Raw genomic sequence first — 144,179 nt, 5'->3', positions numbered from 1 at the left:
GCAGCAGAGGATGAGATGGTTAGATAGCATCACTGACTTAATGGGCATGAATTTTGAGCAAACCCTGGGAGATAGTAGAGGACAGAAGAGCCTTGGCTCTTCTTTACAGTCCATGGCTTGTAAACAGTCAGACATGACTGAGTGACTGAGCACACAAGCCCAATGCTGTACATATTTTACTGCAAAAAAAAAAAAAAAAAAAAGATGTTTGTCATTTTTGCTTCATTTTTTTTTTACTGTTCACAAAGTTTAGAATTAGGTGATCTGCTCATAGTATTAGAGGTTACAGAGCTGATATCTGAACCCAGATCTGACTGCCTCCAAAACCTATACCTTGACCACCCTGCTTTACTGTCCCTCTATTAGTGTCCCTGGGACCCCTCCTCCTCTTGCATTTCACATATTCCAAGGTCTTATCTCCCTCAGAGAGCTCTTGAGATTACTAGCTCACATTCATTCATTCAACAAATATCCACTGAGCTTTTCCTAGGTATCAGGAACTATGAAAATACCTTTTCCATACTCATGTAATTCTCATCACAGCCCACAGTGAAAGTGATAGTGCTTAGACCCGAGAAAACTGCAGCTTGGAGAGGTTACATCACATGTTCAGTACTACAGGCCTAGTTGGTAACCAAGGCAGGCACTAAATTCAGGTACTCCTAGCTCTGGAGACAAAGCTTTTAATGACCTCTTTGTTCCCTGGAGACAAGAGTATTGTTTTTCTTATTTCTGGCATTGTGTTTACCATGAGGGAAAGGTCACATCCACAGTTAGTAGCTTCAGTCACTGTTGTTTTCTGTCTACACCTGATAGATTCCTCTGGTTAATGTTTCTTCTGTTTATGTCTTTTCTCTCCCCCAAAAGATCTGAGCTCCATATTCGGGGAATTTCTTCTTTACCTCTGCATCCCAGCATCTGAAGCTAGAAGGAAACTGAGTGTTCTTTCCCAAGCCTCTGTCCTCTCAGGAGTTATTTCTCAAATATGCCATCTTCCAGGTACTCAGGGGAGCCAAGACTAGAACGTGAGGGCACGTGATGCCACAGGGTCTCAGTTTAAATGTAGAGGAAAGTTAAGGGAATCGATGGTGTGTGAAAAGGTCCATAAGACACCTTTAAATCTCTTTCACTAATCTTTTAATAGAACCATTCGCTCTTTTTTTGTGGGGGCGGTGGGGGGAGGCTGTGCCGCATGCAAACTCTTAGTTTCGGCGTGACATGTGGGATCTAGTTCCCCAACCAGATATCAAACCTGGGATCTAACTCTGCATTGGGAGTGCAGAGGCTTAGCCACTGGAGCACCAAGTCCCAAGAGGGAGCTCTTTTTAGTTGAAAGATATGAACCCAGGGTTCAACACTCTGTAATTTGACTACCATCTGATAGGTTAAAAGAATGATGGGGCTCTTCCCATCAAGGTTCAAGTACAGTTTTTGGTTGCTGTCTTTTCTTGAATACTGTCACTGGGTTCCGATGTGTGGGGTAGACCCTCATCAGATGGAGACTCTCTGCAGGCCTCTTTGACCTGCAGGAAATAAGCTTCTAATACTGCACTAGAGTCTTACAGTACTGGGTCATATCAGAGTTCACAAGAGCTGGCTGAGCATGTGTGGTTCTATCGTTAAGGGCATGGGTTGCCTGGTAATGATTTCATCAGACATCGACTTCTGTCTCCCAAAAGGTGCTGATCTTATTGTCCTAAGAGTTAAAGATAACACTTTAAGCTAAGGTAATACTGTGATTTCAGTTAGTTTTGCCAATTTTCGTTTTAGAATGCCATCACTGCAATCAACCATTCTTGAAGATTGAGGATGACGGGGCCAATAGTAGTGCCATCACCCTCCACCTAGTTGTTTCATAATTTGTCCAGTAAAGTGACTCCCTCTATCACCTGAAATTAAGTTTCAGTTCAGTTCAGTCGTTCAGTCATGTCCAACTCTTTGCGACCCCATGAACCGCAGCACACCAGGCCTCCCTGTCCATCACCAACTCCTAGAGTCCCCCCAAACCCATGTGCATTGAGTCGGTGATGCCATCCAACCGTCTCATCCTCTGTTGTCCCCATCTCCTCCTTCTCTCAATCCTTCCCAGCATCAGGGTCTTTTCCAATGAGTCAGCTCTTCGCATCAGGTGGCCAAAGTATTGGAGTTCCAGCTTCAACATCAGTCCTTCCAATGAACACAGGACTGATTTCCTTTAGGATGGACTGGTTGGATCTCCTTGCAGTCCAAGGGACTCTCAAGAGTCTTCTCCAACACCACAGTTCAAAACCATCAATTCTTCGGTGCTCAGCTTTCTTTATAGTCCAACTCTCACACCCATGCATGACCACTGGAAAAACCATAGCCTTGACTAGATGGACCTTTGTTGGCAAAGTAATGTCTCTGCTTTTTAACATGCTGTCTAGGTTGGTCATAACTTTCCTTCCAAGGAGTAAGCGTCTTTTATTTTCATGGCTGCAATCACCATCTGCAGTGATTTTAGAGCCCCAAAAAATAAAGTCTGACACTGTTTCCACTGTTTCCCCATCTATTTCCCATGAAATGATGGGACCGGATGCCATGATCTTAGTTTTCTGAATGTTGAGCTTTAAGCCAACTTTCTCACTCTCCTCTTTCACTTTCGTCAAAAGACTCTTTAGTTCCTCTTCACTTTCTGCCATAAGGGTGGTGTCATCTGCATATCTGAGGTTATTGAGATTTCTCCCGGCAATCTTGATTCCAGCTTGTGCTTCCTCCAGCCCAGCATTTCTCATGATGTACTCTGCATTTAAGTTAAATAAGCAGGGTGACAATATACAGCCTTGACGTACTCCTTTTCCTATTTGGAACCAGTCTTTTGTTCCATGTCCAGTTCTAACTGTTGCTTCTTGATCTGCATACAGGTTTCTCAGGAGGCAGGTTAGGTGATCTGGTATTCCCATCTCTTTCAGAATTTTCCACAGTTTATTGTGATCCACACAGTCAAAGGCTTTGGCATAGTCAATAAAGCAGAAATAGATGTTTTTCTGGAACTCTGTTGCTTTTTCCATGATCCAGCAGATATTGGCAATTTGCTCTCTGGTTCCTCTGCCATTTCTAAAACCAGCTTGAACATCTGGAAATTCACAGTTCACGTTTTGTTGAAGCCTGGCTTGGAGAATTTTGAGCATTACTTTACTAGTGTGTGACTGAGTGCAATTGTGCTGTAGTTTGAGCATTCTTTGGCGTTGCCTTTCTTTGGGATTGGAATGAAAACTGACAAACATGGCAAATAGATGGGGAAACAGTGGAAACAGTGTCAGACTTTATTTTTCTGGGCTCCAAAATCACTGCAGATGGTGATTGCAGCCATGAAAATAAAAGACGCTTACTCCTTGGAAGGAAAGTTATGACCAACCTAGACAGCATATTCAAAAGCAGAGACATTACTTTGCCAACAAAGGTCTGTCTAGTCAAGGCTATGGTTTTTCCAGTAGTCATGTATGGATGTGAGAGTTGGACTGTGAAGAAAGCTGAGCACCGAAGAATTGATGCTTTTGAACTGTGGTGTTGGAGAAGACTCTTGAGAGTCCCTCAGATTGCAAGGATATCCAACCAGTCCATTCTAAAGGAGATCAGTCAGTCCTGGGTGTTCTTTGGAAGGAATGATGCTAAAGCTGAAACTCCAATACTTTGGCCACCTCATGTGAAGAGTTGACTCATTGGAAAAGACTCTGATGCTGGGAGGGATTGGGGGCAGGAGGAGAAGGGGCCGACAGAGGATGAGATGGCTGGATGGCATCACCAACTCGATGGATGTGAGTTTGAGTGAACTCTGGGAGTTGGTAATGGACAGGGAGGCCTGGCGTGCTTCAATTCATGGGGTCGCAAAGAGTCGGACACGACTGAGCGACTGAACTGAACTGAACTGAAAGACAGAAAGACTCCTTTTGCAGAGAATTCATGATCTAGATAATGAACTACCTCTTTTGAGAACTGAGGCTTTTCTTGAGGTCTTACAGCTTTTTATAGGAGCCCCTGGTGGCTCAGTTGGTAAAGAGTCTACCTGCAGTGTGGGAGACCCAGGTTCCATCCCTGTGTCGGGAAGATCCCCTGGAGTAGGAAATGGCAACCCACTCCAGTAGTCTTGCCTGGAAAATTCCATGGACGGAGGAGCCAGGTAGGCTACAGTCCACGGGGTCACAAAGAGTTGGACACTACTGAGTGACTTCACTACAGCTTTTATAAGCCTGTCATTGTAACAGATATGTTGACTTGATTCCTGAGTTCTCCAGGGATGAGGAACAAAGAAGCATATCATTTACATATTATATCAAGGCAGAGTCTCTGAGAACTTCCGGAAGAGTATTAAAATCCCGATGTTAAATTTGTTAAGAGTATGAGGGAGCCTCAGTAAACCCCTGATGCACTGCTGGCCAGTAAGACTCCTGGTTTCTCCAAGTAAAAGCAAACATTGACTTACTTTGTCCACAAGGATGCTGAAGAAAGCAGAGCATAAGTCTACAACTACTAAAGCATTTGGACTCAGCTAGTATATTTGCCAACAAAGTAATTAGATTTGGTACCTCTAGAAACTTCAGTATCACAATGGCTTTTGCTTACGGCTCTAGGGTCTTACACAAATCTCCATCCAAAACAAAACAAAAACAAAACAAAACAAATCTCCATCCCAGTCTGCAGGGTTTCTTTAAAGGCAAGATAGGAACACTCCAAGAACTGATACAGGGGATAATAAGCCTCTGACTTACTACATCTTCTGTTATATGGGTGAGCCTGTGTATGGCTTCAGGCTTCAAGGAGTACTGAGGTGAATTAGGAAGTGGTTTAGAAGGATCATTCTGAATTTTAATGAGCTTGGGACTTTTTATTGTTTCCACATCCATGGAAGAGGCCCATAGAGTATCAGGGATTTCAGAGATATATATCAGCTCAGTTCAGTTCAGCCGTTAAGTCATGTCCAACTCTTTGCAACCCCGTGGACTCCAGCATGCCAGGCTTCCCTGTCCATCACCAACTCCTGGAGTCCACCCAAACCCATGTCCATTGAGTCAGTGATGCCATCAACCATCTCATCCTCTGTCGTCCCCTTCTCCTTCTGCCTTCAATCTTTCCCAGCATCAGGGTTTTTTCCAATGAGTCAGTTCTTCTCATCAGGTGGCCAAATAGCAACCTTACTTTATGGAATTTAGTAGTCTCCTCAGGACAATCAGTTTGGGCTTGGAGAATACATAATGCCTCAGTGTCAGATGAGTCTGGAAATTCTAAGGTTATTTCTCCTGATGAAAATTTTACTTGGCTTTATAATGCAGAAAGCCGGTCTTCCCTCCACCCAAAACAAACAACTTTGTATTGAAGTATAGTTCATTTACAATGTTGTGTTAGTTTCAGGTATACAGCAAAGTGATTCACTTACAGATATATACTTTTTCAGATTCTTTTCCATTATAGGTTATTGCAAGATATTGAATGTAGTTCCCTGTGTCCTAGTAGGTCCTATTGTTTATCTATTTGTGTATAGTAGTTTGTATCTCTTAATCCCAAACTCCTAAATTATTTCTTCTCTCTTCCTTTCCCTTTTGCTAACCGTAAATTTGTTTTCTGTGAGCCTATTACTGTTTTGTGAAAGCGAAACTGAAAGAAAAAGTCACTCAGTGGTGTCCGATTCTTTGCAACCCCAAGGACCGTCCGTGGAATTCTCCAGGCCAGAATACTGGAGTGGGTAGCCTGAACCTGGGTCTCCTGCATTGGAGGTGGATTCTTTACCAACTGAGCTATCAGGGAAGCCCATTTCTGTTTTGTAAATAAGTTCATTTGTATCATTTTTTTAAGGTTCCATATATAAGTGATATGCTATGATATTTGTCTTTGACTTATTTCACTCAGTATGATAATCTCTAGCTCCATCCGTGTTGCTGCAAATGGCATGACTTCATTCTTTTTTACAGATGAGTAACATTCCATTGGGGCGGGTGCGTTTATGTGCTGTGCGCACACATACCACAACTTCTTATCCATTCAACTGTCGATGGACATTTAGGTTGCTCCCACATCTGACTATTGTAAATAGTAAATAGCTGTATAAATAAATAGTGAATAGCTGTACCTAGGAAATTCACAGGGGTAGTATCATATAATAGTAAAATATCACTTTCAGAGGAAGAGCCAACAGTTATGGGTTCCAATAAAGGAATTCTTGGAACTTGACATTACTTCGAGGAAGTGCTTCATGTATCATGTGGCTTTATTTTTTTTGTTTTAATATTTTTAAAATTTTTATTTGTGTATTAGCTGGGCTGGGTCTTCATTGCTGCATGGGCTTATCTCTAGTTGTGGCAAGTGGGGGCTACTCTGTAGTTGCAGTTTGTGGGCTTCTCATTGCGGTGCAGGCTTCAGTAGTTATGGTTCTCAGGCTCCAGAGCACAGGCTTAATAGTTGTGGCACATGGGCTTAGCTGCTCTGCAGCATGTGAGATCTTCCTCCCTGACCAGAGATCTAATCCATGTCTTCTGCATTGGCAGGTAGATTCTTTACTGCTGAGCCACCAGGGAAGCCGCCTTGACAGTTTTAAAGTAAATAGAGTTGAGGGGTGGGGGTGTGGAAGGAGCTCCCTGGGGCCCTGGTGGTTAGGAGTCGAGACTTTCACTGCCATGGCCTGGGTTCATTTCCTCATGCAGAACTGAGATCCTGCCAGTCATGTGAAACAGCCAAAAAAAAAGAAAGAAAGAAAAGAAATAAGTAAATAGAGCTGCTCTGGTATCTATCAATATGGTAGAAATTCTCTATTTAAGTTTACTTTAATTTTCATTCTTAAGTTAAAGGAATTATTGAAAGTAGCTTACTGGGCAACTTCTTGGAGCCTTATCATTGTTGACAGTCATCACAAGAATCTGGGAGTTGTGGGCTCTCTTACAGGGCAACTGGATTGTTAAAAGTGGGCCAATCTACCAACGTCCCTTATGATTACAAGTATCTCTACCAATAGGGTCAAAACATGGAGTAGGAATATACCTCTTGAAGTTGGGTCAGGATTGTTACCTTGAATTTATTTGCCTGATAGCCTTTTTCTATTCTACTGTTCTTTCAAAATGTTCAGCAAAATGTTGAAGCTCTGGGAGGGAAGTGACTTCCAATTCTAATTTATGTTCCTGTAACAAACCATGGAGCTCTGGGTGAAGCCTATTAACAAAATGGCCACACAAGGCAAAACTAGTCCCCAGATCTTTGAGACCGGAGTACTGTCTGTGCGTGCTAAGTCACTTCAGTCGTGTCTGACTCTTTGTAACACTATGGACAGTGGCCCTCCAGGCTCCTCTGTCTAAGGGATTCTCCAGGCAAGAATACTAGAGCAGGTTACCATGCCCTCCTCCAGGGGATCTTCCCAACCCCAGGAACGAATTGAAATAGATAATCTTGTTTAGACTTCAGAGACAAAGCAGAGCAGGCCTCTGATCTTGTTTGTTAACCTTCCTGGACTGCCTGAGGTGGGTGCAACCCTTATAGCACCATAGATAAGACAGGGGATGAATCTTGAGATTATTGAGCCCCTAGATGGGGTCTTGTAAACCAAGCCCCAGGCTTAACAACATTCCAAGTTTCACAGGACAAAACAAACAGCATTAACAAGAAACCAGAGCTGCAATTTGCTTACAAATTGATGATGATATCAGTTTATGTCCTGGGATTATAAGTGAGAACTCCAAACTGCAGTTTTTCAATCCTCACCCCAAGGAGTGCTGCCTAGCACCTTTTCCCAATTGGGATTCCAGATGTGCTGTCATGGGACTTCCCAACACTGTTTAAGTCTGTATGTTGGTCAAAATCCTATTTGGTGATGTATCCTCTATTATTAGTTCTCTTTTCTTTTAATGTTAGTATATTGAAAGTAAACTAGATAATTCTCTAGTAAGTATTAATATTATCTATTTGTAGAGAAAGAGGGGCTTATTTTGTTAACAAATCCTTTGAACTTGAGACGAAAGTGAAAACTTTCTGCAAAGCAGGGTCTTTTCAATATATTTCTTAATGCCAATTCTGAGCATTTCCGGGACTTAGTATCATGTTAACAAACTAGCTCAGCAGGTAAAGAATCCACCTGCAATGCAGGAGACCCTGGTTTGATTCCTTGGTCGGGAAGATACACTAGAGAAGGGATAGGCTGCCTACTTCGGTATTCTTGGACTTCCTTGGTGGCTCAGCTGGTAAAGAATCCACTTGCAATGCGGGAGACCTGGGTTCAATCCCTGGGTTGGGGAGATCTCCTGGAGACAGGAACGGCTACCAAAAATGAGGATCATGGGATCCAGTCCCATCACTTTGAGAGAGTCAGTTCCTAGGCAGGTTGATAAGGAGTCTAGGGGTCCCCAAGGAGAGAGGGGTCTGGAATTCTCAAGGAGGAAGAAAGGACAAACTTTTTTTTCTTTCTCTACATTTCTTAGGATTATATAACAATAATGTATCCTGCCTAAGGATAGTCTTTGGATTAAACCTTCTATTATCTTAAAATTTAAATTATGGTAGTAGACCTGGTCTTTACAAGGATGTATCCTGCCTGAGAACAGTGTTATCTTGAAATGTAAATTATGGGAGTCGGTCTGATGAGGTCTTTACAACCTCCAGACATTCTTTGGATTATATAACTTCATTGTTAACACTAGCAAGCGGGTACTCTTTCTACCCCCATCTGATGCCTATGTCAGAAGCTTTTTCTATCTCCTTTATACTTTAATAAAACTTTATTACACAAAAGCTCTGAGCGATCAAGCCTCGTCTCTGGCCCCGATTGAATTCTTCTCCTCCGGGGGCCAAGAATCCCGGTGTCTTCGCGTGATTCAACAACAGCCTTTCAACTTCATGGCAAATAGATGTGGAAACAGTGAAAGACTTTATTTCCCTGGGCTCCAAAATCACTGCAGAAGGTGACCGCAGCCATGAAATTAAAAAATGCTTGCTCCTTGGAAGACAAACCTAGACATCATGTTAAAAAGCAGAGACATTACTTTGCCAGCAAATGTCTGTATAGTCAAAGCTATGGTTTTTCCAGTAATCATGTATGGATGTGAGAGTTGGAGTATAAATAAAGCTGACTTTCCAAAAATTGATGCTTTCCAACTGTGGTGTTGGAGAAGATTCTTGAGAGTCCCTTGGACTGTAAGATCAATCCAGTCAATCCTAAAGGAAATCAGTCCTGAATATTCATTGGAAGGACTGATGCTTAAGCTCCAATACTTTGGCCACCTGATGGGAAGAACTGACTCATTTGAAAAGACCCTGATGCTGGGAAGATTGAAGGAGGGACAAGGGGACGACAGAGGATGAGATGGTTGGATGGCATCACTGACTCAATGGACATGAGTTTGAGTGAACTCCGGGAGTTGGTGATGGACAGGGAGGCCTGACAGTCCATGGGGTCTCAAAGAGTTGGACGCGACTGAGCGTCTGATCTGAACTGAATTGACGTGAACAGCGAGCCGGCCCGGGGTGGGGCGGGGGGGCGGTAAGCAGAGACTCCGCGCGGTGGGCGTGGCTCTCTCCGGCCCTCCTTCAGCCGGTCCTCCACTTTACCCAAGCCCGGTTCTCTCTGCCCCGTCTCCGCATGCGCGACCGAGCCCTGGGGGCGGGGCTGCTCCATCCGGGTATCCGGCGGCCTGTGGGTGTTTTGTTTTCTTGGCTGGAACTTGGAGGGGTAGCGGGCTCCGGACTTACTGCACCGGCCAGGCTGGATTTAAAACTGTAAGTACCAGGCCCGAGTCGGAGGAAGGGAAGGGGCCGGCCGATTGAGGCCGGAACCGTCTGCCCGGCTGATGCTGCCTGGGTCGTTGCGTCCATCCTCTTGGGGAAGCTGCAGGCTCAAGCCAGCGCCTTGCTGGACCCTTTTTTCCTGCCTACTTACTGCTGACCTGTTTTCGGCCGGGGGCGGGAGAGGGCGACCACCTTCGCGCTCCGGACTGTGCCCTCCCCTGGACGTCGCAGGATCCCTGAAAATCGAAAATCACCATGCTCCTCCCCCCCGCCTCCGCTACTTCAGATCTGCGGAAGCTGACACCGGGGAAGGAGTTTAAGCCGGCTGGTCCCCTCGGCGAGGGACATGGCCGAGCTAGAAGAGCTAGATCTAGTTCCCACGTCTTCCCAGTCGCTGGCCACCCTCTACACCTCACATCCCCGGAATCTGGAGGGGCGGAGTTTGGGGTTGAGTGTGCGGGTCGTAAACCAAAGAAAAACGGAGGATTCGGGGTGGCGTCATCGGGGTAGATCGAAAGCAAAAGATACTGGATCCTCCTAAGGATCCTGTTCCTCCTAAGGAAGATTTTTTTTTTTAAGTTAATTTTCAAAATTAGACTTGTCCTCAAGTCCTATTAGCACAGCTTTTAATTTAATTTTTAAAAGGGAGTTTCCAACTGGATTCATGACTTTTGTAACAACCCCGGTTGCCAACTACAGAGTAGCTTCATAGAGGTTAAGATTCACTGTAGGAATTTGGATGTTTGCTTGCTTATTAACAATTTACACTTAAGGCAGGCTTTTTCATATTCTGAGACAGAGATAATATGGATATGTCTCACACCGGGTCTGTATAGCCCAGCTCAAAGGAATGTTTTGTGTAATTGTCTATGGCAATTATCCGTTGTAATTTAGCAGTGGATTCCTTTTTCTTCCTTTCGTTTCATCCTTCCTTTCGTGTGTGTGTGTGTGTGCGCGCGCGCGCGCACCCGCGCGTGCTTAGTCGCTCAGTCGTGTCTGACTCTGCTACTTTTTGGACTGTATCCCACCAGGCTCTTCTGTCCATGGGATTCTCCAGGCAAGAATACTGCAGTGGGTTGCCATGCCCTCCTCCTCCAGGGTATCTTCCCGACCCAGGGCTCCAACCCGCCCTCCTGTGGTCTCCCGCATTGCAGGCGGATTCTTTACCCTCTGATTCATCGTGGAAGCCCCTCCTTCCTTTCCTGTCCTTTCTTTATTCCCTTTTTCCTTTTTGAATGGTCTGCGTTAATACTGACTTCAATTTCGTGCCTTTTTTTTTTTTTTTTTGGCTGGAAAACATGTTAGAATCAGAGGTAAAGATTATTAAAATGAAACGGCTGTTCTTTACATAGAGGGCTTCCCTTATGATTCAGCTGGTAAAGATTCTGCCTGCAATGCGGGAGACTTGGGTTTGATCCCCTGGGTTGGGAAGATCCCCTGAGGAAGGGAAAGACTACCTACTCCAGGATTCTGGCCTGGAGAATTCCATGGACTGTATAGTCCATGGGGTTTCGAGGAGTCGGACACGACAGAGCGACTTTCACTTTCACTTTTACATAGAAATGAAGCCAAAAGAAAGGCTTGGAAAAAAACAATGAAGTGAAAGGACTTGATGTGAAGAAACATGTTATAGATAAAATGTGTAAATTGCTAAGAGAAATATTTTTCATCTGAGTCCATACTTTAACTCAGAATCAAAATTTTATCATTTGTCTCTTCACTGTGTTAATGTTCCTGGACTCTAAATATCTAAAGCACATAATAACTTAGTTTGGAATTAAAGTTAATAATCATTATAATTTTTTCCAATATTTAGATACCCACTTTTGCTTAAAATCATCCTTTAAATTGAAAAAACAAAACCACAACAACTAAATGAGTCCACACTTTGTTTTCCAGAGTTTTGTGGAAATTCATCAAAACTTGAATCTCAAATATTCTGAAGTATATGTAGCAAATAAAGTATTTATAACTTCATTTTTATTAAATTATTCCTAAACTGTTATTTTCTAGAAACATAAGTCAGATTTGAAGCAATTCACTAGAAGTACTATATTAAGTTAGTTTTATTTGTTTGTTTAAGTGACCTGAAAAAATGTCTGGATTTCTGGAAGGCTTGAGGTGCTCAGAGTGCATCGATTGGGGTGAAAAGCGCAATACTATTGCTTCCATTGCTGCCGGTGTTCTAGTAAGTGTCCTTGATCATTTGGGCCTTCCTTAATTTGATGTGTTTGTTTTTATGTGTTTTGAATTCTGTGTGATTTAAGTATGTACTATTTATTTTATCTTTGACCACTGAATTTTTAAAAATAAATGTTGATATTTTTATTTATGAGAGGATTTAGGTATTTCATTTAAAGAGTTGACATTATGGCTTAAAATTTGATATTATTTTTCTTTTACTGCATAAAACATAATATAGTGAGACAGTGTATTTTATGTATTTATTCACAACATGGATTATGCCTCTTCTTAATGAGTACATGAAGTTACCAAGAAGTGTTCAAGAAACAATCAGGTCAAAACCATTCAAAAGATATGACTGCATTTCTCCATGACTTAACTTTTCAGTCTCATTAGATAAATAAAGAGCTCATTTAAATATATTGTTTAGAAGTAATTTATAGAATAAAATTCTTATTTACAAATCCTTCAAGGCATGTGATTTTTTTTTTGTGCTTTAATGTTGACATATACTCTAGAGAGTGAATTTTAAGTAAACAAACAAAAATCTAAGTTTAAATACGGCTCTTTGCCTAGCCTCTTGACAGTTATAATCTATGAAAAATAATTGTCCTAAATTTTTCCAGAGTAATGTCGAGATATAAAACTACTATAGAAATTCTGCTCTTATATAAAAAAAAAGCTTTGAATTTTAGTCTCTGAAGAAAATATCTTGAGTATGTTGGGCTCAAAGGGTTTTAAAAAAAAGGCAAAAGAATACTTGTGCTACCCAGTAAAAATGTCATTAATATAGATCTGTCTGTAACCTGATAAAAATAATTTGATTAACCTAAAATAGTTATTTATAAATAATTGCCTAAAGATGGCAGTTCCCAGAGCTAACTAGGTCAAGGTTGGAAGTGGGGATAGAGAAGGGGATTACTTTCCAAATCTGCTAAATTACATGTCAGAATTTGGTTAATATCATCTTATTGTAAGTGTCTGCTCAAGTGATAAAAAATATTTATGCAGTTTTAATGTCTTTTTTCATTTTATGTTTGCCCTTGATGATGTCCAGAGCCAAATTCAATTAAGATAAATTATCATTTTGTGTTTTAATTGAATTTAGCATCAGCCCTGAAACCGTCTGTAGACTGCACTATAGTTCATCAAAAGAGAAAGCAGTACTGCACGGCACATTTTTATTTCACAGCACCGAGAGACTAGCTAAAATTCTATCAATAATAATTATTCCCCATATTATTTTGAGTACTGTTTTTTTCATTTTCAATAATATCTTTCTGGAGGCTTTTATCATCAGCAACAGGCCACTCTTGTCAGTTCAAGTCTAAATGACTTTTTTCCTTTCTCCTGCCATGAAATATAATTTACTTCTAGTTCACAAAAATTGGATCACAGACTTTTTAAATGACAATATATTCACAAAAATTAGATCACAGACTTTTTAAATGACAATATAAAAGAATGATTGTAATCATCTTAGAAAAGAAGTTTGTGTTAATAAATAATAGCTGTGGGACTTTAGGGTATCTAATCTTTCATTAGATACTAAGCCAAGTGCTAATTATATACAAGAAACTGCTGGAACATTTAAGAAAATTTTGGACTTTATTAGAAGGGATCTCTTCACTCAGATTCTTCGCTTTTTAGCCAGTAAGATATGAAGTGACTGTCATTTCTCCTCCTGTGGTTTGTCTTAGTTTTTTACAGGCTGGTGGATTATCATAGATGCAGCTGTCATTTATCCCCGCATGGACGAATTCAACCATTCCTACCACGCGTGTGGTGTTATAGCAACCGTAGCCTTCTTAATGTAAGTATCATCGCTAGTGACACGACTTGCACAGATTGTCACAAGAGAAATATGTTTTACATATAGTTGAGTAGAGTTAAGATTTTTAAATATTACCGAATTAACATATGGGTTGCGGTTGAAACGTCAGATCATAGAGAAGGACTCAGGAAGAAAAAACAGCGGTCCTCTTTTCTGTTCTTCTTGTTTTAATATTTGCTTATTTGGCTGAGCTGGCTCTTTAGTTGCAGCATGGGAACTCTAGTTGCAGCATGTGGGATCTAGTTCCCTGACCAGGCATTGAACCCAGCCCCCTACCCCACCCCCAAATACACTGGGAGTGTAGGGGCTTAGCCAGTGAATCAGCAGGAAAGTCCCCAGAGCAGACTTCTAAAGAAAGCAAGGCTGTCTCAATTTACAGTGGTATTCTGTGAAGCTCAGTGAAAGACTTTTTATGTTTGGAACATGTGTCAGGGATTGACAGAGCAAGATTTTACTGCTTGCATCTCTTCATGCTGAGTATGTCTGATGTGTACAAACAGAAAACTAGATAGGACCAAGCTAAAGATCATTCCAATCTTAGCAAGATATAATTCTAAGAATTTCATTCTCAAATTTTGACAAGAATCAGAGTCGTCTAAAGGATTTGTTCAAATTCAGATTGCTGGGCCCTACACCCAGAATTTCTGCTTCAATAAACTTGGGGTAGAAGCAGGGAATTCTCATTTTAAAGCATGTCTAGCTGATGCTGATTCTGCTGGTCTGGGGACTATATCCAGTGCTTTACAGGATACTGATTGAGGAGCCTTGCCTATTGTTGTATGAACCCATTATTCAAGACTCCTGTAGACTTAAATTTGCAGAACTCTATGGTTAGATAGCTGGAGAAGGCAATGGCACCCCACTCCAGTACTCTTGCCTGGAAAATCCCATGGACGGAGGAGCCTGGTAGGCTGCAGTCCATGGGGTCGCTAAGAGTCAGACACGACTGAGCGACTTCACTTTCACTTTTCACTTTCATGCATTGGAGAAGGAAATGGCTACCCACTCCAGTGTTCTTGCCTGGAGAATCCCAGGGACGGCGGGGCCTGGTAGGCTGCCGTCTATGGGGTCACACAGAGTCGGACACGACTGAAGCGACTTAGCAGCAGCATGGTTAGATAGCATCACCAACTCAATGGACATGAATTTGAGCAAACTCCAGGAAATAGTGAAGGACAGGGAAGCCTGGCATGCTGCAGTCCATTGGGGTGGCAAAGAATTGGACCTGACTTAGCAACTCAACAACAGCTTATTGTACCTGGCAGTTTGATGTCATGGATAATTTCCTCTTAGAGTCAGAGACCCTGATCTCTTGGTTTATTTTGTTCATACAGGATTAATGCCGTATCAAATGGACAAGTCCGAGGTGACAGTTACAGTGAAGGTTGCCTGGGTCAAACAGGTAAATAGATGCAAACAACATCGTACTGTACACTCTTAAAATAAGAATTATACATGGAAGGGCCACTTGTCTGAGTTCTTCAGATCGGGTATAAGATGGACATGTGTCTCAGGAGAGGTTGTAGGTTCCAAGGCCTAAGGTAAAAGTCACATTTGGTCAATGGTTGCCAAATAGTTCAGAATACAAAGTTTTGAGTATATAACCCTGTCCAATAATAGTACTGTATAGATATAAATGTATACAGTGTATAGTAAAAAACAGTGTATAATAAAGAATGCATTATGCAAAGTGCAAAATAGACTTTCTAGTACTTGAAGCTTTACTATATAAATTATTTTCTTCCCTTTTTTGCCAGCCTTACTTGATTGAATTAGCATTTTGCTACAGCTTAGATTCATAGTTTTTGGCATGTTTCAAAATACACCACATAAAATTAACTATTTTTAACTGTACAGTTCAGTAGTAGGTACATCCATTTTTATTGTGCAGCCAGTCTCCAGAACTCTTTTAATCTTGCAAAACTGAATAGGATAATAGAGTTGTAGTGCTAAGATTCCCCCAGGCCTGCCTTTCTGCCCTAAGGAACTCATGTGCCCTGGCCCCCATGGCCATGTGCCCCAGGTAGGCACAGTACAGGAAGTGTGCAGCACAGCTTCCTGTAGAGTCCAATTTAGTCAAAGATTTGAGGACAGAGATACTTATTGAGCATTTTAAATGGTAAATTTATATCCATACAAAAATACACCTGAATATAGGCAAGTTTCAAGTGACTTTTTTTGCCCCCGCCCTAATGAAATAAAAAGAACCGCAGTGGTCACTTCTGGTCTGTGTTTTCAGACTCCCTCTGGTTCACTCTCTGTTATCAATAGATGAACTTAAGTAGAAGCAATACAGATATCCTGATATACTGTGACGTTGGAAAATCTAAATGAAGAGATAAATGTTAGCACAGCTCTGAGGGTCCAGAGCTGGTTGTATTTGTGTATCATATCACATCTATAAGTAAGAGCTTATTATTTCAGAACTATTGTTTTATATCTTGGGTATGAAATCAGAAATTTACATATAACATTATTTGCTGTGTTTTATTGAGCAAGGCAGGGTTTTTATTAAAATGCATTTGTTCTAATTAAATAAACTCATCTCAGAATTCACTTTAGGCGAGCTAATGACTCTGTTCAGTCAGTCAGTTCAGTTGCTCAGTTGTGTCTGACTCTTTGCAACCGCATGGACTTCACCACGCCAGGCTTCTCTGTCCATCACCAGCTCCCAGAGCTTACTCAAACTCATGTCCATCAAGTCGGTGGTACCATCCAACCATCTCATCCTCTGTCATCCCCTTCTCCCACCTTCAATCTCTCCCAGAATCAGGGTCTTTTCCGTGACTCAGTTCTTCGCATCAGGTGGCCAAAGTATTGGAGTTTCAGCTTCAGTATCAGTCCTTCCAATGAATATTCAGGACTGATTTCCTTTAGGATTGACTGATTTGAGCCCCTTGCAGTCCAAGGAACTCTCATAAGTCTTCTCCAACACCAAAAAGCATCAGTTCTTTGGCGCTCAGCTTGCTTTATGGTCCAACTCTCACATCCATGCATGACTACTGGAAAAACCATAGCTTTGACTAGACAGACCTTTGTGGGTAAAGCAACGTCTCTGCTTTTTAATATGCTGTCTAGGTTGGTCACAGCTTTTCTTTCAAGGAGCAAGCGTCTTTTAATTTCATGGGCTGCAGTTACCATCTGCAGTGATTTTGGAGCCCGGGATATAAGGTCTGTCACTGTTGCCATTGTTTCCTCATCTATTTGCCATGAAGTGATGGGACCGGATGCCATAACTCTGTTTATTTTATAGTAAATCTTCATAAATATTATATAAATGTGATTTGTAAGTTGATTGTCTTTACCTGTTGCTGCTATGGCACCCCACTCCAGTACTCTTGCCTGGAAAATCCCGTGGACGGAGGAGCCTGGTGGGCTACAGTCCATGGGGTCGCGAAGAGTCAGACACGACTGAGCGACTTCACTTTCACTTTTCACTTTCATGCATTGGAGAAGGAAATGGCAACCCACTCCAGTGTTCTTGCCTGGAGAATCCCAGAGACGGGGGAGCCTGGTGGGCTGCCGTCTATGGGGTCGCACAGAGTTGGACACGACTGAAGCGACTTAGCAGCAGCAGCAGGCACTTAGAATGTAAAGACAAAAGTCAACAGGGAAACGGCCAGCGTCCACACTGACTGTCCTTAGCACAGTTCCCACTGTTCTTGCTTTAGACTCTGATGGCAGCTGCACGTGTTTTTCTCTCCGGGTTTTTGTCTTCTTTTGAAAAGCTAATTGAACCGAGTGCTGCCATGTAAGAAACAATTCTGGTAAAATACTGTTTCTCTTAAGGTGCTCGCATTTGGCTGTTCATTGGTTTCATGTTGGCTTTTGGCTCTCTGATTGCATCCATGTGGATTCTTTTTGGAGGGTATGTTGCTAAAGGTAAGAGAAAACGCGGTTTACCTTCTACTTCAATGGCATTTTGAAATTCTGCATTAAAGTTGTTTTATTTTAGAGTAAAGTTTTATTTGTATAGTTCAGCCAACTACTAGCGATGCATTTGTGCCCAGGAACCCCCCTCCCTAATCTAAATTTGTATTTGTTTTGTTTGTTTGCTATGTTTTTAGTATTCCTTTCTCCTGTATTTTTTCTTCTCATCTAGAGCCTGGAAGGAATGGGACACAGCTCCATACCTTGTTTGTGTTTGACTTTCAAAAACCTCAAAAGCAGAACACATGTCTTGTCCAGCTATTTGGCAAGTCTTGACTTGCTGAATAATATGCAGGCAAAGCTTTAACATCCTAGAATTGAAATTTATTGAGCTCAGCCTCCTTGATAATATATCATCATCTTCTTATTAGATAAAAAAGCGAATTAACACTTAATGCATGTCTGCTATATAAGGCCAGTTTGAGACTAGCTAGGAAGAGACCTGCTCTTAGGCCCCTGGTTGAATTTTTGCCTTGAGGGACCCCAGAAAAATATGAAATTCATTGAGTGTTCTAGGTAAAATCGACTATGCTTATCATAGTAAAAAATAAAATATTAATAATTTGCCAAACCAGACCAGCAGAAATCTAATCTAGCTCATATTTTAACACTTCACTTTGTTGGATAAGATGTAATTTCTTGGATTAAAATAATTGGTTTCCTGTTTTTTTTTTATTCAAATTGTTTAAATCTTTGCAGGTAGGAATGATAGGCAGTTTTAAATATTTATAGTTCTTTTATTTATGTAATTTATTATAAAACCACGTTACTAAAAATATAGAAAAGAAAGAGAAGAAACACTAATAATCTTACGGCTCTTAAATATTTTGGTATATTTTCTTTGGTTTCTTTTGTTTCTTAAATAGTTTGTAATATAATTTTGAACCTAGCCTTTTGCCTATCATATGAAATTCCCTTGCTGCTACAAAATTTATCATCATCATATTTTAAAAACAAAAATGTTACTTTTTTATCATGTGAATTGCATAATTCTTATTCATTGTAGAAAACTGAGAATATAAAAGAGCTCAAAGAAGAAAGTAAAATTACTGATAATTCTTCTTTCCTAAAGAACAACTATTAATACAGAGCCCCTTTTTGTAGAAATGTGTTCATCTCATAGACTTTGAAGTTATTTTCCTAAAGGCTTCTGAAGCCAAGTTATGCTTTGAGAATTATTAGCAGCAAATCTGTAATTTTATGAAGTGCCTTTATATAGAATCTTTATGAGTCATTCTAGTGGTAATGGTTATTTAATGTGGCTTTCTAGTACAGAGGGCCTATACAAACCAGCTATTATGGTAATCAGATTAATTTAAAACTCTTAGGAGGAAAAGTTGCTATTCATCAAGCCTCGGTTTGTCAGTGAGTGATCATTGACAGCTCCAATAGTAAAAACTTAGGAGAATTTCAACTTCAGTCCAGGATAAAATCGAGACAAAATGGTCCTTTGGCAGTCTTTCCTATCTTAGTGGCTACTTTCTTCATCCAGGTGTTTAGGCCCAAAACGTGGGTGGTTAAGTCCTGTCAAAGATGACACCTCTTTGTCTTACATCCCACAGCCTAATCCATCCACAAATTCTGTTGATTCTGCTATTCAAGTATATCCTGAATATGAGCACTTTCTATCTCTTGTGTTGCTCCCGCCCTGGTTCCGTCATGAGAGTCTGTGGCCTGATTCCCTACAAGAGCTTGTTTGTGTCCCCTCCCCACCCTCACCCCCCTTCAGTCTACTGTCAGCACCGCAGCCAGAAGATCCTGCTCAAGTGTCAGCTCAAGTCACTTTTCTGCTCAAAACCTTGCAGTGATTTTTTGTCCTCTCACCCAGATTGAAAACCAGAGTCCTCAGCACAACTGTGAAGCTGTGCAGGATCTGCACCGCACCCACCCCCTGCGCCTCGTCCTTCTTTGACCTGTCTCCTGCTTCCCTCTCTTTGGCCCGTTGACTACTCCTCTGATGTACTGGGCGTGCTCCCAGCCCAGGGCTTTTGCACTGCTGTTCTGCTGCTTCCGCACGGCTCCTGCCCTCACTTTCTTTGTGTCCTTATACTTTTCCATGCGTCACCTTCCCATGAGGTCTTTCTGGCCACCTGTATATCATCATTCAGTACACTTCCAATACCTTTCCTGCTTTACTTTTTCTTCTTACTTAATCTCAACAGTGTTTAGCTCCATGAAGGCAAACATTTTGCCTGTTTTATTTACTGCATTATCCTCAGCACATTCAGCAGCACTAGTACACAATATGTGCTCGGTATTTATTAAATAAATGAAGGAAGCTACCGTTTATTAAACCAGAACTACACTCTCATATGTACTGTGTCATTTAATACCCACACCAATCATAGTTGCCAGAAAAGTCGATTTATGTTAGGCAGGAAAACTGATATTCACAGTTTATCAGAAACTGAATGTTTTGAGATCATGCACCTCTAACTGTTACAATTACTTTTATAGAAAAAGCCATAGTATACCCTGGGATTGCTGTATTTTTCCAAAATGCCTTCATCTTTTTTGGGTAAGTTTGTTTTGCATTCTTCATCCTATCTCTTTTTTTTCTTTTTTTAAAATAATACTTAGTTTTATGTCATTTACTGTATTTAGTTGCTTAATTTCCCCCTGTCTAATGCCTCTCCCTCATGTTATTGTCATAAAATATGAAGAATGAGACTGAAACAGATATTTGTAATACGTGGGTTGGTTTACTGCCAACCTTGGAAACATACATTGATTTTTTTTAAATGCCACCACCTCCTCTTTAATGAAGAATTGTGATTCATGTAGATTTAGTTATCTAGCACTGACACTGTTCATTTAAAATTTATATCTCTAACAGTTGCTTTTAATGAAAGCCTGCTTAAAACCATTTCTCCTTAAAATTTTGTTTCTGGATGCATTTTATGGTTCTTTCTATCCTTGGTGTCACTAGAATTTGTGTGTGATATTTAAGGTGTAAAGCCTTGACCTTTTTTTATCCTTCTGATGTAGAGACAAATTAAAAGATTACTTAGACCCTAAAAACCTTAATATTTTTATCACTTATCTTTTCTAGTGTTCATTCTTTTCTGGACATATAGGGCATGCCCTTTCCCCTTTCCCTAGCCTCCCTCTTCACCCACCTCCCAAAAAAACAACAGAAACTTCTCTTTATCCTATGTATCAGGAGTTCTTAATTCCCATTCCATGGGTAGGCTTCTAAAGATTGGGAACCACCAGACATGTCTGCGTTGCAAGACATTGGTTTTTCTGTTTATTTCTGGGAAGAAAGCCTATGGCTTTCATCAAATTTTCAAAAATGTCCTAAATCCAGAAAAGGTTTTTTTTAAAAAAACAAAACTGCTGTATATTCTAGGACAGTCTACTCTAGGACTGTCCCTTCCCTTCCTTGTTCCTTCCCACCCACCTCCTAAAAGGAAGCAGATAACCCCTGTCTACTTGAACCACTCGATGGAATGCTAATAGTTACCCTTTAACGATAGCCAGCAGTTGGTATTCACACTTTTTCCATTCCACCACAATGCATTTTTGCAATTTTATAAAGTCAATTTAGAAATAAGAAAAATGTGAATTTACATGTGGCAAGATATACAGCCTCTTTGGGTCATACCTTGCATCTTGAAACCAGTGGAGAAAACCCAAGAGTTTTTTTTTTTTTTCCTAATGTTAAGCCATTGATTTTTGTGCAGAAAATAATAATGCCCAAAGTTCCTTGAGCACTTTTTATGTGCAAGGCACCATTCTTAGTGTGTTACACGTGTGCTCCCAATTGATTCCCAAAACTCTGAAGGTGGCTCCACTGTTACCATCGTTTTATATGTGAGAAATAGGCACAGAAATCATGTTCCAGACCATGTGGCTAAAATTCAGACTATCTGACTCTGAAGTTCAGGCTCCAGGAGGATGGAATTTCAAATGAGTTTAATTAACATTTTCTCCTTTGTTGAGTCTTCAACCAGTTGCTTAATATTAGTTCTGTTTCCTTCCTGCCCTCCCCCCTCTTTTTTTTTTAACGAATGTAACACTGTACTTGAAAAATAGGAAGTGAACCAACCTCACTCCCCAAGTTATGTAAATTTGGTAAATATGGGTAGATTTGTTATTTTATAGGGTGATGTATTATAGCATGTGTTTATTAGAGGGACAGTGTTGATGTTTAGAATTTCTTTTCCTTTCAAGCTATAACGCTGAGGCTTGAACGTCTTTAAAGAAGGACCAGGCATCTGAGCCCAGTACTCCAGAATCTCCACAGGGTTAGAGGTGCTCGTGGGAATTCAGTGTCCCACAACTTCAGCCAACGGAAGGTAGCGTAACAGGGTCAGAGGCAGGGGTCAGAAAAGCTTCAGATGGAGTGATGGGGAGGGGACTTACCAAGAACCAGCCAGGGAAGGGCAAACAGCAGCCTTCTGTCTTATAATCATTATTTACTCTAGCAGAGGTGGAGGATAAAGTAAGTTCCACTTTGAGATGCTATTTCCGGCAGAGAAGTTCCTCTGTCAGAGCAGGGAGGAGGAGCCAGAGGATTGAGAGATTTGTGGGAAAATGTTATCTTTTCCAATGAGGGAAGAAACACATGAATTCATACAGTAGTTATCACATTTCACAAAACCTTAAAAACCAGTTGCTGGCTTGTCTCAAATTAGTTATAAAACATTATTTTTCTATGCAACAAGTTTGGTTAATTTCTCATGTATTGCTATTGTACTCATTAAATCCAAAACTAATTTGGTTTTGTGAAAATACTGTAAGCAAATAGAAGTTAAATCCAGCTAATAGACACTGTGGTCAGAATAGTTGTAGCAGATTGCCTACCATTTTTGATTTATAACAGAACAGTTCTTAGCAACAAACTTAGAAACTGTTGTTTCAGAAATCAGAAACAGAAATCAGTACCAAAGGTAACCATCTGACAACGCAAGAGGGACTGACTCTTGCCTAAGAAACTCTTAAGGTTGCAGATTGCATCTGGTGACTAGGGTTTAAAGTTAAGCCATGCCTCTTTTAAGCTCTCTGTGAAGTAGGGGCTCCTCATACCCAACTCTAGTTTTTCTTTTTTTGTAGCAGTAGTTTTGAAATTACCTGGAAGAACACAGATCAATCGCTTTTTGGAGGTTTATGAAATCCTTTATAAAGGAGAATTCCATGAGAGGGTATAGACGACTTCCTGGTCGCATTTTTTTTTTTTTCATCAAAAAACACTCAAGTGCTTCCCTTTATAAAGGCCTGTGAAACCTACTTTGTTTTGGCTGTGCTGAGCGGCTCACAGGATGTTAGTTCCCCAACCAGGGAGCAAACCCAGGCCCCCTGGAAGTGCAGAGTCCTAACCACTGGACCGCTAGGGAATTTCCTATGAAAGGTTTTAAAATTGACCATTTTGACTGAGTGTGTATCTTTAAGTATACACTGGAAATTGGAAAACAGATGAGAAAACAAATGAAAACCAGCAGATGCCATTGTAGTGTCTACTTTTCATTTCTCCCTTGCCTTAGCCCCCAACATCCAAGCCCTGATGAGTTTGCTTCTGAACTGTCGTAACCCTCCTCTCTTTGTGTCCATTTCCTTCGTTCGGTTCAGTCATTCTCATCCTTTCATGGGCACTTCACACTCTTGACTGATATCTCTCTTGGGTCCGGTTTCCCTGTATCAGTGTTCTAAAACACTAGGAAATGGCAGCCCACTCCATTCTTGCCTGGGAAATTCCACGGTCAGAGGAGCCTGGTGGGCTGCAGTCCGTGGTGTCACAAACAAGCCTGACACCACTGAGTGACTAACACTTTGATAGAAGAGATTGCCCCTAGGGGCCATCCAGCAAAATTCAAAACAGTATTGTTTTGTTTTTTTGAGCTGACATTTAAAAATGAAGGTATTTTACCTAAAAATCTGAATTCTTGAAAAACTAGAGGATCTGCCGACCCTGGGTCCTGGTTCAGCAACAATCATCTGGAGCCGAAGTTGTTTCTTTTACCCGGAGATGCGTCTCTGCGTAGTCCCAGCTCCTGCATTGCCTGTGCCCAAGCTGCCTTTAGTAGATCACAGACTAGTGCCCGCCCGCTTGACTCATCTGAGGCTCCTGAAGGCCCTTGTGGGCAGTTTGCCACTCTGGTCAGTTGGCTTGCTAAATCCTGGCCATTGCCATTTCTCATTCTCCTTGTCTCTTAAACTGTACTCTAGCCATACTGGACTCTCCGCTGCTCTAATACACCAGAGGTATTTATATCAAGGTATATATGAATTAGCCCAAAACTTTGTTCAGGTTTTTCCATAAGATCATACAGGAAAACCCAAACAAACGTGTGTGTGTGTGTTCTTAGGCATCTGCCCTCTTAAATTGAAGCCTTAAAAAATAGCTATAGACACTTCCCAAAATAAAACCCAGAGTGTAGGCTCTGTGAGGGCATTTCCTGACACGTCCACCTCTGGGGCTTTGCCTGAGGTGGTCTTTTATTCCTCTTTGCCTTTTTTATTTTTCCTCTCTTTGCCTTTTGATCTACTGTTTCCTCCCCTAAAACATCTTCACGATCCCACCAGCTCCTGCTTCTCCCACCCTGCCATTCAAACTCCTGCTTATCCTTCCATGTTCTTCTAATATCACCACCTCTGTAAGTCCTTTCCTGACACATTCAGGCAAAATAAATCCCCATGCAGGACTTCCTGGTGGTCCAGTGGCTAAGACTGCGCTTGGAATGCAGAGTTCGACCTGGGTTCAATCCCTGGTCGGAGAACCAGATCCTAGATCCCACATCACAACTAAGACCTGGCACAGCCAAATAAATAAATATATAAAAAAATAAAGACATCCCCATACGTTCTCTGCTCCCTTAACATGTGGTATATATGCCTCTCCCCACCCCTGACCCCCTTTACTTACCACATTGTGTCATCGAGAGCATAAGCAACTTGAAGGCCGGGCCTGTATCTTTACCTTTATAACCCTAGCTTCTCGCACTGCCATCTTGACTCAGAAAAGGCTTGTTAAAGGAAATAGATAATATCAGACATATAATGGTTACACACTAAACACTGGTTAACTTCTTAAGAGGGGTAGGAGAAGTTCAGGTTGCAGGATAGTTTGTGATAAACAGCACAGCTGAGTACATCGGCAGAGCTTAATACCATAGAGCGATCATTTTCTATTCTGATACATCCCAGGGGTTTTTTCCATACAGCTCATCAGTTATTTTGTCGCTAGTTTCCCACAATTCTAAATCTCTCGTCGTCTTTTTTTCCCAAACTCAGCCAGTCATGTGATGTTTCTTGTTCTTTTCACAGAGGACTCGTTTTTAAGTTTGGCCGCACTGAAGACTTATGGCAGTGAAAGCTTCTGATTCGTCACTGCCCAGCAGCCCTGCGTGGGTTTTGTTTTTGTTTGTTTTGTTTTTTTTTTTTACTACTCACTCCCAGTCTTTTGTAATGCCATTTTCTAAACTTCTTTCTCTCAACTTAAATTTGTATAATACTAAAATCACGAGAACTCTCTCTTTAAACAACAACCACAGCAAAAAATATTGTGATATACATTTGATTACATTTGATTAACTTGTAAAATGTTGAAGAAAAGTGTTTCACGTGAGAAATTTTTATTACATTTTATCATGTTTATAAAAATAAATCACAAAAGAAATCATGGAAACATCTTACATGAGTATTTGTCATATCCAAGGTCCAAAACTTCAGTTAAAATGTTCTGAAGATTTAATGTGTTTATTTAAATGTGGCCTGTTCTGTGTCAAATATCAGATGAACTATAAACAATGATGAAATATAAACACGTTCTTGTTTTTAAAAACCATTCAGTGGTCAGAATTCTTTCTCACTCTCCTTTGTGTTTGGTTTATTAATGTATGGTTTTGCCAAAAATTCTGTAACTATTTCAGTGTAAATAGTTACTGAGGGTCTCCCAAAGGGTGAGTGAATATGTTGAAAGAGAGAAGTCCCATAATCTGGCCACCAGTTTCCTTAGAAGTGTCCCTTCGTGCCACTGATTGTGGGGAAGGGCAGTGGTAATGACTCAGCTGTGACCCTGGGCTGGTGGGACGCTGACAGTCCCTGCACAGCCACCACGGAAGGAAAGAGGAAGCGGATAGGGACTTGCTCTTTACTCCCGTGACTGACTGTCTTGTTGTTGGTTTGATAATAAATTGAATTCCATTTCGTTGTATCTCTGCTCAACCACTAAGCTCAAAATAGACCAAGTGAAGTCAATTATAATGACAAGTGTTCAGCTACTGGGAACTCTTAGTCTGTTCCTCTTTGGAATTCTTTTATCCCCCAGGCTCCCCACTTAGACATAATGGGAATTTTTTTTCTTTAATGAGCTAGCTAACTATGTGGGTACATGTTCTTCAGAACTAAAGCTTGAAGTGTTCTGTCATATTAATAAAGCTTGCAACAATTAGCAGCTGTTCATTAACCACCAAATACCTCTCAGATGATTTAGATTGTGGTGCCCTTTCTATGCCAGCCACAGTTTTCTCCCAGTCTGTATGTTTTGTTTTGTTTGTTTTTAGTTTTTGGTTACATGTGTGGCATGTGGGATCTTAGTTCCCTGAACAGGGATTGAACCTGCACCCGCCTACATTCGAAGCACTGAGTCTTAACCACTGGACCACCAGGGAGGTCCCTACTGTGTATGTTTTGAATGTTGCCTGGTCATCAGCTACTCAAGGAAATGACTGTATCGCTGTCATCTCACTGTCAAACCACTGTTTTTTAGATCCACAGGTGTGAGAATTGGAGGAGATCTTAGGGATTGGAGTTTACCTTCTCTTTTTACAGATAAGGGAACCCATTTAAATGGCGATTTAAATGATATCCTCAGGGTCATAGGACTAGTTTTTAAATCTTGAGGCAGTCTGTCTCCACGTTGGATCACAAATGTCTTCCCTACAGTTAAATTCAGGATGTGCTCAGGGAATAAGAACTCCTTGTAAAACCACTGGAATAAAAGCATAATGTCAGCAAGGATTAAATCTGAGTCTTCAGTTTTTCCTTGTTTTATATCAGCTGCTCTGCTGATACAGGTGAGTTAGCTGTGTAGCTTAATACTTTATTAAGCACAAGAAAAAATCTAGGAATTGTCAATAAAATTGAACCAAAATCTTAATGTCTTCCCTCATAGTTCAATCAGTAAAGAATCTGCCTGCCTGCAATGCAGGAGAACTGGGTTCGATTCCTGGGTCAGGAAGATCCTCTGGAGAAAGAAATGGCAACTCACTCCAGTACTGTCGCCTGGAGAATCCCATGGATAGACAAGCCTGGCAGGCTACAGTCCATGGGATCACAAGAGTCAGACATGGCTGAGCAACTAACCCACCACCATCACGTGTCTGTACCCAAGACTATTCATAGCATCATCTTTCATGAAACTAAACAATTATTTAAAATCATTATAAGATTATTAAGTTTTTAGCCTTTTATTCTTAGTATCAAATCTATCTCTGACCTGTCTCATTGTATATAAGGAGACTTTGCTATAACAAGTGGTTGCACACAAACACACACACACCCACACACACACACACACACACACACAAATGGTGAAAAGTTGTCTTGTTTTCAAACAGGCCTTGTTTCTCTTGGATGCTTTCCCTTAATATCCAACAGCCAAATGTGGAAACTGTAAAAGGAAAGTGAACTTTTTATTACAGATGCACCCTTACACACTCAATATTGTACACATATTGATTCTGATTTGATCTTTTGAAACTTATGTTGCCCAAAATGTTACTTTATCACAAAGGCCTTATCACAAATAACCTTTATCACAAAGTTCTTTCAAAAAGTCTGAATTGGAAGACTTCTTGGGTAAATCTCATTTCATACAGCTCTTTACATGGATCATTCATGGTCACCTATCTGGCTTTTGTTTGAACACCTCCGGTGAAAGGAGACAAGTCACCATGTGAAGTAGTTCCATAACATCTTATGGAAAAACCTGAATGAACTTAATTGGCCAACCCAATAGTGTCATCTGTCATCCAAGGATGAGATGGGTATCCTTGGGGTTGGTGAGTGTCCCACCCTAGGAAGTGCTGAGCATGATCTGGGCAATCAGTGAAGGAATGTCCTTTCTAACCTCTAGTAGTCTGCTTCTATGACCTACAATAAGGGCATTTTATAATGTTTAAGATGTCTTTTTGGCTAGTTTACAAAAAAAAATCATTCCTGGATTTATCAGCTTGGGAAGTTCATATTCTTGCATTTCAAATGCAAGCTATAAGTATTATCCTGCTGAAAAAATGGTTCTACTCAGCTGTAAAAAAAAAAAAAAAAATCAGAAGGAGAAATAGCCATTCTCTAGTAGCTGACCAAAACACACAACACACATACACACGTGTGTCTCTGGAGCCAGACAGACACCGATTCAGCTTCCTCCTGTACCATTTACTAGCTCTGTCATTTTGGACAAGTGACTCATCTTTAGGTGGGAAGACTTATTCTTATGCAGAGTTTTTGTGAGGATAAAAATCAGATAATGTTGAAAAGCTTCCAGCACAGACTCGGAAACAATAGGCTTGCAGTAAGCGATAGCTGTGAGACTTAACACATTCCATTGTGGTTGTCTGATGCTGGGAGGGATTGGGGGCAGGAGGAGAAGGGGACGACAGAGGATGAGATGGCTGGATGGCATCACTGACTCGATGGATGTGAGTCTGCGTGAACTCCGGCAGTTGGTAATGGACAAGGAGGCCTGGCGTGCTGCCATTCACGGGGTTGCAAAGAGTCAGACACAACTGAGTGACTGAACTGAACTGAACTGAACTGAAACCCCTAGTCATAAACTTTCATGATCACGTGGTGGCTTGCATTAGACAGAATGTAGTCACAGATATCATGACCTCATTTGACTTTCAGAACAACCCCCTGAGGTAGAACAAAGGTTACTGTTCTTTTTTTAACCATTGAGAGAAGTCGAAGGTCTTGCCTACATCAGACCTTGCAGAGAAGTGACTAGAATCCAGGACTTACTGTACCAGGGACACACTCTATTTCACCTGCTCCCGCTTGGGCTAGTGTTAGATGGGGCTCCCCAGTTTCCCTTCATTTGTTCAGCAAGTATTTACTGCAGCTCAAATAATTGAGGTGGATATTTGTCCTATTTGTGGTATCTTCATGAGCAGAGTGCTTCATATATAACAGTTGCTCAATAAATACTTGTGGAGTGAATGGATGGATTAAACCAGTTTCCTGAGTCCTTTCACTGGATTACCCTGCTTCTGCTAAAGGGACAAGAGCACTCGCAGGGGCCTGGGAGAGACTGGCTGTTGGGAGAAGCCAGTGGCTATAGAGAGAAGCTGATTCAAGATGAGGCAGATTATACACGACCACGTGGGTGATCCCAGGATAATTACACTTGGTAAAAGAAGCCAGATAAGAATACATGCCATGTGGTTCCACTTACGTAAAGTTAGAGAAAAGGTAAGCTAATCCATTTCATGGCAAATAGATGGGGAAACAGTGGAAACAGTGGCTGCAGCCATGAAATTAAAAGACTCTTACTCCTTGGAAGGAAAGTTATGACCAACCTAGACAGCATATTAAAAAGCAGAGACATTACTTTGCCAACAAAGGTCCATCTAGTCAAGGCTATGGTTTTTCCAGTGATCATGTATGGATGTAAGAGTTGGACTATAAAGAAAGCTGAGCACAGAAGAATTGATGCTTTTGAACTGTAGTGTTGGAGAAGACTCTTGAGAGTCCCTTGGACTGCAAGGAGATCCACCCAGTCCATCCTAAAGGAGATCAGTCCTGTGTTCATTGGAAGGACTGATGTTGAAGCTGAGACTCCAATACTTTGGCCAGCTGATGTGAAGAGCTGACTCATTGGAAAAGACCCTGACGCTGGGAAAGAATGAGGGCAGGAGGAGAAGGGGACGACAGGATGAGATGGTTGGATGGCATCACTGACTCAATAGACATGGGTTTGGGTGGACTCCAGGGGTTGGTGATGGACAGGGAGGCCTGGCGTCCTGTGGTTCATGGGGTTGCAAAGAGTCGGACACGACACGACTGAGTGACTGAACGGAACTGAACTGAACTGAAGCTAATCCATGGGACAGAAAGCAGTTCAGTAGTTGCCTGGGGATGCAACAGGATGGAGTTGGGAGGGAGCAGTTTCTAAGAGGCAGGATGAAATCTTTGGTGGTGAATATGTTCTTTTCCTTCAAAACATATTATTTATGTATTTGGCTGCATCAAGTCTTAATTGCGGCATGCAAGATTTTCATTGTGTATATGAGATCCTTCATTGCGGCGCACAGCTCTTAATTGTGGCACGCAGCCTCTCTAGTTGTGGCAGGAGGGCTCAGTAGTTACAGCACATGGACTTAGTTGCCCAGGGACATGTGGGATCTTAGTTCCCTGACCAACAACTGAACCGGCACCCGCTGCATTGGAAGGTAGATTCTTAACCACTGGATCACTAGGGAAGTCCTGACACATATGTTCTTATCTTGGTGTGGTTATGGTGTGGTTTCAGAGGTGTATAAATATGTTTAAAGATATCAAATTATATACTTAATATGTGCAGTTTGTTGTCAAGTATACCTCCAGAAAGCTGTTTCAAGAGGAAGAGGAGCACAGAGATAAAGGAGAAGAAGAGGTGGGTTTTCTCTGTAGGTTCTCAGTTTGGCCCCTACAGACCTGAATACCAAGGTCCGCAATAAGGCTGCTTCTGTGTCCCCCTAGTGGTCGGTATCTTGGCCTGCTGGGTGAGAAGGCCAACCTCAGCATCAGTTGGGAGATTACCTAAGGCAACACACATCAGAGTACATTGTGAACTGCGAGTGCAGGTCAAAGGGTGGAAGGCAGTGGGGTCTCAGGGAACGAGCCCTGACCTTCTTCCCAGCCCTACAATGTCACCTAGACTGTCAGCGATTAGTCGAGCTGCATGTCTCTTGACTCACTGACCCCAGATCCCTATACCACAAGCTTTCTCGTGTCCACTGGCTGTAATTTATCCCTCTCTTCCTCTCAGAACTTAGACAGTCATGGCTCCGCTCGGAAGTCCAGCAAATGAGGGGACTGGACTGCCTGGCCCCTGTGGGCCTCTGGCGTTTGCAGCGCGGGATTCTATCACCTTCCTGTTGAACTATTAGCCCACTTCAGTGACTCCAGATGGGGAGGAGACGTGGCCAGGGTCAGTTCCCACATGACTTTGAGGCATCAGGGAGATGGGAGCATCTAGTACCTCCCCACCCACCACCAACACACACACACACACACACGCACACGTACACTCACACACACGTATCGTGGATTTGCTTCTCCTCCAGTGCTCCTTACTTCATTTTCATTTGTTAACGTACATACCCCAGGTATCTTTAAGTCCATTGACTCCAAACCTATGACATTAATAGGTTAAAAATCTTACCTTCCAGAAAGATTGGTCGTCAAAATAGTGAATCTTGTGAGTTGATTTCCATATGTTGAGGTTTAAGAGCAAACCTGTTTAAGTTCATAAATAAATGTTACACATTTAGAGGATTGCATTATCTCAAAGTTAATCAGACTATCGTATCTCACCTATGATAACTCAACAGAAATCCTTTTATCTTCCACAACCTGGAGATAGACACACTGAAGCACTGTCCTTCCTGGATCAGTTTAATTAGTTCTACAGAGATCTTTTAAAAGGAACTGGTAAGAACAAATATATCCAAAGTATTTAGATTATACTGAGAGGTATATGATAGTCATGGATCTAACACGCTTCCCAAGACAGAGAAGAAGGACTCTGTTGGACAAAGCTCCACTTGAAAGCTGATTCATTTAAACACAAGAGCTACCATGGAGAGCAACTCAAACAGCCACCCTCGCAGGTTCATCCTCCCTGGTTCCAAGAAAGTCACAGTGACCTCAGCTCCAGATTCCACTGGTTAGGAAAGCAGGTAATAACATGTGCTTCTGTGCTTGTTCTTGTCAGCCGTCCCACCTCTGCCCAGAGAGCTAGGGCCCTGTGTATTCCCCCAGCTGCTCAAAGTGGAATTTCCAGGACATAAAGTCATGCTTACCTTTCATGTGAAGCAGGGAAACGCCATTGATAGACTTATCTGTGCATTTTTAATGATGATGCATCCCAGTGTATTAAACAGTAAGATTAACAAGAGTAGGCGTGTGCTCATTCACACTTGCCTCTCACAGTGTGTGCCTTTAACTGATATTGGCATGGAGAGTGTAATCGACACACCCCATTTAGCTAGAATTACTCATAAATGAACCTCTGTTGCCTACATATATTTTTCAGGTAGTTGAGGCTTACTCATCACTGATGAAAATCCATCTAAAATATATTTTCTTGTCTTGTGAGACAACACTGAACACATTTAGACTTTTAAAAAAAAATTGGAGCTGCTGATAGGAATATCCAATTATCAAAGGCGCTGTATAACGTGGAGAAGGGCCACAGCTGCTGAAAGTTACTGGCCTGTTCTCTGGCAGCCCGAGCTTCTCATGTTCTTGTGTCTGGTTTTAAGAATTTATTTTCTCCTGCTAGGCTCTTTGTTCTTACTGCTAACTTCTAGCAGTGTGTCTCACCTCTGGAAACCTAACTCTAATCTGCTATTTTTAATCTGCCTGAACTGGGAAAACCTTTAACCATGCTTGATAAGATTCTTTTTATTTTCTCTCTCTCTCTCTTTCGGCTGTACCACACAGCATGTGAGATCCTACTTCCCTGACCAGGGATGGAACCTGTGCCCCTGGAGTGGAGGCACAGAGTCTTAACCATTGTACCACCAGGGAAGTCGCCAAGATTGTTTCTTACCTAAGTGCCTATGGGAGGGCTTCACAGAAAGGGGTCTCTTCATGGGTAAAATGCTTGATTTTAGGGGGTCAATTTAGTGCCATCCTGGCTTCTTGGAGGCCTCTTTCCCCTTATACTGTCCACATAAATTTTTTTTTAACTTGGGGAAATATTAGGGAATGTCTCTGTGGTACACAACACATGGAAGGCTGTCTTTCTTTTTCTTTTCTTGGCCAAGTGGCATGCAGGATCTTAGTTCCCCGACCAGGGATTGAACCTGCGACGCTGAAGTGGAAGTGCAGAGTCCTAACCACTGGGCCACCAGGGAAATCCTGTCCAGGTACTTTTCAATCACCAGTTTCCTCAAGTACAAAGCAACATATAAGGATGAAAGCTCATTGTTCTTAACTCTTAAAGGAATAATAGGAGTGTCTTTATTCTCTTTCTTGATCTCAGTGAAGCATGGGAAGCCCTCTGAGTTGCTTTACAAGACAGCACAATTCAGTGTCACTTGGTCTACGCTGGTTGCAGTGGTGAATGGCATGAGCGCCCAGGTGTAGGACTGCCAAATAAGATGCAGGATGCTCAGTTAATTCTGAATTCTGAGTTGGCAGAATTCAGAATTCTGGCAAAATTCAAAAATCTGGCAACTCTCTTTAGGGTTGGACTGCCACCACCAAGAGAATGTAAACTTACGGCAGGAGGCCTTGTTCTCATCTGCATTTAATCAGTTGTCTCAGACTCTGTTGAAAGCTGAGGCCAATTGGTACCTTAAAGCAATTCTAGCCAATCTCATTCTCGAAAATTCCAGAAAGCACTTTCGGGACTTTCCTGGTAGCCCAATGGTTAAGACTCTGTGCTTCCAATGCAGGGGATATGGCTTCAATCCCTGGTCAGGGAACCAAGATTCCCCATGCCATTGTTGTTCAGTCACCAAGTGGTATCTGACTCTGTCACCCCTTGGACTGCAATATGCCAGGCTTTCCTGTCCTTCACCATTTCCCGACGTTTGCTCAAACTCATGTCCATCGAGTCACTGACGCCATCCAACCATGCTGTGTGGCCCAGAAAAAGTACTATCATACATGTTTTAGAGCTGAAAGTATGCCAAATGATTAGTTACTATAATCCACCCACTTCATAGAAAGCCAGCCAATGCCTGGCTTTGAAAGAGTAAAGTGACATGGTCACACCATTCGCCCAAGGTCACACCATTCTTTAGTGTCTGCTTTGGCTATTTTGTCTCTTATTTGGCGTTCACTCCATGCTTAGAGACACAATATGTGAGAGTCTAACCAAGAAAAGGTATTTACCTGTAGAATAACAGTGAACAATTCTGGACAGAAAGCATGTTTTCATCTTGTGTATAAGTAAGACAGGCAAATTGCTGTCTCCCCAAGATTCTTTTGGGACTTCCCTGGTGGTCCAATGGCTAGGACTCTGCACTTCCCGTTTGATCCCTGGTCAGGCAACTAGATCCCACATGCCATGTGTGTTTTGGGGGCTTCCCTGGTGGCTCAGATAATAAAGAATCTGCCTGCAATGTGGGAGACCTGGGTTCGATCCCTGGGTCAGGAAGATCCCCTGGTGAAGGGAATGGCTACCCACTCCAGTATTCTTGCCTGGAGAAGTCCATGGACAGAGAAGCCTGGTAGGCTACAGTCCAGAGGGTCGCAAAGATTTGGACATGACTGAGCGACTTTCACACTCACACTTGCAAGATTCTTTGCTCTTCTGTCACATTGCAGAAGTAAAAACATACTTCAGTCCTCTGCCTACAGACCTCTAATGGCCTCTCATCTCCAGAATGATCTAGCTCCTTGCTACCACTCTGTCTCCAACCCCTTCCCCTCTCCCCATCTCTCCAGCTACATCAGCTACACTGACACCCTTGCTATTCCCCAGACAAGCAAAGGATGCTCCTGCCTCAGTGCCTCTGGCCTTGCTGTCCCTTTTCATGGAAAGTTCTTCTCCCAAATAAATACACAGTATGTCTCCCTCCTTCTTTGCAGTCAAGTCCTTGCTTAAAGGTCAACTTCTTAGATAGGCCTTCCTTACCACCCTTCCTAAAGAGCACCCCACTCTCACCATGACTCTGCATTTCCCTACCCTGATTTATTTCTCATCATAGTGCTTATCACCATCTGATGTACCGTATTTTTTTCTGTTTATGGTGAAAGCTCCTTCTCCACCTAGAGTATCAACTCGGTATGACCAGGGAATTTGGTTTGTTCACTGCTGTGTCCCTAGTACCTCGTCTATTTGCTGAACAAAATAGCAGTATAAGTGTTATCAGGGAATAAAAGGTAAGCTCTGTAAGCATCAGGGTTTCCTTAGTCTTCTGTACAAAATTCAGTGAAATCACCAGTCCTGGGCTCAAGAGGCTATAGTGTTCAGGTGACCTCTGAGGGCCTTCCCAATTTTGAAATTTTGTGATTCTGTGTTCATTTGTTTTTTTAAATCAAGATATGAGCTCTTCGCCTTATTTGGCTGGAGCTGAAGGGGGTGGGTTCATGGGGAAGGAGATGGACACATACATGCCCAACCATGGGGCAGTTGCAATCTCGGCCCAGACCCTGTGCCCTGGACGATGGTGGAAGAAGGGTGGTCTCACACTGACCTGTCAAGAGGCCAGAGGCCACACCCATGATGATGGTGAAGGCCAGCGCCCCGAGGTCGATGAGTACCTTGTAGCCGAGCCTAGAAATGACAAAGCAGAGGTGGTCACATTGGGGCATCAGGCCGCAAAGACCACTGGGGATCAAAAGGACTATGTGCATCAGTACTGACGCTGCCAGCAAGGCCGCCAGGAGAGCAAATGTCCCTCCCCAGGAAGCCCCTTCCCATCACTCTCCTGACGCTGCCAGCAAGGCCGCCAGGAGAGCAAATGTCCCTCCCCAGGAAGCCCCTTCCCATCACTCTCCTGCAAAGCTGCTCAGACACGTAGGAGGGGTTTCAAGATCCTCTTTGGCTTAGTTTAGTTCGTGGATAATGAACTAGGCCATAAGTCAGAAAACCCAGTTCAAGTCCCAGTTCTGTCACTAGCTGTGTGACCCTGGGCACTTAACCTTGGAGTCCTGAGTTTCCTCATTAGGCAATTAAAGATAAAGGTTTTATGTCTCTCAGGGCAAGAAAAAGAAAGGTTTTATGTCTATAAGGGCAAGATAGGTACAACTTGGCCAACAGACCCATCTCCCCTGCCCACCCCTCCTTGAACATACTTCCCTGTCTTCTCTCCTTCAAAGCAACCCCAAGGCTTCACTTTAAACTATTAAACGGTGGGGTGGGGAGGTAGGTGGGAGTGGGATTTGGGATGGTGGGACACATGTACACCCAGGGCTGATTCATGTCGATGTATGGCAAAAACCACCGCAATGTTGTAAAGTAATTAGCCTCTAATTAAAAAAACTAAATTAATAATAAATAAATAAGCTATTAAGCGGCCCTTGGAGGACATCTATGTGACCCTGTAGTAGGCAAAAATGTCTTAAACAGGACACATAAGAACTCAACATAGAGGGAACAATGATACATTGAACTATAATAAAATTAAGAACTTCTGTTCATCAAAAGACATCATTAAGAAAGTGAAAAATAACCCACAAAACTGGGGAAGCTATTTACAGTACATATATCTGACAAAAGACCAATATCCAGAATTTTTAAAGAATTCCTAGAAATCAGTGCTCGCTTCAGCAGCACATATACTAAAATTGGAACGATACAGAGAAGATTAGCATGGCCCCTGCGCAAGGATGACACGCAAATTCGTGAAGTGTTCCATATTTTTGCTTCCTGGTTCAGTACCCCAGGAAAAAAAAAAATTCCTAGAAATCAATAAGAAAAAGTCAGAACATACAACAGAAAAGTAGGCAAAAGAAATTGAACAGACATTTCCAAAGAGGAGGTATTCAAATGCCAAAAAATGTACTACGCTTAAGTAGTCATCAAGCAAATGAATATTAAAACAGTAAGTTTGATGTCTAAATTATATATTAGGTAAAGGAAGCTCTCAGTTTCTACTGTATAAACCCCAATAGAAAACTGAAAGTATCCACTGAAGCAGATTGTATGAAAACTGTACGATCCAACTCAACTTCTAGGCATACACTCAACAGAAGCGCATTTGTAGGTTCAAAAAAAAAGTGCTAGCACATTCATAACAATACTAGCTCCACACTAGAAACTACCCAAATGCTCATCGGCAATGGGTAAATTGTGCTGTGTTCATATAATGGAACTCTCTTCTATGTTTTCTTAAATGTTGTATTTGCCACTCATTTATTGCAGGGCCAAACTAAGTGTCAACATTGTTTACCTCGATCTCTCATAAGTCAACTTTCATTGCAAGCCCCCAACTGGAAGCTCTAACATTTGTGTTTTCACTTTCGGCCTATAGGGGACATCCCTGTGTCCCTCCCCTGCCACTCTAGTCCTAAAGACACAGTCTCTGCTGCCGTCTCTCTCTACTGCCTGGTCCCTGCATGTGATAAGCTTTCACGTGTCCCTGCATGGTATGTCCTGCCTCTCATTTCCAGGGCAATTGGAACACTGAAGTTTCCGTTCAATGACATTGACCTCTCCATGTTGTCATTCAGTTGCCTTTATCAATTAAGCCCAAGCACAAATCAATGTTATACGCCAATGAAAATGAACAATCTACAGAGATAACGACATGGATGGATCTCACAACTTCAAAGTTGAGTGAAAGAAGCCAAGAAGAACACAAGAGCAGACCTCCTGTATGATTTTATGCATTCAAAGGACAAAAACAGGCAAGACTGATTGCTGCTCTTAGAAGTCAGGTTAGTGGTTGCCCTGGGACAGGACACAGAGTTCTGTGTGCTGGTTATTGGCTGTGTCAGAAGTCACTAAGTGGTATTCTTATGATATATTTAAAATTTTTTTTTGTTTATTTTGGCTGTGCTGGGGCTTTGGTGCTACGGCGTGGGTTTTTCTCTAGTTGCAGTGAGTGGAGGCTACTCTCTGATTGCAGTATGTGGGCTTCTCATAGCAGTGGCTTCTCTTTTTGCAGAGCGCAGGTTCTAGGGCGCTGGCTTAATAGCTGTGGAGCACAGGCTTAGTTGTTCTGTGCCATGTGGGATCTTCCCGGACCAGGGATGGAGCCTGTATCTCCTGCATTGACAGGTGGATTCTTTACCACGGGACCATCAGGGAAGCCAACCCTTATGATACTTGACTATTCTGGAAGTAGATTGTATTACAAGAAAAAAGTTTCTTAAAAAAGTAGTAAGTGTAGAATAAAATTGAAAAGCGAAAGTCACTAAGTCGTGTTGACTCTTTGTGACCCCATGGAATAGTCCATGGAATTCTTCAGGCCAGAATACTGGAGTGAGTAGCCATTCCCTTCTCCGGATGATCTTCCTGACCCAAGAATCGAACCAGGGTCTCCTGCATTGTACGTAGATTAAAGGCTAAACCCAAATCTGCTACTTACAACCCAAATTCCCTCTATCCTACTGCCATCTGAGAGTGGAAATGGATGAGGCAGAAATGGCTGTGTTAACATTCCCCACACAGGGTGGGCTCCTTGCGCCAGGGCCTCAGCCTCTACAGTTCACCATCTGAAAGTCCCTCCTTCACAAATGGGAGGAGCAGGTTAGGAAAGTGAACCAAGGGTCCCATAGCTACGTAGCTTGGAATGGGTGTTTCTAGGGATTCAAACCAGGCAGCTCTGCCTACCCACAAAAGTGGCCAAATCTCCACATCGGCGGGCTCCCTTCTCAGATTTGGCCAGGTCTGCATTCCAGGGATACTATTATTTATCTATTTGTTTATGGCTGCGCTGGGTCTTCATTGCTGAGTGTGGGCTTTATCTAGTTGTGGCGAGCGGGGGCTACTCTCTGGTTGTGGTGTTCAGGCTTCTCATTGCAGTGGCTTCTCTCGTGGCAGAGCACAGGCTGCAGAGTGCAAGGCTTCAGCAGTTGCAGTTCCTGGGCTTAGGGCACAGGCTCAGTAGTTGTGGTGCTCGGGCTTAGTGACCACCCAGCATGCGGATTTTATCTCCTGCCTTGGCAGGCGGATTCTTTACCCCCGGACCACCAGGGAAGTCCCAGAGATTTGTTTTTAATATTTTTCTTTAAAGTGAAGTTGTTCAGTCCTGTCCGACTCTTTGCAACCCTACGGACTGTAGCCTACCAGGCTCCTCCGTTCATAGGATTTTCCAGGCAAGGGTACTGGAGTAGGTTGGCATTTCCTTCTCCAGGGGATCTTCCCAACCCAGGGATCGAACCTAGGTCTTCCACGTTGCAGGCAGACGCTTTACCATCTGAGCCACCAGGGAAGCCCATATATTTTTCTTTAAGTAAACTTAAAAAAAAATTTTAATAAATCTATTTAAAAGGAACTTTGTGTCACTAGCTTAAATGGAAGAGAAGTAGGAGGTAACCAAGACACAGTGAAAAAAAATACTGCTTTAATCTCCTTTAGATGCAGCAGCCGGGGCAAATCTCAGACTGAGGTTTCCTCTGCTGTTGTTGAAGTTGGAGGTCAGCGAGGGTGGGAAGAGTGTGGAGACAGCCCTAAGGGAAGCCTTTTTCCCTGATGTAATCAACCAATTGCGTGAGAACTGCAAAAGGGCACCTGCACTGCGTGATCCGGTGCTTTTCAAGTGTGTCTTCACACCACTTAAAATCCCACAATTTGTGAAAAATGCTCCATCCAGGCTCCAGGCACAGCATCTGACTCATTTACACTCACTCACCTGAATAGGGAAATGGGCAAATACTGTTCGTGGAAAGAATGAAAAGTCATTCTTTGGAATGACGTGTCCGATAACACAGAGCTACTAAAGCAGCTGATCCACACTTCCTGGGAAGTGCTCTGACGACCAGCCCAGTCCTCTCGCCATCTCCATTACATCCAGATGCCCTTCTTACGGAGGCAGCAGCATCAGTAACTATCCTAAAGAAAGGGGCCGTGTGTTGAGTGTTTACTACCTGCCAAGCACTGTCCTGAGCCCTTTCTTGTAAGAAAGTGAAAGCGTCAGTTGCTCAGTGGTGTCTGACTCTTTGTGACCCCATGGACTGTAGCCCACCAGGCTCCTCTGTCCACGGGACTCTCCAGGCAAGAGTACTGGAGTGAGTTGCCATTTCCTCCTGGGATTGAACCCAAGTCTTCTACATTGTAGGCAGATTTTTTACTGTCTGAGCCACTAGCGAAGCCTTGAGCCCTTTCTTATATGTTGCTGAATCTTCACAGCAGCCCTGGGATGTGCATCTTATCATCCTATTTTACAGATAGAAAACTGAGACTTTAGAGAGAGTTTGAATACCATGCCCAAAGTCACACAACTGTTAAGTGTGACCCTGCTCTATTTGTCCCCGAAGCCTGTGCCCTTTACTTTCAGCAGACCAGAGGCCACCCCGAGAGAGGTCATTGCTGTCACTGTGCCCTTCCCTTTGCCAAGTTCCTGCAGATGAGAGAAGACTAATACTTGGTCCTCAGCTGTCTCATCCTGATGAGACTTGACTTGGAGACGGTGCTGGAGTCAGGCTCACGCAGCTCTCATCTCCTCTCAACTCCATGTTTGGGAGTATCCCTTTGATGGCTTGAAATCAGCCATGGTGAGAGTATTGGCACCAGAGTAATCAGTAAATGCTCTAAGTCAGGGCTTTGTTTCACCAGAAAGCCAGTTGTTAATCCCTTAGCAGCGGATTGGTTGTTTGTTTTGCTTTGTTTCTATTTTTTGCTATAGGGCAACACCTCTCGAACCTGAACTTGCAGGAGAAGCACATACAGGACTTGAGAAAACAGACTGCTGGGTCTAATTGTGTGGGTCTGGGGTAGGGGAGGATTTGCATTTTTAACAAGTCCCAGGAGATACTGTTGCTGTTGAGAACCACTGTTCTGGGAGAGCCAGAGAATCACAGAATTCGGGGGAGGGGAGGGCAAGTGATCCAGAAGTTCCAGGTCAGCAGCCCACAAGCAGAATTTGGTTCACAGAGTTTCTAATGGGGGATTTCCCTGTAGCTGAGATGGTAAAGAATCTGCTTGCAATGCGAGAGACCCAGGTTGGATCCCTGGGTCGGGAAGATCCCCTGGAGAAGGAAATGGCAACCCACTCCAGTATCCTTGCCTGAAGAATTTCATGGACAGGGGAGCCCATGGGGTCGCAAAGAGTTGGACATAACTGAAGCGACTTAGCACGCATGTGTTTCTAATGATTTTGAATCTTTTGCCAATACTTGGGGAGTATGTGCATAACTCTGGATTTCTGCCTTCTCTTTAAAAGTCATTAGAGGGAGGAGGGTTCAGGATGGGGAACACATGTATACCTGTGGCAGATTCATTTTGATATTTGGCAAAACTAATACAATTATGTAAAGTTTAAAAATAAAATAAAATTAAAAAATAAAAGTCATTAGATCTGACAATACTGATTCCGAGTCTCTGGATGGTTTAAGCTGCCGGGCACTGAAGAACAAATGCCCGTGGTTTCCTCCCCCTGCTGGTCTCATTTTTAACCTTACCTGCCATGGATGGAGGAGCCTGGTAGGCTGCAGTCCATGGGGTCGCAAAAGAGTCAGACATGACTGAGCGACTTCACTTTCACTTTTCACTTTCATGCATTGGAGAAGGAAATGGCAACCCACTCCAGTGTTTTTGCCTGGAGAATCCCAGGGACAGGGGAGCCTGGTGGGCTGCCGTCTATGGGGTTGCACAAAGTCGGACATGACTGAAGCGACTTAGCAGCAGTAGCAGCAGCAGCAGCAGCAGCAGCAGCAGCCTGGTCCCTACAGGCATCTGAGTGTAGGACCCTGCTAGATCAACCCGTCGTTTTATAGAGGGGGACTCAGGGCCCCGGAGAGAGGAAAGAGATTGCCGACAGTCACACAGTTATTAAAACAGCAGCAGGAACACCTTTGGAGTCCGTTACTGAGATGCCTTGTTTCACATACACCATCCTCTCCTCATCCCCAAATGGGATCCTCCTCATCCCTAAGCAGCTCAAGGATGTATGTCTCATTTGCTCATAGATGATCCCTATAATCTGGGGCTATGGTTGTCTCTGTTGTTGGAATTATAAGGAACTAGCTCTCCATGATTTCTCTGAGATGCTTCCAAACACAATTTCTCATCACCCACCGCTGGTGCTCACCACCTCGACAGCCAGCTTCCAGCCATGTGACTTCAGACAGCTAACTCCCCCAAGGTATCATTTCTTAGGGAAAGCTAATAACACCTCACCAGGTAGTTGTGAGGATTAAATAAGATGGTACACCTAATGATTTTAGCTTAATGCCTAGTACTTAGAAAGCAGTCAATAAATAGTCCTGATTGTCATCAGAAATTTTATTGTTGTTATCACTGTATGGGTTCATCTGGAAAAATCTATTCCTGTATCATGCACAAGTCACTCTTTCATTATGTGTGAGCCACATTCAGAAGATAAGTTCAGAAGAAAAACCCAGAAAGCGAGAACAAGAAGATAACAACTTTCAGAAAGCCATGGTCAGAGTTCTGATCACTGCTGTCTATGAGTCTGAGTGAACTCCGGGAGTTGGTGATGGACAGGGAGGCCTGGCATGCTGCAGTCCACGTGGTTGCAAAGAGTCGGACATGACTGAGCGACTGATCTGATCTGATCTGATCTGATTGCCTGGGGGGTGTGGGACCTGACTCTGGTCCAGGGACCCACATTCCCACCTCACAATTGAGACATTAACCACACACTTTTCCTCTCTGGGTCCCAGGGATGAGCAGTATTCAGCATTTTCCTACATGAACATATCACATATCAAATCCTTTTAACCACACAGTGCCTAGCATCCAACACCCCTATGCGAGGAAGTACTACCATTATCTTCATTTGCCATGGGGAGACAGAGGCTCAGAGAGGTTAGGCAGCATGGACCTGGTCAAGACCTCATGGTTATTTCACCACCACCTAAATCACCAGGGGCCGAGAAATGGACTCAGTTGGTTTGGGCCTGATTGCCTCCTCTGTCTACATTTGGAGAGGCCTCAGGACTATCATGGAGAAGGCAATGGCACCCCACTCCAGTACTCTTGCCTGGAAAATGTCATGGATGGAGGAGCCTGGTAGGCTGTAGTCCATGGGGTTGCTAAGAGTTGGACACGACTGAGCGACTTCACTTTCACTTTTCACTTTCATGCATTGGAGAAGGAAATGGCAACCCACTCCAGTACTCTTGCCGGGAGAATCCCAGGGTCGGCGGAGCCTGGTGGGCTGCCGTCTATAGGATCGCACAGTCGAACATGACTGAAGCGGCTTAGCAGCAGCAGCAGCAGCAGGACTATCAGCTTTTCCTTTCACTTAAGCTAACTGCTTTAGAAAGAAGTGACCTGGACAGTCCATACAAGGTGGGGACTTATCTGGAATTTTGGAATAAATTGGCCAACAGATATTCACTGAAGCCTTCTGACTGCCTGGCCCTGAGTGTATGGCCCTCACCCCCAGCCAAGGACTCTGGGCACACTGCTTCCTGAGATGGATGGAGTGACAGGGGGCTGAGCCAAGTGACCCACGTGGACTTATCGACTCCCTGGGCCTGAAGCGCCATCAGCATGATGTTGACAATCCCTCCAAGCAGACCCGGCAAGCCGAAGGTGTAGTGCACGCCGTAGGTGTCGTGGAGTTGCACCTTTCGCTGAAGACACGCCTGGGGACAAACACCATCATCAGCAGAGCTGCATGTGGGACTGCTACACCTTCCCCACCCTTTTCCAGACCCTTGGCATCCAGGGCATCCGGGGGATGGGCATTAGGGCTCAGCTAAATAAGTACTTCTCAGATTTGCGTGTGTACTCACAGCATCTGGGCAGCTCATCCAAATGCAGAGTTGGATTTAGTAGGTCTGGGGCCTGTGATTCTACATTTCTAACAAAGTCCCGGATGATACCAGTGCTGCTGGCCATGGTCCATACTGCTCACATTTGGGGCTGTGTTGGGGGAGCTCAGTTGGTAAAGAATCCTCCTGCAATGCAGGAGACCCTGGCTTGATTCCCAGGTCAGGAAGATCCCCTGGAGAAGGCGTAGGCTACCCACCCCAGTATTCTTGGGCTTCCCTTGTGGCTCAGCTGGTAAAGAATCTCCTGCAATGCCAGAGACCTAGGTTCGATCCCTGGATTAGAAAGATCCCGTGGAGAAGGGAATGGCTACCCACTCCAGTGTTCTGGCCTGGAGAACTCCACGGACTGTATAGTCCATGGGGTTGCAAAGAGTTGGACATGACTGAGCGACTTTCACTTTCACTTTCTTTCACTGAGGGGCCCTCCTGTGCATTATAGGAGGTTCAGCAGTATCCCTGGCCTATACCTTCTAGATGCCAGAAGCAGCCCTCTCCCAGGTATATCCACCAAAACTGTCTCCAGACATTGTCCATGTCCCCAGCGGTTGATTGAAACCCACTGGTCCAGCCCAAACCTAACTCCATCCAAGAGACTACTTGGCTGATTGAAAGGTAAGAAGCTGACCACTCCACCAGAGTCCCAGTCAGCACTCCTTCCATTTCATCACGTGGCCTCCCAGATGGCCGTGAGCCAACAGATGTGGAGGCCAATGCAAATTAAACAATATATCTGTTTATTTGGCTTCATTGGGTCTTAGTTCCAGCACACAGGGTCTTCCACTGTGGCACACAGACACTAGTGGTGTGCAGGCTCAGTAGTGTGACACACACAGGCTTAGTTGCCCTGCAGTGTATGGGGTCTTAGTTCCCGGGCCTGAGATTGAACCCATGACCCGTGCATTGGAGGGTGGAATCTTAACCACTGGACCACCAGGAAAGGCCTCCAATGCAAATTTTATCAGGCTAGTTCCCTCCTCAGAATCCTCACTGTGTTCAGATTAACAATTCAGACTCTTCAGCTCCCCCAGGAGGTGTTCCTGAGCACCAGCCATCTCTCAAAGCTCTGGTGAGAGACACACTCCCTGATGAACTTGATGCTTCAGCCAAAAGAACATCTGTGTCTTGGTTGGGTCACATGCTCTTCTCACCACTGAGCCTTTGAACACACTATTCCTTCTGCCTGGAGGACATTTTCCACTTCTTTCCCTGGTGAATATTAGTTCCCTGTCAGTGCTTAGCTGAGACATCCTGTGCCCTGGGAAGCATTTCCTGACCCATCTCAGGCCAGCTTATATGTGCTCTAGAGCCTGGTGGGCTGCCGTCTATGGGGTCGCACAGAGTCGGACATGACTGAAGCGACTTAGCAGCAGCAGCAGCAGTTCTTAAACTGTGCTGTGTTTATTTATCCATTTTCTTCACTACACTACAGCTTGGGACACAGGATGTCTGTTAAATGTGTTGAGCAAATGAATGAAAAAAAAAATCAGTGAATCATCTTTGAATCCTTCCCCTGGCGATAGAATCAAGCAACCTGAGGCACAGAGAAAATGATGGACACTGAGCCTGATGATAACTCATGATACACGAGTTTTGGCCACATCTTATAGCTTGAGGGATCTTAGTTCCCCAACCAGGGACTGAACCGGGCACTTGGCAGTCAAAGTTTGGAGTCTGAACCACTGGACTTCTAGGAAATTCCTATGACACATGTTTGGCTGTGCACATCTTACTTTCATCAGAGGGCCTCAAAGTCAGAGGAGATAAAAGATGTGTGTTTCCACTTCAGAGATGAAAAGCAGACTGCTCCGTCTGTGGTCAGATTGAGCTGTTGGTAAATTCTTCCCTATTTGGGATTGAAACTGCCTCCCTGAATATCCATGGTTCATTCAAATTCAGCTTCTTGTGTCAACCAATAATCTATTCCCTCTTCTTCCATCAAGTCTTCAAATCTATGAAGATTTGTTGTTCTTAAATATTTCTCTTAGAAGTGTGTTGTAACAAATGGGCTCTGATGGAGCATTGTGATCTTATCTGTTGAATATTGAAGGAGGATAAATCCATCCACTCAGAAGACGAACTAAACAATCAGAAGTGAAGATGACCTGGATAATCAACCCAGCACCCCTCTTTTGGGTGCTGCCTTTCCCATCTCCCTTCACATGGTTCATGGACAAAAGCCATATATGCATCATGTGCCTTGTCTCCCACCCCTGCCAAAGATGGGCACATTATCCAAGTTAGACCAATGAATCCCTTCTCCAAAGAACTTGCGGTTGGTACCAAGAAATTTCACATGGCTGCCTTCTTGAAGAGAAAGATGACATTCCACCATGTGGAATAGAAGAGGAAGGAAGAGTGAAAAGAAAATGGGTGTTCAGGAAAAGCAAAAAAGGAAGAGCAGGAACTTCTTGGGCTCCCCACAACACTCCCACCCCTGGTGCCAGTCATTCCTGGGCTCCCAGCAGCATTCCTATTCTTGGGTTCAGTGGTGTCCCAGTAGCCTTATAACAAATCCCCCTTACTCCTGAGCAAGCTTGAATTGGTTCTGTTACTTGCTCCCCAGATCTTAGCAAAAGCATCATCCAACTTGGACAGGTCCCTCACCCAAGCTCTGAAGCTAAATTGAGAAGCTGCCAACCAGCGCCTAATGCAGTGCATAGCAATACGTGATGGCCCACCACGGTCTAGGGGCCTGGACCTTGGCGTAAGGCCAAAGCAGCAGGTATCAGTCGCCCAGCTCCTTACCTGCAGGTATCTGAATCCCCCGATGGAGATCATCCCAGCCACAGATCCCAGCACCATGGCAAGCCAAGGAGCATGGATCAGGTAAGAAGGGGCACCCACAGCCACACCTCCTGCCAGCACTGCCTTGTGGATGTGAGTCTGCAAAGGAATAGCTTGTGGGTGAATGAAGTAAGCTAGAGGACAGCATCTAAGTTACTTGGTAAGCTGATAGCAAGACAACACTATAACATCCTCCCTGCATCTCTGATCCTGAAACCAGCCCCTCCCCGCTGCTGAGACTTCATCAATGGTCTTATCTCACCCCATGTCTCGGGCTCAGGGAGCAGTCACCCTGATCGGGAGTCGTTTAGCTTGAAAGCAGTTACTCAATATCCTAACCATGCTCACACTTAGTTGTTATGTATCCTTGGATGCTTAGCCACTCAGGGCTTTAACTTTGTCACCAGAAAAAGGGGGCTTTGATTGTAACTGTTGTTGTTTAGTTGCTGAGTCATGTCTGACTCTTTTGCTACCCCATCAACTATAGCCCCCAGGCTCCTCTGTCCATGTGATTTTCCAGGCAAGAAATACTAGAGTGGGTTGCCATTTCCTTCTCCAGGGGATCTTCCCAACTCAGGGATCGAACCCACATCTCTGGCATTGGCAGGCAGATTCTTTACCACTGAGACACCAGGGAAGCCCTTTGATTGTACCTACTGTTACGGCTATTGTAAGAATTAAGTGAATTAAGAATTATGTAAAACTCTGAGCCCAATGTTGACAAAGAACACGAGTAAATGCCCCCCAAAATAGAAGCCAATGAATGAATATGGCCTAGAAGACCCAAGTGTTGCCCAAGGGCCAGCCCTTCTCCTCACCATATTGATCTTCCCTTGAGGGTGAGCCAAGGCTGACATTAAGATGCCGGTCACTGTGCTAACCGCCAGGGCGTAGTAGGTGTTGAACACGGCCATGTTTCTTTCATCTGCAAGTTCCAGCAGAGCAGAGTTGAAACTCGGCCAGAATATCCACAAGAAGAGGGTGCCTGTGGACCAGAAAGGGTCAGTGGCCAGAACCAGTATTCCTGCTCCAAAGCCTCAGTCTCGGGGGACTTCAGACAGGAGGCTCCCGGACCTGGCCAGTCTCATCTCTGTTACTTTCTTGCTCACCAACTTTGGACAAGTCTGGTTTCCTCTCTGAATTCTTAAGTCGGCAGGGCCCAGCTAACATACTTTATGGGCAAGGAAAAGTAAGGCCCAGAGAGTTGAAGCCACCAAAACCCAAGCCTCCTGACTCTAGCCTATGATGGCCACATGATTATTTTTTTTAAATTAATGGAACTCTTCCACTTGGCCCCACGGCCTGGTATTCAGTTGCCTGCTGGCAGTCTCACTGCCGATTTCCTTCCTCTAAGCCTCTCCCAGCCCTTAAGTTCATCACTTCTACCAAAACCCTTCAGATTAGACATTATTACTTCTCTCTTCCAGCTCCCATTCTTTCCTCCATTCCCAAGTCTGCCTTTTTTCATCCATCTAATTCTTTTCTTTAAGTTAAGGACAAAAGGATTGGATAATCTAATCTTATTTATTTATTTTTAAATTTATTTTTGGCTGCATCAGGTCTTAGTTGGGGCATGTGGGATCTTGGTTAGCAACCAGCAATTGAACCCTCACCCCGTTGCATTGTAAGGCGGATTCTTAACCACTGGACCAGCAAGGCAGTTCCCGGATAACCTCATTTAAACTGAGATGTAACAAGTCTCTCCTCTCTTCTGGGTATCAATGAAGAGAGGTTCCCTAGAGGGGAATGCTTCCTTCAAAGATGTGAATTCATCAAACATTGCTTGAGGAAATGGGTCATTACAAAGGGGCTTCAGACACCGGGGAAAGTTGGAAAAGCAGAGAGATTTTTCTGCAGAGCCCTTTTGGAGCCTCCTGCTCACCCCAGATCTGAGCCCACCCACATCACCTTGTCCTCACCCAGCATGGTGAACAAACTGGGGCTCGTTGCTGTCTGATCTTTGTCCTCTGATGCGCTGGGCAGAGGCTTCCGGAGGCAGCAGACCACAGTCAGCCCAAAATAGGCCGCAAACATGTGCATATACATCATGCTTACATGCATGTTCATCTGCAACAAAACCCAGTGGAAGCAGTGAGCATCAGCAGCCTCTGCTCCCAGGGAAATCCCTGCGTTCCATTTAGGAAGTTCTGCCTTCATTCAAGAGGCATGACTTGAAGTCAGGAAACTGACTCCACCCAGCAGTCCCCCTTTCCGAGGAGCCCCATGAGTTGCTGTGTATTTATTTATTCCTGGTAGTTTTCTGGTTGGCTTTATTTATTTAATTGGCTGTACCTTTCGGCTTGTGGGATCTTAGTTCCCTGACCAGGGACTGAACCCAGGCCACAGTAGTGAAAGAGCTGAGTCATAACCACTGGACTGCCAGGGAACTCCCCTCTGGTTGGCTTTGAATGCTTTGGGCCGAAGTCCACTTACCTGGGGAAAAAGCTACATGGACACGTACCCCACTGCTGCATTTTGGCAGAATTTCAACTCTTTGCATGGAGTATGAGTAACATAAACTTTGCAACATGAAGCTGCCAGAGATTTTATAATACCAAGCTAAAGTCTTCAGAAAATTCAAGCTATGTACTAATTTTGCTTTACAAATGTTAGGTAGATAGAATAGGAAAAAGGAGTCCAGAATGGTGGTGGCTAAAAGACAAAGAAGGGAAAAGCCCGTGAAAATAGAACAAAGGAGTGAGGACCTGAGGTTAAACAAACAGCCCTCCTGGCTAGCCCAATTTACATAGGGCAGGCTCAGAGGGAGGAGAAAAAAATATATAAAAGGAGGAGGAAGGGGGCTTCTCTTCTTCTCCTGTCTTTTGGGTCGACCTGCCCTCAAGGATTATTTTCCTTTGCTTTCTAAATAAAACTACACTGTAACATGGAGCTGTAACACTGGTCCGTCCGTCACTTCAAATTTTTGCTATGGCAAGACTGAATCGAGGAAATTACACACTCCCCTGACACAAATATCAAATTTAGTAACCCTTCATAACTCAGTGGGCTACTGTTAACTCCTGTCCACTGTGCCTTCAAAAAAAAATCCAGATTTGGCAGAATTTTTACTGCCATGCCCCAGTGACCCCCACCTTGGTTTAAACCGACTTCAATACTTGCCCAAATTGTTGTGATAACCTTCTAACTGGTCTCCCTATTTCCACCCTTGTCCCCCAACTGGCTTCTCCATGTAGCAGCCAAAGCGATCCTGTTAAAATCTAAGTCAGCTCATGGCACATTTCTGCTCTGAATCCCCCAATGGCACCTGTCTCCTTCAGTATCAAAGTAGGCATTCTTACTATGACCAACAGGATTCTGCGTGACCTGCTGTCCCACAACCCCTCTGACTTTCCCTCCTGCTCATTCCCTGGCTCTTCCTCAAAGCCACAGCCATGCTCTCATGTCAGCAGCACTTTGGACCACCTGTTCTACTGCCTGGAGTACAGAGTAGAGGGAGTGCTCTATTCTGGGTACAGGCAATAAGGGGATGTGTTGCCTGTTGAGAATTTAAAACAATAATAAAAGCAACTAAAAGTCCATCTCCTTTTTATTACAGCTGAAAATGAAAGTGTTACCCGCTCAGTCAAGTCCAGCTCTTTGTGACCCCATGGCCAGTAGCCCACCAGGCTCCTCTGTCCATGGAATTCTCCAGGCAAGAATACTGGAGTGGGTTGCCATTCGCTTCTCCAGGGGAACTTCCTGACCCGGGGATGGAACATGGATCTCCTGCATTGCAGGCTTATTATCATTATATACCAACAATTCTAAACAATGTATCAGTGGACTTCTCTGGTGGTTCAGTGGTTAAGACTCCATGCTTTCACTGTAGGGAACACAGGTTAGATTCCTAGTCCCCCTTGCTAGGGAAGTTCCACATGGCATGATGCAGCCAAAAAAGAATAACAATAAAATAAAAAATTAAAAGGAATAGTGTCAGTAATAAGATCCTACTCTTGAAAGATGCAGACCACTCCCACAGCTCTGCCCTTGATCTGCCCCTGTCCTCAGATACCCACGTGACTTGCACACCTGCTGCCACCTGCTCTTTACTCAGAAATTATTTGCCCAATGAAGCCTTCCCTGGCCACTCTCTCTAACACCTTATCCCCTCTCCCAACTATTCCTATCTTCTTCCTTCATTGTGTTTTTTCCTCCATTGTACTTATCACTATCTATCATGCTATAGAGCCCTGCTATAGAGCAGTCGGCAAAGAATCTGCCCGCATGCAATACAGGAGACATAAGAGATGTGGGTTCAGTCCTTGGGTTGGGGAGTTCCCCTGACCCAGGGAACTTGTAACCCACTCCATTATTCTTGCCTGGAGAATTCCATGGACAGAGGAGCCTGGCAGGCTACAGTCCATGGGGTCAAAAGAATTGGACATGACAGCGACTAATACTTTCACTTTCAACATGCTATCTCTTTTGCCTATTTTATTGATTATTGGCAGTCTTTCCCTCTGCCAATAAACAAGGAAGTTCCATGACAGTCACATTTTCCCACTGCCTGGTACAGAACAGGCTCAGAACAAATATTTGTGAAATGAATGAATGAAAAAGTAAGGAACACTTAGTCACATGTAAAAATGTAAGTCTGTGGAAGAGATCTTGCATTTTTAATCTCTTTGAGGTCTCCCAGGAATATAAAAACTACATTTGGCAATTGTCAAATTGGAATTCTCATTTCTTGAGTTGTGTCCGAGCTGAAACAGCTCTGGTTTATGGCTCTGGTTTCCCCCGAGTCCTTCCACAAAAGAAGCCCAGGCTGAAATGAAGTTTTTAAGAAGACATGAACTCTCAAAATCAATGCTAAACCCTTCCCTGAACCAGCTAAACTAACACATTGCAGAGAAGAGAGGAGATGACTTTTACTTAATGCAGCTTTCTAAAACAACCACCATGAGGACCATAACAAAGCAGGAGAAGGCTTATAATGTGCTGCCTATGGTGAGGAACTGACCCTTTCCTTGACAGCCGTGTTTTTATTGTGGGAACCCCCTTCCATAGCATTTGCTCAGTGTGTTTAAATGTTGAGCAGACACCACACTTTTGCAACCCCATTTTGGCCTGTCTCTAATTTTTTTTTTCATCACAGAAGCTTTATCAAATGGAGATGGAGCCCTCCCCTTCCACCTGCTCATTCCTTATCCCAGAGGTCCCTCCTCACATCACCAGGACTCACATCGAGGTAGCTTATGCTGACCAGCCTCGTGGCACTGAAGGCTGTCACCTCTATCAGCGTCATAATCACCAGCTGCAGCAGGTTGACCTTCCCCAGGACGACACCCGCGGAGATCAGCACAGATGTAGCGATCATGGTGGCTCTCTGAATACTGGGGAGAATGGGCAAGACAGGGATGACAGAGAAGGAACAATGCCTCTAATTCATTCATTCATTTATTCAACAAACACTTGTTGAGGACCTACTCTCTGCCTGACACTTTTCAAGAAATTGGGGACAGAACAGGAGAGCAAACACACAACATTTCTACTCTCATGGGGACGGATGCTGCCCAGTCTGGAATCTCTTTCATTCTCTTCTTCCATCAGGGTGGCAGCCACATGTTGAGAGATTGATCTGGACATGCTCTTCCAAACTAAAGATGCGCGGAGGTTCTCATAGGAACATCTGACTGCTAGGATTCTGCCCTGGGCTTCTCTTCTGCCGTCATCACACACAAATGCTCAATAGAGGGCGCTCTTCACCTGCCATCCCTCCGGTGATGCAGGCACCGCTTTGGACAGGGAAGCCTGGCTGTGCTGCAGTCCATAGGGTCCCAGAGAGTTGGACACGACAGAGCGACTGAACTGAACTGAACTGAATCCTCATCTCTCCCTCTCCTTGTAGTGGAAAAAAGACTGGGTTTAGAAGAAGGACAAGTCTGGCTTCCAGTTCCAGCTTTTCTACTTTAGCTATTTAATCTCACTGAGCCTGTTTCTTCATCTGTAAAATAAGAATGATGGTAATACTTATCTCATGAAAGCGGGGTGAGGGATTAGAAGGAATGGTCATGCCCGTGTGTGGAGCACACCAGGACTGGCACAAAGAACTGCTGCTGCTGCTAGGTCGCTTCAGTCGTGTCCGACTCTGTGTGACCCCATAGACGGCAGCCCACCAGGCTCCCCCGTCTCTGGGATTCTCCAGGCAAGAACACTGGAGTGGGTTGCCATTTCCTTCTCCAATGCATGAAAGTGAAAAGTGAAAGTGAAGTAGCTCAGTCGTGTCCAACTCTTAGCGACCCCATGGACTTCGGCCCACCAGGCTCCTCCATCCATGGGATTTTCCAGGCAAGAGTACTGGAGTGGGGTGCCATTGCCTTCTCCGGGCACAAAGAACTAACTCAGTGTTATTACTGACTCTTTCCTTCCCTTGACAAGTGAGCAAGCTTAGTGTGGGGATTTGGAAGGAGAAAACAGCTTCTGTTTTCAGGGCACTTACGACTGGCCTGCAGAGACAAAGAGGACATCACGACCCTGTCAATTAAGACGATCTGTGATATCACGCAGCTTCCGAAGTGGCTCAGTAGGTAAAGAACATGCCTGCAATGCAGGAGCTGCAGGAGACTCTCAGGTTCGATCCCTGGGTTGGGAAGATCCCCTGGAGAAGGGCATGGCAACCCACTCCAGTATTCTTGCCTGGAGAATCCCATGGACAGAGGAGCTTGGCAGGCTATAGTCCATGGAGTCGCAAAGAGTCAAGCATGGCATGTGATACCACGAGGCAAGAGGGGTTCATTGGAGGAAGAGAGCACTAGGAACTGGACTCATCAGGGAGGGCTTCCTGGGGGAGGTGGTACCAAAGTGGACAATCCATGGTGGTTAAGCCAACCCACCCTCCTCTGTGCACCTTGCTGAGACCACCTTTCCCCCTAGGAGTTGATGATGATGCTACCACCACTGCCACCATCATCACCATCATCGTCTGTTGAGCATTATGGGTAATAGTCTTGCAAGTACATCATCTCATTTAAATTTAAATCCTCCAGGTAATCCTCTGTAAAGCGATGGTGCTAGGTACCATCCAGTACATCCATTTTACAGGTCAGGACATTGAGACTAATCGAGGTGACTGTTTTGGTAATGGCCACACAGCTAGTTAATGACAAACACAAGGTTCAAGCCCACCCAGCCGGCCTGGATCCAAAGCCTGGGCTCTGAAGTTTGGACACAGCCTTCCCACTGTTTGCTGCCAAAGTAGTGTCCTGCTGAAGGCTCAAAGATTTTGGAAGAAAGGCCAGAGGAGGGCAAAGGGTATGGGGAAAACGTCTCAGAGGGACCAGGAATTATTGGAAATAATGGGTCACTCAGTGTTTCATTGTGGCTGACCATGTTATCTTCCTGGTGAACACTCATTTCATTCAGTTCAGTTCAGTCACTCGATCATGTCCGACTCTTCGAGACCCCGGGGACTACAGCACGCCAGGATTCTCTGTCCATCACCAACTCCCAGAGCTCATTTCATTGGCAAAGGACTAATTCAAGAGATTCTGTGCCAGTGGCAGGATTTCAGACCCCAGGGATGGGGGCGGTGTTGAGACAGTGAACTGCAGTGCTTAGGACAATCTCTCTCCAGGCTGCCAAGGCTGGAGTCCTGACTCAGCCACTTCCTGGCTGTGTGGCCTTGGGCAAATGCCTTAACCACACTGTTTCCATGTCCTCATCTGTAAATGTAGAGGCAAGGCCTTTGGAGCTGTTGGGAGGGCAAAGTGAATCAAACACAGTCAGGAGCTAGTTATTGCTATGATAGGCCCTCAATGTACAGCATTAAAAACATCACATATTTTAGGGTTCTTTTCCATTTTCATCTTTGTTCCAATAACCAATTACTAAGTCCTTACTGTGTGAGGAAAACAAAGGAGGAGAAGAGTGAATAAGACAGGCCCCTGTCCTGAAGGGACTGGTCATCGATGACTCAAGGCAGAACCGATTTAGAGTCAAGTCAGTCTGCACCGGTGGGTGAGGCCTCAGGACAGGGAGAGGGAGAGGGCCCGGCTGGGAGGCAGCCCTGGGCACCGCCCACCACCCCAGTCAGAGCAGGAAAGGTCAGAAAGGAGCCCATTGTTCAATTCTGTGAAGCCGGTCCCGTTGGGGGTCACTGCCAGGAGGATCCGAGCAGTCAGGGCGGGGCAGGGGTGTTCACTCAGGTGGTAAACGGCCTCTTCTTGTCTTTCCAGATTGAATCAAGAGCAAACAGATTCCTTCAGGCAGGACGTCAGAAGAAGGGGCAGACTGGAGATGCCTGGAGACTCAGGTGCGGGAGCCCAAAGGCTTGTGTGACTTGAGCCAAGGCTGCAGAAACCCTGCAGAACCACCCTGTCAGGGTCCCCCAGAACGCCCTTTGTCACTCCCCGGGTGCTTGCTGGGGTGGGGGTGGGGTTATAGATTCCCCCTGGGGATCAGCTCTAAAATGGTTTAAAAGAAAAAATGTGGAGGGGACTTCCCTGGCAGTCCAGGGGTTAAGACTCCACACTGCCAGTGAAGGCAGTGAGGGCTCCATCCCTGGCTGGGGAGCTAGGATCTTGTAGGCCAAAAATCATCGTGGCCAAAAAATGGGGAAAAAAAAAATTTTTTTTTAATAAAAGAAGCCCGAATTAAAAAAGAAAAAAAGGTGGAGAGTTATTTTCAGGGCCAATGGGGAGCTGGCTAGACTGTGTTTCTTATCATGGCCACTTTGCAGTGTGTGGGAAAGGCTACAGAATGAAAACTGAAGCCACTTCTACCACTTAGCTGTGTGACCCTAGGCAAGTGTCTTGTGAGCTCTGAGCATCTCATTCCTTGACGGTACACCACGTCAGACCCCTCCATGAGAGAGTTAAACAAATAATGTTTGTGAAGTGCCCAGCACAGAGCCTGGCTCATAGAGAGGTGTTTGACAGTAGTGCCCAGAGTTTTAGCAGGGTATCAGAGGGGAGGGTAGAATGGCCTTGTAAGGTGATGTGGTCCCCAGATACTTGAGATGGGATTTACCATCATATGGGCAATAAAAAGTTTCAGAACTGGATAAAACCAAAAAACAATTAAAAACAATTTTTTTTACCTTGTTACTCCTATTGACTGTGAATGACTTATTTCTGCAGATTTGTACAACTTTATGGATGTGTATATGTGCATATATGGGCTTTCCAGGGGCTCAGTAGTAAAGAATCCGCCTGCCAATGCAGGAGACACGCAAGATGTGGGTTCAGTTCCTGGGTCAGGGAAGATCCCCTGGAGGAGGAAATGGCAAACCATTCCAGTATTTGTGCCTGGAAAATCCCATGGACAGAGGAGCCTGGCTGGCTATAGTCTGTGGGGTCACAGGGCCATGACTGAGCATGTAGCACCGGGCGTATATGCACATATACACTCTCGTGTAACCACCACCCAGAATGCATAGAGAACGTTTTTGTTATTTAGTCGCTAGGTCGTGTCTGACTCCTTTGTGACCCCACAGACTGTAGCCCACCAGGCTCCTCTGTCCATGGGATTTTCCAGGCATGAATACTGGAGTGGGTTGCCATTTCCCTTCTCCAGGGGATCTTTCTGACCCAGGGATTGAAACTGCCTCTCCTGCATTGGTAGGCGGATTCTTTAACACTGAGCCACCAGGGAAGCCCAAGAGGATGTTTATTGCACCCCGTAAGTTTCTTTTGAGCCTTTTCCTAATCAAGAACCACCTCAGGTAACCATTATTCTGACATCTAGCAACACAGGTTAATTTTGCTAGTTCTTCTAAAGGCATCTAAATAGATCAAAGTTAATTTAAAGAAACTAAAGGCATGGCTATTTCTTGTCCACCAGCATTTGAAGACTGAAGGTACTTTCTTCTTTTCAAGAGACTACCTTTCTGAGTGTGAGATTTCTTTCTTTTTGTCTAATCTCTATTATTTTTTCCTTTGAACTAATATTCACTCTATAAGTTTTCAAAATCAATAAAAAAAAAAGAAAGGACACAAGGAGGGCTGTAGATCTGGGTCTCTTGTGATGCCATAGAGGAGGGTTGTCATATTAAATAGAGGATGCCAGTTAAACATGAATTTTAGACAATGTATGACTTGTTAGTTTAAGTAAGTCCTGAATATTGCATGGCGTTGGCGCTAGAAAGAGACATCCTAGCACTTCTAGAATCTGCTGTCTTGGACCCCAGACCCCCAAGAACCCAGAAGTGATCCAGCAGCCATCTAGTTACCTGGACATATCGATGACCATCTTCCTAAGGGAGAGTTGGGTCAGGAAGCCATCCAGCAGGGCTGCCAGCTGCACCCCGAGGACCAGCAGAAAGAGATTGAAGGCTATACTGCTCCAGCAATGTCTCCGCAAAGAAGTATTGAGGAAGCCGAAGCCAAAGGTTGCCATGATGAACACGTCCTGGAATGCTGCTCAGGGTAAAGAGTCCAAGAAGGAGGGAGAGAAGCAGACAAGGTGGAGGGTTGTGTTAGAGTTTTATGGAACGGCAGCTGAAAGGGGCATTAAGGATCATTGAAGAGAGCTTGGTCAAGTTACTTCCCCTCTTTAAGCCTCAGTTTTCTTATCTGAATAGTGGGGATAACACATACAGGGTTGAGGGAAGGAATGACTGAGCTAACACAGAGCCTGGCCCACAGTGAGTGTTCAGCAAAGGTAGCAATTATTGTTATTACTAAACACAATAATATGAACGTGCGTGGGGAGTCAGGACCTGTCCTCGGCACATAGCTGACACTCAGTAAAGGTACTGATCTCTTGCTTTTTGAGAATCAGGTTTAACCTCCTGATCATGTGTAAGCGAAAATAAGGCCACATAATTTGGTGACTTAGCTCAGGTCATTCAGAAAAGAAGGGGCAGTAGTAGGTCTAGAGGTTCACAGGCAAGAACCAAATTATCCTTACAAAAAACAGCTCTCTCCTTTGACTCCTTCTGAAGGGGACCTGCGGGGCCATCGGAAAGCACCAGGACCACCTGCGTGATCCTCCCTTTCCCAGCCTCAGACTTTGTGCGGTGGCTGCCATGGCAGATGGGCGAGAGGGACTTAGCTGGTGTTCCGGAGGGGACCAGGAAGAGGAAAGGGCGGATGCTTTGAATCGGCTCCAACTTTGCAAAATGGGTAACGGTTTGGGCTCTGAAACTAGATAAGCTTGGGGTTCTATCAGGGCTCTGGCACTATCCAGCTGTGTGGTTTAATCTAGCTATTTAACATCTCTGAGCTTCAATAATCGCCTACACTTACTAAATGTTTGCCAAATGCCAACGCTGTTTAAACCGCTTCACGTTAACTATCTCATTTAGTTCTCACAAGCGTCCTTCACTGCGGGTGCTGTTATTATCACCATTTTGCAGGTGTGAAAACTGAGGCATAGAGGAGTTATCATTTGCTCCAGCCAATAGAGTTGGGATTTCAGCCTAGAGAGTCTGCTCTAGAGCCTGTGCCTTGAGTTACCACACTATCTGCCCTCTTGGTTTTCTCTTCTGTTAAGTGGCAAAAATAATTATACCTCCCTCATCAGGTTGCCAGAATCAAATGGTATAATACACGTAATTGCTCCAGAATAGTAAAGACTATTTTATCAACAAACACCAACTAAGTTCACATGTGTGCAAATGCCTGGAGAGAAGTCTTAAAGGAATTCCGCCCCCTGCTCCCCGCCCCCACGGAGATTATCTCCGGGTTTAGAAGAGTTCTATTTTTTAAAAAAATTTTAGCGTTAAAATTGTCTACAACTGTTATGAAGAGAGTAATTTTTTCTTAAAAAAAAGCCTGTGCTTTGAGGTCAGACAATTCTGTCTGACCCCAACTCTATCATTCTCTATTAGGTTAAATCATATTAAATTGCCAATATCTGACCATTTGACCTATAAGAATGGCAATTTGTATGTTTCAGCTTCTTAGCTGCATGGCCTTTGGGTTGCTTACTCTCCTCATCAGCTAAATAAGGGCAATTATCCCCGCTCAGAGGGTACTGGGAAATCCAAAGGAAGTAATGTTTTGTTCAAGAGCTTGGCACTGTCCCTGGCACATGGAGAAAGCTCAGTAAATAGCGGCTATTCACCACCAGCACCATCATCACCTTCACAGCAGTAAGAAGTCACCTGGTCTCCAGCCTTGGGTCTGATAGCAACAAGGAAATTCTTCTTTCCAGAGCTCTCCAAAGCCTCTTCAACTTACATTGAAATTTACTTTCATTGAAAAATACAGGTAGCTAGAGTCTTGCACACAGGACTTGGGTGGATAATAATCCCAGGTCAACCTGATTACAGGGGACCCAGGCATCTCCATGGGATCTGGGGACTTGTGGAGTGGGCGAGAAGTGGACCATCAAGAGGATCTGACTTCTTGCACCTTCTTCTCTGACATAAGGGAGAGGGAGGGGAGGCAATGTTTCAGTCTCCTGCTTGCATCCCCTTAGGAATGGCGGTGGAATGGGCACATTTTGTATAGGGGCTCCTCTTGGGACTGCTGGAATTCCTCCAGGAGCCGAGCAGGAAACTACGTAATGAAGGTCATAGTGTATATTGGGGAGTAGTGAGGCCTGTGGCCAATTGGAGACATCACACTCCACTTTAGGTATGCAAATTCTGTTTAAAAAATTAATTATTTTAACTGGAGGCTAATTACTTTACAATATTGTGGTGGTTTTTGCCATACATTGACATGAGTCAGCCATGGGTGTACATGTGTCCCCCATCCCGAACCCCTTCCCACCTCCATCCCCATCCCATCCCATCCTTCTGGGGTGTCCCAGTGTACCAGCTCTGAGTGCCCTGTTTCTAGATATGCAAATTTAATATTTCCTTAAAAACTGCTGTTAAAAAAAAACAACAGTTCCCCCATTTTGCAGAAATGCTATATGCAAAGGGTCCAGACTTACTGAAGATTCCATGAGTAGGGGAACCCTTCCATTTTCCTCTCATTCTACAGAAGGGATCCAGAGACAGCTTGTGACTTCCTCAAGAGAACACAGCATGTCTGCAGCAGAGCCAAGCTCTGGACTCTGGAGCAGTGCCCTCCCCTCAGTGCTCGGCTGTCTCTTGCTCTTGATTGCCCACACCTCACTAAGGGACCTAAGGCAAGTCCCATGCCTTCTTTGAGCCTCAGTTTCCCTATCTGTAGCTCATGGGAGTTAGACTTGATACTCTCTAGGGACCTCACCGCTCTGGTGTATTCAGGGGGCAGCATGTGGGAAGGGCAGGGAACCAGGATTAGGTTAGAGGTGGGGCTCTGAAGAGGGCTTCCCTGGTGGTTCAGATGGTAAAGTGCCTGTGTGCAAGGCAGGAGACCTGGGTTCAATCCCTGGATTGGGAAGATCCCCTGGAGAAGGAAATGGCAGCCCACTCCAGTACTCTTGCCTGGAAAATCGCATGGATGGAGGAGCCTGGTATGGTAGGCTGCGGTCCATGGGGCTCTGAAGATAAAAAGTCAGAGGCTCTTGGCTGGGGGCTTTATCAGGCACAGCTGCCATGCCTGCTGCAAGTACAGAGCTCAGAACTCTCCTCCTACGACCCCACACTGTCCCTGGGGGGCGGGGGGGCTTGGGCTTGTACTTCAGCCAGGGGGATAAAATGAGGGTTGCAGTTTCTTGGAGCTGTTGACAAAGCTATTCACCCCAAACTGGTCAGTAAATCACGTTTGCGTTCAGAGTCCCTCTACTCTCACCCCCTGCATCCTCCCACTTCCTCTCCCAGCCTCGAGGGGCTCTGGTCCACCCCCGCTCCTCCCATGTCTCACAACCATATCCCAGCTTCAACGCTGGGTCCCAGCTCAGGGCATCGTCCCCACTGGTATCAGCCTCCACCTCTCAGAGCCTGTGCTGTGCCCTGCATGAGCTGCTGGTCTGATAAGATAATGGACCTAAGGTGTCCAGGGCTGATAAGGAGAGGATCGCTCCAGGGGTTTTACACACGATCTAAGGTGGGCCTTCCGGAGAAGTTTATGCAAGTCCCTCGACTTGGAGCCAGTCTAACCTGGGAGTCCTGTAGGGCAATAATCAACATCATTGTAACAGCGGGCACATATACGGTGCCCTCCACAAACTAGGTACTCTTCCAAGTGCCAGCCAGCCTTAGACCATGACAAGCCCATGCAGGAGGTACCTTTGATTATCCCCATTCTACAGCTGGGGAAAGGGAGGCAAAGAGAGCTGCTGGAATTAGCTCAGGTCACACAGCTAGCAAATGGTGCTGGCAGACCTGAATCCTGGCTCTGGGTTTAATCACTATACCTTCCTGCCTCCCCTCCATCCTTCACTCTCCTTAGTGTCAAATTTGAGTGTGGGCCTCTGAGTCTGGCTGTCAGAGTTCAGAGTCTGGTTCAACCTCCGTGTCCCCCGCTTCCTAGTCTGTAAAGTGGTCTGAAATAATGGCACCTGCTCAGAGGTTTGCTGTTAGTAGTGAGTTCCTTGGCTCCTGTGAATCGCTTAGCCTAGCACTGGTGCATGGTAAATGTTAGGGACTATAAATTATCTTGGACTTGCCACTTGTTAGCTGTGTCTTTGGACAAGACTGTTCCCACTCCTTCAGCCTGGCTGCCCCTGGGAGTCTCCACCATTCCCCACACACCCTTCCACCTCCCTCTGAACTGCAGACACTTAATCAGCTCCGAAGCCAGGCCCGGCTTCTGTTCCTCGGACTCTGGGCTGGACCTCCACAGTCTGCTCCCCACCACCGACTTCGCACGGTACCTCTGCAGCCTTGGTCTGGAACCATCCATGGAGCCTCATGCTTCCTTCCCCTCCCCCACAATCTCCCACCCTACCCTTACCCCTACAGCAGTTTGGGAAAAGAAAAAGAGGTTTCCCAATCAACAGGGCCATGAAGGCTAAGATGTGGGCTCCTCAGGTGGCACAGTGGTAAAGAATCCGCCTGCCAATGCAGGAGACACAAGAGATGCTGGTTCCATCCCTGGGCCAGGAAGATCCCCTGGAGGAGGAAATGGCAACCCATTCCAGTATTCTTGCCTGAAAAATCCCACGGACAGAGGAGCTTGGCAGGCTACAGTTCATGGGGTCGCAAAGAATCAGACACGACTGAAGCATGTACAGTGTACATTGAGTGCCGATGACGTCAGTACACGTCATTGGCAAAGCCCTTCTTGTCTTTTAATAGCTCTCCTTCCTGCTTCTAAGGAGTATGGGGGTAACTGGGTGGTAGCCACAGTGCAGGGCCCAGGATGGTCCCCCAGTCTGGCAGCATTCAAGCAGGCTCTATGTGACAAATGGTCACAGTAATGGGCCCCAATGAGTCATGCCCTCCAGTATAGACCCCTCCCACCTGAGCTAAGCTTTGTGACTGGCTTTGGCTAATGGGACATCACCAAACACAATACAAGCAGAGGGTTGAAAAGCGCCTGTGCAGTGGGTCTTGCCCTCTCTTACTGCTGTAATTCCTCTGCTGCCATGTGAAAATCTGAGCTAGTTTGCTGGAACCACATGGGCTAAGCGTCCAGCCAGCATCACCCGACAAACATGCAAATGAGGCTATCAGAGACTGTCCGCCCCAGTCAAAGCTCCAAGCTGGAGATGTACGGTATGTGCATGGATGCTTAGCTGCTCAGTCGTGTCTTACTCTATGTGACCCCATGGGCCTGCCAGGCTTCTCTGTCCATGGAATTCTCCAGGCAAGAATACTGGAATGGGTTGCCATTGCCTTCTCTAGGGGGTCTTCCCGACCCAGGGATCGAACCCCAGCCTCCCACATTGAAGGTGGAGTTTTTCACTGGCTGAGCTACCAGGGAAGCCCCGGAGATGCATGGTGACCCTAGGTGAAATTGACAGACCTGTGTAACCACAGTACAGCTGAAATTGCTGAACCACAGAATCATGATCCAGAGCAAATTAGATGATTACTATTTTGAGCCACTAAGGTTGGGGGTGGTTTGTCATGCAGCAAGAGATAATGGATACAATTGCTTTCCCCTGGCATCTCACTGGCACCTCAATCCCAAGCCCAGAATGAACATATCATTGTTCATTTATCCCACAATCTGCCCCTCCACTTGTGCCTCCCATCTCAGAAATGGGCACCTCCATCTGCCAATCACACATCTGAAGCCATCCTTGACTCCTCTCTCGTTTTCTCCAAGAACAGCCAATTTTGTCTCCTAAATAACTCTTGAATCTGACTCTTTGCTTCTCCTTTACCGCCCCTGCCCATTTGACCTCATCACAGGTCAACCAGGCCAGTGGTCATCAGAATAGGGTTCACACCCCTCAGAAAATTCTCTAGACAATCCAAAGGGGCTGCCAGAAGAAGAGATATTAGCACTGCTATTTCTACTCATTTTTTCTAAAACATTTAAGAAATTAAAGTTTATTCATAATAAAAAGCTAATACTTTTTTTTTTTTTTTTTGGCAGTGCTTTTTGGCACGTCGGATCTTAGTTTCTTGACCAGGTATCCAACCCAAGCCCGCTGCATTGGAAACATGGAGTCTTAACCACTGGACTGCAAGGGAAGTTCGAAGCTAATACTCTATCAGTTTTCCTATGTGTTCATTTTTTCAAGCGTTTCAACAACTTAGTAAGTACTATCGTCGTGTGCCAGAGGCAGAGAGAGATTGAGTGATTTGCCCAAGGTCTCACAGCTAAGAAGAGGAAGTGAAGCAGAGATGTGAATCAGCCTAGCTCCAGCAGTCCTCAAACTTCTGTGTGTTTGAGTCAATTAGGGCTTGGTAAAACATAGATTGCTGGGCCCCACCCTTGAGTTTTGGATCAGTAGGTATGGATGGGGGCCCAGGTATTTCTTAGGGGATGCTGAGGTGGCTGGTCTGGGGACCACATTTGAGGACCACTGATCTAGGCTCTTCTCCCCCTAAAGGCACTTGGTCAGTTTTGCAACTCTGCAAGCATTTAATGTTCAGATGAATCCAGGAGCCTCCTCTGACTTGCTTAGGATCTCAGCTCAGTACCCTAGCTTTGGAAGGTGTCCTGAGGGAATATTAGGCTCCTGAATGGGGGGTGACATGTATTTCTCCATATTCATCTTGTTGTGACTAATGACAGGGTTTTGTTTTGCTTAACTGACAGCTTTATTATGGGAAATTTTAAGCATACACAAAAACAGAGTGAGGAGCATGGTGAACATCATGTACCCATTCCCAGCTTTGATGACTGTCACATGGGGTCAGGCTTGTTTTTAATTATCCTTCTCCCCTTGTTTTCTTCCTTTCTTCTTTTGTTGTGTTAGTTTCAGGTGTGCAGCAAAGTGATTCAGTTGCACACATACATACATCCATTCTTTTTTCAGATTCTTTTCCCATAGAGATTAACACAGACTATTGAGTAGAGTTCCCTGTGCTAAACCAGTAGGTCTTGTGGATTATCTATTTTATATGTAGTTGTGTGTTAATCCCATTCAATCTCGTTTTTATTATCCTTCTCCACCTGTTTCCTTCCTTAGCCTTTCTTTTTTCTTCCCCTCCTTCTCCTTCTCCATCTCCTTCTTCCCCCTCCCCCCTCCGCCTTCCCCCTCTTCCTTCCCTACCTCTTTCTCCTTTTTCTTCTTCTTTTTGGCATGAAACAGATCCCAGACATTGTTCTATTTCCAGGATGCTTCTCTAACAAATAGGGCTCACTATTTGTTAAATTGTTAAACCTACTTCTAAATAGGTTTAAAACCACCCACTATGCTATTATCACACCTAACAAAACTCACAATAATGCCTGTGTGTTACATAATACTCACATTTTATTCAGATTTCCAGGTTGTCTCAAAATTGTCTTTTTTTAGAATTGGCTGGTTTAAATGACTTATTATAGTTTATGTGGACTGGATTAGATTAAGTACATTGACAGATTGCTATCTAGTTTTAACTCAACTAACCTTCACAAACTCGGAGAAGCCGATGGCACCCCACTCCAGTACTCTTGCCTGAAAAATCCCATGGACAGAGGAGCCTGGTAGGCTGCAGTCCATGGGGTCGCTAAGAGTCAGACACCACTGAGCGACTTCACTTTCACGCATTGGAGAAGGAAATGGCAACCCACTCCAGTGTTCTTGCCTGGAGAATCCCAGGGACGGGGGAGCCTGGTGGGCTGCCCTCTATGGGGTCGCACAGAGTCCGACACGACCGAAGCGACTTAGCAGCAGTAGCAGTAGCAGCAGCAACCTTCACAAAATGGACTAACAGCTCAAACAACTGCCAAAAACCACAGATTGAAGGCAAAAGAATAATGTCAGGCAAGCGCGGAAACAGGGTAGAAGGAAACTTCTTGTGCACGCTGTCCGTCAGTCACATTCAGAGTTAAAGAAAAAACCCCATCTAATCACATCTGACAAGAAGTCAAGCGAGATAATTTGAAATTATCTAGAAGACCCTGAGGAATCAGTTGCCATCCACTATCATTCACGGTAACAATGGACCCTGCCTGGAGTGACTGACACCATCACAATCAGTCATTTGAAAATATTTTCTATTTCCTTTTTTCTTTCCAATTTTCTAATTTACGTACATCTATGATAATGTGCAAAATGTATTACTGCAGCAGGATTTAAATAGAACATAGAAATACGGGGCATGCTTGAAAAATTTGAAGCCCCTCAGTCCATACAACACTACAGTCCCCACACTGGCTTCCACCTCAAGTCAGGCCCCTTCCCCACCCCCATGCCAGTCCTGGAATGGCTTTCTCCATAACCAAACCCAAACTGATCACACTCCTGCTTCCTAATAGATCAAGAGAATGAAGGGCAGCCTGCTTACTCAAGGGAATGGGTCCACCCACTGCTTCCCTCTTTACGCTTCGACAGCACTATAGGGTTAAACTCCAGCCTGGTCCAGTCTGATGAACACAATGGTTCCTGCTGTGCTCGAGACCCTCCCTTTTCATATGGCTACTCTACCTGAGCCTCTGAGGCCCAGCTGGGTAGTCACTTCCCTCCAGAGGCCTTTCCTGGCACCCCCATCTCCCCGCCTGGGTTGTGGGCCCTCCTCTGTGCTGCCATAGGGCGTGAGCTTCTAAGGACACTTATGTCTATGTTAGCAGCACAGCCTAGGGGTAAAGAAACTGGATCCAAACTACAAAGTTGAAATATTGGCTCCTATGCCTACTGATTATATGACAAGAGACTCAACCTGACTGTAAAATGGGGCTGTGAAGCATCATGGTTAAGTGCACGGAAATTCAAACTAGGCTGCTTAAGTTTATCTTTTCCCCTTAATTTAGTTTTATTGAATCTATTTGATTTTTTAATTTTTATTTTATACTGGAGCATAGTTGATTAACAATATTGTGTTCATTTCAGATGTACAGCAAAGCAATTAAATTATACATATACGTGGGTCCATTCCTTTTAAAATTCTTTTCCCATTTAGGTTACTGTAGAAAACTGAGCAGAATTCCCTGTGCAGGTCTTTGTTGCTTTTCTATTTTAAATATAAGGCTGTGCTGTGCTGTGCTTGGTCGCTTAGTCGTGGCCGACTCTGCGACCCCATGGACTGTAAGCCCGCCAGGCTCCTCTGTCCATAGGAATTCTCCAGGCAAGAATACTGGAGTGAGTTGCCATGCCCTCTTCCAGGGGATCTTCCCAACCCAGGGATCGAACCCAGGTCTCCCACCTTGCAGTCGGATTCTTTTCTGTCTAAGCACCAGAGAAGCTCAAATATAAGGCTGCTGCTGCTGCTAAGTTGCTTCAGTCGTGTCCGACTCTGTGCGACCCCATAGACTGCAGCCCATCAGGCTCCCCCATCCCTGGGATTCTCCAGGCAAGAACACTGGAGTCAGTTGCTATTTCCTTCTCCAATGCATGAAAGTGAAAAGTGAAAGTGAAGTCACTCAGTCGTTTCTGACTCTTAGCGACCCCATGGTCTGCAGCCTACCAGGGTCCTCCATCCATGGGATTTTCCAGGCAAGAGTACTGGAGTGGGGTGCCATTGCCTTCTCCGAAATATAAGGCTACTTAACTTTAAACCAAGGACTTCCCTGATGGCTCAGTGGTAAAGAATCTGCTTGCCGATCCAGGAGATTCAAGTGCAGTCCCTGGGTCTGGAAGATCCCTTGGAGAAGGAAATGGCAACCTAGTCAATATTCTTGCCTGGGAAATCTCATGGACAGAGGAGCTTGATGGGCTACAGTCCAAGGGGTTGCAAAAAAAGTGAGACACGACTTAGCAACTGAACAACAACAGCAAAATTTAAAACTGCTCTACTATTGCTAGCTGAAGTCTTGGGCAAATCGCTCCATGTCCAAGTGCCTAATTTCCTCCTATGAAAAATGGAGATCATAATAGTACCTGTCTCTAAAGAATCTGCCTGCCAATGCAGGAGACGTGGTTCGATTCCTGATCTGAGAAGATCCTACATGCCTGGGAACCCCTGCACCACAACTACTGAGCCTGTGCTCTAGAGCCTGGGAACCACAGCTACTGAAGCCAGAGCACCCTAGAGCCTGCGCTCCACCAGAGAAGCCACTGCAGCAAGAAACCCGAGCACCGAAACTAGAGAGTAGCCCCCACTTGCCGCACCTAGAGAAAAGTCTTCGCAGCAGCAAAGACCCAGCACAGCCGAAAGTAAATAAATAAAATTATTATTTTTTAAAAATGGTACCTATCTCATAGGGTGACACTGAGGATTCAGTGTAAAGCATTTAAAATAGTGTCTGGTGTGTGCACGAATGCTTAGTCGCTCAGTCCTGTCTGACTCTTTGCGACCCCGTGGACTGTAACCCACCAGGCTCCTCTGTTCATGGGATTGTCCAGGAGAGAATACTGGAGTGCCTGGTACATAGTAAGTAATCAGTAAATACCAGCTCTGATTAGCATGTGTCTGGATCCCATATGGTTTGTAATAGATTGAGCAAATGAATGAATGAATGGATTGAATTACATTGTACCCGATTGAAAAGAATTACAGTAAGTTGAATGAAAATTGTGCCCAGGCCTTGCTTGTTCGGCACTGAGTGCCCTCTCTGGGCTAGCTCATGAAGCAGTGTAGGGACTTCCCTCCCCAAGTCATCTCCTTGTCCTTCTTTCTACCACTGAGGGCCCAGGGATGCCTTCCCTTTGCTTCTAGTCAACTAGCTAACATCACTTAGAAACAAGCAAGCACTCAGCCGGGCTCATGTTTCTGCTTGGTCTCAGGGACCTCACTCAAGGAGGTCCTTCCATTATCATAAAAACATCTTGACTCTCTGAGGTACTTGAAAACTCCTCTCAACTTTTTTATAAAAGCAGAAGCCACACCACTGTGGATGTCTATCTTGTTAAGAGTCATTCTCATCACAGTCTATGAGTATTTTTAGCTGCATATATATAAAATAACAACCATCCTACATTCCCTTCAGCCAGAGCTTACGCCTGAGGATCTGCAGGCAGAAAGAAGACTTCCCAGCCCCTAAGTAAGAAGGAAGCTTCCAAAAGGAAGGTGGTACAAAAATGAGAAAAAGAGACCAAAAAAAAGGAAACAAAATCCCTCAAACCCAACAACACCATGAAATTCCTTGCTGTTAAGGAAAGAGAAGAGGGGGCAGCGGAGGCAGAGAATTGTGAAGACCCTTTGGCAAAGGGAAATCTAGGAACAGAGAAAAGGAGGCTCCTCCCTCTGCCCTGACAAAACAAGGAAGACTTCATGGAAGAGGTGATGGCCACACTGGTCCTAAAGAAGAGACGGCATGTTTGGCTGCGTCTTTGTTCAAAAGATCGAAGAGGATGAGGGAACCCCTTTCTTCAGAGACTTTGTGGAAAGGAGGCCCTATGCCCCTGGAGGACCTCCTCTTCCCTGCACCAGCTGTTTGCCTCTGTGACCACCTCCCCTCTGGACACTCACCTCGGTAGTCCCTCAAGAGCTTCTTCTGTTCATCTACAGAAGCTGAATAGGAGGTGAAAAAGAAGAAGATGACAATGAAAATCACCTCCAGTGTTATGGCACACAGGGGCAGCCAGACCCGCACAGACTTTTGGTACTTAGAGCCCATCCTGTGTCCGTCTCTGTGCAGCGTTTCCACCAGCACCGGGCATTACCCTTAGCCCCACACCCACTAAGGGGAGGGACAGGAGAGACACCCGGGTAAGGCCTTATCTCAGGCTGCAAGGCTGGTCCTGCCAACATATCTGTGGAGTTAACACAGGAGCAGAGAGACAGTGACAGGGAGGAGGAAAATGCATTTTTTCTAACATTAATTAATTCATTCAATCATTTATTGATTTGACAAGTAGTTGCTACATTCCTACCACAGGGCAGGCACTGTGTCCAGTTGAAAAGAGGGCATTCATTCACTTGACCCTCAAACACGAGAATTTTTTTCACTTACCTTTACCGCATCTTGCAAGAAAGGCAGAGAATAGGTCAACACCCTTATTTCACAAATGGGGAAACGGATGCTTAGATGGAGCTTTGGATTGGCAAAATTTCTCCTTAAAACCTTACCACAGGTCAGAGAGGGCACCCAGTGGGCTCTTAAAAATGATATAGCAAATGAATGAATGAATGAAAGCAAAGAACAATATTAAGTCCTGGGAGGACCTAGGATAACGAACTCCTCAGAGCCACACCGTTGAAATTAGTTTTATCTGAATCTGTATTTAAACACAGAATCTGACCTGTTTCTCAATCTTTCAAGGGCAGGTGTGACAATTGAAAGGAGGAGGTGATCCAGCTCTAGGAAAGCCCTGGTGGGAGTCCCGCTCTAGCCCGAGGCTAAAGTTGTCCCCCACTCTGGTCACCTGCTCACAGAGCAGCCCAGGACTTGCCTAGGGCATGAGCACTGTGGTGCGTTTGACGATAGTCACCAGCCTCAGTATCCCCACCCCACAATGGAGGACTGTCCCCTGGAATAGGATTTAAGGTGCCTGGGATCTAGTTCTGCCCCTGCAGCTAACTGTTCCTATGGCCACATCCATTTGCTTAGCAGGAGATCTGAGATATAGAGAAAGGGAGAGAAGGAGGACTCAACATTTTTACTTCTACACTGGCCCCAGTCACTGGCCACTGTGTGTACACTGAATTTATGAGGGCCCAGAGACTAAAACCTGGCTAGGAGTAGCAGGGAGGCAGATTGTAGCCCAACATGAGTGGATATTTTATTGACCATTCATGGGGTAGTGAGCATCCTGTCACTAGGGGAATGCAAGCAGAAGCTGATGGTTAGTTGTCAGAGATGTCTTGTGAATGATTCATATGTGGATTATGGGAGATGTTAATCACCTGGTAGAATCTTGTCTTTTTTGTTTTTAGATGAAACTAAACCCAGAAGGTCATACCCAAGGTCACACAGTCATTGACATTAGTCATTTCTTGCTCAGCGCAGCTTTATTTACAAAAAAGAAAACGTTGAGAATAACCTGAACGTACAGTAGCAGGGGACAGGTTAAGTAAACTACAGGACACATAATCTGCCACCAATATAATCGTTCTGAACATGCAGAAAAATCCAGAAGAAAATGCTTTTAAGGTTTATCAAAAATGGCACACGGGATATATTATTTGGTAAAGGACATTACAGAACAGTGTGCATGTTCCCACTTTTGTGAACTAATAATAACACTGTATGTAAACACATGCATCGGGAAAAAAAATTGGCTACAAACCACTCCTGGTTACTTTTGGTTTAGGTATCTCGGGGAGCTAAAATTTACTAAGTACTTTAGTACACTAGGTGCTGTTCTAGACACTTTACATGTATGAACTCAGTTAAGGAGCCTGTGAGATGGGACTGTCAGCCTTTCTACAACAAGCTAAGGCACAGCAATATCAAGTGACTTGCCCAAGGTTATGGGGTTAGTGAGTATTAGAGCTAGGATTTCAACTTGGGCAGTCTATCTTGAGCACCTGGGTGTTTAACCACCTCACTTTAGCCCAGATAACTCCCACGTCGTCTTCTACTTCTGAAAGACTAGCAACAAAGGATTCCAAGCCTTCTGCTATCTCAACAGTAAATAAGGCAGTAAGTACCGGTTTCTAGAGCTCAGCCCTCATGGTCAGTCTCGGTTTTGATTTCTGGCCTTTTTCTGGCCATCGGTATTTCTTTTTTGTTCTTTTTTGTTTTTCTTTTAACTTTAAATTTTGTTTTGGGGTATAGCTGATTAATGATGTTGTGGTAGTTTCAGATGAACAGCAAGGGACTCAGCCATATATATACATGTATCCATTCTCCCCAAAACTTCCCTATCTGGGCTGCCACATAACATTGAGCAGAGTTCCATGTGCTATACAGTAGGTCCTTGTTGCTTATCTATTTTAAATATAGCAGGGTGTACATGTCCATCCCAGACTCCCTAACTATCCCTTTCCCTGATCCTCCCCAACTACCCCAGCAACTGTAAGATTGTTTCTAAGTCTGTGAGTCTCTTCCTGTTTTGTAAGTTCATTTGTATACTTTCTTTCTAGATTCCACATGTAAGGGATGTCACACGATATTTCTCCCTCCTTTTCGGACTTACTTCACTCAGGATGACAGTCTCTAGGTCCATGCATGTTGCTGCAAATGTCATCATTTCATTTTTAACGGCTGAGTAATATCCCGTTGTATATATGTACCATATCTTCTTTACCCATTCCTCTGGCGATGGACATTTAGGTTGCTTCCATGTCTTTGGTCATGGAAGTTTCCTTAACAGGGGACTCCCCTGTGAGGGGGATAAGTGAATGTGACCCTTGTTGGCCTGGGTCCTGTACCAGCAGTTTGTGAACCAGGCGGCTGTACCTACCTACCCAGGGGCACCAAATGTCAGGCAGATGAACACTAGAGATTTCCAGGCGCTGCCAGCCCCTGGGCTTGGAGCCCGTGACGGTTGTGTTTACATGCTGGCAAACTCAGTGATGACGGTAGCTGGTTCCCACAGGGGCATCCTAAAGCCCTGTGTGTCCTGATCCTGCCCAGTGAAGGACAGACCACTTGACAAGAGGGCCAAGCTCCTGAATGAACAGAAAGGCTTTCTTTAATAAAAGGGAACTGACCCCACAGGTGGCCTCTCCCAAAAGATTGGTCAAAAGGGGAGTTTTCTCTCTACCTCTCTGACTCTTGCAAAAGACCCCTGTTTTCTGACGACAGTTCCAGATAGTCTGACTCCAAATCTTCAAGGCAGGGTCCCTGGGAAAGCACATGGGATCTAGAGCAGAAATGTCATAAGTCAAATGTTAATTGTCAACTCTAGGTGGGAGGTGAATGGCTTTTCACTGTACCTTTCTTTCAACTTTTTAGGTTTATGTTTGAAATCTTTCATAACAAAATGTTGGGGGAAAATGTTCTGTGTGTACCTGCTGTTCCCCGTGTCCAAAGCACCCCTCCCCTCAGGCATCTACATGCTCCTGCCCTCACCAACTCAGATCCAAACGACACAAGCCCAGGGACTTCTGACTGTTGTATCCTCAGCACCTGGTGTTTAGTCCATAGCAGGTGCTCAAGAAATACCTGTCGACTGAATAACAGCTGCCGATTCTGGAACGCCAAGCACTGGACCCAGCATTTTACAGACAGTATTTCATTTACTCTTTCCCTCAAACCTGTGAGTACAGGCATCACCACTCCCATTTGACAGATGAGAAAACTGCTGCTCAGAGAAGTGATGCAAGCACCCAAAGTCACACAGCTAGTAAACAGCAGAGTCGGAACCCAACCCACATCCATCCGATGCCACGGCTTGTGCCCTTAACTGCTTTGCAATTCTGTCGTCCATTAACTAAACCACTTACAGTCTCAATTTCCTTATGAGTCAAATAAGATGAGCTGATTTGCTTTCCTCACAGAGTTATTATAAATGTGAGACTACATAAGCATGCTTGGCAACCTGTGTTTTGGAAATGAACGTGGGCAAGTGGTGCCATGACTGTGGCCTCCTGGTCTGAGTGACCAGACTTCCTACGGGTATGATGAATCAAATCAGACAGACTATGCCTGGTCCTTGGAAGAAAAACTATGACCAACCTAGACAGCATATTAAAAAGCAGAGACATTACTTTGCCAACAAAGGTCCATCTAGTCAAAGCTATGGTTTTTCCAGTAGTCTTGTATGAATGTGAGAGCTGGATTATAAAGAAAGCTGAGCGCAGAAGAATTGATGCTTTTGAACTATGGTGTTGGAGAAGACTCTTGAGACTCCCTTGGACTGCAAGGAGATCCAACCAGTCTATCCTAAAGGAGATCAGTCCTAGGTGTTCATCAGAAGGACTGATGTTGAAGCTGAAACTCCAATACTTTGGCCACCTGATGTGAAGAGCTGACTTATTTGAAAAGACCCTGATGCTGGGAAAGATTGAGGGCAGGAGGAGAAGGGGACAACAGAGGATGAGATGGTTGGATGGCATCACCGACTCAGTGGACATGAGTTTGAGTAGGCTCTAGGAGCTGGTAATGGCCAGGGAGGCCTGGAGTGCTGCAGTCCATGGGGTCACAAAGAGTCAGACATGACTGAGCAGCTGAGCTGAAATGTAGCTTTCACATGTGATTGTCCATTTTCTGTAGAAACTCTATGAGAACATTTACCATGTCCTCCTCATCTGAGTTAAATATTGGAAAACTCAGTCATGGGCAGGGACCAAGGAGGTAGGTAGGCGCCCCTCATCTTCTCTCTGGAATCCTGTCCACACCAAAGGTGTGATTCTGACCTGGGCATGCTTAGTTAGAGTGTGGCTAAGTCAATCATTTATCTATTTAACAAACATGAGCTTTGGAGTCAGGCAACCTGGGTTCAAATCCTAGCTCTGCAAATTATTAGCTTGGTCACCTTGGGTAAGATGATCAATATCTCTGAGTCTGTTTCCTTATCTGTAAAGTGGAGAAAATCAGTATCCATCTCATAGGCTGGTTGTAAAGATTAAATGAGGTAGGACACATAAAGTGTCACATATGTAGAGAACTTACCATAAATGTTAGAAATTATTATTATTGCATAAGCTTGACATGTTTACCTTAGAAAACCTCAAAAATGCAGAGGTCTGTAAAACTTAGATAGAGCACCCATGATTTCATCATCTCTCCAAACCAGCTCTACTTCTTTTTGTATATAATCTTTCAGATTTTTTTCTATTCATGTGAATTTATGCCTTGTTTTTTTCCCTACAAAAAATGAGATTATATAGCACATGTTTAGTAACTTGGCTTTTTTTCATGAACAGTATACCATAAGCAGTTTCCAAACTAGGAAAAATCTTTCTACAACACTATTATGATGGATAAATGTCCAGGCTCAGACACTAGACTACCTGGATTTGAATCCTGCTCTATCACTTACCGTGTGACCTTAGGCGAATGACTTAGCTTCTCTGTGCCACAGTTTTCTCATCTGTAATATAGCACCAGTAGTAATCTCTTGGGCTCCCCAGGTGGTGCTAGTGGTAAAGAACTCGCCTGCCAATGCAGGAGACATGGGTTCAGTTCCTGGGCTCAGAAGATCCCCTGAAGGCAGGCATGGCAACCCACTCCAGTATTCTTGCTTGGAAAATCCCATGGAATGAGGAGCCTGGCAGGCTACAGTCTATAGGGTCGCAGAGAGTCAGACACAACTGAAGTGACTTAGCACGCATGCACAGTAATCTCCTCCTTATAGGGTTGCTGTGAGGATTAGATCAAAAGGCATAGGATGCTTAGAGGAGTATCCGCACAAAATAAGTGTTACATATCATCATTCTCCAGGGCACACTGACTTCCATGGTAAGGCTATGTGATCATTTGTTTGACCAGGCCCCCCTGTGGGATATCTGGGTTCTTTATAAAACTGTTGCTGTTCTAAACACTACTATAAATATCCTTCATTAACAGGGTTCTCTGGGGGATGCAGACAAATGTATAAGAAATGGCCATCCAAAGTCTGGATTTTCCTGTGACTCCCATGAGACAGGAACAAAGCTCAAGGCAGGTGGGCCAGCCTTGCCTGGTGGGCTTGAGGGGATAAAAGCTGCTGAAAAGGTGGGCATGTAATTTCCTTGGATGTGAAAGAGCACGTGATGATCTCCTCTAGGCTATTCTGAGCTCAGTTGAAACTTCTGCGCCAATTCCAACCCCTTGGCCGTCTGAAAGTCCCAAGAGAAGAGGAGGAACAGCCCTGAATTCCTGTCTGGCACTCGGTCTTTGGAATGAGAGCAAATTATTTCTCTTTTCTGTCTTACTCATCTGTTAAATGGCCACTGCTGATCTCCCCTGCTTCCTGATTGGTGGAGGAAGTGTGGGGAGCTGGGGAGCTCTGTATTAGGCAGGAGGTCTCATCTCAGGCCAATTTTGTGTGCTGAGGATTCTAAAAGGTCCTTTCAGTTTGAAAGGCTGGAACTTAGGCAAAGCCAAAGGGGTTTTGGCTAAGGTGGGCCAGGAAAATACAGAGTCCAGCTGGGGCAGGAGGAGTGAGAGGAAGGGAATGGAGAAGGGAAGACTTACAGTGGTATGTCCTTGGTCTCTTGGCAAGAAGGCCTTTCCCATCATTCCACTCCAGCCAATCATTACATCAACTACCCTTAACATCAGAGTTATTTACAGGCACCAGAGGACATGCCTAGAGCATCAAGGCTCCATACATCTTAGCTTATGACTCAAGCCAAATTCCTTTACCATAGCAACTGCATGATCTTGTTTTCTCTGATGCTCAGTTTTCTCATCTGCAAAATGGAACTAATATGTTCTGCTTCTAAACATAGGGCTTGAAGTGATTCTAAGAGGTAATCTTGGCACAGAGTGGACAGGTCACTCAACTCAGGACACCAGCAAGTTGATATCTCAAGTGGGACTGGAACCCAGACCTCCAGATTGCTTCTTCTTGGGCCATCACCCTGGGATTCTCTCTGCCCTTCCTCTGCTCCCATGAAGCCCAACAACTAACAGTAACTCCCAGCCACTCTATACTTCTCCACAGCATGGAATGCCCTTGTCAGGAACCTGGTTGATGGGAGGCTAGCCAGAGAGCTTCAGAAAGCTGGTAAGTGACCCCAGTGCCTCTCTCATCTTTTTTATGGACTATTGACCCATCCATTCTACAGTGTGCCATGGCACTGTCCTAGACAACAGGGACTCAGTGGGGAGTAGGAAAGACCAAAGATATGGCCTCTAACCTTGCAGAGTTGACTGTCTTAGTTGCTGGCCCAGGTAATCTGGAAACTTGCAGTCATGGAGAAGAGGGCTATTCCAGTTGGCAGACCCCATGGAGTCTGAAGCCATGATCTCACCATGTACCTATGCCTCCAGGAATATTGATTTAGGTATCCTTCTCCATGAACCAACCTGTATGCTTTTCCATGAATCAACCTGCCTTGGCAACCAACCTTGGCAACTTGGCAACAGAAGTCTTTTTCTGTTGCTTCAAGCAGAGCATTAGGTTCAGATGCTTTCACAATGATAGGTAGCCTTGGTGAAACTTTGTTTGTTATCCTTGGCTGCCCAGCGACACTTTATCAACAGGCTGGAGTAGAGGTGAAGGATGAAAAACAGATATACTGTTAACAGAAACGATTTGCAGTAACCTACTGCATGTCTGGCCCTGAGAGTTCATCATCTGGTAACAACCTTCAAACAAACCTGAGTGAAAACTCTGGCTCTGAGACATTTAGTAACCTGCCAAAACTAGTAAGTGGCCAAGCTGGAATTTCAATCCTGGTCTGAAAAAGCAGATACTCTTACAATTTTTCTAAATGCATCTCTATAGGGTATGAATCCAGTCCCCAAGAAGCTTTTCATCCAGGTGAATGGACAAGTCTCATCCAAGAAACCACAAATTAGGAACAGTACTGCTGGAGATGCTCTCTGTAGAAGCAAAGGCATGGAAGAGGGAAGACATAGTTGTCTTAGTGGATTTGAGGACAGTGAATAGATTAAGGCTTGGCTGGCCTGGGGAGGCCTGGAAAAGAGGGGTGGGCCCCCCTTGTGACCAGCTTTGGATGCCATAATAAACAGAATGGGTCTTGTCTTCCAGGCACTGGGTAATCTTTGTAAATATTTCTGACAGTATAAAGTAACAGCAGCAGTTGAGGATGATGCATTTGGGATAAATTACAAGTTCCTCCTTGGGGTGGGTTTTTATTTAAGGGAATGATCACAGGGCCGGGAGATGTCCACGCATCCCAGGACAAAACAAGATGGCATCTACTTTCCTGTAAGTTTTTTAGATGTGTTGTAAGACCGTCTGACTGGAGAAGGCAATGGCACCCCACTCCAGTACTCTTGCCTGGAAAATCCCATGGATGGAGGAGCCTGGTAGGCTGCAGTCCATGGGGTCGCTAAGAGTCGGACGCGACTGAGTGACTTCACTTTCACTTTTCACTTTCATGCATTGGAGAAGGAAATGGCAACCCATTCCAGTGTTCTTGCCTGGAGAATCCCAGGGACGGGGAGCCTGGTGGGCTGCCGTCTCTGTGGTCGCACAGAGTCGGAAACGACTGAAGCGACTTAGCAGCAGCAGCAGCAACACCATCTAACAGTCCCTCGGTTGGTGAACGGTTAAGTTGGTACAGTCACTTGATAGATTTTGCAACCATCAGAAATATTTAGGAAGGATGAATTCATTATAACATGTAAAAATGCTTATGTCAAAGAACAGAACTACAAAACTGAAAGTCTTAATAATAATAAAAACAACAGTAATAGTAGTAATATATCATCCAGGGGGAGGAAACTGGAAAGAAAGGGAAAAATACAGAATGCTAACAGTAGTTCTGTTAAGGTGATGAGATCCATGGATGTCTTTCCCACCCCCCGCCCTCAGCAACTTCCCTACGTTTCCCCAGTTTTTCTTCACTGATGTGCATTCCTCTTTTTGACATCTATTCTTTTCTTTTCTCTTAAAAAAAAAAAAAAACAACTTTGTCTTTTCTAACTGCTATTTTGCCATACCTATGCTGCAGGGGAGCAATGAAGAGTAAAAGAACAAACAGATGTAGAGCACCCAGCGCGGTGCTTCGCGCAGAATTGAGCGCTCTAGGAATGTTAGGTGAGAAGGGTCGCTGACCCGGCTTCCCCGCGGTACCAGAACCCTGCCCGGGGGCATAGACGTCGACGCTTGCCAGGTCCAGCTAGCGCGGTTACCAAAGAAGCTGCAGCCGCCGCAGCCAAAGTGAGCCCTGCGGACGTGGAGCCCGGGCCGCACCGCCCCACACACACCCACTTCAGCAGCCTCGCGCGACGGCGCGCGTACCACGGCCCCGCCCCCTGTGACGCGCCTCCAGGAGGCGGGACCACGGAGGCCCCGCCCCGCGCCTCCTCCGATTGGCCGCCGCGCTGTCACCACCACGTCGCGGGAAGCTGGCAGGGTGTGTGCGTGTGCCTCTGTGTGTGTGTGTGTGTGTGTGTGTGTGTGCGCGCGCGGTTTGCTTTGTCATTCGTATCCCCGTCGCTCGCAGACGCGGCCGGCTTGGCCGAGCACTCCAGGATCCTCAGGAAGGGCCCCCGGCGCCTCCCGGACGAGGAGGATGCGGCCAGCTCCTTACATAAGGATGCGGCGGACCGGAGTTTCAGTTCAGCGCAAAAACGCACATGCCGCAAACCCAGGCCTCGCGATTTCATAGGGCACTAGGGATAGCTTAACAATGAAAAAAAGCACTGCATGCTCTAATATGAATTCTCATACAGTGAAATGCAACCCAACAATAAAGAAATGCACCTTCGTAACAAGGCAGAATATAGGATGTTATATTTATAGGGCCTATTTATAAGCCTCTATTTAAATCGTTTCTGATAGGCTCGGACGCAGGCCCAGACACCTTCATGATAGGTGCACTCTTCTGTCCTTCAAAGAGGTAGGTGCTAGAGTCCGTTTTGCCTCAGAGGGCCCCGGGATTGGCCGGCAGCAGCGTAGCGGCGCCTGCGATTGGTCCGAGAGGCCGTCCGTCGGAGCGGTGGAGGCGGGGTAGGCGGCTGGCTGGTGCTGGGGCGGGCGGGCCCCGGAATTGTCATTTCTTTGTTTCCGAAGGCGGAGGAAGCTCTGAGCGCCCCCCTCCCTCCTCCCCGTCCCACCCCCTCCCCCCCGGGTGCTGGCTCCATGTCTGTGTGACCGGCCCCAGGGGTAGAGTCCAGGCCCGACGCGGGGCGGGCCGGCGGCGGCGGCGGCTGAGGTGAGAGACGGCGGCGGCGGCGCGGGCACCCGGCCCCCCAGCGGGAGGATGAAGCGGCGGAACGCCGACTGCAGTAAGCTCCGCCGCCCCCTAAAGCGGAACCGGATCACCGAGGGCATCTACGGCAGGTGAGTGGCGGAGCCCCCCGCCTCCGCCGGCGCGGGCCCCGCGGGCCCCCCGGCCGGCTCCGGAGGGGCCGGGCCCCGTTATGTAACCCCGACTAGGCCGCACGCCCGCGCCGGGGGCTCCTCGGAGGAGCGCTGCCCAGAAGGGAGGGGGCCCCGGGGGTCCGCCCCGGGGAGCGCGGGGCGTGGCGAGGGCCGCCGGCCCGGCTTCGAGGGCGCGGCGGGCGCGGGCTGAGGGAGCCGCCACGCCGCCGTTGGGAGCGTCCGGGCCCCGCCGGGGGGGAGGGGCGGCGACCCCTTCCCCGCCGGTGCCCGCCGGGCCCTCGGGGCCGCTCCCGGGGTCCACGGGCCGCCTCTGTCTCCCCGCCCCTCAGTCCCCTCTGGCCCGGGAGTCGCCGGCCCGGGCTGGGAGGCGCGTGGACCATATGCCCCGATGACGGGGAAGGCTGACAAAGTTGGGAGCAGACAGGGGCTCCCCCGCGGTCCCTCGGCTGACCGGGCAGGTGGTCACGTTGCCCCCTCTCGCCTTTTACTTCTCTTACGGGATCTCAAACTTGACACCGACTGCTGAAGCTCATACCCACCCCCCAAATCATGCGCTGTGGCCCCGCTCCAGACTCAGGCGAGATGACCCTTTTCTCAGCCGCATTATTTTGACAATTCTAAGCAGATAGTTTTCTTCGAACCCGTTAAAAGGGATTTTTTTCTCCAAACTCACGGTTTTTTTGTTTGTTTGTTTTGTTTTTAATCCTCCCCAAAGCAAAGCCGTGTCCCTTTAAATAGAAATTGAATTCAATACCGAGGGATAGGACAACAGGTTCACGGGGCAACTAAGTGACCATCCCAGCTTCCCTCAGCAGCGTTTGTGTTCGACTGTTATTTTCTGGTTCTCACTGTGTTAATTCTAAATGGTACTTGCTTTGATAAAGAAATGATTTTAGAGGAGAATTCTCAGGATGTGCATATAAGCTAAATTGAGTCCTGGCGGTGTTTTACAGTTTAGCTCTTTTAGCTGTGGAACTTAGAGAAATATGTGAGGTAACTGATGACACCCAAGTTGCCTGAGCATAGCTGGACACCTTGCTTATGCTACTGTTTACACATTTAGAAAGATTGCTTTTCACAAGCAGCTGACTGATGTAAACATTGGATGTTTTCTTTATTTCAAGCTTAAAAGCAGGTAAGAAGTCAGTTAAAGTAAGAAGTTGTTGGATATATTCTTATGTAAGGAGCCACAGATCATAGAAGGAGTTCATACATTCAACAAATACCTGCACTATGGACCAGCCCCTGTTCTGGCTAGTAAGAGTATAGCAGTAAGTCAAGCAGGCCAAAAATCCATGCTGAGTCAATCAAACCTGACCAATTAAGCAAAAGCTGTAAAAGCAAAAAAAACATTTTTCCTGCAAATTTAATGGATGAGGGAAAGTTCTCTTCAAGTTACACACACTATAATTTTTGAATAAGGGAAGGGTTTTCCCCCTGCCTATTGAAAATGATTTGAACAATTTAATATTAATGGTGACACAATAGAGAAAGCATATTAAACAGAGTTGGTAAACCAAGGACAACCCTGCTATTTGAATGGCTAACGTAAATGCACCTGTTTATAGTCAGAAGATTGAGAATCCCATATTGTTTCCATATTTTCTGTTGTATTTCAGCTTCTTTTGTATTTGAACATACATGGGCAGTTTAGTATATGCTCCATAGTTACCACTTAGTGTGCATCAGTGTGAAGATGTGAATTTATTGTCTAATGAAGTTCTATTATTTTACTAATGAACTTTTGAAATTTGAATTTTCTTACCCTAAAGGTTAATAGTAAATACTCTATACAACTGTTCAGAGTTTCATCTGTAAGATTGTGAAAAACCAGTAGTGTTTCAGCTCTCAAATCTGTTGAAGCTTCTCTTTGATACTCTTTAAGTCAAATGTTAATAAAAGACCCACATATATTTCTGTCTTTTCTCTTAGAGCACCGTATATCAAGTGAGTGGTTCAATTTACTTATCTGTTTCTTAGTTTATATTATTATATTATGGAATATTATGATCTGAAGAACAAGATCATAGTGTTAAGGTTTTTTGCAGTTTTGTTTTCAAAGGAGATTTAGAAAATTTCCAGTTATTTCTGAAGCAGACAGAATGAGTGAACTAGTTATGAGTTGTGGTGTTTGAGGATTTGTGAGTATCAGATTTCTGTTCATCATCGCATTTACGTCTACACTAAATTGTTTGTAACACCATCTATTGCCCATTTTGTTTCTCAACGTCTGGCCAATTTTGGTCTCATTAAATAGAGAGCTTTGTTTTTTTCTGAGGCTCTGTTGACAGTTCTGATAACCACTATCTACTGTTTCACAGCGTAACCTTTCATGGACTTAATATTTGCATGTTCTCAGTCTGCACAGCTCTGAGCTTGGGCTAACAAGGAGGGAGCTGTGGTGAAGAGAGCACTGGACTGAGAGTGTCAGGAGACCTAGGTTCAGACTTGAGTGTCCCAGCTCTGCCGTTTGGGACAGACAAGGCAGCCACAGCTTTGAGCCTTAGTTCTCTCACCTGTCAAGTGAGTTTTGAGGACTAAAAGGAGATAATGTCCAGTTTGTGAAATTCTGTATGAATTCTAGCATCTTAATACAAAATTATTTATTTAGCATGTTGTTGTTATCACAGTTTACCATATTTGGTTTATTTTTTAAAGGAGTCAGGAAAGACCATAAAATTTGTTACAACTATCAACAAAAGTTGAGTAGTCAAAACAAGGGATCAGTTGCTGCTTGGTCTTGCTGAGGAAAAAAAAAAAAATCCCTGTTGCTGAGATGCTTTTAATCATGGGCTGCAATCCAGCAACTGTGACGGAGGTGATTGTCAAATGATACCATTATTATCAGTATGGCTGTGGTAGAATTCTGTTTCAGGGCAAGGTAGATGGAAAATGAATTTTTAACATTATGTTAATGTTACCTGCATTTATGTATATACCCACCATTTGAAAACTGAAATGTATTAGAAATATGTTATTTCAGTCAAGTTAATAATCAAAAATAAGAGAAAGGAAATAGGAATGGTGATCATTTTCTTTTACATCATTATGGGCTAAAACTTCAGTGCCATTTTGAAAAAATCTGAGCCCGCACAGAACCTGACAGAGAAGAGGAATTCAGTGCTTAATGTTGAGCAAGTGAATTAGTAAATAAATCCATATAAGCCAATCTGTTCCACTCATTTAAGAACCGTCATTGTTTAAGTAATTATGGAGGATGCAGAATAAGATATGATTTCTTGTCTTCAAGGAGTTTACAGTCTAGGAGACCATAATAATTCCCTCTTAAATTTGTATAGTGATTTTGAGGTTCCAGAGAACTTTGAGTTCTGTCCAAGTAGAAATATTTTAGTTGAATTAAATTTTCGCTTGCTGGTTTACCTGATGCATTAACAGACTTACTTTGCCCTGTGCTATTTTACGATGAAGTAGGCAGTCACCACTAAGTGAGGAAATACATATACTCAAATGAAATTGATGTGAAAGTACTTTGGAAATTATGAAAAAAGTTTTTAATAAGAGAAAGTAAAATGAAAAAGTCTACTTAACTATAATATTTCAGAAGCCCTTGGCTTTTAGGGCAGTGACTCTCTCCCTGTATCTGCCTTCACACATGCACCAGACACTCCCCAAAGTAATATCTAATTACTCCATGCAGTGATTCTTCAGGTGCGATGGGGTTGGAGTGCTATGTAGTTTTTAAAAGCCTTAAGGGAATTCTGTGTGGTTCCACACCTTTCATCTTGCCGGGTTCCCCACCCCCTCTGAGAATTACTGACTTTATAATAGGAAGATGAGAAGACAAGCTTTGGTGAGTAGGAGACAGAGGCAGAAACATTTATGTTTAAAGTCTCCGCAGTTAAAATCATTGCTTACCCAAGTAAGTATAATAAGAATTTTAAGTAAGGCATGTGTGTGTTTTAAGCTTCCGTAAATTATTTTATATCTCAAACTGGTAGTTGAAGGAAGCACCCCTTCACTTGTGGATTTATGGATACTTCCTGTCATGGTGTGCTGAGTTCTGCTTGTAATATGTTGCCTGCAGGTTAAGCAGTGTAATACTGTACCTGACTTTTACATTTTAGGACTGGGGACTTCCCTAATATGTACCATAACTTTTCCCATCTTTATTTCAGAGGAGAATTTTCTGGCCTTTGACTTTCTGTAAATGGTCAACGTTTATATATTTCTCAGCTTCCTAATTTCCTTTTTCAGACCCTTGTCTGAATAATCTCATCTCCAGAGATTTCACTTCACTGCTTTTCCTACCATCTTAATGATGTTTCCTAAGCCTGGTTTTAGACTTCTTTGGGCCATGCTTATTAAAGCCACTCCAGGCTGGCCTGACCCTTGGCTGCCTTAATTGTACATGTGTTCTGCAACTGAAACCCCAGATACCAGTGTTGCAACCTCACAGCCTAAAAGCATTTTGATCATCTTGTAAACCTTAACTTCAGTGGTGCTGGACTTGACAGAAAAGTGATAAACGCAGTATTGTTTTAGAGGGATATTGGGAAAAGGGGTAAATACAATGGAAAATTTAGGAATTGAAATGTTTTCACTAACCTTTCTAGTGAGGTGTTTAGCTTAACTCTTACATTTGTAGTTTCTGTGAAATACATTTAAGCAAATCTTCCACACTGGAATTCTGTACTTTATTTTTGCTAGTAGTGTACTACCTTAAAAAAAGTACTTTCCTCCAGCTTTCATTTATGATTCTTCTTGTCTGAGTGTTCTTGACAGTTTAGTTTCATTAGATGTTTTGAAAATTACTTTAAGTTGCTGCTATCAGTTGAGGTGGGGAAGGGAGTGAACATGATCTATTTCAGTATTTCAGATTATTTGCTTAAAAGCATCCTGTTTTATTAATGATACTTTCCTTTTTCTTCATATTAGTTTCTCATGGCTTTTCTTGAACCTCACTGATTTGGAGATTGATTTTAATAGTAATCTCAATAGCTTATTATTTTCACTTTCTTGTTATATACCTATATACTGTGGACCCAATCCATGTTCTGTAAGCACTTCTATTTCCAGAGTCTTTTTCTTTGGCCATTTCTCCCAGGTTTCCCAGATACTAACCCTTTGGGGTTTTATGTGGCTATATGTGTGTTTTGTTCTGTCATTTTCTAGGCTACCATCCAGATGATAGACTTAAGGGGCTATAACAAGATAGAACATATATCTTGTGGAGTCTGGAGGATCAGATAGAAATTTTATAAACTTAGTTGAAACCTCAAAGTGAAATACTATAATTTGGGTTACTTTTCTTGATGAAATTTAGTGTGCCCTTCAAATATAGCTATTACTTTATTCTCTAGGCTTCCCAGATTTGGGTGTAATTATTTTACTTGGATCATTTTCAAGAAATAGGTCCAGAAGAAAAAATAAATTTCTTCTCAACAAGCTGCATAAGTAGAATGGTACATACCAACAGGAGAAACACATACCCTCTGCTGCCCTTTTTTTTCCCATCATGGATTTCTTCAAATACCTGAGGAGTAACTATTTCCTCAAGGTCTCTCACCTTCAGGAAATGCATTCTGGTAATGGAAACTTTTTTTTAAAAAAGGTAATCAACTATTAGAGTATATTCTTTGAGGCTTTCTGTCTTTACTTTGACATTTAGTTTAACTGACATCAAATTGACCTCAGCTCATCAGCCTTCTTAAGGTGCCTGTCATCCCGACTTTGAAGCCCCTTCATAGCACTGGCTTTCCTTCCTTTGTATTTTTACCTCTGCCATCCTTAAGAGCCATGTGCTGACATTGACTCACAGGGTTATAACGTCAGAAGTCATTTATCCCTCACCCCATCCTCCTCTGTTGCCATTTCTGTTTTGGAATTTTTGCATTTAGTGGCTTGAAATGGTGCGCCCAGTCCACTTTAGGTGTATCCATAGGAATCACTGATTCATTAAGGCTGTTGGGATCTGCTTCCTACCCAGAGCAGGGGAGTTGGCTAGAAGTAATCACACTCTTGTTTAAAATTATATTATTACTTTGCTCATCTTCAAAACACTTTTAAAACCCAAATAAGCTACTCTGTACTAAAGTCAGTACTCTGCCTATCTCTTAGTGAGGTCCCTTGAGCTCTGGAGAGGATGGGGACCGTTTTCTTGGTCAAACAAAAACCCCTATCTCAGATGATAGAAATACTAAGGTTGGAGTCTTCTAGATGTAATAAGTATTATTTTCTTGTCTTTTTCTAGGCTTGACAAACTATACCTCGTGGTTCATTGTGTTTCTGGCTTTTTTAAAAAATGAGTCGTCTTTTTCTTTTTAAATTACATCTTTCTCTATTACAGTGACCATTCTGTGAGTATGACTATTATTGGAGAGCAGTCTTGAATTGTCCCATCTTTTGTGCCATGGCTATTTCTGTAAAGAGTCTTTGACTTTAGCATCTTTTTCTGCTTTTAAAACTTAATAGTGTTTACAAATTAAGTTTATTGATTCATAGTTTGTGAATTAAGGTACTGAGGATTTATTCTTTTGTAAAGTGTTTTAGCTTATTTTTTTAAAGCTTGGCTCTCCTGGAAAATTAAAGAATTATGTAACTTGAATATATACATACAGAGGGATATAAAGAAGGGCAATAATATTTATTGTGCATGTAAGAAGATGGGGAAGTCCAATGTGATAGTTAAGCATAAGGGCTTTAACATCATATGAACTTGGGTTCAAGTAATGTCCCTGACACTAGTTATGTGATTTAAAGCAGGCAAATGACTGCTTTAACCCTCAGTTTTCTCATCTGTAAAATGAGGATAGTAAATAATATTGTCCACTTAGGATTGTTATAAGGATAATTGACCTAAGTCATGTAAAATACTTAACATAGTATCTGACACAGGCATGGTTGCTTGAAAAGTTGATTTCTTTTATACTGTTGTTACTATAATTTTATTTTCATTCTGTTACTTAGTTCCAGGAAAGATACTAGTTTCACAGATGAGAAAACTGAGATTGCAGGAGGTTTCAGTACTTGATAGAGGCCTCTATCTGTCTAACCCTGAAGTCTGTGCTCTCTTACTTACTGTGCTACTTCATCCTTTCTGGATGGTGTTTACATGCAGTAACATAGCAGAGTTTGGTCCTCTCAGACTCTACTACATGTAGAACAGGTGTCCTTATCTTCATGTTTCAGGTGAAGCAGCAGCTACCAGGAGGGTCCTGTGCAAGGACATTGATCTTTTTTCCTTCTCAAAATGAGAATCTCTTTTCTATTAAACAATCCAGTATGGGTGTGACAACAATGCAAAATGTGATCCTGGACTGAATCCTGACCTGGATCCTGGACTTGATCAATGGGTCTGTCTGTTGCTATAAAGGACATTAGAGAGATAATTACTGAAATTAGAATAATGTCTATAGGTCAAGTAATAGTACTAAATCAGTGTTGATTTCCTGATTTTGATAATTGTGCTGTGGTTTATAAGAAAATATTCTTGTTTTTAAAAAAATAATGAAGGGGACATGTCTACAAATTATTTTCAGATGGTTCAGGGGAAAATGTACACATATATAGGGAGAGAGTGATGACAGAAACTTGATAAAATGTTTCATCATTTGTGAAATCTGAGTGGAAAGATATAAGGGAATTCTTTGTAGTATTTAGGCAACTTTTCTATAAATCTAAAACTTTCAAAATGAAGAGTTGAGAAAAATAACACATGCTTGTTAGAGAAACTAAAGCAGTATGACAATGTGTAAGTCTAATGTAAAAAACCTTAGTTCTCCTGTTCTGGAATGAGCACTGTGATATAATTTATAAGTATGGTTTATTCTTCGATCCATATAGATAAACAAGTATTTCTTAATAGAAATAGAGTTCTGTCTTATATACAAGTTTCTTGGTTTTCCTCCACAGTTAATCCTACCCATTGTTTTATACATGGAAATTTATCTATCTTTGAGTAGCAACACAACAGTGCATGTAGAACTCACTCTGTTTTCTCTGGTCTCCCTGCTTCCACTCCTGTGCTCTTTCAGCAGTGCCCTGCAGCCTGTTCTGTGTTCCTCAGGTTTCTTTTCTATTGAATGGCAATAACAGCCCTGCTTATGTGATAGTTGTAGGGATAAAAATGAGATAATTTTAATATGAAAGCTTTTGGAAGAGTTACACAGTGAAAGTGGAAGTCGCTCAGTCGTGTCCGACTCTGCGACCCCATGGACTATACAGTCCATGAAATTCTCTAGGCCAGAATACCAGAGTCGGTAGCCTTTCCCTTCTCTAGGGGATCTTCCCAACCCAGGGACTGAACCCAGGTCTCCCGCACTGCAGATGGATTCTTTACCAGCTGAGCCACCAGAGAAGCCCAAGAATACTGGAGTGGGTGGCCTATCCCTTCTCCAGCAAATCTTCCCAACCCAGGAATCAGACCAGGGTCCCCTGCATTGTAGGCGGATTCTTTTTCAACTGAGCATAAGGGCAATGTAAATGTTAAGTGTGATTAGGTAGATGATCTTTACTGTTGAAGATATGAAGCATAATACTTGATTCACTTATGAAATAAATCTCTGATGTTTATGCAATGTTAGCACAGGTTTTAGGGCCTCTGGCTTGTCTTCTTTCTCCTAATGTCTTCACCCATTTTCATCCCAAACCCTTAGCGTCCACACTATTGAAAGTGTTTTTGAAGCAGAAATTCTAAAACTTTAAACTTTCCAGTTGTGTTAGGTTAGAGTACCTGGCATTAAAGAAGGGAATAGCAGAGGATGAGATGGTTGGATAGCATCACCGACTCAATGGACATGATTTTGAACAAACTCTGAGAGATAGTGGAGTATGGTGGAGCCTGGCGTGTTACCAGGGGGTGGCAAGGAGTCGGACACAACTTGGTGACTGAACTACAACAAACCTGTCTTTGATATCTTGAGTCATAAAGTACTTTAGAAAAAGGCTATACAAACAATTCTTGAAAGCTTTTTTCAGTGATTTACATTCTAGAGTTTTTTCTTTTTAAATTGGATGTATTTCATCCTGTTAAGATTTGTCATTCCAATCTATGTGTGTGTGTGTGTGTGTGTGTGTGTGATTGACTTCAGCATGGTTTTCTTTGCAGCCTGCAGGAGGCCCAGAATAGAAAAGAAAAATACAGAACAGCTTAGGTCTTCTCAGGCTGCTCTCCTTTTTTGGATTTAATACAAGTATTGGTTGCAGAACATAGCAGTGATTCTAGTCTTGATGCTCATGCACGACTTTCTGTAGACCACCATTCCTCAAATATTTTCTCTCAGGACTTCTTTACACTCTTAAAAGTGATTGAGAGTCCAAAGAGCTTTTGTTTATATGGGTTATAGCTAAAATTTTTGCTGGATTAGAAATTAAGACAAGAATTTTGAAATACTAGTTCATATAAAAATAGTGATGATAAATCCATGAGAAGAGTGTTATGCTTTTACATTTTTACAGATTTATTTAATATTAGGCTTAATAGAAGATAACTTTGAGGGCCCTCACAGTAGTCAGAACCAGTGTCAGGTAGGCTAAATGGAGTGATGATCTGGCACCCAGAGCAAAGCTGATAAGATGCCTCTTTTCCTTACGGAAAAACTGGTGAGAACAGATTCGGAGCAGGCGCGTGGTCATCCTTCAGGAAGAAGCTGTGTTTGTCATCTTCATTGTTGTTGCTGTGTTCAGACCCCTTCCGAGGCACCTGTGCATCATCTCTCCCTCTCCCTTTATTGTAAGTGTGTGCTTTGATAAAAGCCCTACTCTTGGTCCTAAACACTCTTATGCACGGCAGGTCATTCATTCAAATATTTAAGTTTCTCTGGTGTGCAAGGTTCTGTGCTGGGCATTGAGAATAAAGCAGGGAACAAAATGGGCCTCCATTGTTCTCATGGACTTTGCATTTAAAGAGTCATACAAAATGTTATTTAACTATAATATGATTCTTATCGTACAGGAAACTCTGAGTGTATAATGGGGTACTAGTCTTTACTGTTGGGTCAAGGAGGCCTTTTTTGAATAAATATTCATGCTGCATGCTGAAGGATGAGTAGTAGTGGAAATGTTTCATTTAGTTTAAGTTGTATTTCTTTAAGGATCTTATCTGTGACTGAGAAAGAAATGTAGAAAAATTGACCCTGAACAGTTTGAATGTTCCCAGTTGAGGGATGGACAGCTAACAGTTTGGAGATAAGTACTGATTATCTGAGAAGATTGTTGTCTTCTTTCTGAGACATTGTGGAATTCAGTGGAAGTTCTTTGGCTATGAGACGTTTATACAGAAGCTAGTACTCTTCTCAAATTTTAATGTATGCACACTAGAGTTGAAAGAGTCTGGGCATCTGATTAAAACATAAGCTTAGACTGAGTAAGGGGTGGGCCCAGAAGTACTGCTTTTCTGAAAAGCTCGTACTTGATGCTGATGCTGCTGGTTCACGGACCACACTTTAGCAAGACTACAATTACATATAATAAGACTTTTAGCAGGATACTAGCTGAACAAGAGGCTGGGCAAATATTCTAGAGGTAATGTCCAATAGGAAGAAGTATTTGGTAACAGTAGAAGACAAAGCAGTTTGGTTCAAGAAGTATCATGCTGCATAGTGAAAGGCAAAAGGGATTCACTGTTGCTATTACAGAGAGGACAGGAAAGCTTGGCATTGCAGTAGATGATTACTAGCACAACCAGAGGGGCTTCCCTGGTGGCTCAGATGGTAAAGACTCCGCCTGCAGTGCAGGAGATCTGAGTTCCATCCCTGGGTTGGGAAGATCCCCTGGAGAAGGGAACGGCTACCCACTCCTGTATTCTGGCCTGGAGAATTCCATGAACAGAAGAGCCTGGTGGGCCACAGTCCATAGGGTCACAAAGAGTTGGACATGACTGAGTGACTTTCACTTCACTTTTCACTTTTAGCCCAGCCAGAGAAATATTTCACAGACTCATTTCTGTGGTGAGGACCAAGTGAACTAAATGGCCATTAGTCTGCCTAGGGAAAAGGTCAGGTACTGAGGATTTATGGCCACCCTATGGTAATTAATTGTGTGACTTCAGACAATGATCTAAGTGACAAGCTGCAAGAGATTCTAGAGAGAAAGTGCACTTTTAGTTGGGAAAAAAAAAAGAATGTTCAGTACTACCTCTCATTAATCATACGGGATTAATCCATAGATGGACTATTTCTAAATAGATTCAATTTTAAAAAATGGTTGTAAGTGGCAAGGGGAGAAAAACGAATCTTATGGTTAATATCTACTGTGAAAAGGTCACCAATAGTAAACCTAATATTTGCATATCTCTTCTGTATTTCACTGGCACCTAGAGTAGAAGTTATCAGACTATCAAAAGATATTATTGGTCTGCCCTTATTTCAGGATATTATTATGGAAAATATCTTTTTGTTGCAATTATGTTTTAAATTTTTGTTCAAGATAGTTTACAGTAATTAGTAAATTTGTTTGGATTAGAGAATTAAGGTAACAAGTTAGCCATAAGTCATATTATGAACTATTAAATCATGAAAAAATATGATTAAGTATAGCATATTTTTTCATGATTTAATAGAAATATTTTGGAATGTTATAATAATGGTTTAAAACTCTAAAATTTTCTCCCCCATAGAATGTCATCTCTTAGTCAGATTTTCTACACTGATGAGCAGTAGTTTTAAATTTCTTTTAACTTTTGTACCTGTACCTGTAGAAGGTTAATAGGCATAAATTACTGATATAGAAGGCTCAGTGAATACTGAATCAGGCAACTATCTTGAATATTCTAAAACTCTATTAGATTGAAGTGAATCTATAAAGTTTGAAACTACTCCTAGAGTAAAATCAACTGTTAAGATTGCCTCTTGATTTTAGAGGTAGGCCCACCTAGAAGGGGGAGCCTGAGGAAAGCTGAAGGTATAGCACATGTTTGTGAAAGATCAAGTTTCCTTTAATGTGTATACTTCTAAATGTGACTCCATAAGATATGAGTGTCAGGAAACATCAGAGTTACGAAAGCAGTTGTTTGAAAAGAAATGAAATAGATCAAAAGGAACCCCTTTGAGTTACAGAATTGAAAATGAGTAGTCACTACAACAAAGATAATCATTTTCTAATGCCTTATAGGTTTAAATGATTGAGTTATTAAAAAGTATTCAACAGGTTGCCATTCTTAAGATTTGTTGTTGTTTAGTTGCTAAGTCATGTCTGACTCTTTGTAACCCTGTGGACTATATGGCCTGCCAGGTTCTTCTGTCCATGGAATTTTCCAGGCAAGAATACTGGAGTGGTAGCCATTTACTTCTCCATGATGCTGTCTAAACAGTGAAATGGAATGTTGCCAGCAAGACTAGGCTCCTGCCATGCTTGGGAGCATTTGGGGCAGAGAGTAGATGGTAGAACTCTTACCTTCTCCACTTGGGGAGTAGTGACAACTAGCCTAAGGAAGTGCCCACCATGTCTTATTCAGCTACAAGGAAAAAGCCACTTAGTTTTAAAGCCAAACTTGGAAATCTAGTTTCAGACTAAATCTGTGCTCCTGAATGCCTGCATGACTCAGTTATTCCTTCTAACAAACTATCCCTTGCTCTTCACTGGATCAGCAGTGGGTTTAATGAATGAGAATGAGAGCTCTGTTCTCATCTGGCTAACGTAACTCCAGTGAAATGAAAGTAAAAGTTGGACTTGAGATTCAAACCTGTGTTCTAGTTTGCCTTGGGTTCCTTGATTCTACAGCAAACCTCTTCATCAGAACTTACTGTCATGCCTAAAGAAGTTCTACCAAGAATCAGTATTAGAAATTGACTCTAGTTGCAAATTATGTATCCTCATGATACTATAACCCAGGGGTCGAACCCACGTCTCCCAGATTGCAGGCAGACTCTTTCCTGTCTTAGCCACCAGGAAACCCCACTATATAACATTAAGGGTCATTTGTGTCTGTTTCTGACATTCTTTACCTGTGTGGCTTTACAGGGCATGGAAAGAATCCTCTATGCTGGATCCTGCTTTATTGATTTTACCCCCAAGAATATGTCTTTTTGTACCTTATTTTAATATATTTTAAAATTACTTATTAGAAGTCTTGATTTATTGTTCATGGTGTATATTCAAACAGCTGATTTAATCACAGCAGTATTGAAATGTTTCTGTTGCAGAACACCATGCAAAGCTATAGCCCAAGTCAAACTGAATTTAGGCATTTCCGACCTGAATATCTTGGAAAATCTTTTTTTTAAATACCTATATTTAACCTGCTCTAGAACTGACCAGACTAAAGACCTTAGACTTAAAGACCTTAGAGACTTATTAATAGGCATAGTTTGAAAGCTTCATTATCTTTAATACAACTAATGAATTCGAAGAATGGGATTTTAGATTATATGAAAAGTGTTTTTTTTTTAATCCAGGCCCTTACTTTGCTTTGCGATTCTACAGTGGTTAGATAGGTGTTCTGACTGGCTTATCAAAGTGTGTTCCTACTTCACAAAAGTCCAAAGGGAAGTGGGACACATCACTATCTCACCTAGGGCAGTGCTGGGATCCTTCATGGTTTTTCCTTTAGTGTACATTTTGATACCCTCATGGCCTTTAGAAGTGATTGGCATCTGCTTCCTAAGTTAATGTCTGTCTGTTTGGGGAAGTTATTTGGTTTTTGTTCGGTTAATGCAGATAGAGAGAGGCAAGAGGAGAAAGAGGGGGGAAAATACAGAATTCTTCAAGCATGTAGGGATGCGCATCAAGAATTTCAAAGACTTCAAACAGATGCAGAGGGGTGGGGAAACAGCAAATTTGAAGCTGCTCAACCATGGCATTTCTTCTAATGACGAACAGCTTGAAAGCTGTAATTTTGAGAGTGTTGCAGTATTTTGAAGTCAGACACTTAGCACATTTTAAAATAGTTGTGAAATTTAAATGGGCTTTTTCCATCTTAAATGGAATTAAGCATTTTGGGTCATCATCTTATTTTGATAGTTGTGGGTCTCAGAATGAACACCAGAGCTTTTAAAATTTACATGGGCCAGGGCAGCATCTCTTTTTGTCTTTTATCTCCATTGTTTTCATAGTATAGGAAGATATTTTTTCTCTTTTAAATAAAGTAGTGCATTTTCATTTTCTAGTTCTTCACCAATGACCTTGAATTCTTTATTTTTATATTTTGCAGTACATTTTTATACCTGAAGTTCCTGGTGGTGTGGGCACTTGTCCTCCTGGCAGATTTTGTCCTGGAATTCAGATTTGAGTACCTGTGGCCATTTTGGCTTTTCATCAGAAGCGTTTATGATTCCTTCAGATACCAGGGACTGGTATGTTTATTAATACATGTTTTTCAAGTATAAAGGATTTAATTACCCTTCTAAGAAAGTCTTCAATAACTGCTAGTGAAACTGTTTAAAGTAGATTTTATGAGCAACACTTAGGTGACTGTATTGAGCTAATAGGGTCTGTGGGCTGAAACTGCCCTTTCAGGCCACTTTGTCTAAATCCACTGATCAGATCATTACACTCCCTCCTCCTCGCCCATTCCAGTGAAAAGAAGGGGAGGGAGGCAGGCTTTCAGGAGGGAGAGGCAGAGTAGCAGGGGAAGCAGTAATTACCTGCCCAGCTCTACTCTGAAGTACCTCTGAAGCCTCTGGCTTAGGGATTGGGTTAGAGTTAGAACAGTGGTTCTCAAACTTTTTGTGCTCAAGACACTTTACACTCTTAACAGCTATTGAAGACTCCAGAAGGCTTTTATTTGTGTGGGTTACATTTATCCATATTTACTATATTAGAAATTAAGTCTAGGAAAAATTTTGATTCTTATTTAATTTAAAAATTTAAAATTTTATTTAAAATAAAATTTAAAATGAAAATTTAATACTTAAATTACTTAAAATAGCTGTAATAAACCCATTACATGTTAATACACATTAAAACTTAAAATGAAAGCCTAACTGTGGTGTTGGAGAAGACTCTTGAGAGTCCCTTGACCTGCAAGGAGATCCAACCAGTCCATTCTGAAGGAGATCAGCCCTGGGATTTCTTTGGAGGGAATGATGCTAAAGCTGAAACTCCAGTACTTTGGCCACCTCATGTGAAGAGTTGACTCATTGGAAAAGACTCTGATGCTGGGAGGGATTGGGGCCAGGAGGAGAAGGGGACGGCAGAGTATGAGATGGCTGGATGGCATCACTGACTCGATGAACATGAGTCTGAGTAAACTCCGGGAGATGGTGATGGACAGGGAGGCCTGGCGTGCTTCAATTCATGGGGTCACAAAGAGTCGGACACGACTGAGCGACTGAACTTAACTGAACTGAACTGAACTGTATTTTCCAAAACAAAAAAGAAATTAAAAGATTGACTACATTTTTGAAAACCTCTCTAATGTCTGGCTTAATAGAAGACAGCTGATTTTCATATCCACTTCTAAACTCAGTTATTACCAATATCATGTATCATGTAATCAATGATTTTAGTCAATGAATATCAATGTCATGTATTCTAGAAGATACCACCATACTCCTGAGTAAATGAGTGTTAAAGAGATAATGCCTTAGCATTATTATGAAATTATTTTACTTGGAAGACTTCTGAAAGGATCTCAGAAATCCCCAGGGATCCCCAGACCATGTTTTGAGAACTGCTGGATTAGAGCAAGGGCACAGGCCTGGACTTGCTCCCTTGATTGACCTGTAGTTGTGTTGTGTTCCAGAGTCACATCTTAAACCTGTAACTCTTCTACCCAGGCCTGGTACTCTGGTCAGAGCAGATCCATGCCTTGAAAAGATGGTTTCGGGCTGTGTCCTGTTAACAGTAGATAATGATGCGTCCAGAGGAAGCTGCACTGTTGGACATCCATGCTCTTCTTAACCACGGTTGTGTTTCATCTGTGCTCCAACAGCCTGTCCTTTAAGAATGAGGCTATTTAGTAATGTTTTGTGAGGAAAGAAGAGAATTTTCTGTGTTAAATTCTGTTTCTTTTAGGTAACCCACCTGTGGAGTCTAAATAAACTCATTGTGAATCAACCTCAATTTGTTCTGGTCCAATTCTTCATGATTTGAGGCCATAAATGGGATTATTCTTCAATGCTGAATTAACCACATCTTTTTATATGAGTGATTTTAAATATTTAAAATTTTCTATTGTAACTTGCTCTGTAGTTATTGCATAGCAGCTTCAGAGATTTTGTTCAACGTGGTTTTAATAATCTCTGTTTGAAATGAACAAGTTCTAATATGTGCTTTTTATTTTGTCTTTCCCTTTAGGCCTTCTCAGTATTTTTTGTTTGTGTAGCATTCACGTCAAATATAATATGTCTGCTATTTATACCCATTCAATGGCTTTTTTTTGCTGCTAGTACATATGTGTGGGTTCAATACGTATGGCACACAGGTAAGTCTTAATGGTTTCTTAGATGGATCGAAATCTTAGATTCAAACTTCTAAAATGTGATTTCCTTGAATAAATTATTTAGAATTGAGTTTAATGTGGACATTAAAGATCCCTTTTCATAATAGATTATAATATACCTTTAAAGTGTATTTCTTTTTTATTAAAAGTTTAAGCCTTAATGATTTGATATTTTGGTTGTAGGCATTTCAATTACCAACTCTCATTATGAAGTATCCATATTTTTTTAAAAATTGAAGCAATTATTATTTAGGTAGACTTGAAGACAGCCATGTGCCAAACAAGAAAAATGTTCCTGCAGCTTCAGCATTGAAAGGAATGTCAGAAGTCATTTAGTTGAACCCTTACTTAGTGTAAGAATCCCCACAGCATTGCTGGTACATGGTGTTTTAATCTCTGATTGAAAATCTACAGTGACAAGAAACTTACTAGTGTTGTTTTGGGGCAATTGGAATAGAAAATTCTTTCTCGTACTGAGCCAAATTTTCCTTCTTACCCTTTTGACCCAGGATATCTTGACTGTCTTGGGGTGCACTGATCACTTCGAGTTGGTAAAGTGCTTTCTCCAGAAAAATATATGGGAATATAGGGAATACATTTTTTTTTCAGTTTCAGCAGGCTTACAGACCATCCCTCTAATCCAAACATTAGACCCTTGTGTTAGAGCCACACTGAATAGGTGTCCTGTTCCATCCATGTTAACATTTCTTTAGACTAAAACACACTGTCATATCCTCTTGTGTTCTTTTCTGTAGACAAAGCGTCTCTGATTCCATCAGCTTTTCCTTGTATGTTATTTTAAGCACTTTCACCATTTTGGTCTCCCTAGTTCTTAGTGGCTCTCTAAACCACAATGTACATTTCAGGTGTGTTCTGGCTTGAGTGGAACTACATAGTCACCTCCCTTCTTAGAGCTATTCTTATGCTATTACAAACTAAGATGAGATGAAATGTTTTAATAACTCCAGTCCACTACAAAGCCTGTGCATAGGACACATGGGGATGTGAGGACTGGCTCACAGACATGTGGGGATGTCGCACTTGTCTGCAAAAGCTGCATGAAACTTGATTCCTAGGCCCAGCTGTAACCTGTAGCATTTTGACCACTGAAAGAGCACCAACTAGTAAAAGCTCTCTGGAGCAGCATTCATCCTCTTCTCTAAATGCTAGAAGGATGATGTTGTCCCATGTTAGGAGACACGATTCAGCTGTATTTTTAAAGTATCTGCTGTGAGCATGGTTTTCTCCGTCTTTAGCACTCCCTCATACCTGACTGAATTTATAAGCTAGCGTGCTTCTTCCTAGTCTGCTTTCCTCTAGTTAAAGTGATTTTTCTATATACCGGGTTTTACTTGTATTTTCTTGTCCTGGGCCTCAGTTTCGAGTGAGTTGCCATTTACACTTATTCTCTCTAGGTCTCAGCTTCTTTTCTGTCATATGAGGGTGGAGTGATCTAGATAATAATTAAGGGAACCTTCCAGCTCAAATAATCTGTGACTCTGATGAACTATAATGATTTTCTAAGTTGCTTTAATAGTGTCTTATTAGTTGAGAAAAAGCTACTCATGTAACTATTATTAGAACCTATTGGAATTCAGTGGGTGGCCCACAAGGCAGCAGTGAAGCTAATATAATAAATGATATTGGTCTCTCTTTAGCTCTAGGCTCAGAAATGCATGTTGGAATACCTAAGTTATGAAGCGCATTTTAATTCGGAGTGGTTAGCAAGCAAACAGAACAAACCCTGTGTTCTTATTAGGCCCAGTAAATATGAGTGCAGTTTTTATAGGTTGGGGTTAATTTCTCTTTCGTTGTTAAAATTTAACATTTTAAAAAAGAATGTTAGGAATGGTTGATGAAACTATGTATTGCCACAAGAGCATGAACATATTACGTCATTAATTTTTTCCTTGTTGTTAAGAGGGAGAAAACAGGATGTAAAACTGTATGTACAACATAACTATTAAACTAGTTTAGAAATATTTTCAGTGTGGTTTTATTTATTTAGATGTAGAAATATGAATAATTTGTCCACATTTTTCTATTTTTCCTGTAATATGCTTATTTTGTTTATGATAACTTCAGAAATTAATATAGAAATTAGATATTTACAGAATGTAAATTTTTTTAAATGTATTTTGAAATGAATTTGAAAATGGATAATTCTAAGGATTAACTTTTGTCTTCCTACCTTGCAAAAATACCCTTTGTTTGGTTTATTAAATCTATAAGAATGGTTGAAACCGTTAGCTGTTTTCACAGGACTTTGCTTGTCTTCTCATCTTATGGACTAGGTCTGTGGGGACTTGAATTCTCCTTGGAAGCAGATTCAGTATTGTGTCTGTGAATTTGGACACAGTTTATATAAACTCTGGGCCTCACTTTACTCTTCCATAAAATGAGGAAGTTGGACTAAGTGGAACTAATCTTTGGGACTAATTTTTCTGTAATTTTTCTTCTGTTTCATCCAATGCAAAGAGTCTTAGAAAAAAGCCATCTAGTTCTTCAGGTCACTGAGTTTTCCCTCCATTTGTCTCTTCTGTAACTGGCTTGCTGTATACACTTTCAAAGGGGATCTTTCCAGAGTTACAGATCTCATGTCTTTTGTTCCATCTTCATAAAATACCCACTACTAGTCGTGTCCTGACACAGGTGGACCCAGCCTATGGACTTTGATTCTAAAACCCAGTGAGAATTATCTGATTATTTGAGTCTTGTTTATTCTATTGCAAATTGCTTTTTCCTCTGTTGAAAATTGTTTTTAATTACAAAAGGAATATGAGCCTGTAGTTAAGAAAAAAGCTTTTTTGAATAATACTTGAATGTCAGAAACATTTCCTAGTGCTGTAATTCATTCTTTAAAAATTGTTTTTTTACATATCATTCTGTGGTAATACAGGTCTTCATCCTTTTGAAAAGCTGCATCATATTTCATTATATAGATTTATTATAATTCAGCAGTTCCTATTGATAGGCATTTAAGTTAATTCTAAATTCTAGTTTTTGCTATTGCAAATAATACATTGAACATTCTTATACATTTATCCCAGGGCTCTTTTATATGTCTATAGAGTAGATTCCTGGAATTGGAATTTCTGGGTCAAAGGTATAAGTATTTTTCATTATACTGCCAAATTGGCTTATAAGAAAGTTACCCCAATTTATATTCTTGCTAAGAATGAGAGGGAAGCCGTTCACACATCTTCCCTGTACTGTTACCCATCTTTAAAATTTTGGCTTTATCTGATAGGTTAAAATAATCGAGTCTCATTTAAAAATTTTTATCCCCCTAATCAGTAGGGAAGTTGACATGTTTTCACATGTTTTTTAACTGTCTGTAACTGAGTTACTGAGTGCACACACACACACTTTTTTTTCTTTTATAACTTCCAAATTTTTTTCTTCAGTTGCCTTTTTTATTGATTTGTAGGAGGTCTTTGTATGCTAGGGCTATGATTTCTTTGTTTTACGTATGTTGTAAATATTTTCTGCCAGAATACTAGTTTTTATTTTTGTCTATGATTCCATAGCATATTTTGTCATATGAAAGCTTTCAATTTGGATCAAATTGCGTTTTAATTAGTTTCAAAGTCTTAAATGAAAGTTACTGTAGTTGAACCAGTCTCCCAAACAACCCATCTGTTATATTAGTTAATGTTTCATTGATGCTTGTCTCTCTGCTGCTTTCCCACAGAAAGGGGAGTGTGTTTGCCCACAGTATCCCTCTGGATACTCTTTGTTTATATTGAAGCAGCAATTAGATTTAAAGATCTCAAAAATTTTCATGTAGACCTTTGTCGCCCATTTGCTGCTCACTGGTGAGTATTATGTATATTCTTAATCTGTAATCCAGTTCAGTGTTTTCAATGTCGAATGGTAAATTTAATTGTAAAGTTTTTCTTAGAGATACTATATGAATTCAGAAGACAACGTAACATGGTGTGGTAAAGAACATGAGCCCTCTAAGTAGGGAGATGAGTGTTGGAATCCCAGCTGTGGCCCTAACAGCTTTGTGCTTTGGACTTGTCACTCTCTCTCAGCCTTAGTTCTCTTACCTGTGTATTGGGAAGCTGTCTCATGGGGTGTCATGGGAAGGATGAAATGAGGTGATATATGTGAAGTGTTTAATTAGGTCCATGTACATAGGTGTCTGATACTTGTTATCTGTTTTTATTGTACTCAGATAATGATTCCAAAAAGCCTTGATGAAATATATGACTATTTCATGGAGCTTAAATGATTTTAAAATTTCCTTTGCATGTTTACAAAAGCAAGTTAATGTTATTAATAATTTTTAAGGACTATTATTTTTAACCTTAAACCATGAAACATTTTTTTAAAATAATCTTGATTTTTGTTTATATCTATTGTAGAAATCACCACTTAATGTACGTATCTTTTAAATATACCAATTTTTGCTAATATTTATGGCAGAAACCAAAACAAATAGGAATCAACAACCAAAAAATAGTTACCAATATGTTTAAAATCTTCACAAAAAAGTGAATTAAATAGACTTGGTCAATACACTTGTCACTATAAATTTGTGGTGTGATCACATTTAGACCAATTATAATTGATAAATTATGTTTTAATGTTAATGAGACTTCCCTGGTGGCCGTAAAGAATCCTCTTGCAATTCAGGAGATGCAGGAGACGCAGGTTCGATCCCTGGGTTGGGAAGAGCCCCTGGAGAAGAAAATAACAACCCACTCCAGTATTCTTGCTTAGGAAATCCCATGGACAGAGGAGCCTGGCAGGCTACATAGTCTGTGGGGTCTCAAGAGAGTCAGACATGACTTAGCAACTAAATAACAGCATTAATGAAGCTTAAGAAAAGTTTTGACAATGTTTTCAGAGGCTTTGAAACAATATTAGACTGATGGCTTGAATGAAAATATTTCAACTTTTTGTCCCAGAGATTAGAGTTGTAAGTACAGCTGGTTTAATTTGTTGGTGCAAACCAAACGTTGGCTCTGAAAATATCAGATACTTGGTTAAACGATTCTTAATTTATGTTTGATAGAGTGTTTATGAACTAATTTTCCAGGAATAGCTAGTGACAGACATTTCTCAGGCAGCAAGAAGATGAGTCACCTGAATTTGACCCTGCCTTCTAGTATTGAAAACCAAATGATGTGTTTAACGCTTGCAATGTTTACTTATGATCACTCATAAAATCTCTACCTTTTTAGTTCTTAAAAACATACAGATCCCTAAGTCCTAACCATGCATGAGGCAGGTTCCATGTTAATCAAAGACTTTAGCCACTGTATCCAGCTGTCCCTGTGGTAACTTCTTGAGTGTATTTGAAGATTGCCAGGGCCTAATGGGCAGCTTCTTATGGTCCAACGGTCCTGCTGTTCCACAGGGGTTTGTTCTGCGTGCTAGCTGCCTGATTTCCACAACAGACATATTTACATGTGTTTACTGAATGCTCAGCTATTATCATCATCTATAATGAGGAATCAGTCATAGGGTCCTCATGTGCTGGATGCATGTGTTGCTTGTTTTCTTAACTTACATTTACTGGCAGAATTGTCTTCTTTCTAGTATTGGATACCCTGTGGTGACTTTGGGCTTTGGCTTCAAAAGTTATGTAAGCTACAAAATGCGGTTGAGGAAGCAAAAAGAAGTGCAAAAAGAGAACGAATTTTACATGCAGCTTCTTCAACAAGCCCTCCCTCCAGAGCAACAGATGCTACAGAAGCAAGAAAAAGAGGCCGAGGAAGGTAGGTCTTTACTCTAAAGCTGTTGGCTCAGTAGGTTAGTTATTAGTTTGTTTGTCAGTAGTATTTTTTCAGAAAAGTTGCTAGGGCTTTGGGAAGTTACCATGGCTTTTAGTGTTTTCTGGTGTTCCTTTTTAGGACTGTTGCTTTACTTCGTCATGAAATATAGAATATGTATGATGTTTTCTGCCTAGTGTCTTAAGACCATGTGCTTTTAAATATGTTTATTTTTAAAATTTATTTCATTTCCTTTTACAGTTTATTTTCTATTTTAATATTTATTTGTTATGAAGATTTTAAAATATTTATTCTCAGTGACAATAGTATATGTAATTATGTGCATTTGTAATTGTAGCAAGCCAAGTATAAGCCAGATAGAGATGTAAACACAGAATTGTTTTACAAATCAGAATTCTTCTGAATAGAGCAAACATGGCTAGGTCTTATTTTAAATGGTTTGTATAATGCAACATGGATCTTAGAATGACCTTTTTCTAATACAGCCTCTTTAATAAATATGTAACCAATTCAATAAGTGAACAGACAGCAGTACCAGTTTTCTTTGGTTTTTGTTTTTAGTTGATACATGACAAAATCTTGTTCTCTGGTGTGGTGCAAAATTATCTCTTCAAGTGCGCTTTGTCGAGTTTGAATATGTAGACCTATACAGAAAATTCATTGTAAAGTGGCCTAGTAAATGATAACAGACTTCTTATTACTTTAACGATAGAAGCAAGACAAAGGATAGGTGCCCTGTATGCTAACATCACACCTGTTTGTTTCATTTAATCTATCTTTTCAGTAAAGTTATTAACTTTGTTTAATCCAAGCATTTTTTAAATGTGACCTTTAAGATTATGATCTGCCTATGTCCTGTCACCCCAGTGATAGACAAGTTTGATTTGATTGATAAATGAGGTATGACTTAGTTGTAAAATCCTCATATTCTTTTCAAGGTCAGAACTTTAATGACGTGGTGTTTTGAAATGATGATGATTTTCTAAATGTGCAGCTTATCAAATTTATTTGGCTTTGCTTCTTGAAGTTAGCACAGTGTGGTGTGGTTCTTGCTTCTGAATCTGTTGGCAGCTCAATGCAGTGCGCTTCTAAGTGTAGATGACACCATTTGTTGAATCCATCCATTTTGGTTTTTTACAACTAAATATTCCAGTGTGGGTTTTTTTTTTGCTTGTTGGTTTGTTTTTGGTATTGTAGCAGCCAAAGGATTACCTGATATGGATTCCTCAATCCTCATACACCACAACGGAGGTATCCCAGCCAACAAAAAACTCTCTACAACTTTGCCAGAGATAGAATACCGAGAAAAAGGGAAGGAAAAAGACAAAGATGCCAAAAAACACAACCTTGGAATAAATAACAACAATATTCTACAACCTGTAGACTCTAAAATACAAGAAATTGAGTATATGGAAAACCATATCAACAGTAAAAGATTAAATAATGATCTTGTGGGAAGTACAGAAAATCTCTTGAAAGAGGACTCCTGCACTGCTTCCTCAAAAAACTACAAAAATGCCAGTGGCGTGGTGAACTCCTCACCTCGAAGTCACAGCGCCACAAACGGGAGCATCCCTTCCTCATCTAGTAAAAATGAGAAGAAGCAGAAATGCACTAGCAAGAGCCCAAGTGCACACAAGGACTTAATGGAAAACTGTATTCCTAATAACCAGCTAAGCAAACCAGACGCACTGGTAAGGTAAGTGTGTGTGCTGTGTCCTTGCCTACACTTCCCACAAACTTGACTTGGGTCTTGAGAAGCGTATTTCTGAGTAGGCCTGTAGGCGTTGTTTGTGATCAGATTCTGTGACAGTTAACTCTGTGGTGTTGGACATTTAGTGTTTCTTTCCCACGGGTCTGTTGGTCACCCGCACCATCCAGAAGCACTGACTAAAGCTCTTTCCAGTGTGCTCAGTGTGAGGTGATAGTGGTTACTTCCCATATTTGACAAATTTACACATAACTTGATTCTTCTCGTGGTTTCGAGAGGCGTATCTTTAGTCTTTTTTCAATTTGCATATCCAAAGATCGTGTGGCATAGACACGAAAAGAATTTTGTGGCCTGTTCATGCAAATCTTTGTCAGGTACAAAAAATAATCTTCTTTCTAAAAATTCCATAGGTCAATGCAGTTAATCCTTGAATAACACGTGTTTGAACTGCGTGTGGGACCACTTATACATGTTTTTCATTAGTAAATGCGGCAGTACTACATAGCCCCTAGTTGGTTGAGTTTGTGGATGTGGAGGAACCATGGATATGGAGGGCCACCTATAAATTACACTGGGCTTAATCTGCATATTGTTCAAGGGTCAACTGTTCAGTGTTAGATTCAGATTTTAATTAGAAATGTTCCTTTTCCCATGTTTAAGTTAAAGATGAACATTGTTGTATTACCTTGATTGGCTCAGACTTAATTTTGCTGTGTTTTATATATTTTATAAAATACATATACATTCCTTTTACTTCATCAGTCAGTCAGTTCAGTTGCTCAGTTGTGTCCTGCTCTTTGCGACCCCATGGACTGCAGCAAGCCAGGCTTTCCTGTCCATCACCAACTCCCGGAGCTTGCTCAAACTCATGTCCATCGAGTCGGTGATGCCATCCAACCACCTCATCCTCTGCCATCTCCTTCTCCTCCTGCCCTCAATCTTTCCCAGCATCAGGGTCTTTTCTAATAAGTCATTTTTTTGCATCAGGTGGCCAGAGTATTGAAGCTTCAGCATCAGTCCTTCCAATGAATATTCAGGACTGATTCCTTTAGTATTGACTGGTTTGATCCCCTTGCAGTCCAAGGGACTCTCAAGAGTCTTGTACTTCATATCTTTCAATTTGGAAACTGAGATCTGAACTGGAGCTTTTTTATTTTTTTTTCTCTCTTTATTATTTTTTAAAATTGGAGTGTAATTGATTTATAGTGTTGTGTTAGGTTCTGGTGTACAGCAAAGTGATTTAGTTATACATATATCTCTACATTCTTTTTCATATTCTTTTCCATTATGGTTTATTATAGGGTATTGAATATAGTCCTCTGTGCTATACAGTAAAACTTTGTTGTTTATCTATTTATATGTAGTAGTTGGTGTCTGCTAATCCCAAACTCCTAATTTATCCCCTTACCCCCTTTCCTCTTTGATTACTGTAAGTTTGTTTTCTGTGTCTATGTGTCTTTTTCTATTTTGCAAATACATTCATTTTGCCATATTTTAGATTCCACATATAAATGAAATCATACGGTATTTGTCTTTCTCTGACTTCCTTCACTTAGTATAATAATCTCTATATCCATCCATATTATTGTAAATGGCATTATTTCATGGACCTTTCAAAAATACATAGCTCAAGAGGGCCGCTGTGACTCCCTCTCTCCACTAAGTTATCTCATGTTCCTGTTTGGCTTGTTTCAGAGCAGACAATTTATGAGGGAAAGTTTCTAGTATTATAAATTATATGAATTAGATTAATAATTTGTTTTAGTTCTCTGATTGACAGCTAGATAAAGGGAAGTACAGGTGGATTCTACTCCTTAAGGCTCTAGAGGTTTCATAACCCTTGGCCACTATTGGAAACATACCATGCTGCTGCTGTTACCAGGCTGACATTCACATGTGGTTTTTTTGACATTCTACCCCATCGTGCCCTGCGGAGAAAACACTCAGCAGACAGCTGTCTTTCATTTGCTCAGGGGAAAAAGACCAATTAGTTGACCTTCTATATCAAAGTGAATATCTCACAAATTTATTATATGCTATAAATGAAACATCTGCCACCAGCTTTTTAACATCCTCTCTCCTGCACAATTTTAATAATAGCAGTCAAGTCAAAACAATTTTCCTCTGTTGGGTGTTACAGAGAGAGCAATCAAGGCTCAGTTCTGTGATACCATCTTACTTGGGCCCCACTTGTCATGTCGGTTATCTCTACTACCTCATCTGCCTTTAATAAAGAATTTCAAGGACTCAGATGGCCTGTTTTCTAGTCGTGGGTCCAGTGCTCCTGAGCCCGCGCCTGGGGGATATACCTCTCCCTGTGGTCACTGATGTGTATTCTGATGTGCCTTGATCTGAAGGGCTCCAGAGTATAACTTTGTTTTAGGGAATCAGTTCAGTTCAGTCGCTCAGTTGTGTCCGACTCTTTGCGACCCCATGAATCACAGCACACCAGGCCTCCCTGTCCATCACCAACTCCCGGAGCTCACTCAAACTCATGTTCATCAAGTCGGTGATGCCTTCCAGCCATCTTCTCCTCTGTCGTCCCCTTCTCCTCCTGCCCCCAATCCCTCCGAGCATACCTGCTGTCAAATACATAAATATAAAATATTAAATAGTTTCATAAGCTTCCATGGGATTATTTTCAACTTTTCATGTAATAGTATAAAAAATAGATGATGTAAATATCCAACAGTAGGGGAGAAACTTAAATATTTATAGTCCATCTATTTGATGGATTTTTAATACATTAAAAATCATATTTTGAGACAGTTAATAATATAGGATAGTGCTTATAATATAATATTTCATGAAGAAAGTAGAGAGGAATCTTACTGAAAGCATTTTGTTTTTCTGATTTGACGGGAAAGGAGCCAAAACGATAATAGTAGTTATTTCTCCTTGATAGTATTGGGTCTTTTAGTTTTTATTTCATCTTTCATGCATTTTCAAGTTTTTCTGTGATAACAGTGAAAGTTTATGAAAGGAAAATATATCTTCCTTGACTTCATATATGTTTTGATGAATATTAAGACTCTAACAGATCCAAACCTGACATATTTGAGGTGTTAGCCAGAGAGTGGATTTGTTATCTTCAGATGGAAAAGGCTGGGCTTGAAGTCTCTTCAACAGTTTGTACATGAGTTCTTCGCTCTTGCAGGTACATCCAGGGCTGTGTACAGGTCCAGGCTGGCTAGAGGGATAAGACTGATTGCCCCTTTAATAAATTTTTAAAAAATCACTTGAAAACCAGTCTTGTATTATTAGTAAATGCAACACATTCCACATAGCTGTGTGTGTCTCAATATCATGGTTGAAAACTGCTATATTTGAGGAACCAATTCATTGACTTTGCAGGGGGGAATTCATTAATATACCACTTTGAAAGAGAAGTCTTAAAGATTGGTATGACTGTCAGAGTAAGATCTGATGGTCGTTCCCTGTGAAGGAGCAAGCAGTCCTTCGGGTCTTTTCGTTGTCTCTCCAAACTCCAAGGATGTTCTCTAGTGTGCGTATACCATAGACTGACAAATGACTGCACACAGGCCAAAGGTGGCCCACTGCCTGTTTTTGTAAAGTAAGTTTTATTGAAACGTAGCCACATTCATCCATTCATGTAGTGTCTGTGGCTGGTTTATGGTGGCAGAGTTGAGTAGTTGTGACAGAAACTCTTTTGCCTACAAAGCCAAAGATGTTCCTGCTGCTGCTGCTGCTAAGTCGCTTTAGTCATGTCTGACTTCTGTGCGACCCCATAGACGGCAGCCCACCAGGCTCCACCGTCCCTGGGATTTTCCAGGCAAGAACACGAGAGGGTTGCCATTTCCTTCTCCAGTGCATGAAAGTGAAGTCGCTCAGTCGTGTCCGACTCTTAGCAACCCCATGGACTGCAGCCCACCAGGCTCCTCTGTCCATGGGATTTCCTAGCCAGCAACTAAAAAGGATGCTGGTAGATTGCTAAGGTTGGGGAAGGTGAGGAACTTGGTAGTAAGCGTTGCTTGTAGGCCACTTTCCAGGAAAAGTTTGGAAACTTGCTAAAGCATCTTTTGGTTTGAGAAATAAGTATCTTACAAAATGACCCAATTTCTGCCAGCTTGATTTCTGAATTCTTTACCCAAGTTATTTAGAAACAGACTTATAATGTTGGTAGCCAAAAATATTTTTAATTTTGACATGGAAAAAATTCTATATATAAACAAAAAAGCAATGAGGAAGATCACTTATTTTAACTAAGTACTGGGTTAAAAGGAATCATGTAAATTAGACTGAGGTTTGCTCAATTTTTTCTCCAGTGGTCAGTTTTTAAATATTTTAAAGTGTGCAAAAAATTATAGAAAATTTAGGTGGAAAAAAGGAGATATATGACAAAATCACTTAAATTTTTCTTGTATTTTCATCAACTGAATTTTTATAGATGTGGCCATACCGTTTGTATAGTTTTTTTGTCCTGATTTTTCACCTAAATTATATTGAAATCATTTTCCCAACTTAGCCTCACCTGGTTTTCACTTGATATGGCATATTCCGTGGCAGTTCTGTGTGATCATTCAGTGATCTGTCTGAGGTCTAGTAGGTCAGGGTGTAACACCTGAGCTGCTTTCCTGTAGCTTCAGGGCCCGCAAGCAGAAGAGCCAGCACTTCTGTTTGTACTTGGCACAGTGCTTCCTCTCAAACACAGCCCAAGACTGTGGGGTTTCTTGTTTGGAATTTGTTACTTGTTTCAGTTTCTTGGTTAAGGGAGAGAATTTAAAACTGGGTACAAAACGTAAAGTAATCCATATTCTGTAGAAATGTTGAAGTAGAAGTCTCTTCTTTGTTTTATTTCCATCCCACTTTTTCTTTCTTTGTTTTTGTGTTCAAGACAGATTAATCTTTCTTGTTTCTCATGCTTACCCTTAGTAAGATATCAACTCTTTAATGTAGTTGAATAATGTTTAGTGTGAAGAGTCATAAAGGAAAAATATCCACACTTTGCCTAGAAGAGATGTATTTAATGAAACTGAGTAGAATTTAGAATGTTGCAGAGATATTTAGACCAGCCTCCCCAGCCCTGTCGTTTCATCAGGGAAGTAAACAAGCCCTGGAAGATTAAATGACTAGTCCTAGTAACCAGCTGGAGGGACAGTTACAAGGACCAGAACCAAAGTTTCTTGACTTCTGCCTTTGCTGTTAATAACCTGCTTTATTGTTCTGTTTTTTTTTTTTTTTTTTTTTTTTACAAATTCTTGTGTTTTTGTTTGTTTCAAATATATATACATCTAAAGTTGGCACAAGGATTGGCACTGGGGCTAAATTTTGTGCTCTTTTGGCTAAAATCTATAGAAGAAATGCTTAGAATTTTAAAATTTGTTTAATTTTCCTTTCTTCTAGAGAGATGCTGTTTTAAGAGTTTTAAAAATTCTTGCTTTTGCCAAAGACACAGGGGTGTATTTATTTCTGAACAGGAGGTGGCCATCCATTGGTACCCCTGAAAATTTATAGGATCTCTAAGAATGCAGCTCTCATTAGGACTCCATGGGAGTTAGTCTAGTTCAGACACCCTAGAGCCCCCTAGCAGGGAATTTGCTCTTTAGGAATAAACCTGGGATAGGCCTACGTTGACAGAGCAGACCCGAGAGCCTCAAATTGGAGAACTTAAGATAGGGGATGTAAACATCAACCCTGGGGCAAGGCCACTGGTGACTGCTTGAAAAGTCTGAGGCATGGGCATGGCCATCGTGGTAAGTTCTGAGGGCAGAGGGGGGGGTAGCTTTTGTTCAGGGGAAAATGGAAATCTGGGGAATGCTGTAATTTATTGAATAGTTACTCTTTTTTTTTTTTCTTCTCTAAATTCATTTGGCTGTTTCAGGCACACCAAAATGTTATAACTTACTTTGTTCATACAGTTCTGCATAGTTGGAGACTTAAGAGCCTTGGGGGAAAGGTAGAGAACGTTTATTAGGACTTTTCCAGTAATCACTAAGCAAGTATGGTAGCCCTGCCTCAGCAAAGGTTGGCAGGGGCGGGGGAGGGTAGGGGTTCAAAGGGGTAGAGAAGCTCTCTAAGAAATTCTAACCTATTCACTGACATAGGGGAGTGTTTAATTTACATTCATAGCCAGGAACTAACTTATATTACCACTTCTGGGTCTTAGGGAAATATTTTGGGAGCATATAGATTGATGACAACATAGTTGATAAATAGGCTTTATAATGTTCTGGTCCATCAGTGAATATATTGATTAGTATTGTGTTTTAGTAGGCTGTGATATGAGTATTTGTGACTCATCTCTTTCTAATTTAAGCTGGTGGGTGAGCAGAATGTCACTGGCCTTCATTCCACTTTCTAGCCACTATAAATCTTATGTTTATGTTTTGTGATTTTGTGTTTTTCTTATGAGGGACAAAGATAGCAAAAGCTAAGAACAGCCAACTTTCTTCCTTGATGGGACTTAGCTGGTGGCACAGATGGCCCAGGTGGTTTGACTAAGCAGTTCTCAGTCTTTGTACTTCTGAACTTAATCTTGTCTCCACATACCAGTGTTTTAAATTGTTGTGTAAACTCTGCCTTATAGAAGACTCCTTAGTGTGGTTTTGCTGTTTGGGGACAAATAACAGACAATTTACACTACTTCCAATTTTTCATTTCCCCACATTTTAAGATGTGTGTGTGCACGCTCAGTTGTGTCCAACTTTGCAAGTCCATGGAATGCAGCCTGCCAAGCAAGAATACTGGAGCAGGTTGCCATTTCCTTCTCCAGGGGATCTTCTGACCCAGGGATGGAATCCATATCTCCTGAGTCTCCTGCATCGGCAGGCGATTCTTTACCACTAGGCCACCTGGGAAGCCCCATTTTAAGACATCTACAGACAATTTAAAGTTAGATATCCACTGAAAGGAAAGGGTCATATTTTTAGATACTGATTTTTAATTATCAGCGGATTCAGTATGATTTTGGTGTGAGTAGCTGTAAAGAAAGAGCATAATAAAGAGAGAATCCAAGAAGCCTCTGTTTTGTCATCTTAGAGATTGTAGGCACAAAGCGAGGATAGAATCCAAAGCTGAGACCCAACTCTGGGGAGGAAACAAGACAGTGCAGTCAGTTCCAGAGGTAGAGCCTTTGTGCATTCACTGGGGTAAGTACCTGGGGAAGGTGGCCTTATATGGACTTTTCCAGCCTTATCTCAAGTCCCTAAAGAGTCCTACGTGGGGGATCACAATAGTTAAAGTGGGGAATGTTACAGAGGATTCTCTTGAAAGGTGGAAAAGTGAAAGTCACTCAGTTGTGTCCTACTCTTTGCGACCCCATGGACTATACAGTCCATGGAATTCATCAGGCCCAGAATACTGGAGTGGGTAGCCTTTCTCTTCTCCTGGGGATCTTCCCAACCCAGGGATCAAACCAGGTCTCCTGCATTGCAGGCGGATTCTTTACCAGCTGAGCCACAAGGGAAGCCCTGAAAGGTGGAAACGTATCTTAAAAAGAATGTAATGGAAAGACCTCAAGATGGATTGTTAAAGGGGAGGAAGTAGAAAAACTGATCAGATAGTATGACCCCATTACAAAATATGGGTAAGTATTCTTTTCATACGCAGAAGATTATTTGAAATAGTTTATACCAAATGGTCAATTATAGTTGAGTATAGTAGATGTTTACTTTCTACATTGTCTGTTTCTACATACTTTGAATTTTTACACAGGCTTATTATGCACATAATAGAATGTAAGCTCAATGAGATTAAAAGATGCTTACTCCTTGGAAGGAAAGTTATGACCAACCTAGACAGCATATTCGGAGAAGGCGATGGCAGCCCACTCCAGTACTCTTGCCTGGAAAATCCCATGGACGGAGGAGCTTGGTAGGCTGCAGTCCATGGGGTCGCAAAGAGTCAGACACGATGGAGTGACTTCACTTTTCACTTCGTGCATTGGAGAAGGAAATGGCAACCCACTCCAGTGTTCTTGCCTGGACAATCCCAGGGGCGGCGGAGCCTGGTGGGCTGCCGTCTATGGGGTCGCACGGAGTCGGACACGACTGAAGTGATTTAGCAGCAGCAGCAGACAGCATATTAAAAAGCAGAGATATTACTTTGTCAACAAAGGTCCGTCTAGTCAAGGCTGTGGTTTTTCCAGTAGTCATGTATGGATGTGAGAGTTGGACTATAAAGAAAGCTGAGCGCAGAAGAATTGATCCTTTTGAACTGTGATGTTGGAGAAGACTCTTGAGAGTCCCTTGGACTGCAGGGAGATCCACCCAGTCCATCCTAAAGGATATCAGTCCTGGGTGTTCATTGGAAGGACTGATGTTGAAGCTGAAGCTCCAATACTTTAGCCACCTGATGCGAAGAGCTGACTAATTTGCAAAGACACTGATACTGGGAAAGATTGAGGGCAGGAGGAGAAGGGGACGACAGAGGATGAGATGGTTGGATGGCATCACTGACTCAACAGACATGAATTTGGGTGAACTCCAGGAGTTGGTGATGGACAGGGAGGCCTGGTGTCCTGCAGTTCATGGAGTCGCAAAGAGTTGGACACGACTGAGCAACTGAACTGAACTGAAGCTCAATGAGGCCAGGGACCACCTTTGCTCTTCCCCTTTTTTCTTTTGCCACAATATATGGTGATTGGCACATGGTAGATGCTCAATAAATACTTACTGAACAAATGTTACCTTTGTCCAGGAAAAATAATAGGTAGGCGGCCGAGAGAAGAAAGACGGGCCTCAGTAATTGCAGTGCGGTGCCGCTGCCGTGTAATTCAAAGGCTTTTGAAGTTGGGAAACCTCAGTGTTACATTAGACCAAGCCAAGGACCTTCTGTCACACTGTTAGTTGTTCTTGAGTAAGTTGTTACTGACTTTATTTCTAAAAAATAAAAAGAGTTTCCACTCTTAAGCCCCCTTCCTTGCTGTGCAAGAGATTCAGGAATTTCTGGAAGTTACAAGGGCAAGGGAAGGAAACTCCAAGGGACAGCTGTTGGAAAAGCCACTTTTTCTGGCAGTGGGATGGTTATGCTGCAGGGCCAGGGAATCTAGGCACAAACCACATGTCAGCCAAGAACGCAGAGGAAATCTGTTTGCATTGCCTTATTCCTCTTTCCTGGTGGCTCTTGCCTTCTCTCTTCCTGCTTAGTCCTAGCCATTCTCTTTGTCTTTGTGGTAGCTAGAGAGAGAGAACTCAGATCCCACGTTTCAGTTCCAGAACCGTCCCTCCAAGGAAATCCCCTTGGTTAGAAAATGTGTTGACTGCCCTGTATATCATCTCAGGTGCCAGAGAGAAAGTGGTACATTGGCTTGTTTTCTTCTGAATACATTTCATTTGAATATATTTTGCTCTGTGTCAGGAATAGTTTGTGAAAGAAAATCTGATCTTGGGAGACAGTGATTGGGGCTTTGGACTTCACCCTGGCTACTTGCCGTCCGTGTGCCCCCTGTCGCCTGCACTGACAACCCGTGCTGCACGTGACGTGCCTAACACTATCCCTGTGAGTGGTGGCTGCCAAAGCAGGCCTTTCCATTTCTGCAGGTGCATTTGATCATTTATTCGTAGCAGTATCATATCCAGCCTCGAGGTAAAATTAGTAAAATAAGTGACATTTCAGAAAGAAGATTTTATCTAGACACTTAGAGGTTCTAGTTAGATTAGATTAGATATCTTGTATGTAGCTATTTAGTAGCTATTACTAAATTCTTTGGAAATGATAAAGTGGAAAAAAATAAGTAATGGAGTGTATTTCTATTAATATTTAGTAAGTTTAGTGTCTCTGTGGAAACACGTTTCTGATTTATATTAGTCTAGCATTGTTTCTGAGCCAACGTGTTGTCAGACCTGATTGTTTTCATTTTCTGCCTTGCTCGTAGTATTTAAGGCACCTAGGGGTTTTACTTGGTTAGCTTTGTTTATTATGTTAATTCATAATATAGTTTGAATTTGTTTTAATCATTGCAGTGATTTAAAACTATAATATTCTGGGATATAAATGTAGTCATAGAAGCATGATAATTTTAGACTTAGGCAGGCCTATTTTACAGCTTGAAAACCACCCACCACTTTAGAAGCTAGGCATTAATGAATTTAAGCCAGTGGTTTACTTAGTGTCTCCATATCCAGGTGATCAAAGGAAATAATTATCTGTGTTGCATAGATAAATTATGAAATAACATGTAAATTATTTGATAGGGTGAGTCCACATTAGAAACACTTTTATGTTGAGTACTGAGATTTTATTCCAACAATAGGAATTTCTGATTAGACAATTAGAAAGTTTGCTCCCTAGAATTCAGAAGGAACTGCTATAAAATTTTGTGTTAAATTCTGAGTCAGTATGCTCCATCGGCACATAATGAATTAAGATTACCAGCTAAGGATTAGGGGTGGATTCCCTGAAGGGGAGGAACTCCAACGAAAAGGAACTGTGGTCTTTAAATGTTACTCACGTTCTCATTTAGAAACTAGCTATTTGAATACTTTGACAGCCAGTGTGAGTATACTTCAGTCTGTGCAAATCTCTCGGGGATCTCTGAAACCTTTTTGCTAGCTAGCTGGGCCTCTCAGAATTAAAACAAGTTTTAGTTTCTTTTTTGTGAGAAGAATGACAGCTCCCTACTCTCAGGTCTCTTTCTCCTTTCTTGGTAGAGTGTTGAAACAGATTTGAAATAGAAATACAGTGCAGCAAACTGAGAAGGGCCCTTGTCCTTCCTCTCCCCTGACTCTAGAGATGGTAGAGCAGACTTAGACACATACAGGAATGAGGCAGGGCATAGGCATGAGCTGGGGGCCAGGGTTGGCATCATTCATAATCAGTACTATACGTGGCATCTGGGAGTTTGAAAGCACATGCCCTTCCAGACAGGACAGCCAGTTGTTGCTCTGCAGGATTGTAGGCTCAATGTTGCTAAATCTTCTGATATTTAGAAGAGATGCCAAAAACAGATATCTTTATGTGAAATGTCACAGTTAAGTATTTTTTTTACTTCATGTAGAAGAAGGTCAAACAAAACATGTTTATGGGCCAGATTGGTTCACTGGTTTATAACCTGTGCACCTGACCCTTCCTGTGATTCTTGTATTTTGTTCATCCCCTCCTGACCGCATCAGTCAAGACTGGACTTCTGTAGAAAGGACTTTTAATTAGGGACTATCTGGCAATCCCATGAGCTGATCTGCCATGTATTAATGGGGCTTTTTGCCTTCTCCTATCCTTGAGTTCCTTGTGCTCCTGGAAAACATACACCTGTTGACAGCACCCCTCCAGAGTCAAAAGACTGCTCCCTTTTTTGTTGCAGTCCTCAACACCTGACCATGAGGCTTTCCAACCACTTAGCAGGAAAGGGAGCAATCTCGCGATAAGAAGTGTAGTTTGAGTCTCTGCAAGTCGCTCAGTCATATCTGACTCTTTGTGACCCCATGGACTATACAGTCCATGGAATTCTCTAGGCCAGAATACTGGAATGGGTAGCCTTGCCCTTCTCCAGGGGGTCTTCCCAACCCAGGGATTGAACCCAGGTCTCCCACATTGCGGGTGGATTCTTTACCAGCTGAGCCGTAAAGGAGGCCCAAAAATACTGGAGTGGGAAGCCTATCCCTTCTCCAGGGGATCTTCCTGACCCAGGAATCAAACCAGGGTCTCCTGCATTGCAGACAGATTCTTTACCAACTGAGCTATCAGAGGTGTTCCTCAAATGATACAATATAGAGGCCTCCTATGCCTAAGGATGGTGACTTCTTCCACATCAGGGTGTTTTTCTGCCATATTCTTGGAGCAGACACCAAAACAGGGGACATGAGACTGGTTATTCACAGATTTCACAGACCAGCTGGATTTGAATCTCGACTTAGACTGTTGCTTTGATAGGGACTGATGGATGGGAAGTAATAGTTGATGTAGATTTAGGAACTGAGGCGTTTTCTACTTCAGAAAGTTAAGTTCCCCTTTTTTGGAGTGACCTAAAAAGTTTAAGAAGTAAAACAGTTGGGTTTTTCCTAAGGCTTTCACATTATTCTGAAACTGGCCTGTGATGTGGGCAAATCTGAGAGTAACAGTGAATGTTGAAAAACCATGCAGAGCAAATAAACAGCCTCCTCTTAAAAAAAAGAAAAAAAAAACCCAAAACTTTTCTCCCAATCAGAAAATAATAATTAAAATATTAAAAATAAGTTACAAATGTTGATTACTTCCAACTTTGAAAGTAGAGATGGCCGCTGTCTTACATACACATTCTCTCAGTCTTTTTTCTTTTGCATACATACTTCTTCTTTTCACAAAACGGAGCTCATATACTATGTATACTGTTTTATAATTATGTTTTCCCACTGATTCTGTCATGAGTATTCTCCCATGTCATTGAATATTCTTCCTCAGTGGTTTTTTAATAGTTGCGTGTCAGTCAGACACATGAATGTACAATTTATTTAGCCAATTTTCTGTTGAATATTTATTTAGCCAATTTATTTAGTCCATTTTCTGTTGAATACTGATTTTTTTTCTTAGTATAAATACTATTGCAACAAACACACTCTTACACAAATCTTTGTGTGTATCTCCAGCCTGGGAATGGGATGCTGTATCAGCAGATATGAACATTTTGAAGACTTTTGATACAAACTGTCATATCTGACCATATCCTTTAAGGACCTCATTAAAAATACTAGTTCATGGCACCCCTAGTTTTATGCTTGAGGGGCTTCAAGAATTCACTTCCCCATTTCCCTGAGTGGCCAGTGAAATCCTTTAGATTTCCTTTCCTGTCTCTTTTTGTTCTTTAATGAAAAGGACAGCTTAGGGAGCAGAGACCTAAGGTATTCTAATACGGTTTCACCTAGCAGTCAGGTCATCAGGTTATTACTTATTTTTGATACTTGTGCCTGGTAAGCAATTGTAGTAATCACAGTGAAACCTGAGGCAGCTTCATTTCCTTATTTCCAAAGTTGTGGTTCATTGGATATACTAAAACAGCTTCACTTGTTCAGTGTAGGCCTCATTTAAGTTGAGAGACATTCGTGTCTTTATGTGAATGACCCATGCTGCCTATCCTATCAGGGTGAATGACCTGGAGAGGGGGGAAAGGAAGGAGTTGGTGGAGAGGGCAAACAGTATTTCTTCTGGGGACAGAGCTTTGATTTATGAGCTCAGTTTCCTGCAGAGACAGCTGTGTGGTCCCCAAACAAGTCTTGTCTTGTATGATGAATGTATGCGGGGATCTCCTAATGGAATTAGGTACTTCCCGAGATGAACCAGTTGCTCTTCACTCGTTCTTTTCATGTGCACCTGCCTTCCTGATAAGCAAATGCCCCTTTACCCCTGTCTTCATCAGCCACTGTTTAAACTAAAAATCTGGCATCCTGCTCCAGATAGGTTGTTTCCAGAGCCTCTATAACATGACACTGACCCTGTTCTGTTCTAAGCACTGAGGAGATGCACACAGAGTGAGGGTTAGAGGCGTGGTCTTGGAAAGACTGAAAGAAACTTTAGAAACACACTTCCAGCTTCTAATTGTAGAGTGCTGTCAGTCCCTGGCTTCAGAGAATTCATACGCTTTTTAGAAATAAGATAACATGCACAGGAAACGATTAAAAACCCAAACAAGTTTAAACAGAGCACAGGGCAGTGGTTTAGTGCCAAGTGAGAGACAGCAACAGTAAGAGTTTTCAGATTTCCGAAGGATAGAGAACATTGGGCCCTTAGAAGTCAGCACCTCATCCTGGAGAGTTTTGTGGGTTTTTTTTAATTTATTAAAATTTATTTAATTTTTTATTGACGGATAACTGCTTTTTAGAGTTTTGTCGTTTTCTGTCAAACCTCAGCATGAGTCAGCCATAGGTATACATATATCCCCTCCCTTTTGAACCTCCCCGCCCCCCATCTCACTCCCCATCCCACCCCTGTAGGTTGATACAGAGCCCCTGTTTGAGTTTCCTGAGCCATACAGCAAATTCCCTTTGGCTGTCTATTTTACATATGGTAGTGTAAGTTTCCATGTTACTCTTTCCATGCATCTCACCCTCACTTCCCCTCTCCCCATGTCCATAAGTCTGTTCTCTGTTTCTCCATTAGATCAGATCAGATCAGATCAGTTGCTCAGTCGTGTCCGACTCTTTGCAACCCCATGAATCGCAGCACGCCAGGCCTCCCTGTCCATCACCAACTCCCGGAGTTCACTGAGACTCCATTGCTGCCCTGTAAATAAATTCTTCAGAACCATTCTTCTAGATTCCATATATATGTGTTAGAATATGATATTTATCTTTCTCTTTCTGACTTACTTCACTCTGTATAATAGGTTCTAAGTTCATCCACCTCATTACAACTGACTCAAATGTGTTCCTTTTTATGGCTGAGTAATATTCTATTGTGTATATGTACCACAGCTTCTTTATCCATTCATCTATCAATGGACATCTAAGTTGCTTCCACATTCTAGCTATTGTAAATAGTGCTGCAATGAACAATGGAATACATGTGTTTCTTTCAATTTTGGTTTCCTCAGGGTATATGCCTAGGAGTGGGATTGTTGGGCCATATGGTGGTTTTACTCCTAGTTTTTTAAGGAATCTCCATACCGTATTCCATAGTGGCTGTATCAATTTACATTCCCACAAACAGTGCAAAAGCGTTCCCTTTTCTCCACACCCTTCTCTAGCATTTATTGTTTGTAGACTTTTTGATGATGGCCATTCTGACCAGCATGAGGTGGTATCTCATTATAGTTTTGATTTGCATTTCTCTAATAATGAGTAATATTGAGCATCTTTTCATGTGTTTGTTAGCCATCTGTAGGTCTTCTTTGGAGAAATGTCTGTTTAGGTCTTTTCCCTACTTTTTGATTGGGGTGTTTGTTTTTCTGGTATTCAGTTGTATGAACTGCTTGTATATTTTGAAAATTAATCCTTTGTCAGTTGTTTTATTTGCTATTATTTTCTCCCATTCTGAGGGCTGTGTTTTCACCTTGCTTACTTTTGTTTTTATTTCCATTACTCCTGGAGGTGGGTCATAGAGAATCTTGTTTTGATTTATGTCATTGAGTGTTCTGCCTGTTTTCCTCTAAGACTTTTATAGTTTATGGTCTTATATTTAGGTCCTTAATCCATTTTGAGTTTATCTTTGTGTGTGTGGTGTTAGGAAGTGTTCTAATTTCATTCTTTTACATGTAGCTATCCAGTTTTCCCAGCACCATTTATTGAAGAGGCGGTCTTTGCCCCATTGTATGTATATTCTTGCCTCCTTTGTCAAAAATAAGGTACCCATAGGTGCATGGGTTTCTTTCTGGGCTTTCTATCTTGTTCATTGATCTGTGTTTCTGTTTCGTGCCAGTACCATACTCTCTTGATGACTGTAGCTTTGTAGTGTAATCTGAAGTCAGGAAGGTTGATTCCTCCAGCTCCATTCTTTCTCAAGACTGCTTTGGCTATTTGGGGTCTTTTGTGTTTCCATATGAACTGTGAAATTTTTTGTTCTAGTTCTGTGAAAAATGCCATTGGTACTTTGTACGGATCACATTGACTCTATAGATTGCATTTTGTATTTTCACAATATTGATTCTTCCTACTCAGGAACATGGAATCTCTCTCCATCTGTTTATGTCGTCTTTGATTTCTTTCATTAGTGTCTTATAATTTTCTGTGTACAGTTCTTTTGTCTCCTTTAGTTAAGTTCAGTTCAGTTTCTCAGTCATGTCTGACTTTGTGACCCCATGGACTGAAGCACTCCAGGCCTCCCTGTCCATCACCAACTCCCGGAGTTCACTCAGACTCACGTCCATCGAGTCAGTGATGCCATCCAGCCATCTCATCCTCTGTCATCCCCTTCTCCTCCTGCCCCCAATCCCTCCCAGTATCAGAGTCTTTTCCAATGAGTCAACTCTTCGCATGAGGTGGCCAAAGTATTGGAGCTTCAGCTTCAGCATCAGTCCTTCCAATGAACACCCAGGACTGATCTCCTTTAGGATGGACTGGTTGGATCTCCTTGTAGTCCAAGGGACTCTCAAGAGTCTTCTCCAACACCACAGTTCAAAAACATCAATTCTTTGGTGCTCAGCTTTCTTTATAGTCCAACTCTCACATCCATACATGACTACTGGATAAACCATAGCCTTGACTAGACGGACCTTTGTTGGCATAATAATGTCTCTACTTTTTAATATGCTGTCTAGGTTGATTGTAACTTTCCTTCCAAGGAGTAAGTGTCTTTTAATTTCATGGCTGCAGTCACCATCTGCAGTGATTTTGGAGCCCCCCAAAATAAAGTCTGACACTGTTTCCACTGTTTCCCCATCTATTTGCCATGAAGTGATGGGACTGGATGCCATGATCTTAGTTTTCTGAATGTTGAGCTTTAAGCCAACTTTTTCACTCTCCTCATTCACTTTCTTGGAGAAGTCAATGGCACCCCACTCCAGTACACTTGCCTGGAGAATCCCATGAATGGAGGAGCCTGGTAGGCTGCAGTCCCTGGGGTTGCTAAGAGTCAGACATGGCTGAGCGACTTCACTTTCCCTTTTCATTTTCATGCATTGGAGGAGGAAATGGCAACCCACTCCAGTATTCTTGCCTGGAGAATCCCAGGGACGGAGGAGCCTGGTGGGCTGCTGTCTATGGGGTCGCACAGAGTTGGCCACGACTGAAACGACTTAGCAGCAGCAGCAGCAGCATTCACTTTCATCAAGAGGCTCTTTAGTTCTTCACTTTCTGCCATAAGGGTGGTGTCATTTGTCTCCTTGGGTAAGTTTATTCCTAGATATTTAATTCTTTTTGTTGCAATGGTGAATGGGATTGATTCCTTAATTTCTCTTTCTGATATTTTATTGTTAGTATATATAAATGCAAATGATTTCTGTTTATTGATTTTGTATCCTGCAACTTCGCTAAATTCACTGCTTAGCTCTAGTAATTTTCTGATACTATCTTTAAGGTTTTCTATGTACAGTATCATGTCATCTGCAAACAATGAGAGCTTTACTTCTTCTCTTCCAATCTGGATTCCTTTTATTTCTTTTTCTTCTCTGATTGCTGTAGCTAGGACTTCCAGAACTATGTTGAATAATAGTGGTGAAAGTGGACACCCTTGTCTTGTTCCTGATCTTAGGGGGAATGCTTTCAGTTTTTAGCCATTGAGAATAATGTTTGCTGTAGGCTTATCATATATGGCCTTTACTATGTTGAGATAAGTTCCTTCTATGCCCATGTTTTGAAGAGTTTTAATCATAAATGGGTGCTGAATTGTGTCACAGACTTTTTCTGCATCTATTGAGATTATTATATGGTTTTTATTTTTCAGTTTGTTAATATGGTGTATCACATTGATTGATTTGCATGTATTGAAGAATCCTTGCATCCCTGGAATAAACCCAGCTTGATCGTGGTGTATGAGCTTTTTGATGTGTTGACGAATTCTATTTGCTAAAATTTTTTTGAGGATTTTTGCATCTATGTTCATCAGTAATATTGGTCTGTAGTTTTCTTTTTTTGTGTTGTCTTTGGTTTTGGTATCAGGGTAATGGTGGCCTCATAGAATGAGTGTGGAAGTGTTCCTTCCTCTGCAATTTTTTGAAAGAGTTTTAGAAGGATAGGCATTAGCTCTTCTCTAAATGTTTGATAGAATTCTCCTGTGAAGCCATCTGGTCCTGGGCTTTTGTTTTTTGGGAGATTTTTGATCACAGTTTCAATTTCAATGCTTGTAATTGGGTTGTTCATAATTTCTATTTCTTCTTGGTTCAATCATGGAAGATTGAATTTTTCTGAGAATCTGTCCATTTCTTCCAGATTACCCATTTTATTGCTGTATATTTGTTAATAATAGTCTGTTATAATCCTTTATATTTCTGCATTGTCTATTGTAACCTCTCCTTTTTCATTTCTCATTTTGTTGATTTGATTCTTCTCTTTTCTTTTCTTGATGAGTCTAGCTAAAGGTTTGTCGATTTTGTTTACCGTCTCAAAAAACCAGCTTTTAGTTTTAGTAATCTTTACTGTTGTTTTTTTTCATTTATTTCTGCTCAGAACTTTATGATTCTTTTCTTCTGCTAATTTTGGGGTTTTTTTTGTTCTTCTTTTTCCAGTTGTTTTAGGTATAAAGTTAGGTTGTCTATTTGATATTTTTCTTGTTTCTTAAGGTAGGATTGTATTGCTATAAACTTCCCTCTTAGGACTGCTTTTGCTGCATCCCATAGGTTTTGAGTTGTCATGTTTTCATTGTCATTTGTTTCTAGAAATTTCTTGATTTCCCTTTTGATTTTTTTCAGTAACCTTTAGTTAGTTATTTACTACTAGTTATTATTAGTAGTAATATTAATTATACCAATCAATTATAATATTGATGTTATTAATATTATAATTAATTATATTAATTAATGTTAATATATTATTAATAATATAACCAATAGTATAAATATTAACAATTATTACTATAATAATAACTAAGATTACTGGTTATTACTTACATAGTAAGTAACCTGTTAGCTATATAGAAATGTGTTGTTTACTGTCCATGTGTTTGTGTTTCTTACAGTTTTTTTCTTGTAATTGATATCTAATCTCATAGCGTTGTGTTTGGAGAAGACGCTTGATACAATTTTAATTTTCTTATATTTACTGAGATTTGATTTGTGACCCAAGATGTGGTCTATACTAGAGAATGAACACTTGAGAAGAAGGTGTATTCCTCTGCATTGGATGGAATGTCCTGAAGATATCAATGAGATCCATCTCATCTGATGTATCATTTAAGACTTGTGTTTCTTATTAATTTTCTGTTTTGATGATCTGTCCATTGGTGTGAGTGGGGTGTTAAAGCCTCCTCCTCTTATTGTGTTACTGTCAATTTCTCCTTTTATGCCTGTTAGTGTTTGTCTTATGTATTGAGGTGTTCCCGTGTTGGGTGCATAGATATTTACAATTGTTATGTCTTCCTCTTGGATTTATCCCTTGATCATTATGTAGTGTCCTTCCTTGTCTCTTGTAGTATTCTTTAAGGTCTGTTTTGTCTGATACGAAGATTGCTGCTCCAGCTTTCTTTTGCTTCCCATTTGCATGGAATATATTTTCCCATCTTCTCACTTTCAGTCTATATGTGTCTTGAGGTCTGTAGTGGGTTTCTTGTAGACAGCATATATATGGGCCTTGTTTTTGTATCCATTCAGCCAGTCTGTGTCTTCTGGTTGGAGCATTTAATCCATTTACATTTAAAGTAATTGTTGATGTATATGTTTCTATTGCCATTTTTGTTTTTATTGTTTAACTGGGCCTTGAATGAGTGAGGTTTGAAAATTAGAGGCCTTTCCTTCAGGAGGGATGGTATAATTAAAGACGAGATGTCTGGAAACGAGTGAATTGTTTTGGCTGGTATGATGGGTGTGTGTAAAAAAACTCATCTTTTAGTCACTTGGCTGTATAATTTGGAGATGAGCTTTGAAGCCCCTTTTCTTACAGAGCGAGCAGCATTGTAAATTCTGTGTTTTCTTGCAGGGCTTACAGCATCTCTGTCAGAGCTTCTTAGAATTCAGAGATAACCATCAGAGCCAAGGCTCCTTGTCTTCCTGATGGCCTCATGGGGTCGTTCTGGCGTACATACAGGTTGTTTTCTGGAATGGGTGTGGAGTGTGACTCAGAGTATGTGGGGAACCTAGTCCTTCCCAGGTGAAGTCCTGGCTAAGAAAAGTCTCCCTCTTTTTTGCAGAACTTGCTTCCCAGGTGGTGCTAGTGGTAAAGAACCCGCCTGCTAATGCAGGAGACATGAGACTCAGGTTCGATCCCTGAGTCAGGAAGATTCCCTGGAGGAAGGCATGGCAACCCACTCCAGTATTCTTGCCTGGAGAATCCCATGGACAGAGGAGCCTGGTGGGCTACAGCTCACGGGGTTGCAAAAAGTCGGACACAAGTGAAGTGACTTAGCACATACGCACACTTACTGGAGAAATTTATTGCCCCAGAGTGTTAAAGTTCTTGTGTATTCTCAATCAGGCCTCATAACACCTCAGGCTTTATTAAAATGTGAAGGTACTGGCTGTACACATTGGAGACTTTTATACTTTCAGTGAAGTCAGTACTGTGGCTGTAATTCAAGTGATTCACCAAAGATGAGGATTACAAACATTTAGACATAAATATCTTAGTTGTGTCGGACTCTCCAAGACCCCGTGGACTGCAGCCTACTAGGCTCCCCCGTCCATGGGATTTTCCAGGCAAGAGTACTGGAGTGGGTTGCCATTGCCTTCTCCAAAGAATACTGGAGTGGGTTGCCATTGCCTTCTCCAAAGAATACTGGAGTGGGTTGCCATTCCCTTCTCCAGGAGATCTTCCTGACCCAGGGATTGAACCCAGGTCTTCCACATTGTAGGCAGACGCTTTACTGTCTGAGCCACCAGGGAAGTCAGATATCTCCCTACCTTTTCATATACTTAAAAACAATACTTCTTTCAACTGAAAGCTGACACATGAATACTGTACTTTGTTTTACCAGCAAGTGTGCTTCAAGATACTCACAGATATTTTTTCTACCTAGCTTGCCTTGAAAGACTGAGGTTTGAGCTTCATACTTATTGGTAGGCTAGGAAATTACCCCTTATTAAACTGTAAAATCTCCCCTTAAAATTAAATAATTGTTAACCATTTACATTATAACTTACCTCAGTTGAGTGGGCTAAGGGAGAAGAGGAGCTAGAGGTGAGGTTTGGAGTGTCAGTTTTGCCCTTAAGTCAGCTGGGCCGGTAAGTGGAAGGGCTGTGAGTTAGGTGGTGTGCTGAAGTTCAGAGGTAGCTTCACAAGTTTAGAAGTTGAGTTTGAATTTATGAATAAACTGGCTCGGAAAGGTGCCTGGACCTCATAAGTGATGTTGTGAGTTGGTCAGACCCCTGGCTCGTCCCACGGGGCCCAAGTGGATGTATTTATTGGACACATAGACTCCAGCTTTGCCGTGTGCCCTGTCTCTATCCCAAGTGGCAGCACTCTGGGGCAGCCTTTGTAGGGATGACTGGTGCCACAGGAGTTGGGCAAGGAGGGAGTGCATTTATTCGCTGCCTAAGCCCTTTCCAAAGTGTGGTTAAGATCTGTGTGATCCTTTATTTCTCTTTTTTGGATGAGTTTGTAGCTCTGCTGGAGGAAAAGTTCTCTTTTATCCCTTAATCTTGTGCTGTGTAGGGAGGAAAATAGGAATTAGCTCTGATAAATGGGTTTAAGCTTGGAGATGAATGTTTTTGCCTCGTTTCTTTTTTTTAAAAACATTTATCTATCTTTGGCTGCCCTGGGTCTTCGCTGCTGCGTGCGGGCTTTCTCTAGCTGCGGCAAGTGGGGGATGCTCTCTGGTTGGGCGCCCTCACCGCGGTGGCTGCTTCTGCTGAGCTCAGGCTCTAGAGTGTGGGCTTCCGCAGTTGTGGCTCAGGGGCTGCAGAGCGTGCATCCTCCTTTCTTTTGACTCCTATTTACTGAAATTAGTTTTAAGGTTTATAAACTATTACTTCTGTCTCATTTTCTTCCTGACCACTTGCTTCAAATTTAGGTTGCAGCTATTGACATTTTAATACAATCCGATGAATACATTTGAAGATTTTGCATTAACCTCTTAATACCATTTAATTAGTACTTCTTGGTGCTTCTCACCAGTAAATTATATATCTGCATTTTACCTAGTAAGTACTGATCTTCAACACAAAAGGGTTAAATATACCATTATAACAGGTAGTTATCTTTCTAATAAATGCCCCTGGCATTTGACTGGCTCAATTCAGTTCAATTTACTAATGCACATAATTCTTTAAAAACTCATGTTTACATTTTTTGCAGGGATTGAGGTATATTTTTAAAAGTAGGATTTTACAGTACATCTGTGCAATGTAATATTATGCAGCAGTTGTTTGTGAAAAGTTTCTAATAGTGTGGAAAGGTGCTTAGATAAATAAACTATGCACGTGGTACTCTGTCAGCAATATTAATATTTATGTGTGTTAAGAAAGAGAAAAGAGAGACATGCAGACATGAAGTAAACCAGATACAAATAGTGGTTCTGTCTGGATGAAAGAATTATGAGTTATTTACATTTTTATTCTTTTCTGTTGTATGCAGTTTTTTACTTTGATTGGGTATCACTTTTCCAATAAAAACATAAATCCAGTAAAGGATTATAAATCATTTTACCACCTACCTCAGTAAAGATTTAAAATATAGTGAATATTCAACATTAAATTAATGCTTTCTGCAGAGAGAGAATGAAAAATTTCCCCTCATAAATTTAAAATTACTGAGAATTTACCATTTAGCACATTAAGTTATCTTACATGTTGTTATAGTTTCCTGTAGAGCAGTGTTTCTTAAACTGGGGAATGCTGGTGTTAAGTAACAGATTTGGAAAACAGTCATTCATAGTTTTACAGAACTAATGGCAGCAGTTACGAAAATCCTGAAGCATTTTAATTCTATACCTTGTGAGCTTAAGTTATTTAATTTTTGAAAATAAGTCTTTTATTGAAGTATAACACACATCCACAAAAATGCACAAATCTTAATTATACAGCTTATGAATTTTCACAAAGTAAACACACCCTTGTAACCATGTCACTTTATCTCTTATGTTGTACTGCTATATGTCTTTGACAAAATTTTCATAGCTCTCCACACAGAAGATATTGTTTAGCGTTCTGTGATCTCCAGAAGTTACACTCTTGATATTTCTGCTTGTTTTGCTCTCATAACTTCACTAACTCCCTTGTTTTTTTTTACATTTTTCAAGGAACTCTGAAAGTTTCATTCAGAATATTGTTATTCTTAGTTCATGGTGGGAAAGTTTGGCTTTTGTAGATTAAAAAATGCAAAAAAGTAATAACTTCAAAATTATCGACATCTGACATTTACGTTAGAGGCTTCCCAGGTGGCACAGTGGCAAGGAATATTCCTGCCAGTGAAGGAGACACAAGAGACATGGGTTTGATCCCTGGGTCAGGAAGATCCTGTGCAGGAGGAAATGGCAACCTACTCCAGTGTTCTTGTCTGGAAAACCGCATGAATAGATGAGCCTGGCGGTCTATAGTCTGTGGGGTCTCGGAGAGTCAGACAGAACTGAGAGCGCACGTGTGCACACACACACACACAGAGCCTTTGTGTATTTAATCTTTCTCTTGTTCCCAACTGTGGCACATGCTTTGCCCCAGTAACAGGTTGTGTGGAACTTGATTCCTGGGCCCTACATATGGTACAGCTTAGGTTGCTGATCTGAAGGAGCAGATCAGCAGCCAGTGGTAAGTGTGTCAGGCCTAGAAATCCTAGACCAAGTTGAGAGGAACTTTAGAGATCATTTTGCCTCAGATGGAGAAACTGAGTCCTGAAAGGTTACATGCCTTGGTCAGGGTCACAGAGTTGGCACCATAGCTGAGTCTAGAATCCTGATCCTCTATCCCATTTCTAAACCATGCTAAGTCCCTAGTCTCTTCTTAAAGCTCATCCTTTTTTGACTAAAAATGTACTCCTCAGGCAGTGAAACTGACTTCTCAAAAAGATAAATTAGCTAACACGTTTTTCACCCAGACTTCTTAATGGAGATAACCTGACGGCGTCGACCTGTTTTGGAAAATATCCCTTGGGTTACTTTGGGTGAACGAGGGATGGTGTGGGGATGGTATAAATGCCAGTTGGTGATTGTTTAGAGCCGTTTTGGGAGTACATTCAACTGGAATAACCCTGGTAATAGGGAAAGTGTGGCGTGATGTCCGTTCGTGACCTTTCCCTGGGGACCGAGCTGTGTCAGGAGACCCGGCAGTGCCTCTGGAACACGGGGTCTCTAGTCTGTGCTCTTTCGGCTCCTGCACCTGGAAATAACAATAGATGTTGCATGACTTTTTGATTTTGAGGTTTAGTTTCAGGTGGCTGAAGGGAAAAAAGTAAATAAAGCCGCTCTTTGGTTTTGTAAGGAATACCCGGCCACAGTGTATGCATTTAGTAAGTGTTGATCACAGTGATTCATGAGCCCTGGGGATTTAATGTTTTATGAAACATATCTGTAAGGCCCTAGGCTGTGGAGCGGGCAGTTCTAAGGAGCAATCACCATTACCCTCCAAAAATCTTGGTTCTGTTGCTATGTTGGATTAGTGAAATGCACAGGAATCTTGTCAGAGCAAACTGACATCTGCCTACCTGTAAGTTTGTAGGAACAGGTGTCTTCTGAATCTCTCCTGGCAGTCATCCTTGGCCTGACCTTCAGTGCCGGTCTCCACAGTCCAATCTCCAACCCCCTTCTATTCTTTCTCCCTCTATTACCAGAGTAGGTCCCTTCCTCAGAGGCCAGACTGATTGCCCTGTCCCTATATCTGTGGCTAGTGGTGCTTTTGAGAGTGTTTCCCCTTATTTAGAATGCCTCATCCTCCCCTTCTGCTTCTCCAAATCCTGCCCAACCTTTGAGGCCCAGCTCATTTCCCATCTTCTCTGCTCGGAACTCCTGTGGCACTTCTCCCCACGCCGTGCTATGGCTGATGGAGCCACAGTTTGGCCGGCGGGAGAAGAGAGTGGACTGTGGAGCTAGGTTGCCTGTGTGACCTTAGGCTGAAGACTTTTCTGAATCTAGGTTTCTTCATCTTTAAAAATGGACTAATAACCTGCCAAGGTTATTCAGCTTACCTCATAGTTGGACAGGTTAAATGAATCCGTGCCGTTAAAATCTACAGGATAGCATCTGACACATACATTCTCATGAGATACTAGCCATTCCTTTTAGCATGCATTTAACTGTGGCCTCCCTGTGTTATGGTCTAATCATTTCAGATGTCTGTTTATTGGCCTCTAGTGAACTCAGAAAGTCCTCTCATGAAGAAAGGGGCTTGACATGTACTTCTTGTCGACCCTGTTGAGTCCTGCACGTGCACATAATAGTTCCCCGGTGCATGTCACTTGGAGTGAAACTGTGACTGTTTTAAAGAAATAGATGAAATAGGAGTGAAGAATTGAAAAGATAAGCTTCATTTCACAGATGGAGTTTTCTTATGATTCGTAGATCATGTAATTTGTTCCTTTTTTCATTGTTGTTGAGTCTAATGAGCTCTTCTGTCACAGTCACCGCAAGTGTGAGCATCATTTAGCAAGGATGATAGCAGTTTCAGGAGCTTGTCTCAGACGCTTGTCTTCTTGGCCCATGGTGGGAGGGAATCTCAGAGAGTCGATTCTGACCTGTCAGGATGTCTCAAAGCAGATGGGTCCTGAGCTGGTTGCTATGAGCATATCTCCTGTGCTGAGGAGCATGGGGAATTCACCAGTGGGGAGGGGACCTTCCCCTTCAGCCACCCTCCCTCTGCCTCCCCCTCCTCCTTTGTTAGCAGCTCAGATACAAGTCACCATCTTCACCTGTCGGTGTTCACAAATGTTTGAGGAGAAGCAAAAGTTACCTTCTGGTGGGAAGGCATGGGGACCCAGGCAGAAGCACTCATTCAAAGGCTGATTGCGGACGGGAGTTGCAGTGATGGCGGGATGCTCCGCCGTCCAGCCAGCCCTCAAGGACTTCAGCCAGGGTCTCCCGCAGAGCCCCAGGGGTGCCCCTTCCGTGATGAAGATGCTGCTCTTTTCCTTCTCCTAGGCTGGAACAAGACATTAAAAAGTTAAAGGCCGACCTGCAGGCCAGCAGGCAAGTGGAGCAGGAGCTCCGGAGTCAGATCAGCTCTCTCTCAAGCACCGAGCGAGGGATCCGCTCAGAAATGGGCCAGCTCCGGCAGGAGAACGAGCTGCTGCAGAACAAGTACGTGCGCCTTGTGGGCCTTCGGCAGGGAGCCTAGCAGCCTCGTGTCACTTTTGTTTTCAGGGATTGGAGCGCAAGGTTCATGATGACAAAGAATCTAGCAGAGGGGTTTTTTAAAATAAAATGTTTAAAGTATTTAGCATGAGATATTCAGTGTGTTACAAAATCTATAAAAACATTTAATGTTAACAAAACAGTTTATTTTCTTTTTTTTAATTTTTTAAAAATTAATTTATTTTAATTAGAGGCTAATTACTTTACAATATTGTATTGGTTTTGCTATACATCAACATGAATCCGCCACGGGTGTACACGTGTTCCCAATCCTGAACCCCCCTCCCAACAAAACAGTTTAATAATACTATTTGTCTTCTCTCATTTAATAACTTCTGCTCTTAGTTTAAAATAGTCATTGAGCTTTTGTGACAATTTGAGTAAAATTGACCAGAAGTATTTCTGCCACAATTTGAAGCTCTTACTCCTTTGAGTGAAAGTTTCCAGAGGATTAGACTCTCTGTACTTTGATTTCTGGAACTAAAAGTGGCAGTGAACTTTGATTTTATTTGAAGAGGCAGACCAAAAGCCTGCTTTTCTTTTATGCTTTCCATTAATTCATTCTGGAATTACTTCTTGACTCAATGCGGGTCTATCTTTTTTTTTTTTTTTTTTAAATCTCTAAGCATTGGGTGTCTGGGCTAGTGATTGCTGTTGAAGGTGCTGAGCTGTCTGGGCTTTCCCTTGAAAGAGGATTCCTTCCTCATTTTCAGGGAATGTAACTCAAAAGCTAAAGCATTATAGACAAATAGCCTTTCCATTGTTTCATGTATGTGTGTGATGGCTCTAGCGTTGTTGATATAGTGAGAAAAACTCACCTTATATTGATACATAAAGCGAGGAGGAGGAGTAGCAAGGCAGAGAATGTGGCTGAAATTTCCATCTGAAATTAAGCATCCTGTGCTTCTAACTACGAGTTCTATTTTGGGATACTGGGAGAAAACTCCTCCCAGCTGGGAAGGAAGGGCTGCAGTGGGCTGTGGCACATTGTGTTCATGCAAGGAAAGACCTGCCCCTCCCACCCTGCCCTCCGCTTCAGTGGGGCTGGTTCCATCTGCTCTTCCTGGATCTCAGACTGAAGTTCTACGAGGCAGTAGAATTAGTTCTCCAGTTGTCTTTTCCTCTCTTAGAGACCTGTTTTATCCTGTTTTCTGGATTACCTTCTGTAGATCACTTGCAGAAGTGAAGTGAAAGTTGGTCAGTCGTGTCCAACTCGTCGTTACTCCATGAACTGTATCCATGGAATTCTCCAGGCCGGAATACTGAAATAGATACTCGTTCCCTCCTCCAGGGTATCTTCCCAACCCAGGTCTCCTGCATTGCAGGTGAATTCTTTACCATCTGAGCCACCAGAAAAGCCCCGTAAAGCAGAGGCTAGGTCCAATTCTGTATTTTGTAAAGTAGCTTGTTTATTTGTTTTTAGGAATTGTTAAATAATAATGATTGTATTTTCCCTGGGCCCTCTGGGAGTTGACATCTGTGATCTGCTATTCAAATCTCCTGTTTGGCTTTAAAATGATAAAGAGAAGCCATGTCTTTTCAGGGTTTTTGGTGAACACTTCTAATTGTAAAACTGTATGACAATCATTTCCATATAGATTACATAATGCTGTGCAAATGAAGCAGAAAGATAAGCAGAATATCAGCCAGTTGGAGAAAAAGCTAAAAGCTGAGCAGGAAGCCCGAAGTTTTGTAGAAAAGCAGTTAATGGAGGAGAAAAAAAGGAAGAAGTTAGAAGAAGCTACTGCTGCCCGGGCTGTCGCATTTGCTGCTGCATCAAGGTAGGTCCATGCCACCTGTATGGCTGTCCTTGGACTGAGAATGGGAATTTGATGCCTTGGGCAGGTCTGGAAATAGACAATCATGCACGGATGGATTGCTGTTAAGTACTGTTATGTTAACTGGTTTAAACTCCGTCTGTGCAGGCTCAAGCTCTCGTGACCACTTCATCCCTCATGACCTCTGTAAAGCAGGATGAGGGAATTACTGTGCCTTCCACACCTGGAAGGCAAAATGCTGCTCAAAAAGGGGTTCCAGTCACTTTCTGTAAGACTGATAATTACTACATACTTTGAGAGAGCCGATCTGGACTTTTGTTCCCTTGCAGAACTGTCATTACTAAGTTGTGTGTTTCTGGAGTTTTTATCTTAAAATGCAAGAAAGATAAAATCTCATTTCCCCAGACACTGTGTCCTGACTGCTCATGCCTTTTTGGACATCAGCAAACTGTCAAATGACCTTAAAAAAGATGGGGAAAGACTTAAGAGCCTCTTTTTCTCCCTCTCTGTCTCTCTTTAGCTTCTACTTCACTTTTTCACTTTTTCTTCATTTTTTCGACTGGTGAAGTTCTTCTGCATGGTGAGGGTCAGTTATGGGTTTACAGATGCAGCATGAGGGTAAATTATTATTTATTTCATTTAAATTTCTATCCCCAAATTTGTGTCTATGTGATATAGTTCTACTTTTTTCTCTTTTGTATTTGGCACGTTTCTAGCCTTCTTTTCAGTTCTGGCATTTGTAGAATACTTGGTAAACCATCATTTCATCTTTTAGAAGTATCAGTGGGATGGAGAAGTCTTTCTCCTGTGTGATCCTGCCTTACCCCAGCAGACTCTGGACTGCAGCTGGCTGAGCTGACTTGGCCCATCAGGATCTTTACAAATTCATAAGACCCTTTACTGACTTGCCTAGGATGTGATGAGTTTTGTTTGTCCATCATTTAAAGATTTGTAAACATTTCTGAGCGCTTGCATTGCAGGAGATTTTCCTGAACAGTTGTCTGGTGTGGCTTGTGCTCTCCTTAATTCATCTAACAGTTACTGTTTTTTAAAAAAATCCCTGAGGTGGATATGCCATTTTCTTAACGATATTGTTCAGTGGCTCTTACGCCTGAGAATCAGTATGTTGGTTTCAGTCTCTACCCTTAATCTCTTCTGCTTTCAGTTAAGCTTATTGCCTTTGCTCTTTTACCCTTGGATGGTTCTTGTTTGCCATCATTCATGTAGTAAAGTGAAAGTAGCTCAGTCGAGTCTGACTCTTTGCAACCCCGTGGACTATACAGTCCATGGGATTCTCCAGGCCAGAACACTGAAGTGGGTAGCCTTTCCCTTCTCCAGGGGATCTTCCCAACCCAGGGGTCGAACCCAGGTCTCCAGCATTGCAGGCGGATTCTTTACCAGTTGAGCCAATAGGGAAGCCCTCATTCATGTAGAGGCTGTTTTTATTCTTAAATAAATCTCAAACCTTGAAGAGTCTCTCTGGACCTTCCTTTTTGTGGGCAAAGGATACCTACTCCACCGGGCCTAAATGGCTCATCAGCTTTGAACTTGCTATTATCATCATCTTTTTAAGTTTTTCCTTATTATAACCCTGAGAAGCAACTCTAATGCTGCTTCCTTCTCTTTCTATTTACTTCAGGCTTGTCAAAATATCATGCCTAAAGAAAGGTGATGTTTGCAATGCGTATAGCCCGTCAAAAGTGAAAATGTTCCTAGCTCACTGCCCTCTGCTGGAGACAGAAGACATCTGGTTCTGTCTTGCTCAGCTTGTGTGCAGTGTTCCAGGTCATGTTGCCTGATGGGAAGCTTGGTGGATTGGCAAAGTGGAAAAACCTCAGTTCTCAGCCAGTTCTATGACCGACAAGTTGGCAACCTTGGGACTATGTTCGCTTTTTCAGGATTATATTATATCTAAATAGCTTCAGTTTTCTTCTCTGGAAAACGGAATAATAAACCCAACTCCAGTACAGGAGGCAGTATGGGTAAAAGTACTAGCTTGGCATCTGGCTCATCTAAGACTCCCAGTTAGTAATCATTTTAGATCACTTTTGAAATTATAAAAGTACAGAGAGAATGAGCAGACTGAGCCAAAAGCTGAAATCTGATTCTGTGAGTACAAGAAAAATATTGGTCCTGAAATATGATTAAACCTGTACTTGTTTGAATTCTTTTTCCTTTCTCTTCTTTTTAAAGGGGAGAGTGCACCGAAACCTTACGGAATCGGATCAGAGAATTAGAAGCAGAGGGCAAGAAGCTCACAATGGACATGAAGGTTAAAGAAGACCAGATCAGAGAATTAGAGCTGAAAGTTCAGGTAAGGGAGGACAGCCAACTTCATTGCACTTGAATTCCTCTTCTCTGTTAGATTTGTGCTCTGTGCTGCCATGCCTACTAATACAAGCCAAACCCCATCGCGTTTGAAAATCTCCATATGACCAAAAGAAGCTCTCCTCTTGTCGAGCTCATTCAAGCTATATTTAATTTAACTGGATTCTAAGACAAGCCAGAAATATTGATCCCTGACATGTTTTATACCAGAATTTGGTTCACCAGAGATTCATTTCACTTTTTCAGGTTACAGGCCAAATTAGTGTGCTGTGGAACTGATATACCTCTTCTTAGCCCTAACTCTGTATCGATTGCCAGGGAATTGACCATTCTGGGTGGCTCTGAGCCTCACAGATGGCCACTCGAGGCATGGAGTGGAGGAAAACTGCACGTGCATGGAGTAGGAAACTGCCGGTTCTTTGGACAGTGCCAGTTTGGGGATTGTGTATACCTTGACGAAGTATTTGATGTTGGGTCTTGAAAGGGACATTTAAAACTAATGTCTTAAGTTGTAAAGTTACAGTAATTTGAGTTATAGGGGACTCATAAAAAACCAGTGGCAGATAGAATAGATGACCCAGAATCAAAGCCTAAAGTGCAGGGAAGGTGGATCAGAAATGGATGAAACAGCAAGGGTTAATCAGTGAGGGCTGTGGGACAGGTGGACAACGGGAAAAAGAAAATCGACACTCATCTGATAGCACAGAAAAAGAAATGCCAGTTCAGTTCAGCTCAGTCGCTCAGTCGTGTCCAACTCTTTGCGACCCCATGAATCACAGCACGCCAGGCCTCCCTGTCCATCACCAACTCCCGGAGTTCACTCAGACTCACGTCCATCGAGTCAGTGATGCCATCCAGCCATCTCATCCTCTGTTGTCCCCTTCTCCTCCTGCCCCCAATCCCTCCCAGCATCAGAGTCTTTTCCAATGAGTCAACTCTTCGCATGAGGTGGCCGAAGTACTGGAGTTTCAGCTTTAACATCATTCCTTCCAAAGAACACCCAAGACTGATATCCTTTAGAATGGACCGGATGGATCTCCTTGCAGTCCAAGGGACTCTCAAGAGTCTTCTCCAGCACCACAGTTCAAAAGCATCAATTCTTCTGTGCTCAGCTTTCTTCACAGTCCAACTCTCACATCCGTACATGACCATTGGAAAAACCATAGCCTTGACTAGACGGACCTTTGTTGGCAAAGTAATGTCTCTGCTTTTCAGTATGCTATCTAGGTTGGTCATAACTTTTCTTCCAAGGAGTAAGTATCTTTTAATTTCATGGCTGCAGTCACCATCTGCAGCACTCATCTCATACGCTAGTAAAGTAATGCTCAAAATTCTCCAAGCCAGGCTTCAGCAATACGTGAACCGTGAACTTCCTGATGTTCAAGCTGGTTTTAGAAAAGGCAGAGGAACCAGACAGAGATCAAATTGCCAACATCCGCTGGATCATGGAAAAAGCAAGACAGTTCCAGAAAAACATCTATTTCTGCTTTATTGACTATGCCAAAGCCTTTGACTGTGTGGATCACAATCAACTGTGGAAAATTCTGAAAGAGATGGTAATACCAGACCACCTGACCTGCCTCTTGAGAAACCTATATGCAGGTCAGGAAGCAACAGTTAGAACTGGACATGGAACAACAGACTGGTTCCAAATAGGGAAAGGAGTACGTCAAGGCTATATATTGTCACCCTGCTTATTTAACTTATATGCAGAGTAGAAACGCTGGGCTGGAAGAAGCACAAGCTGGAATCAAGATTGCCGGGAGAAATATCAATAACCTCAGATATGCAGATGACACCACCCTTATGGCAGAAAGTGAAGAGGAACTAAAAAGCCTCTTGATGAAAGTGAAAGTGGAGAGTGAAAAAGTTGGCTTAAAGCTCAACATTCAGAAAATGAAGATCATGGCATCTGGTCCCATTACTTCATGGGAAATATATGGGAAACAGTGGAAATGCCAGAGAAAGAGTCAGAATTCCACAGGAAAAGAAACTCATTTTGTTTTAAATCGCAAAGTGGAAAAATAAAAGGAAAAAAATCACCTGGGACAGATACAGATATTGCAACAAATGTTATAAATAAGGGATTAATATTCTCAATATGTAAATAGCTCATAAATATTGCTAATAAAAGCTCAAATATACAGAAGATAGGCAAAGGATATGAATAAATAATTCACAAAAAATACAAATGACTGATAACAGTGTAAGAATATGTCCTTATCACCAAAGACAGATTAAAATTGAGTATCATTTATAGTCTGTGAAATTAGCAAACAATTTTTAAACAGTGATAACAGCCTGGGTAAGGGTGCAATGAAATAGGCCTTATATGTTGCTGGTGGAAGGATAATATTCTGGAAAGACCATGTATTTTCTAAAAATATTTTTCTCAGATTCCAGCCTAAGGTAAATATTTTAAAATCTCACCAGTGATTCATACACAAAGATGTACATCACAGTGGTATATATTAATAAATGCAAAAAAATTGAAAATAATCTTAATAGTGGAAATTTAATAAATTATGGTACATATACATTTAGGTCCATACCATTTCTGTCCTTTATTGTTCCCATCTTTGCATGAAATGTTCCCTTGGTATCTCTAATTTTCTTGAAGAGATCTCTAGTCTTTGCCATTCTATTATTTTCCTCTATTTCTTTGCATTGGTCACTGAGGAAGTCTTTCTTATCTCTCCTTGCTGTTCTTTGAAACTCTGCATTCAGATGAGTATATCTTTCCTTTTCTCCTTTGCCTTTCACTTTGCTTCGTTTCTCAGCTATGTGTAAGACCTCCTCAGACAACCATTTTGCCTTTTTGCATTTCTTTTTCTTGGGGATGGTCTTGATCACTGCCTCCTATACAATGTCACGAACCTCCATCCATAATTCTTAAGGTACTCTGTCTATCAAATGTAATCCCTTGAATCTGTTTGTCACTTCCACTGTATAGTCGTTCAGTCCGAATATTGCAATAAGGAGTTCATGATCTGAGCCACAGTCAGCTCCTGGTTTTGTTTTTGCTGACTGTAGAGCTTCTCCTCTTTGCCTGCAAAGAATATAATCAATCTGATTTTGGTATTGGCCATCTGGTGATGTCCATGTGCAGAGTCGTCTCTTGTGTTGTTGAAAGAGGATGTTTGCTATGACCAGTGATTTCTCTTAGTAAAACTCTGTTAGTCTTTGCCCTGCTTAATTTTATACTCCAAGGCCAAACTTGCCTGTTACTCCAGGTATTTTGTAACTTGCTACTTTTGTATTCCAGTCCCCTGTGATGAAAAGGACATCATTTTTTGATGTTAGTTTTAGAAGGTCTTGTAGGTCTTCATAGAACCATTCAACTTCAGCTTCTTCAGCATTAGTGGTTGGGGCATAGACTTGGATTACTGTGATATTGAATGGTTTGCCTTAGAAATGAACAGAGATCATTCTGTCATTTTTGAGATTGCACCTAAATACTGCATTTCAGACTCTTTTGTTGACTATGAGGGCTACTCCATTTCTTCTAACGGGTTCTTGCCCAGAGTAGTAGATATAATGGTCATCTGAGTTAAATTCGCCCATTCCGGTCCATTTTAGTTCACTGATTCCTAAAAATGTCATTGTTCACTCTTGCCTCCTCTTTCACTACTTCCAATTTACCTTGATTCATAGACGTAACATTCCAGGTTCCCATGCAATATTGTTCTTTACAGCATCTGACTTTACTTCTATCACCAGTCACATCCACAACTGGACATTGTTTTTGCTTTGGCTCTGTCTCTTCATTCTTTCTGGAGTTATTTCTCCACTCTTCTCCAGTAGCATGTTGGACACCTACGTACCTGGGGAGTTCATCTTTCAGTGTCGTATCTTTTTGCCTTCTCATACTGTTCATGGGGTTCTCAAGGCAAGAATATTGAAGTGGTTTGCCATTCCCTTCTCCAGTGGACCACGTTTGGTCAGAACTTTCCACCATGACCTGTTCATCTTGGGTGGCCCTACATGACATGGCTCATAGTTTCATTGAGTTAGACAAGGCTGTGGTCCATGTGGTCAGTTTGGTTAGTTTTCTGTGATTGTGGTTTCCATTCTGTCTGCCCTTTGATGGATAAGGATTAGAGGCTTATGGAAGCTTCCTGACAGGAGAGACTGACTGGTTGGGGGTTGGTGGGAAGGGGGGAAGCTGGGTCTTGTTCTGAAGAGTGGGACCATGGTCAGTAAATCTTTAATCCGATTTTTCTGTCGATGGGCGGGGCTGTGTTCCCTCCCTGTTGTTTGGCCTGAGGCCAAACTATGGTAAGGGTAATGGTGGCTTCCTTCAAAAGGACGTGTGCAGGCACTGTTGTATTCAGTGCCCTGACCCTGCAGCAGGCCACTGTCGACCCACACCTCGCCAGAGACTCCTGGACACTCACAGGCAAGTCTCAGTTGTTTGTGGATCACAACAAACTGTGGAAAATTCTTAAAGAGATGGGAATACCAGATCTCCTTACCTGTCTCCTGAGAAATCTGTATGCAGGTCAAGAAGCAACAGTTAGAACTGGACATTGAACAACGGACTGGTTCCAAATTGGGAAAGGAGTACGCCAAGGCTGTATATTGTCACATCTTGCGAAATGCTGGGCTGGGTAAAGCATAAGCTGGAATCAGGATTGCTTGGAGAAATATCAATAACCTCAGATATGCAGATGACACAACCCTTATGGCAGAAAGCATAGAGGAACTGAAGAGCCTTTTGATTGAAAGAGGAGAATGAAAAAGCTGCCTTAAAACTCAACATTCAAAAAATGAAGATCGTGGCATCTGGTCCCATCACTTCATGGCAAATAGATGGGAAAACAATGGAAACAGTGACAGACTTTATTTTCTTGGGCTCCAAAATCACTGCATGTGGTGACTACAGCCATCCTTGGAAGAAAAGCTATGACCAACCTAGACAGCATATTCAAAAGCAGAGGACCTTTGCCAACAAAGGTCCATCTAGTCAGAGCTATGGTTTTTCCAGTAATCATGTATGGATATGAGAGTTGGACCATAAAGAAAGCTGAGAGCCAAAGAATTGATGCTTGTGAACTGTGGTGTTGGAGAATACTCGTGAGAGTCCCTTGGACTACAAGGAGATCCAACCAATCCATCCTAAAGGAAATCAGTCCTAAATATTCATTGGAAGGACTGATGCTGAAGCTGAAGCTCCAATACTTTGGCCACCTGATACGAAGAACTAACTCACTGGAAAAGACCATGATGCTGGGAAACATTGAAGGCAGGAGAAGAAGGGGATGACAGAGTATGAGATGGTTGGATGGTATCACTGTCTCGATGAGTTTGAGCAAGCTCCGGGAGTTGGTGATGGACAGGGAAGCCTGGTATGCTGCAGTCCATGGGGTTGCAAAGAGTTGGACATGACTGAGCAGCTGAACTGAACTGATACATTTAGGAATATTATATAGTCAATAAAAATTGTATTTTTGAAGAAGTGTAGATTATATAAGTTTTTAGAAAATTGTACATTTAGTGTGATTTCAATTATGCTAAAAGATACATGGGCTTAAAAAAGACTAGAAGAAGATATATCAAATTTTTTGCAGCATTGGGATTTTGGGTGATTTTTATTTTCTTTGGACTTTTAAGTATTTTTTAATTCACTATATTTTCAGTTTCTCTTAAAATGAAAATATCAAAATATCAGTGTATATGTGTGTGTGTGTGCATGCGTCTGATGTTTTAAGTGGGTTTGTTTTGGAATATGCCCTATCAAAATAATTTAAGATTTTTACAGTTTTTAGTTTTAAGTTGAGAGTAGAGTTTTGGCTAATTTAACTAGAGCATTATAGCACCATTTGCAACTGGCAACAGGGTCTTTGTGGTTCTGAGTAAGGATTTTAAGAAAGTGTTTTATTTGGAGACGGAGTCCACTGTTACCTCGAAATAACCCAACGCAGTCACTGTCTGTATGTGCAAATCACTGTATATAAATACATTTTGCACTCCCTCTAAAGGGTAAGGTCTAAACCTGTGAAGCAGCAGAGTTCTATGTTCTAGGGGCCAGGTCAGTAATGGAGGGATTTTATTTGTGATTTCAAATTTGTAGGCATCAATGCCAAAACTGTGTTGTAACATTGCTGCTTTGATGATGTTGATAGGAGCTTCGGAAGTATAAGGAAAATGAGAAGGATACTGAGGTGTTAATGTCAGCCCTCTCGGCCATGCAAGATAAAACGCAGCACCTGGAGAACAGCCTGAGTGCAGAGACAAGAATCAAGCTGGACCTGTTTTCCGCACTGGGGGACGCAAAGCGGCAGCTCGAGATTGCCCAAGGTAGGCGAGCAGCGGGCCCAGGTCAGGGATGCCCGGGGGCACAGAGAGCAGCTTCCTTAGAGCTCTAACCAAAGGCATTTGCACTCGCCCTTCAAGTGGTCTGATAAGTGCCCATCATGAACGTGGGAATCATCACATTAATTCATTTTGCAGACGAATTTTGAGATGAGAACATGTCCAGCAGGGCACACAGGGAAAAGTATGTGTTTCTGTGCTCAAGGAGCTCAGAGTGTTACAGAAGTATGTAGAGAACTGCAGAGTCACCAAAAGGTGCCAGTGGAACAGGGTGTGTGGGTTCCCTGGGAACATCGGCAGATACTCAGCCGGTCTGGAGAGTTAGAGAGGGCCATTTCTCAGGGGAGCTGATGTCTGACCTGGGTCTTGAGTGATGAGAAGGGGTTAGCCCCAGTGAAGAAGCGGTGTAGTGAGCAGGAGGGGAAGAGAGGCGTCTAAACAGAAGAAACAGCTTGAGCGAGGTGGCTGCTGGCTCTGTTTGATTGGAGCAAAGGTTGCAGATGAGGGCATGGAAGGAGGAGGAGGGTCTGGAGGGCAGGCTGATCCTCAGCAGAAGTTACTGAGACTCGCTGTGTACCACACACTGTGAGCATCCCCTAGGGGACCGACAGTGACGGGCAGACATGTAACATGGAAGGAGGCGGTGAAGGAAAGAAAGCAGTGGCAAGGGAGCCTGTGCTGGGGTGGAGGGGCGCTGCCAGTTTGACATGGAGGACATGGAAGAGCCTTTGAGTAGGTAGCGTTTGAGCAGGGACTGGGAGAAGAGAGAGAGGGAGTAGGTGAGTGTCTAGAGGGAACTTGCGTCATGGCCAGTGGGGCTGCAGCCTGAGTGATGGGGAGAGTTTTTAGGATCAAAAGTAGCAGGAGCCACATTCTGCCAAGCTTCGCTGCCTATGGAAAGAACTTTATTCTGAATGCCATGGGAAGCTTTGGAAGGCTTCGGAATAGAGACCTGACATGACCTAATGAAAAGAAATTTAGATTTTGTTCAAGAAGTTGGTAAGCCACAAATAGATGACTGAAGAAAAATTTTTTCAAGCAGTTGACTTAGTAGAAGGAAAAGAATATCTCAACAGGTACTTGCAGAGCATTCACACTAGGTCTATGCAAACCATTTTACTAGAAGGTGAAAAGGAGACAAGATAAACAAGACATACTCTAGTGGAGGTTCCACTCAGGTAGTGGCACTCAGACTTTTTGGTCTTAGGGACCTCTTTACACTCTTGACACATTATTGACCAGGGGATTTTTGCAGGAACTAATGCCTGTGGTGTTAATATGTCTGGTCAATGGAGTGTTAAAACTGAGTGTCCCAGGGAGGTGTATTTCAGGTGTGTTTCTACATTCAGTATGTTGTGCTTTCATTTGCCATGTTGCTTCTGGAAGACTTTCACTTAGTTTCATGAGGGAACGCACGTGAAGAAGGCAGATAATGTCTTAGTACTAGGGCTAGGGTAGGGTGGATGCTGTGAGAAATGCCGCACCAGGGAAAGCCACACCTAAGGCCTGCCACCACACGGTAGAGGCAGGCGCCTTGAAAGGCCGGAGGAGAGGTCAAGGCAGCTTCCTACGGGAGGGGCCGTTGAATGGACTTTGAAGGGTGAATTCTTTTTTTTTTCATACGTCAAATTTTTTATCTTGTGTTGGGGTATAGCCAGTTAATACCAGTAGTCATGTATGGATGTGAGAGTTGGACTATAAAGAAAGCTGGGCACTGAAGAATTGATGCTTTTGAATTGTGGTGTTGGAGAAGACTCTTGAGAGTCCCTTGGACTGCAAGGAGATCAAATCAGTCCATTCTAAAGGAGACCAATCCTGGGTGTTCATTGGAAGGACTGATGTTGAAGCTGAAACTGCAATATTTTGGCCACCTGATGTGAAGAGCTGACTCATTTGAAGAGACCCTGATACTGGGAAAGATGGGGGCAGGAGGAGAAGGGGACAACAGAAGATGAGATGGTTGGATGGCATCACCAACACAGTGGACATGGATTTGAGTGGACTCCAGGAGTTGGCGATGGACAGGGAGGCCTGGCGTGCTGTGGTTCATGGGGTCGCAGAGAGAGCGACTGAACTGAACTAAGTGTGGTGGTGGTTTCAGGTGAACAGCGCAGGGACGCAGCCATACAGACACATGTATCCATTCTCCCCCAAACCCTTCTCCCATCCGGGCTGCCACATAAAATTGAGTAGAGCTCCATGTGCTATACAGTAGGTCCTCCTTGTTGGTTATCCATTTTGAATATAGCAGTGGGTACATGACCTCAAAGGGTGAATTCTGAAGGCGGAGAATGGCAGGGAAGACCATTGTTATCTGAGGGAACAGTGTAAGCAAAGGAAAGAAAGTGCTAAGTGCTGAGAACGTCCAGGGGAGCAGTCCAGTGACCCTTAGCTGGGGGATGTGGAAGAAGAGAGTGGATTAGGGGGACCGTGAATGAAACAATACTAGAGGATGTAACTCCTGGGTTTTCAGGAGAGAGGGTGACGTGTTCCAGCAGTGCTGCTAAAACCTTGGAAGAAGAGCGGAACAGATTTAAGGAATGAGAAGAAAAAGTGAGTTTGGTGTGGGATGCTTTGATCTCGAGTTGCCTCCCAAACACTGAGCTGAAGGTCTTCATCAGTCAGTGGGAATTTGGGGCCTACACCCAGAGAGAGGGCCAGAGACCCTGGGGCTGGTGGAATACCCCGTGAAAGGTCAGTGAAGCCATAGGCGTGGCTTGGGATGGCAGCGACAGAGCAGGAAGAGAAGAGGGTTGAGAATCAGGCCTATGAATCTGCGGACTCAAGGAAAGACATTTAAAAAGAAGCTTCCTGGGAATCCTGCTTTAGAGCCAGACTTCTGAGCACACACTGTATTTTTCTGCCTGGCTGGCTCAGCTCCCTGAGAAGTGGCCACCCTCTCTCTGCCTCCTCCTGTTTGCTTGGATTTGCAGACTCGAAAGAGGTTACCTCCTGGAGAGAAGCAGCACCTGGTCTCATTGTAGCCGAGGGGAGCTTGGCTTCTCAGCACGGATTATACTTCCTTGTTGGCCCAGAAATTCCTGCAAAGCCACAGAGAAGCAGAGAGAACTGTCTTTTCCAAAGCTCTGGGAATGTTTGTACGTTACTGATTAAAGAAACCAAGCTTAAATCTGCATGGAAAAGAAGATACAGTGGCTCGTGTATCAGATGCCACTATTTTATTTTATTCATCTGAGGCTTTCTTTGTTCAAAGAGAAGGAGGGTATTTGATGCTTACTGGAAGCTGAGGGGACGTGAAGGAAGCCGGGGGGAGCAGTTCCTTTCTGCAGCTCTTTGCCTCTGCCTTCCCCACTACTTCTCTCTTCTGTCATGCTCAGAATATTCTAATAGGAACCCAACTTTGTAATTTAAATCAAACCCCTTGTTGCCTTTCTCCTGCTTTCTCTATCATTTGATTCATCCTGGTTCCAAAATGGCTTTCATCTCTACTATATCATTGTTTAAAATCTGCCACCAGGCTCTCTTAGATTTCAAATACATTACCATCTTCTGTAGGACTCAAAATGAGTGCAACTCAAATGCAGCCTCTTACTTTTTTCAGCATTTAAATTTCAAAGGGGCTCCTCCTAAGTGTTCTTCCCCTGGTGGACCAGGGAGCATCAAAGCATGGTGGAGATTACGTGGGCTTTGGAACCAAGTGGTCCTGGGTTTAAATCCTGCTCAGCCATTGATAACTGAATGACTTTGGTAGGATATATACCTTGCAGGGTCTCAGCTTTGCACTGAGCCAGACACTAAGGTTTTGGCAAAGACGAAAAAGGGGGGACAGTCTTGGCCCTCACAGAGCTCGTGGGCCAGGGGAGAGATATGGGGCGCTGCTGCTGCTGTTATTGCTGCTAAGTCGCTTCAGTCATGTCCGACTCTGTGCGACCCCAGAGACGGCAGCCCACCAGGCTCCTCTGTCTATGGGATTCTCCAGGCAAGAGTACTGGAGTGGGGTGCCATTGCCTTCTCCAATGGGGCACTAACCATCACCCATTTCAACACTCATAGGAGACAGAATGCAGACTCTGGAGCCAGACTGCATTGTGTTCAATCCCAGCTCTGTCACTCCACCTCTCTGTGCTCCGGTTTCCTCATCTATAAAATGGATGATGATGATAATTCCCACCTTAGAGAGTTGCTTTGATAAGTAAATGAATTCGTCTGTGTAAGCACTCAGGACAGTGTCTGGCACATATGTGTTAGCCATAGTGATTATTAGCATTATCACAAAGAAGAAAGTGACAGAAAGGGAAGTTTAGGGTGTGTTGAGAATTGAGGAGTTGGGGACAAGGGGTAGGGTCTGATTTAGATGGAAGGAGCAGGGACAGCTTTGCGATGCAGTAGAAACAGAAACCTCCTGAGTTAACAACACAGAGCACAGGAGAAGCACAGGAAGAGAAGCGGCTGTGCAGCAGGCGGGAGCTGGTTGCATTGCTTGCCCTGATTCAGAGATGCTCCGTCCTCCCCAAGCAGTGTTTCAGCTCGAGAGGCAGAGCCGTAAGTTGAGAGCAGCTGCTGAGCTCAGCACATGGCTCCTGGTGCACAAGCTCTGTGCTTCATTACACCTGCCTAGACACAGTTGCTTTCCCCTCGCACACCATGGCCCATGGGCCACGTCTGGCCTGCCAGCTTTTCTTGTACCACTGGTGGGCTGTGAACAGTTCTTACATTTTAGTATGGTCTTGAAAAAAATGACAAGAACAGTATGTGGTTCGCAGTTTTTAAAATATTTCCTGGCCCATTACAGGAAAAGTGTCTCCCCTTGCAAACCATCAAAGCTGGAGTTGAACCCACTTGGGATTGATGGGCCCAAAAGGGCACTGTGTTGGGTGAGCCCTTCCTTCTCACTAATGGCGGGTCTTTGATCTTCCAGGACAAATTCTTCAGAAAGACCAGGAAATCAAGGACCTAAAACAGAAGATAGCTGAAGTCATGGCCGTCATGCCCAGCATAACGTACAGTGCTGCCGCCAGCCCCCTGAGCCCCGTGTCCCCCCACTACTCTTCCAAATTTGTGGAGACCAGCCCCTCTGGACTCGATCCCAATGCCTCTGTTTACCAGCCCCTGAAGAAATGAAGGCCAGCAGTGTGTTTTGTTCAGCCATTTGGTTATCAGAAGGCATCACAAAGGAGCGTCTCTGGCAGTCAAGATAAAACAAAAAAGTTGATACTGTATTTTGTGGGACTGTATATGTTGTCGTTTTTAAAAAGGGGGGAAAGATAACATCCAAGTCTGATTAGAACTGCCCATCGGTTTTTCTTGTAAATTTTTAGAAGACCTCACAGAACTTTGCAGTTTATTTTTCTCGGCCAATACATTAAAACCATTCTTGGATTTCAAGTAGCCAATTTTGCCTTTTATGTATTCTTACAGTTTCCTCTTGAAGAAAAAGAAAAAAAAGCAGAGGTTTTGCTTCTCAGCCCTTTATCTTTGTTTTGTTCTTAAGTCAGCAAGCAAAATCTGCTCATTGGGTTCACATGGGATGATAATGAAAATCTTAGTTTTTGGTGTGAAAAGGTTCAGTAACCTAACACAGCTTTGATCCCATAGCTGTATTGAAGATATTACAGAAAATAAAAATTGATGACCCCTCCAAGGACCAAACAAATTCAGGGAGTGCCATTTCAGCCGAGGGGAGGGACTCAGGCGATGAGGCTGTGAGAGTGTCACGGGGTTTGTGTCTCAGACGCGTGTGTCCCCATCGGTGTGTCCACCCTGGCGACCAGCTAGCAGCAGCCTGTCCACAGTGCCTTGGGAAAAGACATTCAAGAGGAAACTGGGTTTTAAACAATTTCCCCCTTTGCCATCATCTGTCTTCTCTCTCTATCAAGCTCACCACGGATCCTGCTGTGAAACTGGTGGGTAGCTGGGCTGTTTGTTGCCACCACAGACACCTTCTGTTTCCTTTCGTAGAAAGCACCACCCTGTTCTGAACTGGCCTCCAGGCAGGCACCCTGGGCGCGGGAGCAGGGTGGTGGTTGTGTTCGAGAGACTGCAATGCCGGCTAATAAAAGCTGCAGTTCTAGGTTTTGTTTTTGTTTTAACTTCCTTTACCTGTGCTTTCCAGTCTTCGTCATCTTCTGTTTGACGATTTAAAAAAAACTTGACAATTCCTCAGCTCTTG

At 42.7% G+C, this 144,179-nt stretch overlaps 3 protein-coding genes and 1 non-coding gene across 4 annotated transcripts; 3 read left to right on the top strand and 1 right to left on the bottom strand.

The window, feature by feature from the left end:
- The first annotated feature begins 9,576 nt into the window (after positions 1-9,576).
- TMEM50A (transmembrane protein 50A) lies at positions 9,577-25,451 on the top strand. The gene is made up of 7 exons (XM_061393095.1): positions 9,577-9,708; positions 11,801-11,905; positions 13,602-13,714; positions 15,070-15,137; positions 17,525-17,617; positions 20,123-20,183; positions 24,932-25,451. Exons 2-7 carry the CDS (start codon positions 11,813-11,815, stop codon positions 24,975-24,977), a joined length of 474 nt encoding a protein of 157 aa, XP_061249079.1. The 5' UTR covers positions 9,577-9,708; positions 11,801-11,812; the 3' UTR covers positions 24,978-25,451.
- Positions 25,452-27,158: 1,707 nt separating this feature from the next.
- LOC133233034 (RH-like protein IC) lies at positions 27,159-67,935 on the bottom strand. Its single transcript, XM_061393091.1, has 10 exons — positions 67,737-67,935; positions 56,193-56,379; positions 51,207-51,357; positions 47,944-48,091; positions 46,843-47,009; positions 45,986-46,123; positions 42,918-43,051; positions 35,026-35,105; positions 31,035-31,108; positions 27,159-27,278 (listed from the first exon to the last, which is right to left on the bottom strand). Exons 1-10 carry the CDS (start codon positions 67,882-67,884, stop codon positions 27,252-27,254), a joined length of 1,254 nt encoding a protein of 417 aa, XP_061249075.1. The 5' UTR covers positions 67,885-67,935; the 3' UTR covers positions 27,159-27,251.
- On the top strand, positions 36,089-36,195 carry LOC133236371 (U6 spliceosomal RNA). The gene has a single exon (XR_009732859.1). It is a non-coding gene; the product is annotated as a U6 spliceosomal RNA (small nuclear RNA).
- A 9,812-nt stretch (positions 67,936-77,747) lies between the features above and the next one.
- Positions 77,748-143,395, top strand: MACO1 (macoilin 1). Its single transcript, XM_061393090.1, has 11 exons — positions 77,748-78,061; positions 92,211-92,352; positions 94,298-94,424; positions 98,137-98,260; positions 99,996-100,174; positions 101,387-101,888; positions 127,416-127,574; positions 129,227-129,409; positions 131,600-131,720; positions 137,860-138,034; positions 142,929-143,395. Exons 1-11 carry the CDS (start codon positions 77,982-77,984, stop codon positions 143,129-143,131), a joined length of 1,995 nt encoding a protein of 664 aa, XP_061249074.1. The 5' UTR covers positions 77,748-77,981; the 3' UTR covers positions 143,132-143,395.
- Positions 143,396-144,179: the final 784 nt, after the last annotated feature.

Source organism: Bos javanicus, chromosome 2 (assembly GCF_032452875.1).
Source record: "Bos javanicus breed banteng chromosome 2, ARS-OSU_banteng_1.0, whole genome shotgun sequence".
Lineage (NCBI taxonomy): Eukaryota > Metazoa > Chordata > Mammalia > Artiodactyla > Bovidae > Bos > Bos javanicus.
The sequence above is the reverse complement of the archived record's forward strand: the minus strand, read 5'-3'. Positions and strand labels throughout refer to the sequence as shown.

Excerpts from the sequence above, each read along its gene's own strand:
- TMEM50A (XM_061393095.1), top strand. The coding sequence starts at position 11,813 with ATGTCTGGATTTCTGGAAGGCTTGAGGTGCTCAGAGTGCATCGATTGG. Across the intron at positions 13,715-15,069 it reads GCAACCGTAGCCTTCTTAAT|GATTAATGCCGTATCAAATG; the intron begins GTAAGTATCATC and ends TTGTTCATACAG. Across the intron at positions 20,184-24,931 it reads AATGCCTTCATCTTTTTTGG|AGGACTCGTTTTTAAGTTTG; the intron begins GTAAGTTTGTTT and ends TTCTTTTCACAG.
- LOC133233034 (XM_061393091.1), bottom strand. The coding sequence starts at position 67,884 with ATGGGCTCTAAGTACCAAAAGTCTGTGCGGGTCTGGCTGCCCCTGTGT. Across the intron at positions 51,358-56,192 it reads ATGGTCATCGATATGTCCAG|TATTCAGAGAGCCACCATGA; the intron begins GTAACTAGATGG and ends CATTCTCCCCAG. Across the intron at positions 31,109-35,025 it reads GGCCTCTGGCCTCTTGACAG|GTTTGCTCTTAAACCTCAAC; the intron begins GTCAGTGTGAGA and ends GAACTTAAACAG.
- MACO1 (XM_061393090.1), top strand. The coding sequence starts at position 77,982 with ATGAAGCGGCGGAACGCCGACTGCAGTAAGCTCCGCCGCCCCCTAAAG. Across the intron at positions 101,889-127,415 it reads AAACCAGACGCACTGGTAAG|GCTGGAACAAGACATTAAAA; the intron begins GTAAGTGTGTGT and ends TCCTTCTCCTAG. Across the intron at positions 129,410-131,599 it reads GCATTTGCTGCTGCATCAAG|GGGAGAGTGCACCGAAACCT; the intron begins GTAGGTCCATGC and ends TTCTTTTTAAAG.